This window comes from Nuphar pumila, chromosome 15 (assembly GCF_984573655.1).
Source record: "Nuphar pumila chromosome 15, dmNupPumi1.hap1.1, whole genome shotgun sequence".
Lineage (NCBI taxonomy): Eukaryota > Viridiplantae > Streptophyta > Magnoliopsida > Nymphaeales > Nymphaeaceae > Nuphar > Nuphar pumila.
This window is the reverse complement of record NC_143263.1, coordinates 14,285,729-14,410,596: the sequence shown is the minus strand read 5'-3', so window position 1 is coordinate 14,410,596 and position 124,868 is coordinate 14,285,729. Positions and strand designations below refer to the sequence as shown.

The 124,868-nt window shown below is 37.5% G+C and overlaps 3 protein-coding genes, 2 long non-coding RNA genes and 1 pseudogene across 5 annotated transcripts in view; 5 read left to right on the top strand and 1 right to left on the bottom strand.

The window, feature by feature from the left end:
- Positions 1-9,039: 9,039 nt before the first annotated feature.
- LOC149814587 (putative LRR receptor-like serine/threonine-protein kinase At1g07650) lies at positions 9,040-23,359 on the bottom strand. Its single transcript, XM_089988638.1, has 19 exons — positions 23,020-23,359; positions 21,770-21,944; positions 21,331-21,402; positions 21,171-21,239; positions 15,046-15,117; positions 14,869-14,940; positions 14,709-14,780; positions 14,390-14,461; positions 13,935-14,006; positions 13,775-13,846; positions 13,624-13,695; positions 13,459-13,530; positions 13,279-13,344; positions 11,400-11,468; positions 11,268-11,306; positions 11,115-11,167; positions 10,584-10,963; positions 10,318-10,513; positions 9,040-9,504 (listed from the first exon to the last, which is right to left on the bottom strand). The coding sequence occupies exons 1-19, from the start codon at positions 23,147-23,149 to the stop codon at positions 9,350-9,352; spliced, it is 1,980 nt and encodes a 659-aa protein (XP_089844764.1). The 5' UTR covers positions 23,150-23,359; the 3' UTR covers positions 9,040-9,349.
- A 17,555-nt stretch (positions 23,360-40,914) lies between these two features.
- On the top strand, positions 40,915-83,825 carry LOC149814586 (uncharacterized). Its single transcript, XR_016427992.1, has 4 exons — positions 40,915-41,245; positions 41,336-41,481; positions 41,767-42,412; positions 82,996-83,825. It is a non-coding gene; the product is annotated as an uncharacterized LOC149814586 (long non-coding RNA).
- A 4,024-nt stretch (positions 83,826-87,849) lies between these two features.
- On the top strand, positions 87,850-90,120 carry LOC149814585 (uncharacterized). The gene is made up of 2 exons (XR_016428116.1): positions 87,850-87,984; positions 89,638-90,120. It is a non-coding gene; the product is annotated as an uncharacterized LOC149814585 (long non-coding RNA).
- Positions 90,121-97,575: 7,455 nt separating this feature from the next.
- LOC149814584 (secreted RxLR effector protein 161 pseudogene) lies at positions 97,576-98,337 on the top strand (annotated as a pseudogene).
- A 2,375-nt stretch (positions 98,338-100,712) lies between these two features.
- Positions 100,713-101,344, top strand: LOC149814583 (non-specific lipid-transfer protein 1-like). Its single transcript, XM_089990257.1, has 2 exons — positions 100,713-101,090; positions 101,207-101,344. Exons 1-2 carry the CDS (start codon positions 100,741-100,743, stop codon positions 101,214-101,216), a joined length of 360 nt encoding a protein of 119 aa, XP_089846383.1. The 5' UTR covers positions 100,713-100,740; the 3' UTR covers positions 101,217-101,344.
- A 20,472-nt stretch (positions 101,345-121,816) lies between these two features.
- LACS4 (AMP-dependent synthetase and ligase family protein) overlaps positions 121,817-124,868 on the top strand; it is an 81,363-nt gene continuing 78,311 nt past the window's right edge. The window contains exon 1 of the mRNA XM_089989657.1: positions 121,817-122,186. Coding sequence (XP_089845783.1) covers positions 122,032-122,186 — 155 coding nt within the window. The 5' untranslated portion in view covers positions 121,817-122,031. The remainder of the gene's footprint in view (positions 122,187-124,868) is intronic.

Sequence of the window (124,868 nt, the reverse complement as noted above, 5' to 3'; positions counted from 1 at the left end):
AGGACCCACTTTGTGTCCCAAATATGGTATATTTATTTTTAATACTTCCGCAGGACACACTTTGTGAAAGATCAGCCTTTACAGACAGTTGCCGGATAGGAAGGCCTTTTTCAGGAGATTGTTCAATAGCTCCCTCCAAAAAGCAAATAGACGTACCACCAGGATGTGAATCTTTTGGTTGCAAGTGGCTCATCATGATAAAATTTCATTTCGGATCATTGGACAAGTGTAAGGCCAGATTAGCGTGGTTGAGTGCTTTGTGCATTCCTGTGCTATCAAAAAGCTCTCCATGCCTAGCTACCCAATGAAAGAGCAATATTATTTTTTGATTTATTTTAGTCTGTTCTCCCAAGGGCGGATAAAAAGTCGATATGAATATTATGAACTGTCCCATAATAATAAAAGTGGTTGTTGCTGAAATGTCTTATTCTTTTTCAATAATTCATATTTATAGCAATGAAATACTATTTTTTTGTTCCTACCCAAATGATATATGATCTATTATAAATATTATGCTTTGTCTTCTCTACAAAGGACCTGAAATACCTTGCTTACCTATAATTGAGAAATGCATTAACATCAAAAGGGCAGTAAGAAAAGGTAATACAAAAGTGTGTCAACTATAAGAGATATTTCATGATTTTCATCTCACACTTCATGCAATATTTATTGATTTGCATTTCCCCAATCATGCTAGAGGAGATCGAGAATCTCTAGTTTTTTATTATTACTATTACAATTTGTTTCATTCCATCGTTATATTTTTCTCGTCCAATTTAACAATGCAGGTAACAACAATAGTGATAGAAATCATAATAAGCTCATAACTAAAATAGAAAATAATGATAACACTAACAAAATAAATATAATAAACAATACAATTAATAAATGCTACATTTCATAATCTAATTTTCAGACGACCTTAACTTTAAAATTTAAACTTTTAACCATGCAATAAAGAATTAAAAGAAGTTTGGAAATATGTAAAGCTTTAGTGAGTCATTCAAAAGAAAGTTATTTGACTTGCTTTAACTGACAAAGTTAATGATAAAGCGTCTGCACTGCGCAAGCTAAGACCAAATGAGAGTTGTTGCTTTCTTCCAGTCCAAGCCATAGCCAAAATATCGTAGCAGGGGATACAGTGTTCGAATAACAATGATTTGAAACACTTGAGCAAATACATAAAGAATAAAGAAGAATGAGGTAGCACCAGGAAATTCCTGAAAAAATTCAAGTACAATACCACATAAAGGAAATGTTAGTGGTGTATCTATCAACAATCTAATTTTTGGAATTCTATAAAGAAGATACCATTCAACAAAAAAACAATCTTCAGTGAATAATAATAAAGTAATAATATTTTTTCATCAAAAAAAGGAAAAAGTATATATAATGCAAAAGTATAATATTCTATCATTGATCAGATATTTCAATAGGAATAAGACATGCAAATTTAGTCTTATCAATCTTTTTTTAGGGAATTTTTTTTAAGGGGATTATTTCTATTTTGAGGGAATTAGTTTTATATAAGGAAAAACTCTTTTTCACTAGCGCACTTTTTTTGTGATATAGAAAAAGCACTTTTTTACTAGCGCATCTCTTTGTTGCATCAAATTTTTTTTTTTACTGGTGCACCATAATGCCACTTTCTTGGTGTAGTACAGTTGGCGCCAGTATAATTCACTTTTTCACAGGAGCTAAGCAAAACAAAAATGATCTTTTACTGGCGCGGTAATTAGGGGGAAGCAGTCAATAAAGGTGTAATTTCTTGTAATGTATCAATCATGCCCAGTCAGACTTGGTTTCTATCTGTGAAAAAAAAACACAGTCCAATTTCCCTAAGCGCCTTAGTCCAATATGAAATGGGATAACTTTCTATGGAATCCTTTTGAAAGTTGAACGAGTTCATGATCAGGCACACAATCGCATGTTATGCGTAAACAAACACAAATACAACCATAGTAAACTGCTTGCAAGTTGAAAAAGGTGGCAATACTGAAAATAAAAAAGGTGCAACATGGATGATGGGTATGAGCATGTTGAAGCGTTCTGGCTTGATGATGGTGATGATGACTGAGAGCAATTTAATCTCATCCATATCAATCTTCCACAAGATCCCAATCTTGGGTAGCCATTTGATAGAGGATATCATGAGTTATGGACTTTCTCCATAGTTGTAGGATCCCATTAGTGCCCATAAATTTGTTGTAACCATCTTCATCTTGACCCTTATTTAATTGTTCTCTACTCCATGGAGGAGTTGAGTCAGCTTGCTATTTCAAAGGAGTTACACGATAGGGTTCTTCTTGGGACATCTAATCATTTGAAGAAATAAAAGTGTAAAAATGTTAATTTATATAAAGTTCATTAAGTCCCTTCTCACATATGAGATCACATCGACAAGATGATGAGAGCGTAAAAGAGAAACAAAAAGAGGAGCAATATAAAGTTCATTAAAGCCGTGTTTGGGATCTCCTGGCCAATGGGCGTGGGATAAAAAAGAAAAGTACCCGATAAGCTGCGTCGGAGTGGATTCGTGAAATCTATAGTTTTTTCCTCCGTTTGGAACTAGGGAAAAACTTAAAATCATGGAACGAACGTAGGAAAAGTCAAATTCAGTTTCACATTTCGACTACCGCCATGGAGATGTGTCAGTCGACAATGCTCACGCTGACATTGTAACGCTCCAAAATTTTTAACTTGTAAAATTTAAGAAAAAATTAAAATTTGGTAGTTAATCAATTCTCAGAGTTAAAATGATAATTCAACAAAATATTTATTTGAAAAGATCAAGCTAGCGAACCCTAGATGGGTTATAGGCAAACTATTCAACAAATATATTGGGTTCTTAAATGTCTCGAATTTGGGCCCACATTTTCACACAATCATTCAAAACCATAAAGATTTAAACCAAAGATTTAAGTAAAACATAATTTTATACAAAAAGTCCATATAAAAAATGTCAAAATATGTTCAGGAGCAAACAACAGAGAAAATAAATTCTTGACATCATCGCGTTATCACGCCATCACTTGTTGCAGCTGTCTATTCGTCACCTGAATCTCATGAAAAGGGGCACTCATAAAAGCCTGGTAGGTACAATAATGTTACACAGTTGTATAAAACTAATACAAGCATTAATCATGGTTCAAAATATTGTATCACATGCAACTGAACGATCCATGATTTTTTATAAACGAAGTATCATTTTTATTTTAAATAAATAATACGTGCATCATGTCTTTGTTTCAATATTTACTAACCTGTGACTACTCACATGATGAAATCGTAAAATCAAGACTATTTGAGAGTTTATTATTTTATGTAAATTAATAACCCGAATGACTAGCTGAGTCAGATTCAAAGGAGCCGGTATAACAAAATATATATATATATATATATATATATATATATATATATATATATATATATATATATATATATATATATAGAGAGAGAGAGAGAGAGAGAGAGAGAGAGAGAGAGTTCCCCAGATGCTAAAATAAATGATGATGCATCTTAACTTCTGCAGAAGTTATAAGATCTACCGGCTAGTACAATAATTGATAGTCATGTTCGCTAACTCTGATGACTAAAGACACTGAGTTATTGTCACTCGTGAAGTGCAGTTGTTAACAACTTGTTCATTGAAATTTATCCCTCCTATCCTCTCAAGATAGACATTATCAGTGAATGAATTATTGGATCTTCTATTATTAATGGATATTACCACATTTGGTATATGTCTCACTTGGGTAGACATCACATACCCAATCTAGGTACGTTCCCAAGTTTGTTATTATTGTAACTCATTCACCATGCTATGGTTTTTAAATCAATAGAGCATCTTGCTTATGGAGTCGATCCTCATCTTTGCATGTAATTTTCTCATAAGATGGTGTATTGTTGTATTACAAGGTTTATCATAGATCTTGACTCATTCATCAGTGTACGGGCATGTCTCGAATGTCTTATAATACACAGAGGTGGTAAACAACCCGTGCGGTTTTTAAAAAAGATTTATACTTTTGTTTTTTAAAACCAACGAGGGTATTCTAGGAGATTATCACCATCAAAACAATATCTCGATCCTCAAGTGGAGGTAAATCTAGATTATTCCCAGATGTATATCGGGAAACATGATGTACGTGTGACCGAGATTTACATAATCGAAGTTCTGCATTTTTTTTGTTCAAAAATAGATTTGGTTGCGTATTTCTGAAACACATCAAACTTATTGATTTTTTAATAATCTTTTAATGTTCGAACCATGCATGGTTAATGTTTCATAAAGTTTGATAATTGAAATTTTTTTATGCATGCAAACGAAAAATCTCATACACGTGCTTTTTGAAAAGAGCATTAAAGCACGCATGCACACATTAAAGTTTGCGCACGCAAGTAAATCAAGTGTAATTTAATAAAGCAAGCATACACAAAACTGCATACGTAAATAAATGCGTACGCTGTAGCCCAGTCCTGCCTCCAAAAACAGTTAAATATTTTTTTTTAAAAGCTCAGTCCTAGCCCAGCCCTGATTCCATATGAAATAAATTTTTATCCATTTTTGTAGCCCAGTCCTGACTGCAGCAAATAGCTTGATTTGTCCATATGAAATAAATTCTTATTAATAATTGTAGCCATTTTTTATTTTATCTCAAAAAAAAAATTCGGGGTGCTGCCCTTGAACCCCCGACTATCACACCAATATTTTTTTTTTGCTACAACCCTGTTTGCAACCCCCCCCCCCCCCCCCCACATACACATGAATCCTAGCTACGCCACTGACCGTACAAGTAAACAAAATGCGGATCTGGACCTTTACTTTATCGAATCCTGAAAAGGCAAACATATTTCAGTTAATGTTTAATTCTAGATTAAACACAAACCGTTGGCATCCTTTATGTTGGTGCTATGGATCAGACTCGATTGCACCTTCAATTCAGATCTATACATTTTTTGAAATATCTCAAGATACATTGATCCCGAGTATGTCTTCGGGTTGAATTTGGTATTATATGAACAGACTTTTTCTAGATCTGTACTAAAATTTGGATTGGATCAGCATTTTCGTCTGGATATATTAGGATCCAGATTAAATATGATAGTCTTTTGCCCTTTTTTTTAACGTGTAAAATACATGTTTTTGACATATTGTTGGCATATCCCATGCACGCAACATATAAAATTTGGATTCATATTCAAATGTACATCATTGGATCTATTTTGGATTCGGGCTTATTGCTTAAAACTTGGATTTGGATAGACCATTGTCCAGCCCAAGTTCAACCCCCTATTTTACACGTAAATGGTTTTGGATTCGGTTCAACCAAATAGCAAGTCAGAATTGGGTTTTTCTCCTTAGCACCTTGTGGGACCTAAACTTCTGCATCCAAAATATTGCCTGAAACTTACTGGATTTAGATACTTGAAAATTTATCCAGTGAGATGTGAATCATATTTAAAAATTCCAACCAATGAACCTATTTGTTTCGGTTGCTATAATCACATAATTAGGGATGGCAGTGGACCGGGGCGGATGTGGGGGACAAGGTCTCCACCTCCACCCCGTCTCAAAATTTTGCCCTCCATTCCCGCCTTTATTCCTGCACAGGTTTTGATTTTAACCTCCATTCATGTCCTCCATCACCTGTCCAAATGGGGCGAGGTGGGGCGGGGTTCTATTTTCCCCCAATCCACTGTCATCCCTAAAGAAGGAGGTCGAACCATCAAAGGGTATTTTAGTTATTTTACTAATGAGAAACAGGAATGGAGCAAGGTGAGATTGGGGAACGCGTAAGTCCATCCCCGCCTCCATTCCCCCATGGGTTTTGATTTGAACCTCCATCCTCATTTTGTGTCCTCCATTCCTGGTCCAAACAGGGTGAAGCGGGTCTGAGCCCCTTTTCTCCAAGTCCACTGCCATCCCTACACATAATTCATACTTTTTGTTTGGAGAAAAATGAAATCAGAAATTGGAATCCCATTTCTCTCATTATTTTTCAAGGTATGGATGAAGCTAAGTCATGGTCATTATGTTTCTTGATGCCCTTTGAGGGGGTCTAGGGAGGTAAATAATTCGGATTCCAGGTGGATGCAGCCAATACCAAATCCGACTAATCAGATGTTGGCTAACCGGACGGATTTTGATCTAGTTTTGTGATGCACCACCGTTCTTCAAGGGCCTGGTTAGCTTGGAGCACCTTCATGGTGCTGTCGGCTGTTGGTGTGGCGATCTGTGATGGGGATGACCCTGTTCGATATTTTTTAATTTTTAAATATTTTTAAGGAGGCTTAAATATTTTTTAATATTATTATTTCTTTTAACGATACATCTGTTGATAAAAATTGACTCCTTCCGATCGATTCCTTTTGAAAATATATATATATATATTGAAGTCATTTTGAAAATCGGTTTAGGCACAAAACTAATTCTAACAACATTGGTGACCATATGGATGGTTTAATTTGCACATATTAAAACCAAGAGATATGTAAAACAGAGGAAAAATCTTTGCAACCGAGTAAGAAAATAGGAACAATTATAAATTATTGAAAGAAAAAGTGGAAAGATTCATTGGACAAAATGGGAAAAAGTTGAATGTTGAGTAATTCTATAGAGATGTAAAACAAGGTCGTCTAGGCTTTTAGCGTTGAGTAATTTTGTTTTATGTTTTTTTGAGATTCCATTTTTGAAAATCTATTTTTTTTTCTGTTTTTGTTTTTCACTTTTTGTTGTTTTTCTGTTTTACGTTTTTTTGGTATTCTATTTCTGAAAATCTATTTTTTTCTATTTTATGTTTTTTTGAGATTCCATTTCTTAAAATCAAATTTTTTTATGTTTTTGTTTTAGATTTTTTTATTGTTTTTCAATTTTATGTTTTTTTATTTTTTATTTCTGAAAATATATTTTTGTTGTTTTTCTGTTTTATATTTTTTTGATATTTCATTTCTGAAAATCGATTTTTTCTATTTTTGTTTTATATTTTTTGTTGTTTTTTCTGTTTTATAATTTTTTGTTATTCTATTTTTGAAAATCTGTTTTTTTATTTTTTGATATTCTATTTCTAAAAAACTATTATTTTATTTTATTTTTATTTTTTTCTCAAAAAAAAAAAACCATATTCTCATGTCTAATTGAAAACTGATATTGAAGAGGCAACTATGAAAATCCACACATCCTTCCAAACAACTTCAAGATAGATTTGGTAAGTGACTAAACAAGTACCCAATCCACTGAATTTGTGGATTTCATACTTCCTTCCCCAGTTACCTTGGACGCTGAGATTCCAAACAAGGCTTATTTCTCAAATGAATGGTTACAACAACATAAGGTGTGGACCCTTCTGAGGCACTGCAACACAAAAATAGTTCATTCAATAACCAAGACAAATCATGAAAATACTTATATAAATAATGATATTTAAACATAAGTTGTAGTACCTTGAAAGTAAAACACAAAATTACACTTTAACATTGAATACATCTACGAGAGGTCAGATTAGTCAAAATGACCTTTCCCTATGAGTTTCCACTAGGCTGTTTGGAACCTATGAGCCTAACCGATACTTCTCTCACACCCTCGTCCCATGCACACACACACACACCTCTCTCTCTCTCTCTCTCTCTCTCTCTCTCTCTATATATATATATATATATATATATATATATAATTACATTATTGTAACATATAAGAAGTTTTTTCAAGGGCTTCAAAAGTCAATAGCCATCAAAACATGATGCCAAAACCCCTTTCCTGTTCCTTTTTTTCTTACAAGAAGATAAAAGAGTGTAAGGACTCCTTTTTTCCTTTTAAAAGTTCTCATTTCATTAAAAGAAGAGAATAAAGGGAGTACGACCTTCTTTCTTTTTTTTTTGTTTTATTGAAAGAAGAGATGAGGAACAACCCCCTTATCTTAAAAGAAGAGATAAAAAGGGATTTCATACTTCCTCTCTTTTAGAATTAGCACCCAGAACAAGAAGAAAGAAGAGGAAGAACAAAGGTACTCTCTCTCTCTAAAAAAAAAAAATTAAATGTATGTTTAAACTATAAAATGAGTTTTTTTCCCAAAAATATCGTGATATTACCTAGATAATATCATGATATTTTGAGTATTGGTAATATTTTGAAAATAACACCAAAATATTGGCGATATCAGTGACAATAGTATATATATATATATATATATAGTTTCTCAACGTAAAAATGTGTTTTTGAGGTTTGAAATTTTGGTATATTGTAGGCCATTGATTTTTCAACACTTTAAAGTCTTAACATATACGTCAAATAAACTTTATTCAAATGTCAGTTTTGATTAAACTGAATTTGTAGATCATATTTAAAGGGTTAGATGCAATGTTATCTGTATCGGCGGACACCCATTATATCGGCAGAAAATCGATAAGCTGCAAGTCTGAATCGGCTATTTTTAATAAATGTAAAAAAATACCAAAAAATATTTTTTTAATGCTATTTTAAAATTATTTTAATGGTTTTAACAAAGGTCATGTTAGGATTGACACCTAATAATTTTTTATTATTTTTGGGCCACTTGAGTATCAGTATCGGCCGATACAACTGAATCTGTGGCCAGCGATTTAGGGCCGGTACCGATAGTGACAACATTGGTCAGATGTGCAAAAAAAAAAAAAAACTGAAAAAAATAATAAATAAAAATATTACATTTTTTCACTAGGATGTTCCTTACGAGGTAGCAAACATTAATATATATATATATATATAAGCACATAGAAACACATACGAAAATACACAGTTTATCATCCAATTTGCAATACCATTTATGTATGAAGTTACACACTATTAAGCACGAACAAAACTCTAAAATGTGTCACATTCATATATAGTTGACTACAAATTCATAATCGAAAAATACATAGTTAACATTGAACACTTTTCCTCCCATGCATTGCCTACAAGTTGATTATAAAATAGATAAAATGGGTTGGATGGGGTTTGAAACAAATTTGACTCGTAACTAGAGTACCCGGTACTAGTAGTTCCTGTGCAGTACCATGCCCTGGTAGAAGTGCCCATTTTACATAGGTCCAAAAGAGATTCTAAGCAACAAATCATCTTCACTTATTACATAGATCATATGAGTAAAAGAAGTTTTCCAATTGATACATTCATTTATGAACAACAATAATGTCTGTAACTTTGGTGAGAAAAAAATATGCCTGATCCTTAAGATGGTCATTACAAGTCAGATAAATGTAATCACAATACATTGACTTAGATGGTCAATGATTCCCTCCCAAAATAGATTATCAGGACAGAAAGGCCAAAGCAGAAAGTATTCCAGATAGTTGAACACAGGGTGCATTCCAGTCAGTGGTCACTGCGTTTTGCTCGGTTGCTGTACAGGTAGCGCTTCTTCCAAATGCCAAGAATCAAAAAGATCAGCAAAACAGCAGATACAACACCAACCACAATTCCTATGATAATCTTCTTGTGGACATTTCTCCCTGCAGGAGGCTGGAAATCTATATCACAGAAGACATTCAGAAAGTAAGTATGGCTTACAAGAATACTGAAAAAATGGAGGTTTGCTTAGACCTGGGTAGGTCTGAGTTGAGGTGATGCACCCTTTGGTCATAAACTCGTGCTGCTTTCATTGGTTCCAGGTTGCAGAGACCACATTGTAACTGAATCAATGTGGCTTCTTAAAACTGCATTCAGTTTATGTGTCCCAAGAAAGAGCACAATTCACATGACCTTAAGAATAATAAAGCTTCACTAAATCATTCTGAGTGACTGTAATTTCCATGACATAAAACTTGAAATTAGTGCTCTCCCATAATTCCTTTCAGTTCTTCTTAATCTATGTTGATTCAATTTTATGTATCCAACTCAACTTTCAACTGCCTTAAGCCAAATCAGATCAACTTGTATATGCATCAGGTTGAGCAACCATATCTTGGCATCATGTGTAATGCCAAGATAAAGAAATGAAAGAAATATTCTGAAACACGATAACCTCTCAACCTGAACACCTATATCAACTTTACTAGAACGAATAATATTTCACTATCCTCAACCAGTAACCTAAAGCCCTACCATTTACTATATCTCCACTTTGTAGAAAAACCAATGAAAGGAAGTTGCTGCCACCATTGATTTCTCTACTTCAACATGGGAATGGAGGTTACTCTATGAAGTGGGTTATAGCCTTATAGGACATCCATTCCATGTGGTCACTTGAGGTGGTGCACAACTTTGTTTCATATTTTATAAAGTGGGTCTGCATATAATGAAGCAATAATTACTGAAATGGACTGAGTTAGAAGATAATTTACCTGCGACCACTGAAATCGCAGATACAAGAGGACCATAGACTCCTCGCTTTGGAATTCCTGTGGTGCCTTTTCCTGCCCAAAAGAAGTGAATCTCAAGGGTGTTACTAGTCACATTTGCGTGGAGTTCCATCACAACAGCCTTTCCAGATCCACTTGCAGCATCTTTAATATTGAAATCCTTAAGTGCTAGCTTCCCCTGCACTTAAAAGACCTTCGTAAGCTCAAAATTATTTCCTTAAAGTTTTTCCTTTTGTTCGATTACTCACCTGAATATATACATCAAATACACGTCTTCCTAAGCTGCTAAAGTTTCTATCATCTGTGAACATTATTTCTGCAAAGTGAAGTTTTACTGTGTAAGGTCCATTCCAAAGACATAGTCCATAGTATTTTAAGGAAAGTGGAGACAGCCGTGCATTCATGTACAGTTCTGGTTTGGGGATAGAAAGTATTGAACTGTTGGTCACAATGTAGTCATCATCCCTGTTATCGTTGTCCAAGAATGTCCCAGTGCTGCTTAAGGCCCAATTTCCTTCTGGACTAATGAAGAAAGTAGCAGCACCTTTATCTTCTCCATCTGCTTCAAATGTAATGTTACCATTGCTAGTTGATTTCTTACTCCCACAATCTATATGCAAAGAAGAGTCTGCCAAGTGAAGAGTTGTCAGCATATAATTTCTAATGGCACAAAATATAGTAGAAAACAAAATTAACATAGAATTCCATGAAAATGAAAATAAAAGCTTCAGTTATCAGGAAATAATTAAACAAACAAAAAAGAAGAAGAAAAAACTTACATTGTGGTTTTTTCTTATTACAAGGGAAGTTCTTTCTTAAGCATGGGACATAACTACATCAATATGAAATGCAATTTCACACCTTATGCATTCATCAAATAAAAATCAAGTAACACAAGTAAAATGTTGTAGGGATCTAATTCGAAAGCTTACTGGTTTCCTACTGATTCTGAGTAGCTTTGCACCAAGTTACTGAATATTGAGAAAAGAAACTATCAATATAATAAGATGGACTGGAGAAAGTCTGAGCACATGCAGCCAGAGAAAAGCAGTGAGAATTCTTACACATTTCCTTGCATACAATCAGGCAACGAATTAGAAGTTGTTCCTGTAAAGTTATTGTAGGATAAGTCCCTGCATGGTGGCAACAAGTAAAATGAATTTTGAAAAAAAGCCCAAAGACAAAGAGAGCAATGAAAAAGCAACCGATGTTCTCTTGCTATGAAACAACATTAAAAGACCAAATACTACCAAGACTTTGCCAAAGAATTGCAACTGTGAAAGAATGAATCAGGATGCTACAGGGAAACTAAATATAAATGCAAAAGATAAAAAAGAAACAAACTCATTAACAACCATTTATTGCTTAGCTTATGAAATTAAATCGATGACAACATATATGGTAGGAAATTATATCAAAGATTCTTGCAATATAAATTATATACCATATATTTTTTTCCTTCAGGTTCCCATTGAAGGTGAAAATTATATACCATATATTTTTTTATAAAAGGAAATTTTATCAAAGATTCTTGCAATATAAATTTCAAATGAAGGATTCAAGTCTTCTTAATTCTTTGATGTTGAGATTGATAAGTAGGAAGACGTTGGGCTACATGTTAATATGGGTGTGCATTGAACCTTCTGTATAGAAGTGGGATGATCATTACAAAAAAAAGGCACCAATGACTTTGAACATTTTATTGTGTAAATTTAAAGGTAACATTTTTTCTTGCAAAAGAACCAAAGAAGTTCAAGTGCATTGGTGGAAAATTATAGTTTGACACTTACAAGGTAAAAAATTATTTACATGGTAAACCAAATTCCACAATTTATGTGCTTCCAAAGCGGTCATATGGATGAGTTGAATAAAGGTTCTTGGATTGTACACACTAACATTTTTCTTGAAATAACGCAAGGCCATTTAATACTTTGATAGTAGAAGTCTTATTACTTGTTTATACTTTACACAAATCCAATCAATCATGTTAATATTATGTTAATTTGTCTGGTCCAGGAAAGAAGATAGAAGACATACAACCATCATTTGTGCATGAACAAGATCAAGTTCTTGACTTGTTCACAATGGCTAACTCCTTTTCATCATTTTTTTTCTCGAAAACAAACTGTCCATGGTCACTACCTTCACATTGTTTCAGTCATATTAACAACAGGAATGCAATCGGGATCCATACAAACAAGGCACATAGTTATTACTGATCTGCCTATGTTTTATTTTTAGTGTAATATAAGATTGATGACATTTTGTAGTAGTATGTTCGACATACATTGTATCTTCTCTTCAGATGAATCCCCTTTAGCTACACTTCTCTTCTTCTTTTATTCGTTGCAGGTACTTTTACAAAAACTCACATACTATACTCACAACTTCCAGAGGCCTAAACAACTTGTTTTGATGTAGGGCTTTCCATCCATATTGAAGGGTTGATTCCTAACACCATAACAATTTTAAGTTGATATATGTATATTAGGGAAACATATCATGAACCCTTGTATTTTTTTGCTACGATTCCTTGCGTCAATCTCCTGATATCATTTCCATGTTGATACCTTCTGTGGCCGAACTATGATTACATCTCTAGGTCTCCAACATGTGGCATTGATCAAGTGAAAGCACTTATAAATGGAATAACAAGTACATGCATTGTAATCAAAAGAAACGAGACAATCATTGCTTGATATGACAACAAAGAATATGTAAGCAATGAAAAAGTACGTCATTAAAGATGACTAACAAATACATCCCGGAAAAAATAATGTGAAAATCAAGCAAAACATGAAAAGAAAGAAGCACAAGTAGCAGCAGGAACTATAAGTTAAAAAGACTGAGGATCTAGAGTTAAGTCGTAGATCATCTGCAACATAAAGAATATTTTAGCCTCATAAATTACAATATTCAAACATTTATTGACAGGAAACATACACTCTTGTGTTCATGATCAGGATCCAATCAGGTAAGGAGCCAGTTAGCTTGTTGTTTGATAAATACCTAAAAGCAGAAAGGGTGTGTCATAAGCATTCAATTTGGCAGTTATGCATGATACTTAACTATCATAAAGCACAACTAATATATAAAATAGCACCAGTTAAATTTTATGCTTACAGGAAGTCCAATCCTTTTAGGCGTTCTAAAGAGACAGGGAGTTCACCTGTCAGGTTATTAAAGCTCAAATCTCTGCAATGAAAATGGCACAAATAATGGGGTCAAAAAGTGATTAGTTGTTATTTATGATCTTATGTTCTCAGTCAGTGAAATTTTACTACTTACAGCATTTGTAACTTTTTCAGTTGACCGATATAATTAGGGATCTCACCATAAAGCATACAATTCCTCAATATCCTACATCATAGGATAGAATAGAGCAGTTCAGTCTCAACTGATAAAAATATTAAAAAAAAACCTTTGCTATTTGACTCACAGCCTTTTAAGCGTCTTCATCCTGGTTAACTGAGGGAATTCTGAATCTGTTCCACTTATACCACTGATCATCCTGCAATTTAGAAGGCAAAAAGGATATACACCCATTGCTGCTAAAGAGTCAAATAACAAAGAATCAACAACTTGCAAATAGTTCATACAATTGTGATAAGTTCTCCAATAGTTGGATCCCAGAAGGAATAGGCCCCTCCAGCGATGTTCCTTGGATTATTCTGCAGAATCATACACATTAGATGATACTTCTTCTACAATCTGGCCTTACATATGTGATCTACATGGTTTTTTTAATAGGAATCTGCTTTTGAATCATCCGGTTATGATATGAGAGCAGGTTTTTATAAAGATTCAAAAATCAATGGCTCATGTTTTTTTATAAATTTTAAAGCTCATAAAAACATTTTTTTGTCAAAAAAAAACATGATCTAACAGTCAATTCCTAGCAAATGGCTCATGTTGAACACATCTGTGGGCTCTCATGATCAAACATGGCATAGAACATTAAAGATTAGTACTGTCCACACCTTATGGACGGTTAAGAGGAACTAATTCCTATATATATCTTCACAGTTGCACTTTGCTACAAGAAAAAACTTACAGTCTATCCAGCCGAGTCCAGTTTCCAAAAAAGTCAGGTAATTTCCCCGAGAATCTGGTATCACTTATCCTACTGCAAAATTATACAAGCAAAAGCTTTAGTCAGTCATTTCGTTTTTTCTTCTTCAACATATTAGGTCTTCTTGTGGGATTCTCATGATTACCAAATGTAAAACTAATAAAATATGACATATTTGGTAGTTAAGGATGTTATGCATCACCAATTTTCTGCCATAATTATCAAGTCAAAAAAAGGAATCCTGAATGTTTTGATTAAATGATTGAAGATGTAGGAGGGAAAAGAAAGTAAATTTTCTTACAGGTCTGTCATGTTTGTCAACCTCGCCAGTGTTTGTGGCAGAACGCCGGTAAAATTGTTTGAAGATAGTAATCTGCATTCAAATTAACCACCACATATGGAGCTTGGTTGTAAAGCAAAATTTAAACTTTTAGAAACAGGGAGGTAACAGAGGATCCTACAGTCTCTCCAAGTTGGTCAAGTTTCCAAAATGAGGAGGAACTTCTCCTGAGAACTGGTTTTCTTCCAGAGATCTGCAGTTTCAGTGGCACTTGTCCCCAAGTTAGAGAGGAAAACTGAAAGAAAGTGTTGAACAAAGTTTTATGACAAATATTGTGGCATAGATTGGCAAAACGTACAAGGCCTTAAGATTGGTAATGTTCCCAAGTTCCTCTGGAATGGGGCCTGACAAGCGGTTTCCCATGAGCGACCTGATGGATAAAAATCAAAGGAAATGCTGAGTGGTACTCAACATAACATCAAAATTCAAATAAGCTGACACGAGCCAAGCTGAGTATGAGTTCATGGCAAGCACCAGCTAAATAAGATTAGCTTGAGCTAGCTCATACACTGAAAAACAAACAAACTGAAAGCAATAGTTTTTGCACTCTGAAATCATTAAGCTGAGCTGGAATAAACTCTTTTACAAAACAAGAGCTGGAATAAGCTCACTTGCCAATTTCTTTTTGGAGTGAATGCATTCTCACATCCACATACCTCATCAATCACGTACCCACACCGATTTTACAAAACAAGAGTCCCTATGAAGTTCCTTTTCAAACTAAACCAAAGTAATATCATCTTTGTGTGTTTGGCTGCCTAAGTTACGCTCACGACCAAACTGGCAAACAAAATAAATCTTTTTCCAGGTCCAAAAAATGCGTGTTTATTGGGTACCCAATTAATCAAAGGGGATATCGTCTCTACGATCTTGAAACTTATTCACTTTTTATAAGTTGAGACATTATTTTCCATGAAGATCATTTCCCTTTCCAAGAACGTGTTAGTCTTGATACAAGCATGGTCCCTCAACCCATAGCCGATGATTGTTTTACAGAATCAGATGTCAGTCAACCAATTCCATCTGAACCTAATAACCTAGAACACTCCCATGCCATAATTCTTGTTTCTGAAACCATCTCTCATCCTCTCCGTCGATCCATCAGAACCTGCAACAAACCCACTTACCTAACAGACTGTGTGTTCTTTGGTATCAACTATGCATGCCCACACAAGCCTCACCATCTACTACCAATCGGCTGGCTTCAGGTACACCTTATCCCATCTCCAATTTCTACTTATTTCTCACTTCTCTCCTTCACATGCTAGGTTTCTATCTGCTATTTAACTTGACACTAAACCATGCAATTTCAATAAGGCGATTAAGCATTCTCATTGGTGTGATGCCATGTCCCTTGAGCTCACAACTTTGGAAGAGAACAATACCTGGACCATAGTCTACAAATGGATTTATAAAGTTAAACATCGCGCATATGGATCTATTGAACAATATAAAACCCGCTTAGTGGCAAAGGGTTATACACAGATAGAAGGCTTCGATTATCACTGGCAGCCAAACATACCACTATGAGGTGTTTATTGGCTCTTGTGTCCATCAACAACAGGATACATAAATAGTCAGACCTCAACAATGTTTTTTTCCATAGAGATCTCCATGAAGAAGTCTACATGCAGTTGCCATAGAGACTACAATGCAAGGGGGAGCATCAAGTATGTCCATTGAATAAATCATTATATGGCCTCAAACAATCTTTCAAAAATTGGTTCAACAAACTGACCTCGGCTCTTAAGAAGACATTTTATTCAGTCCTCAGCAGATTACACACTTTTCACTCGAAGGACCGGATCCAAATTCATAGTGATCTTAGTTTACGTTGATGACATCATCATTACAGGCAACGATATCCAAGGCATTTCCTCTATCAAAGTGTATCTTCATTCAAGATTTCACTTAAAAGATTTAGGGTGCTTAAAATATTTTTGGGTGTTGAGGTAGCCAGATGTCCTTTAAGGATTTTTTTTGAGTCGACAAAAATATACACTTGATATATTAAACGACGTTGATCTCCACATAGCTAAACCTTCAGAGTTCCCCATGGATCAAAAGTTATCTCACATTAGACGAAGGAGATCTCCTTGATGAACCTATACATTATTGACATCTTGTAGGTTGCCTCATTTATCTAATAGTGATACAGCCCAATATTGTTTACCCGGTTCACACCCAAGTCAATTCATGCAAGAACCTTGGGTACCACATTATACTGGTCTTGTGTTACTTAAAATCGTCGTTAGGCAAAGGGATTTTGTTATTGTCCAATAGTGAACTACAACTCAATGCATATTGTGATTCATACTGGGCCAATTGTCCCATGACTCGTTCAGTTATTGGATACATTACTCTTTTGGGAAAAAATCTGATATCTTGGAAAATAAAGAAACAGCATACTGTCTCTCGCTCAACCACTGAAACAAATATCATTCCATGGCAGCAGCTACTTGTGAATTAATATGGTTACGAACCCTTCTGGCTGATCTTGAATATGTTCATCATCCAACCATGAAGTTGTATTGTGATAATCAAGTTGCCATTAACATTGCAACTAATCTAGTGTTCTATGAGCATACCAAGCACATCGAACTAGGCTATCTTGTTCGAGACAAAATCCAAGCAGGCATTATATTCATCGATCATGTTCCTACTTGCCTATAGTTAGTTGACGTCTTCACTAAAGCATTAGGGAGAGATCAGTTACAATTTCTCATCAGCAAGTTGGGTGTTACTTACCTACACCCACCAACTTGAGGGGGAGTATCACGGTATGCATGGAAAGCAATCCTTGCATATCATCATCTTATCCCTCACTCCAGGTTGTAACGTTACCTTCTAAAACAAGATAGAATGTTACATTTGTTGTAATTTTTTTTATCTTTGTTGTAACTTTATCCTCATCCCTATCATCAAGGGATTCACGTATCATGTATTTTATATAGTACTCAATTGAAATGAAGAGATAACACTTCTCTCTCATACAAGACTTCTCACTAATTTATGATCCGAGCCCAGCAAAACACCTGGTGCATATATATTGGCTTGCCAAGCGCATTTTATGAGCTCGAAGGAGATCTGTACAAGTCCACCCATAAGCAACTCGTGTCATTTTCCAGCTTAGCTGAGAGTAGGGTGCAAACAGGTTGAACACAGGTTTGATTAACATATATCTAAATCCATATCTAACTCTGAACTAGAGCAGATGTTTTCTGATCTGAACATATAATGTTAATACTAAATCAGGTAGATTTTTTTTTTTGCATAGTTGTCAGAAAGATACCGGGAGTAATGCATGAAGCTGAAGCAGAAGCAGGGAAGCGAGTGTTAAAAAGTAGTTTGATGCATAAAGCAGGATTAGTTTTGGAAGTGATTATGAAAGAGTGTGAGAAGCGAAAAAGGAACATAGAGAAAACAAGGGAGGAAAGAGTGAGAAGCGCGACGGGCAAGATAGGGAGAAGGGAAACAAACTAAATATTTACATAAAAAATATACAAAACAAGAAGGAAATGAGGGAGAAACGAATGAAAAGTGATAGAAATGGAGTGAGAAACAAGTGGGAAATGCACTTCCCACAAATGAAAAGTGAGTTTCCCCACACTTCCCCCTCTTAGAAGGAAGTGTGGCACTTCCTACTTGGGAAGGTGCTTCCGGTAATTATGAGGTTTTGAAACAAGTATTTTCTTACATATAAAAGTTTTAACAGTTTTAGACCCAAGGGGTTTGGCTTAGTGGGATGGGACCTAGACCGATTGACGGGTAGTTTAGGTTCAAATCCTATGGGCGTCACCCCCCTACGTAAGCCAAAGCTTGGTGAGTCCCTCGGGGTTGAGGGGTAAGCCATCAAAATTTTACGCTGACATAAACAGAGACCGTAAGTACCACAGGCTGAGCCAGCACGACTAGGTCTCTGCGCCTGGAGCGGTTTATCCGATTAAAAAAAAAGTTCTAACAGTTTTAGTTTGGTTGAGATCCAAGTACATGAGCAATAAAAATTATTGATCTGAATCTGAATACAAATCTAGAAAATATCCAACCATATAAGTTCAAAGTATCTTATTTTGAGATCCATATGCGAATATAATATGTCGAATTCAGTCCAATCTAACCAAATCTAATCCATTTGCAACCCCTAGCTCTGATAAGGTAGATAATTACTCTAACCCAATATTGGATTACATGTAAGGAGGTCAGACTTTAATCAAATTCACAATTGGGTACAGACTTGGATGTAAAAAGTCTTACAACCAAACCACTACTAATTGGATCCAGGTATCTTTACTCGATCCAATTAGTAGGCATGTCAATTGATTGGATTTTATCCAACATCTGACCGAATTTTAACTGGATTTGCTAAGCCAAAACCATATCCACTTATAATCGGATGTGAATATGGTTTTGATGTTGTGCTACTGAATTCGATGGATATCCCAATCCAATTATATGTAAAAAATCAGACTTGGTATAAGCTTTTCACCATCCAAAATGAATCTGTTTCGACAACATCCTATTAGTCAGATGTGATATTGGCCACACCTGACCCGAATCCAAACCGTTTACATACATATCAAATATAGGAAGGATTGACACACCTATAGACCATGCTCTGTGTCCTACCCTGAAATATAAAGGCAGGGATGTGGCAATGTTGGATAATAAGGCAGGGAAGAAATGTACTTATTTTCAGACGCATTTATTTCATTGGGCCTGCGGGAATTCCTTTTCGTGAGAAAGGGCATACTACTCAGAGAGCATTTGTTTCTTGAACTTTTGTACAAGGTCGGTCTAATTTCATATAAAAGAGGGTCTCTTTGCAAGGGGGTGAATGAAATATCAACATTAGGTATGGCAGTGGACCGGGGCGGGGGTGGGGGACCTCCATTCCTGCCTTCATCCCTGGGTTTGGATTTTAACCTCCATTCCTGTTTCATGTCCTTCATCCCCAGTCCAAACGGGCGGGGCCCGTTTTTCCTCGATCCATTGCTATCCTTAGAAGGATTGGGGATGGGGCGGGGCGGGGCAAGGCGGGGGAAAGCATAAGTTCATTCCCGCATGGGTTTTGATTTTAACCTTCATCCTCGCCTCCATCCCCGATCCAAATGGGGCGAGGCTGGACAGGCCTCGTTCCCCCACCCCCACCCCCTAAGTCAATATGATAAAATGCAAAAAAACAAAAAAAACATCTTCCTTATCAAAAATGAGTTTACACCTCTCTCATGATAAAACACTTTCTCTGCATGGCATCTTCCTTATCAAAAATGAGTTTACACCTCTCTCATGATAAAACACTTTCTCTTCAAAAGAAAAGTGACTTTCCTTGGATGGGGGTGTAACCATTGTTGTCAGTATCGGTACCGACCCTGTATTGTTTGGCGAACGATGCAGGTGAATCGGCCAATACCGATACTCGAGTAAATAATTTTGAATCAGTAAAAAAAAATAAATTAAAAATTTTATGTGTCAATCAGAACATAACACATTGTTAAACCTATTAAAATAATATTAAAAAATAATTTTAAGTATTTTTATATTTATTAAAAAAATAACTGAGTCAAGGGTGAAGCGTATCGATTTTTTGCTTATAGGCCGCCGGGTGTAACAAACGCTCTCTCAAAAAAACAACTGTGTACCCATGGTAAAGGAATTGCACGGACCACAAGGAAAAAGGTGGGGCCACAACCATAATTGGATGGCTAGGATTGAATGTATGATCATACGCATACCCATCATATTCCAAATGATGGGATCCATGTTCGTGGTTTCACATCTTGTGGAGATCAACCGGAGCTTTTCCAATGGGAAAAGAGGCTATACCCATAAAACAAATCCCTAGGATCAGGTGCAATCACATTGCACACTGAAAGTGTGCCGCTGCGATTTCTACCTTTTGTTTAAAAGAAACTAAACCCCAGGAAATTTCTACCTTTTGTTTCAGCCTTTCGTGTTAGGGGACGGCAGTGGACAGGGAGGAAACAAGGTCCCGCCCTACCTCACCTCGTTTGGACCGGGGATGGAGGACATGAAATGGGGATGGAGGCGAGGATGAAGGTTAAAATCAAAACCCATGCAGGGATAAAGGCAAGGATGAACTTACGTTTCCCTTCCACCCCGCCCTGCCCCGTCCCGATCCCTGCTTTTTCCCGTCCCCATTCTTTCTTTAGGGATGGCAATGGACAGAGGAGAAACAAGGTCTGTTTGAACCAGTAATGGAGGATATGAAACTGGGATGAAGGTTAAAATCAAAACTTGTGCAGGGATAAAGGCGGGGATGGAGGACAAGATTTTGAGACGGAGGTAGGGTAGAGACCTTGTCCCGGCCGCGGTCCACTGCCATCCCTATTTCTCGTAAGAAAGTCCAAACATTTGCAATTTTTCCTTGAACAACCAAATGATGATGATAAGCATGGAACTTACATGTTGACAAGCCGAAGAGCACCCCATTCCTTGGGTATTGTCCCATTCAAATAATTGCGAGTAACATCACTGTTGCACAAAATAACAAGCAAGAATAAGCAAGCACGCCATCGTTCAGAGAGAGAGAGAGAGATTACAAGAGAGAGAGCCGAAAGATTACAATTGCGCAAGAAATGGCAGTCTAGTCAGTTCTTTTGGAAGCGCTCCTGGTAATCCTTGACCTTTCAGCACTCTGCCATCCCCACATCAACGGTTTCAAAATCCATCTGGTACGTACGTGTACAACAACTAAAGGTCTCCCAGACAGGATCAGGTTAGAGGCACCTAGAGGTAGGTGCCTTGGATGACGTTCATCACATGATGAACGGCAACCCAAACACCATGATTGGAGGGTCTCACAAAAAAAAATTCAGAGCGATTCATTCATCTTGTAGATGAACGGCATCTAAAGCACAAAGAATGACCGCTGCTGAAAAACAAGAAAAAAAAATTGGGGGTGTTGGGCTACCGTTCATCTCATGGATGAACGGCATCCAAGGCAGGTATGATGAGATTATCGTCAAAGGTGCCTCTTGACTTGATACGGTCTCGTTTCTTACATGCTGGTAACGTGGCAGTAACTGGCGGCATTTTTAGGGCAAGCACAAGTAAGAGCATTCTCAAATCCCTTGGGGGCGTCGGGGTTGGCCCAACCGGCATCTCCACTGCAGGGGTCCACGCTGAAGTTCCAATCCGTCTTGCCCAGGACCTTTGCTATTTGCTGGAGAGCGGTCACTGTACCCAAAATCCACATTCATCAATCCAACGTTATTTTGAAACGAGGTCTGTTATATATCACGAATTAAGATCAGGTGCAATGAGATTGTGCACTTTTATGTGTGTTGCTGTACCTAGAGGTGTCAACGGGTCGGGTTTGGTTCGGACCCAGGTGAAACCACACTCAAACCAGATTTGAGAAACCATACCCGGATCCTATAAAGATTACATGAACCAGACTCAGACCATACCCGGTAAAATAATATTTTTTATCATTTTTGTATTGAAAAATTGTAGATCTTAATTGAAACTCAGGTCAGGCCTAGGTCTGATATTAAATTTCACAAATCATACCCAGTTCCGTGTATTAATTGGACCCTTTGGGTCTGACCCGGATTCTAATCCGGTCTTCTTATTTATCACCAAACCCTGACCCTGTAAGGTTTGGTACAGATCGGGTTCAGGTCAAACCCGACCCTTTGGCACCCCTAGCTGTACCTGATCATCTACTGTCTGCTGTTGAGCCCCGCAGCTGACACAGACTGTGACCCAAAGATGGAGAGTGATCATGTGCAGCAGCACACTAAAAGCGTGCAATCACATTGCACCTAATCCCCCCTCGTCGATTTGCACCTCTCTCTCTCTCACACACACTACAGATCCGAATGCTGGCTGTAGAGCACATGGTACAGTATTTTTCTCTCTTATGTTCATGAATAAAATAGGCAGTTAAAATATCAGGTGCGTTTGAATACCGTGGATCTCAGGTTAGTGTACCGAATTTGCATATAGAGTGATACATCCCTACCAAATCCAAGATTTGATCTCTCTATTTTAATTGCAATTGATGTATTTTGTCAGAAAGAGGGTGAAGGCAAGGTACCTTTATCTTCAAGACCCCAGATGTCTAATCGGAGCTTCTGTGAAGCTATGTAGCTACCGATCGATGGAGCCCTTGAAACTCATCATTTGATGCAATGATTAATGAAAAAAGACTAGTGCGTGGCCGTTGTGCATAGACAACTCTCTCTCTCTCTCTCAGAGATCATTTAGAACACGTTCTAGGCAGACTTGCACCAAAACTAGGACATACCTTCGTCCTGGGGCAACCGTGAGGTTGTGGCAGCTTCACATGAAGAAGGATATGTCGCCACAAATGATACCCCTACCAAGCACAGCAGGAAGGCGAGCTTCACCACTCCAACTTCATGTTGTATTGCCATTTTCTTCTCTCTCTCTCTCTCTCTCTACACACGCAGACTCAAACAGAGTAAAAGTAAACCTAGAGTAAGAGCTTTCGCTTGTTCGTTTCTTTCTTCGTGTCTTAAACAAAAACACCAATGCTCTCTCTCTCTCTCTCTCTCTCTCTCTCTCTCTGAGAAGACTCAAAAGAGCGAAATTCTTACAACCTCTAGGTCAGACTGTCTGACTCCGGACACGGCCAGCCTCCAATTCCATTCAAATAACGCGATATGCTGCCGTGTGGACCCCTACTGACAGTGGCAGCAGAGCTATCCAAACTCTAAAGTAGAGACTCTATAATTGTGGAAGTTTACTCCGTACCAAACCCTATAAGGCCCAGATATGATAAAGAAGAAGACCCGATTAAGAACCGGATCTGGACTCGAAGATTCAATTAATATATGAAGCCAGGTATAGTTTGTGAAATTTTATACCAAACCCAGGCCCAACCCAAGTTCCGTTTAAGACCCACAATTTTTCAACTTAAAATGATACAAAGTATTATTTTACCAGGTATGGCCCGGTTCATGTAGTTCTTATCAGGTCCGGGTATGGTTTCTCATATGGTGGTCCCATTAAACCGGGGTCCAGACTCCATACCATACCTGAAAATCGAAGCCAGGTCTAGTTCCACCTGGGTCCGAACCAAACCTGACCTGTTGACACCCCTACCCAAGAGGGTCTCATTGCCGCGGAAACACAGTTGGCTGGACTTCTGTCCAACAAACACCCCCCTCCAGAAAAAAACAAAAGAAAAAGAAAGAAACTTGGCCCGAGTCAAGTCAGTCAACCACCGTAAGCTCGCTGCCGTTGAAGCTTGAAATGTTAACTATGAATGTTGAAATCAAGTGATTGGTGGTCCACCATGAACCTGTCAAGCTTATCTCCTGACTGATTCTTTAAATGACAATATATATGCATGGTTACCATTGACTCTTATCGCAAGCTAATTGGAACTTGGAAAAGACAGAGGATCTACACTTTATTTTAAAGAGACTGAAATAACTGCAAAATTAGATTCACATGGTAGGCTTGCCTGAGCTTTGAAAATTTCTAAGAAAAGACAGCTAGCGTTCCCATAACACTGTCTTCTTTCACCGTATATGACAATGATAGGACCCCCACATAGAAGCAAACGTCATGTATCTCCGCTTATATCGTCTGCTTGTGTGATAAATATCCAGTGAGCCAACCACGCATGTTTAATTGGGTGGCAGAGCAAGAAGACGGAACAGGTCATATGGCATATGATGGGCCCCATGATATGTCAATCCTTGACCGTTGGTGCTAAGACCTGTATTATGCCAAGTGTCTGCATTTTGCGTAGGTCAAGATTGGCATATGATGGTGCTTATCATATGCCATATAACCTTGTACGTCAGGGCCATAGTTGGTGATCTTTGGTTTTATTTTATTTAGTTCGCCCTAAACAAATTGTGGCACAAATAAGCCTAAGTTTTTTACATCTTCTAGGGTGTGTTTGATTGCTTATCCAAGATTGGATGGAACAATAAAATATAATAGAAAGAGCACATGTTATGTGACATCTCAAAATTTTCAACTTAAGATATGTAAAAATTTTAACTCAACTTTTTTTTAAAAAAAATATAACATAGATAGTTTGAGTTTAAAAGTTGTACAAACCTACATGGGTTCTAAAGATAAGAAGCTGAACTGGACTGAATCCAATTTTTACTAGAACATGAAACTGGATATCCACCCCCACTCATATAATACGAAAAAATATATTCATTCCAAAATCATATCATTTGTTCATAATTTAAACAACAAGTTTCTGAATTAAATTCAAAACATCTTAGTCTGGTTGAGATACACAAAAGTTCAAAGATCAACAAGACAAATAAAAATATGGTTCTCGGTCTCACTGTCACATCATGTCATCATATTGCTTCTCAAACATCACTTGTGCTCCATGAAACAGGGTCAAACTCTTTCGAGTAGGTAAGATAAACCACAACCATATAGATAATGAACAATACCAAAGCATCTATCATTGTTATCACATTATGCTATCATGGCCTTACAATTTGACATTTGCATAAGCAAGATGAATGCATAAAGAAAAATAACTATCAACAAATCAACTAGCAATGAATATCATATCATGAAAATCCACTAAGATAGATATAACAATAATTGAGGTCAGATAGTTAGCAATGTTAGCATAAACTTTGTTTCTCTTGATTATACCTTCAGGTACACAAAAGATGACTCCATCATATCTGCTAAGAATATTATGGTGTTTATTATGCTATTTGATGTGTTTTGTCGTAATACCTAACAGATCGGGTCTTACCACAAGCGAGCAGTTCGTGATCAAGAGATCTTCATAAGGGTTAACTAGATTTTAATCTATATTACTATAGTAGATGAGGTGTAACACTTTTGGATATCCTCGACCTCCCTAACTTTGAATGACAGGAGGTCCAAGGACGTCATTGCTCCTGAATTCAAGTCAGTATAACATATAGTAGCCGTGCTCAAGATTTTGATTCTGACACCCTACTTTATTGATTTTTTACAGAGACAGGTGATCAGTGAAGTTGACAGCTACTGGTAGGGAACGAGAGTCACACTTGGTTCTTGACAGCTTCACTAGCGGACAATGTGACTCTTTCTTTTTGTTCTTTTGGTTTTGCTGTTTTTTTCAGTTTTGTTGTTTCAGTTAGTTGCTAGTTATTTTTCGTTGAATAGAACAATGTCTCTAGAGTTGGAATTTGATTCATAATAAAATAGGTTTGCTTTGGTTCTTGTGGATGATAAATGTATGTTCTTTTGTGGTGTTTGGCTATCCAATTAGAATTGGAACTGTGAGAACCTCGGGTCTTTGGGAAGTTTTTTGCACTGATTTTAAAATAAATAAATAAAAAATGTATTTTCAAGGGGTATGAGTTGGGGTTGTTACATAAATTTTAGGTAATTTGAGAAAAATAAGAATCTATGTTTTTTTATATATAAATACAAAACCATAAATAAATCATAAAACCTTAAAATGCAACCAAATAAATCATAAATAAACTAAAAAACCCTAAACTATAAAAAAAGGAACCATAAAATCCAAGAAACCATAAATAAATCATAAAATCAAATTAAAAAAAACCCTCATTCATGCCCTAATTAAATATAAGAAAAGTTCTAATCAAATTAACTATCAGAAGCCCTAATTAAAAAAATTTATTTAAATTCCTAATCAAAGAAAAAAACCTAATCAAATAAAAGAAAAGTCCTAATTAAATTAAATATCAAAAACCTTAACTAAAGATATTTGATTCAAAGACCTAATAAAAAATCAAAGAAGAAACCCTAATCAAATTAAATATCAAAAGTCCTAATTAAAGATATTTGATTCAAATCCCCTAATCAATGAAAATCAAAGAAAAACAACTAATCAAAGAAAACCAAATGAAAAAAAAATAAATCAAATCAATGAAAAACTTTAATTAAAAAAGTTTGATTTAAATCCTAATCAAAGAAATTTCTTAATGAGAGCCCTAATCAGAGAAGAAAAGAAGAAGAAGAACAAAGAAGAGGGAGAGAAGAGGGAAAGAGAGAGAAACAAAGAAAGAGAAGAAAGAAGAAGAGAAAGAGAGAGAGAGAGAAAGTTGATTGTTGTTGACGAAAGGACCTCTACCCAAGTTCGCTTGCACTTTGCAAGGATTCTCGTAAAAGTTCAACCTAATTTGAAGATCTCTGATTCTTTCCCCATTGTCTTGGGCGGGTTCTACAAGAGAGACCTTCATATTGAAGTTGAATCGAACACACATATTTGTGAAGTGTGTAAGGTAAGATCGCATGCCACTGTAAATTGCCCACACAAGAATCCAACATATAATGCATCAAGTCCTAGCAAAGGGTGAAAGCAACAAAAAAGCAAAGCCAAAAAGGTATGCGCCTCAAAAGTCTCTTCTGAAAATTATAATTAATTTTATGACTCTTGAGGAGAATCAGGAAGAGGCTGCTACTCCCCCACAACAACCAATTGAGGATGTTGTTGCTCTTGATGATGTTTTCCATCCTAGGAAACAACATGTTCCTTCTACTGTTCAGAATTATGGTTGTCTTGTTTTAGAAAAAGAAGTTGATGCTTGCCTATCTATCCAAGACATCGATAGCCCAACTTATATTATCTCTATGCATATGCATCACACCATAGATGATACCATTGAAGAGTCTTTTGACAATTTTTTTATTTTTATTTTGACACTATTTCTCCTCCATGCTTTTGTCATCTTAAGAAGCAAGAGATTCAGATAGTGGATAAGGTTTGTAGCAGGAATCCTTTATGTGATCTTGCTTCATTATCTTCTAACATGGTCTTCATACCATCGATTAAGGAGACTCACCATACCTTTGCACAAACGCTTCGCGATGCCCAAAATAGTTGTATATGTGCTCAAGAGCACTAAAAAGGTGTGCAGAGGACTGAAATTGAGTTGTTAAATATAATCTCCAAGTAATATGCCTGAGGTGTTTAAGAAGAAGGACCTCAAGATGTACTTAGTCTAAAATTATAATCTACATACTAATGAGATGAATGAGCATCATCTAATGTAATCACCATCCCTTCCTGAGTGGTATCTCATCACTTAGAATCTTCGCTGTAATTCTTTTCATCTTGAGAGTTAATACATAATTTTATTTTTCTTTAAAAAAATAAAGGATTTAAAGTAGGTAAAAATAGAAGGAAGATCAAATGGAGTTTCGAAGGATAAGAGAGAAAATAACCATGACAAGGATTCAACTCATATGCTATACCAGAACATAGTGACAAAAGTTAAAAATGACAAAATATCGACAACCAAAAACTCAAGATAATTTGAATTATTTTGAAAATCTCACATTTTTTGGTAAAATTTTGACAATAAAAAACCAATTTAAATATAAAAATAAATTTTATAAGAAAATATAAATAAAATATTTATAAATAAAAAAATATGTTTTTCATAATAAATAGCTAAAAAAACATAAATACCGTGTTTAAAACACACTATTTATGTTTTAGATGAAAAACTCATGAGAAATTGAAAATATAGCGAGAAATTACCGTTTTTTATTTCTGGGTAATTTCTCGAGATATTTTTAAGAGATTTGTCACTATGTACCAGAATCATATGAGCCATTGTTATGTTTTTTCAAAGAAGGAAATTGTAACCATACAAACAAGGGAAATGCTCTTATCATGTAACCTCACCTTTAATAAATCAAAATCCCTCTCTCGTGCTGATTAATTGAGGGAGAGTGAGGTAATTGGGGATGTAGATTCATTTTGAATCGGACCACCTTTAAAACATCGTGTGTTTTTTTGCTCTACCATTCTTTTATGGCATTCGAGCTTCCATGGCGGACAACTCCAAAATTCTCTGGCAGCTCTTCATCAGATAATCGATCTGGTATGATGTTGTCTTTCTCATTTTGTCAAGTTTCAGTGTACAATTTCCTGTCAATTAAGCTTACAACTGTGAATTACCTCCTCTGGGAATCTCAGTTTAAGCCCATATTGTGGACACATGACTTGATGGGTTATGTCGATGGTAGCGAGCCTGCTCCTCCTACGACTGTAGGAGACTTGTCCAGTTTGAATCCTGCTTTTATTGAATGGTGCAAGCATGACCAGTTGTTAAGCTGGATCTTAGCTTCATTATCTGAATCCATTCACAGCCAGGTTGCTGGCTTGAATACTTCCTACAAGTAGTGTGACAGTCGTTAAATAAGTTGTACCCACTCGAGGTCTAGAATAATGCAGTTAAAGTCTCATTTGTAGGACCTCAGAAAAGGCTCCAAAACTATTAATGAATACATGCAAAAGACCAAACTGATAACGAATCAATTGGCCATAGCCTCCAAGTCTGTTGATGAAGGCGATTTGATAATGCAAATACTCAAAAGTCTTCTTAGCTAATATTTGGCATTCAAGTTAACCATAGAAAATGTTGCTCCTCATGCATCTAGCAGCTCTATTGGGAATGACCATTGGTTCCTTGACTCGGGATCCACTCACCACCTCGCGAGCGATATCAACAACCTATCCATCCATCATGAGTACGAAGGATCTGATGCACTCAAGGTAGAAGACGGTTCAGGTTTGAATATAAGTCACTTAGGTTCTACTGTATTTAATGACAAGTTCTTGATGAATGATATTCTTCTTGTTCCAAAAATCTCAAAGAATTTATTATCGGTTCAAAGATTTGCGAGAGATGACAACATAATTTTTTGAGTTTCATCCATTGTGTTGTTATGTGAAGGATCTCAGGACAAGGAAACTCTGCTTTAAGGAACAAATTAACAAGGAGGAACAAATTAACAAGAGCTCTATAATTTGAAGTTTGATGGTGAGAACAAGGCTGCCAACGTTGGAGAGAGGACGATCGTCGAGCAGTGGCACAGGAGGATGGGCCACCCAGCTTTTAACATAGTTCATCTGATTATAAATAATCATGATTTGTCTTTTGAAAACTTAATTGACAATAAATTACGATAGGCTTGTCATAAGGGCAAGAGTCATAACTTGCCCTTAATTTGGTACGTTGATGAAAATTGTTGAAGCACCTTTAGACATTATGTACTCAGAGGGATCAGCCCCAGTGTTAACTGTGGATGGTTATCATTTTTATGTCATCTTTGTTGATGCTTTTTTTAAATATGTTTGGATTTACATGATCAAACATAAGTTTGGGGTTTTGCCTATATATTTTTCAAAAATTCAAAACCCTTGTTGAAAATGTTGCGGGTCAAAAGATTAAATATTTTCATTCAGATTGGAGAGGTGAGTTCCAGCCTATCTCAAAGTATTTGAAAGAGTGTGTTTGGGAGCCTATAGACAATACAAACTGGATTATAAGTCTGAAAAATGTGTGTTTTCCAGATATGTCAGACAATGTCATGGATACTATTGCTTAAGCTTGAAAATGAGAAGAATGTTCATTTCCCAGCATCACAGCATGTGGTATTCAATCAATTCACTTTCCCATTTAAAAAGAATGAAACTTCTATTTTGAGTGCCAAAAACCAAGATTCCGGTGAATAATCCAGCTTAACTTTACCTATAGTTATTTTCCAATCCCAAGATAGAGATGAGCCTGTAAACATAGATAGGCAAGACCAAACCTCTGAACATGTTGAGTCTAATATCCAAGATGTACCTAACAGTAGTGAGAATCACACCCCTTAACGAAGTCCCCTACATAGTTCACCCGCTCCAAATGAGCCACTGATCCAAACCCAACCAGCCAATCCGACATGCACACATCACATGGTGACAAGACTTCAAGATGGAACTTGAAAACCCAAAAATTTTCATACTACAAAATGTCCTATCCTTGAAGCTCTCCTTGTCACTCTCCTCCAAGCTAAGGAAAACGTCACCCTGAAAGAAGCCCTAAATATCCCAAATTGGAAATCGGACATGGAATTTGAATACTCAGCACTTATGAAAAATCAGACTTGGGATCTAGTCCCACCAAAAGATAAACATATTATGAGCTGTAAATTTATTTTCAAAATTAAAAGAAGAGCTGATGGATCTCTTAAAAGGTACATGGTCAGACTAATGGCCAAAAGGTACAATCAAACTGAAGGTTTGGATTACTTCGAGACCTTCAGTCAGGCCATAAATCCTGCTACTATTAGACTTGTGTTATCCATAGCTATTAACAGAGGATGGAACATTCATTAGTTAGACGTGCAAAATGCTTTTGTTATCAACCACCCAGCTTTTAAAATCCAGATTACCCAAATTATGTTTGCAAACTGAAGAAGGTATTGTATGGGTTAAAACAACTGGTTCTCTAAACTAAGTGTTTTTCTTCAAACTTTAGGACGCACCGGAGTCAAAACTGACATTTTCTTGTTTATATTTAAAAATGAATATTAAATTGGGTACGTATGAATTTACGTAGATGACCATTATTACAAGTTCAAAATTCATCCAAAAGTTGATTAATGCTCATGGAACAGAATTTGTCATAAAGGATCTGGGCTCGATGTATTTTCTGTTTTTTGGGTATGGAAGCAAAAATGAGTGATCAAAACTTTTTTTGTTACAACATGATAAATATATCTTGGATGTGCTTGTGAGTTTCATTGGCTGGAGTTAAACCAGTGTCAATTCCTACGGCCTTGTCACCACCTCTATCAAAGAACTCAGGAACTCCTTTTAAGGATCCAACTATATACAGAAGTACAGTGGGGGCTTTGCAACCTGACAAGGCCTGATATTGCATTTGCTGTCAGCAAAGTATGTTAGTTCATGCACACAGAAGAACATTAGTCTGAAGTTAAACGGATCATCGGATACTTAAAGAGACTTAGTTTATATTATGGTTTTGTTATTAGTCCAGATAAAGATCCGTTATCTCTACATATTCTGATGCAGACTGGGCCAAATGATAAAAAATCTAGTGGAGGTTATGATGTTTTCTATGGGTCGAATCTTATATCTTGGAGCTCTCACAAGCATCCCACAATATCTTGATCCAGTACTGAGTTTGAGTACTGAGCATTGGCCAATAAAGCTATAGAAATTACTTAGTTAAAATTCCTGCTTCATGAACTCAGAATTTCTTCATCTCAGATCCCTACTTTTGTGGTGTGAAAATATCGGAGCTTCCTATCTTGCAGACCAACTCATGTATCACAACCACAGTAAACAAATTGAAATAAATATCATTTCGTCAGGGACAACTTGGCCAAGAAAGAGTTTGAAAGTTCAGTATATCTCTAGTAAGGATCAAATTGTTGATGCAATTACCAAGCCATTGACATCTCAGAGGTTCAAATTCCTATGTGTCAAGTTCAACGTCCTCCCAAGACCGTTGGATTTGAGGGTAGATGTTAAAGATATTGTAGATACGGGTCAGGCAGAAGATCCAAGACAGCTGAGTCAAGTTTGGCAAAAGAAGCAAAAACATCGTGTGACATTGTAATAGAGGATTTACAGCAGGTAAAAATAGAAGATCAAATGGATTTCCGCAAGATAAGAGACAAAATAATGACATGGCAAACAACTAACAGGCTATACCAGAATCATATGAGCTGGTGTTACGGTTTTTCAAAGAAAGAAATTGTAGTCCCTACAGTCGAGGGAAATGCTCATATCATGTAACCTCTCCTTTAATAAATCAAAACCCCTCTCTCATGTTGATTAGTTGAGAGAGAGGTAACCGTAGGTGTAGATTCATTCTAAACCGAGCCATGTTAAAACATTGTGTGATCTTTGCTCTTACCGTTCTTTTAGGGGGTGTTTGATGGCGCATCCAGCGCGTAGCATGGGACACGCAGGATGCAGTGCCCATCAAACGTTGGATGAGGTGGACACTCCAAACACACATCCGCCCCTCCCCCCTGTTACAAGGAGAATGGGATGCTGCGAAACGTTAGTTAAAAAAAATGCTCAGGCGGAGGGGGTCTAACTGCGAAACGTTAGTTAAAAAAACATTGTGTGATCTTTGCTCTCTCTGTATCCCTTTTCTTCTTTCTTCCCTTATTCCTTCTTCTCTCTTTCTCCCCCTTCTTTATTCCTCTCTCTCTCTCTCTCTCTCTCTCCCTTCTTAGTTTTTTTTTTATTGGGTTTTGTTTATTGATTTAGTTTTTTCTTTGATTTTCATTGATTAAGGTTTTTTCTTTGATAAGGGCTTTAAATAGATTATCTTTAATTAGCATTTTTGTTATTTAACTTTACTGAGGCTTTTCTTTGATTTTATTAAAACTTTTTTTCTTTGATTTTTTTATTAGTGTTTTGAATCAAATTTCTTTAATTAAGTCTTCTTATACTTAATTTGATTAATTAGGGTTGCTTTTCTTTGATCTTATTTTATTAAGGTTTGAATTAGAAATTTTTATATTTAATTTTACAGTTTATTTATAGTTTTTTTTTATTTTATGGTTTATTTTTCTTGTAGTTTAGGGTTTTTGGTTCATTTATGGTTTAGTCATGATTTATTTTCTTGTATTTTAGGGTTTTATGATTTATTTATTTTTTTTGCATTTGTATATAAAAAAATATAAATTCTTGTTTCTTTCTCAAATTACCTAAAATTTGAATATTTTTTTGGTACTTGAATCCAGTTTGAGATCCCATGTTTGGGGTTAAAATCCATATTTTTTGATAAAATTTTATAATTGGATCCAATATGACACCAATCAAAGCATTTATATATTAAAAAATATTCACTCTTATTTTTTTCTTAAATTACTCAAATTTTGAACTTTTTTTAGTTTTTAGATCCATATCTAAAGCTAAAATCCATGATAAACATGTTAATACACTCATATGGTTGGGTGGATCTAGTTGTACGATCCAAAACAAAGTTATCCGATCATTATCCATATGTATTCAAGTTGTCCGCACAATGTAAAAATCAAACGCTAGACACAAAGACCAAAACTTCTTGTCCAGTCAAAACAAACGCTTAACCTAACACAATTGTTAGGTAACAGACAAAACATGTATTTTGTCTGTTTTATTCTGCTCTTCCATCCAATCTTGAACCCGCCATCAAACACACCCATAAGCACCTCGCTAGAAATATACATAACACCTGCCATCAATAAATATCCCGACAACAACTGGACTCAGAAATCAACTGGACATGGCCACCTTCTTCCCTCCCTTAGTAAGGACCTGGGAAACTACCTGGCAGACCACTTGCTTGCACCTTGGAATAGGCCAGCTTCTAGGGCCAAAGCTCAACTTAGACCAAACGCCAACTATTGTCCACACATCCTGGGGCCACACTGCAGCTTCCTAAAGCACTGGACACACGACTCCCAGATCTCATTCTTGACCATGCACACTAAATGGGAAGGGGCCAACATTTATGTTTTGTGGAGTTGAAGACTTGAGAAATATTTCATTAGCACTCAACTTTGAATGATACAAGAATAAATAGAGAACAACAACATTACAATAGAAAATGAATGGTGCAGTAATTATTTGTTACAACACAAAACCGTTAAGGATATCATGATATCTTACTGATAGCAGATCGTTAATGGTATCACGATATCCCTTCAAATGAAGACAGGGATTAGGTTGATATTGTTAACGATATCGCCTCTCCTCAAATGGTGCTGGCATGATGAGTTGACGACGATCCTCCTCAAATGGTGCTGGCGATAAACGCTAAGATTTTTCCAATTGACAGAAAAGGACTGCTCCGACCATCTGTCCATCCAACTCCTCCTTCACCCCTTGATTTGGGATTCTCCTCACTCCAAACTTGTGGCAGATGCTACCACCGAGCAGGAGAAAAACAAGTGACTCACATTCTCAGCCTCTCAGTGAAAGAGGGACTTATGCCTTTGACATGAAACATGAGTTTAACCCTTCAAGTTTTCTGAAAAGATTGGTCTAGAAGTGTTTTACTTTACAGGTCAAAATTAGTGAGCTCTATTTTTTTAATGGAAATTCAATGTACACATGTTGGCCTTTAAACTGTTCAACAGAGAAGTTGAAGTTTATGATGCTAGTTTTGCAGCATTTTATTTAAGAATCTGTCAAGACAATCCAGAGCGAACTGATTGTCCCAAATGCTCTCAAACTTCTCCTAGCTTGTTGTTGGGTACCAACAAAAATAGGTTAAGATGAAATTAGGTTGCCTTGCCTTAAACCATGATTATTGCCAAACTACCATGATTATTGCCAAACTATAATGTGGTCTATAAATTTGTTATGATGAAAAAGGACAACAAACATTTAGTATCACAAGCTAAATATACTCTTCTATGCAATTGAAAAGATTCACATGCAATCTTCCAAAAAACACCAATATACGAAATCGAGCTTTAATTAGAGAAGTTAGTTTTAACCATTACCATTCATTTTTTTACATACAAAAAGAAAGTAAATCCGTCATTTCATGAGTAAGAAAAATACTCTCTTGAATATTTCTCTCCTTTAAGAAAGCTCTTTGACTTTATAAACAAGCTATTATAATATAAAAAACATCTTATTAACAATGACAATTCTCTAGATACAAATACAAAGACTAATAGAATGAAATTTGGACAATTTAGATGCTTCTTCCACTTCAGGAATAAAAGCAACGTGCATTGAGTTGATGTTTTTCTCTATCTATCTATCTATCTCTCTATATATATATATATTGTTAGGCAGATCCTTACCAGTTATACAATGATACCATTGGGATTTGAACTTGCGACGTCTCAACACAAGGTGACGTGCACTAGCTGCTCCTACCGGACAAGCGGAGCCCCGTAGGTAATGTTATTTTATATTCATTGAGAGCATTTATTGCAGTTTCACATTGGCAAGATACTCATTTTATCTAACAAAGTCAAATACCTTTTACTATTAAGGGCCTGTTTGGAATCTGTAGCTCGGATGGTTTATGCATTTGAAGTGGCAGCTGCCAAATCCATGATTTAGTGTAAATACAAAGGAGAAAGTGCCTCACTTCCCATCCCAAATGCATAAATACCCATCCCAGTGCCGAGATTCCAAACAGGATCACCAAGGTAGTTTGACCAAGATTTTACCTTGGATCACCAAATGCATAAACGCCCATCCCAGCGCTGAGATTCCAAACAGGCCCTAGATGCATTTTTAGAACTTACTGTGCATTTCCAATGGATACCTATTTAACCCATAAAAACCCAACCCGGTTGGCATGTAAAATTGAATCCGGTTGGGAATTCAATCAGTTTTGCTATTTAATACCGAACTCAACACAAATATATAATCGGGTCCAAAATTGCATACCAAACCCGATCAAACGGTTTGGGTCGATCCGACCCAAGGCTGTACTGTTGACATCCCTACTACACACGTAAGGTTAACCCTAAAGTCACAAATAAGAGAAAGCAATGATTGCATAACTTCTCATGGATATAGGAAGGCCAACATGCTCAACAAATTTATGATTTAATAATTATAATGGTAGTGATTTATCATAATCTTTCATGAACAATAAATTGGCAATGAACCAGCTGAACTATAATGTGTATCATATTATCATCACCATTTGGACATTGTGTGAAAGTCGAATACTGATTTTGGTTTGACTTAGCCCAAAATATTGAGCTTTTTTTTTCTTGTTTTGGTAGAATAATGGTTTAGAGTTGTTGTGGATCCGAAACCTTACATTAAACATTTCATTTTTCATTGAATATGGATTTGGAACTGATTTAGAGGATAAAATCTTATGTTGGGCATTCTTTTGTCAAATCTTAAGTTGAGCCATTGTGACTTTGGTTGTGTACTAAGTTGGCCCTGTTGAAATACTATTTTTTTATTTTTTAAATCAATCTATATGTTTTCTCAAAATCGTCTTTGCATTATTTATTATTTTTTAAATTCATCATTTGAAGAGTAATGGTTCTTCTGGAGTGACTTGAAACACTTAATCTATATAAACACACAGAAAACACTAATAATTTAAACCAACCTTTTATTTGAGAACATATAAGTAAGCAATCACTCATTTGTCCGAAATTTAATTCCAAGCCACCTCTTATTTAGGGATGGCAATGGACCGGGGCAGGGGCGGGGGACAAGGTCTCCACCCCCGCCCCATCTCAAAATTCTGCCCTCCATCCCCACACGGGTTTTGATTTTAACCTCCATCCCTATTTCATGTCCTCCATCCTCGGTCCAAACGGGGCGAGGCAAGAAGTTTTCCCCCAGTCCACTGCCATCCCTACCCTTATTCTTGCATGAATTCATTAAAACAATGAAACATTGTTTCATTTTTATCCCATATTGCATATAATCTCTCTCTCTCTCTCTCTCTCTCTCTCTCATGCACATCGCCCCTCATCTTTAAAAACCATACCTTTAAAAATTGTTTAGTCAAGCTTTTATATACCGCCCACTTATGATATCAAGCTTTTTATATGCTACTCATTTTTTTACTCTCTTGATAGAAACAATAGTCTCACTTGAAATTGATGAAACATAAACTCAAGATTCAAAAAATGCTCAAATCGTTATCTTACTTTTTACTAATCTTCATGACTCTCATAAGAATTTATATTCTCAATGATTATATATATTGTTGGAGACCTTTCTATATACTTCTAATGCAATTATAATAGCTTTTTACCTTCTTTCTTTGGGCTTGATACTAAGCAGGAATTTTATAATTAATCCAGGATTGATGACCCACTAAAGACATCATGACACATCATAAATTCTACAGGAAGACATTTCATATTTAGATTAGAAAATATAGCTGCCTGTCTATATGGCTGAGCTATAGATAAATAAGGTTTATATTAAAATCTTTATTATAACAAAAAAGTAATGAAAATATTAAAATAGATATAGATTTAAAACAAAATAATTTTTTATTCAAAACCTATGGTTGAAAATTTATTAAAGCAAACACGCACCTTTCTATGGTGCAACATCTTGTTTAGTCATCTATATAGTAAGAGGAAGAAAATAATGAAAAAATAATAATTTTAAAATATTTTCATGGAAAAAAGTAAGGTCATCTGCATTGATCCAAGCTCGTGCACTGTAAATCAGTTGTGCTCCTATGATATACAAGAAGATATTTTGGATTTGAGCGATCGACCTAAATCATAGAAAGGGACATTTACAATTGATTGGGGTGGATCTCATCTCATGTCCACTATTAATAGATTGGCCTTGTGGAAATTGCAATTTGCCTCTTTATGGCTACTAACCTAAATTAAATTATTAAAAAAATAAACAAATTGGACTGACATGCATGAGTAACTAAAATAGTTTGTGCATCATGCAATGTATGTTTAGGAAAATTGGGGGTTACCAACAGGGGCTCCGCTTGGCAGGAGCAGTTAGTGCATGTCACCTTGTGTTGGGATGTAGCAAGTTCGAACCCCAAATGGTATGGTTATGTAACTGGTAGCGGTCTGCCTAACCCTAGCTTTCTCTGTCGAAAAAAATGGGGGTTTTTAAAATCATAAGATGCATGCAATGTAACGTGTGCCATGGATAGAGAGAGAGAGAGAGAGAGAGAGAGAGAGAGAGAGAGAGAGAGAGAGAGAGAGTTGTTTATTTTAGAAAGAGCGATTTATGAAGATTTTAGTGGAAAAAGAGAGTAATTTATTAAGATTATGATATGGTAATTGTCTATTTATTAAAAAGTTAAGTTTTCATTTTTTTTCCACTATCTTATTCAAATATTTAAAATTTACATACGTGCCATCTTAATAACATTTTTTTTAAGAAGAAAAGATGCAAATGCCGAAACAAATTTTTAATTAGGTCATATACTTGTCATTAAGAAAAAAGTAATAAAGAGAATTTTTTGGCACCCATTGCCCCTGTTTCTTCCTTTATAATATTTAGGATTTAGGATATGCTACTACTACATGCATGCATGACTATGTTTTCATTACATGTATAATTATACACGTTTCCACTATATTCATACTACATCTTTATTTTTCATCATGTATATACTACCTTTACATTTTATGCAAATACTAAAAGATTGTACTTCAATTCTCTAAACGTGAGTATTTACCAAAATATCCAATTGCACGTCAACATTGATGTGTGGCTTTTATCAACAACTCAAAATGGGGTTTATACATCCGACATCTATGCCTCTTCTTCTATGTGCATTTTCTTTTGTATATATGAGATTTCAATTTGTTTACACTTTCATTCAATTGTGCAATTCACCAATGATAACTTTTTAATGTTTTCTTCAGCAACGTTTTATTTTTATTTTTCCTTTTTATATGTTGCCGTAAATTTGTAAGTGAAACCATTTTTATAATAAGATTATGAAGGATACCGCAATTCAGCCATATTTTCGTCAATATTGGAACATTACCCCCATGTTTGGTCTTCATTTGTTGCATCTCTTTTCTTGTTTCTTACTTTTTAGGTGTCAGAGCTTTTGAGGATGGTACTTTTACATCATTGATCTGTGATTGGTGTACATGAACAGAACAGAACAACTTCTCTAATATATGTAGTTTGTTATTGTATTTGAAGTTGCACTATGGTTTTAGTTTAATCTTATATGACTTTAATTCTTTCTTTCTCTTTCTCTCTCTAAGATAAAACCAAAAAAGTGACCTACAAATGAATCTTAATGTACATGTTGTTTGATATAAAGTAGCTTTACAGTTATCGGGATCATGCCTTTTTTTATTTGATCCTGAAAAATTGCTTTGCATGAAAATGCCCTTCTTCATTGGGAAGTACACTTCTCATTCTTTTCACATTCATTTCCCAAATAGGTTCTGCCTCATTTCCCAATCTATCTTTGTTTTTTAATCGCTTCCACATTTCTCTTCTTGTTATTTTTAGTGGTAAAGAGGCTTATATTAAGGATGTAAGTAGTTGACATCTTGGCTAAGAGTCGAATTGGATCTCACTCCATGTAATTAGATTAGATAGAACAAATAACATTCAGGATCTGACTCCATTTAATTAGATTAGATAGAACAAATAACATTCAAATTCATTATGCAATCATACATCCAAATTTGTATCTAAATTCAAACTTACTCACATTCAACCAATAATCCAAATCCAATTACATATTAAAACATGTCTTATTTACTAGTAGGATCCAAATTTAGTATGAACTTTTTTTTATCATTTCTACTATAAATTTGACTTACAAGTCGGATGAGGTCAGGTTCAGTAAAAGCCTGCAGCTGATTGTAATATAACGTGTACATTCCCTTCAATGTGGGATCTCATTCGCTCCAACAGCCCTTCCTACTCCTTTTCATGCCGTTTCTGTTTTTAGATTCATGTCTTTTTTATTTCCATGCTATCTTTTATGCACTTTTTTTTTTTAAATTTATAACTCGAAGAAACCGCACACGGCAGGAAGACCTGGTTGTGCGGCTCAGCCTGCCACGTACAATTCCGAAGCTAGGACTCCTGCCCTTGGAGCCTATGCTATGCATTGGCTTGTGCAGAGAGGAGACACTTAGAGAATCCAACCGTTAGCAGCCAAGGCCCCCACCAACTATGCCAACCCCCCTTGGGGTTTGTTTTATGCACTTCTTTCCTCACTTCTCATGCATGCTTTCATAATTCACAATGCTTTATAAAAACATTTTAGGGTTGATGGCCGGCGCAGCTACAATTAGGGGTGTCAACAAGTCGGGTTTAGTTCAGACCCAAGTAGAACAAAACTTGGACCAGGTTTTTTGGTATGATATTGGGTCCAGACCTGATTCTAATCAGGTCCACTATAATAAAAATCATACCCAGACATGATAAGAACTACATGAACCATACCCAATAAAACCATATTTTATTATTATTTTTACATTGAAAATTTGCAGGTCTTAATCAGAACTCGGATAAGTCCGATTCTAGTATAAAATTTCACAAATTATACTCAGGTCTATGTATTAATGGGACCTTCAGGTTCAGACTCGAGTCTTAATTAGGTCTTCTTATTTATCACCATATCCGGACCCTATAGGGGTCCGGGTAAACCAGGCCAGTTGACACCTTAGTTACAATCATATTGTACAGAACCCTTAGATAGGTTACGTTAGAATCAAACCACAGACATCCCATCACTTAAGAGCCGTGCATCTCCGTTAGATACGTGAGAGTGGGGACCACGACCACCTCCAATCAAGAATCAAGTGAGATGTACGGTGGTGATGAAATGTAACTTGCTCTCTATTATAAGCTTGTCGGCGTCCATTTCACGTTTCTTTTATCCACTTTCTGTTGTAGCAACCCTCAAACGGACTTTGTCAAAAAAGAAACATGTATCGGATTTGCCATGGAAGGACAATTCCATTCTGAGTCAGGACATCAATCTCTCTCTCTCTCTCTCTCTCTCTCTCTCTCTCTCTCTCTCTATATATATATATATATATATATATATATATATATATATATATATATTATTGAGTGGATGGAAACTCAAGGGGGGACGAAGAAGAGAGATTTTCCATTTCGTTTGGTATGTAACCCAAAATCTTAAATCTTAAATCTCCGTGGCCGCTGATCCAACCTCACCAACGACCAACAATGGATGCTGCCGATCTCTGGATGTCCAGATTCGCCGCTGCTAAGCGACAATACTCGTTGCAATGCAACTCTCATCCTGGAGGTCTCTCTCTCTCTCTCTCTCTCTCTCTCTCTGTGACATTCTTTGATGGGGAAGAAATAAATAAATTATTGGAATGGATGGTGTTGGTAGATCGGAGGGGCGTAATGGATGAATTGGAAGCGGAGGAGGAGGTGGGTCCGGACTTCCCTTGCCCTTACTGTTACGAAGACTACGATATTGCTTCCCTCTGCGCTCATCTGGAAGATGACCACCCTTCCGTTGACTCCAGAACTGCCGTAAGAGACACCCACCCCCCTCCTCCTCCTATTCTTTATATCAAATCCCCATCAATAAAAATGAATCACTTGTCGGTCCTTTTGTTTCTATGGCAATGATTTCTGGGTGGTACTCTGGTTTCTCTGGTTCAGATCATATGGTTGTTGTGATGCCTATTTGTTGGACACCGTAAATTCTTTTACAATAATTGCAATCTTTTAAAATTGTTTTTAATCATTTGCTGTGTGTATAGTGTATATATGTGTGATTCTTGATGTATTAATCTCTCTCTCTGTCTCTCTCAGGTATGTCCGGTTTGTTCGGTTAAGGTGCAAAGGGACATGTTAAACCATATCTTGCTACACAGGCATCTATTCTATATACCTTATTCCTTTTTGTCTTTTCTTTTCCTTTCCTCTTCCATTTATCTCTTCTGATATTAGTATAGTTTAGGCCTTAGGGCATATATTACAATCTCTTTCACTCTTTTCAAAAAAAAAGGAAAAGAAAATAGAGAAAATATAAAAAGAGGAGAAGAAATATGCAGATATGATTTGACTTGCTAGCAAGTTGAATAAGGTTATGAAGAAAATTGGCAAATGTTATTGTGATCAGAAAGTCTCATTATCCTTTGTTTAACAAAATCTACCTGCATAGGCGTCAAAGGCTACGGAGAGTGGCTATTTCAAGTAGTCAAGCTTTATCCCTGCTCGGATGTGATCTTCGTGAAGCCCATCTACCGTTCCTTCTCGAAGGTGGTAGTGGTGGAGGGTATCGGTTAGGCGGCATTAGCTCATCTGGCACTAGCAATTTGGTCAATGACACACTTCTTTCAACACTTGTGTTGAACTTGGCATCCCCTGAAACAGAAGAAGTTTCAAAAGCCATTTCTTCTAGTGTTGATGATTTCCTAAGAAAGGGTGCGAGTACAAGCCAGTCTTGGAAATCAAGGTGATTTCTTTTTCATTACTTTTAAACAAATCTTCATCTTGAGGTGATTGAAATATGATAGACCAAAAATTTCCCTTTTCTTTGGTTGCTTTGGTGATTCAACCATGTGAAACAAATCATGCTTTTTCATTTGTAGCATAATAGAGTGATGCTGTCAATTTCTCATTTATATAGTTTAGGAGCTTTGGGAATGGTCTGGTCTACAACTGTAGAATGTAAATTGCTTTGAACTGAATTTATCTTTGTTGTTGGGTTTTCCATTTAAATCACATGGAAACCATGTCCAAGTTTATGTAGCTAGCTGGCTATAATATTCTGATTTTATGTTTTGAACATACTCACCAATATTGGCATTATTTTGAATTATATTGCTTTTTAAACAGAATTTTCAAAAAAGCCAAAAAATAAAAATATCACAATGCTTCAAAATGTTGACATTAAGAATTTCACAATATAATTGTTTTGTGTTTCTCGATTTTATCTTTTTGTATTTAAAAAATCTTTGAGATTCCAAAGAAAAACCGCTAATTTTTAATTTCTCCCAAAAAGAAAACCTTTCTGAGACATTGCCATGATGGATATTGGTGACAGTGGTTTGTTAATATTTTAAAATACGAGGCTTTATTTTTGTGACAATTTCCTGAATGATTTGAGATGTTTGGCAGGTGTACCTTTTAAGAGCATAGCTTCATTATTAGATCTGGGATCCAAGTGTGCATCTAAACGGACTAGGTATAGAACCTTTTTTTTTCCTTTTCTCCCAATAGAGGTTTGGGCTACAATGTTTCTTATAGCCAGATATATTCGGGGCACTTCCTCTCCAGTCTTGACTGTCAATTTATTCTAGTGTTGATTAGAGCTAATGTTGGTGATTAACACCTTGCTATTGGTAACAATGTCTTTTTGTAAGATGCTGTGGTACATGGGTGGTGTGTTTGAAAGCAATAAAGTATGTCGCTTTCTTCTACTGAGGATGAGTATGGAACTAGCAGTGTCCCATTTCCAGTTATATGATGGCTTCATGGATTCTTACAGATTTTGGAGGTTCAGTTGACTATTCCATCATTGTTTGAAACAATACGTGTGATCTATTTGGCAAATACATACCAATACCATATATGTTTTGGGTTATTATTTTATGGGCCCTTTCATTGTGCCATGTCTGTAATTATTTTGTGGGCTTTTCTTGATGTTGAATAGGAAGTTGATGTCAGGGAGAAACACTCTAGTGCTGGTTTCTTGCCTTCCTAACAACTTTGATTCATGAGTGTGAACAGCTAAAAAAGGAAAGGTCACTATCTTTTATTCAGGCTAGTCACAGAACAATAACTAGTCCCACCTTTTATTTTCCTTATCTGGTTAAGGTGGACTTTTTACATACATGCGTATTCAACTAGATATTATGTTTCTTGTGGCTGCTATTTGTTGGTGCATTTTATTGTCTTCCTTTCCAGCCCTTGAGTTGGCTTATTTTAATATTGATCAGGGTTGATTGGCACTCTAGTACCTTTGGCACTGTTCTCGGTTCTCTGATTTATGGATGTGTAAAAACTGCTATAAGTATGTCACTTTTTTCTACTGAGAATGATCACAGAGCCATGTCATGTCCCATTTTTAGTTTGTTGAGCTACATTGGCTCATTGCATGTGTCTCCAATTTAATGTCTATCTCTCCAATTCTTGCAATAATGGAAAGAGCTATCTGCAGTTGCAGATAGATTACTTTTTGTGGCATGATATTTTCAAGGTACTATTTTCTGGCTCTTTTAGTGTGCATTTTGAGTTGTCAATCGTTGTGATATTAATGACAGCTTTCTTGCTAAACATTTTTTTTGCTGATCAATATTCTAGTATCGGTTGCTGTGTCTATCAGTTTCCTCATTCCTGATTCATGAGGTTGTAAAAAATAGTAAGTGTTAAATTTTCTATTGGGGCCAATTAAAAAATTGATTTTTTTTTGGCCTAATAGACTTCTTGCAAAAACTTGTTCTTAGTGATTCTTCCATCCAGATTTGGCAATAATGAAGCACCATCTACATTGTCAATTACAAACCCTAATGCTCAATTTCCTCTCTCTCTCTCTCTCTCTCTCAAACACACACACCTTGTTGAGAATCACTGACTGGGAAAAGTTGTCATTTTACCATCATCTCCTACTGTGGTAGATTTGTAATTTATGTTCATAGTTTGTATTCTTTGAGGATTTTTTATTATGATGGCATATACTATACTATAGTAGACATATAACTGTCTATAATAAGCGCTATGGTAAATAAAATGTAATAGAGCTGTCCTCTATTGAGATACCTTATGAGTGACATCTAGTGTTCTCTCTTATTTCATCTTTTCTCTTACTTTTTTGTAAGTTCCAAGGCTGATTCATATGATAGTCAAGTGGAAAATCCCTCTAGTAGAGTTTTTGTTCCTTTAAATATCTCACATGCTTTCTTTCTTTTTTCTAGTCTTTCTTGCTTCTTCCTGTCTTCTCCATTTGCTTCTTCCTGTCTTCTCCATTTACTTCTTCACTTCATCATATTCTTTCTTCTTCTTCTTCTTCTTCAATCTATTATTTGCCACTTGATTCTCTTTGTTCTTCTTCTATCTTTGTTCATCATATTTCATCTCTGTCTTTCTTTTTTTCTCTTTCTTCCCTTTTACCTTCTTTTTGTGGCCCTTCTTGTTGCTAATGTCATTGCTCATGCCAGTTTGTTGCCATTGCTGATGTCAACACAGATGTCTGCACCTTTCTTTTGAAGTACTCTTTTACTATGCTGAATATATTAACATAGGAAAATATATTTCATTAATATTTTCTTGTTCTTGGTTTTGTTGATCTAGACCCTGGTACTTCCAATATTTGTTTTCCAAAGGACAGGACAAAATTGATCCCTTCATTTTTTTTCTTTTGTTCGAAAAGGAATCATGGTTCCTTATTTGTTACTTGAAACATGGGAATCACATAGATGAAATAACAAAATATCTACCTAAATTGATTTCAAAAGAACCAGATGAAGGAGGACATTTAAGATTGTTCTTATTTCAAATTCAACATACGGTTGGTCGGTCGGCAAGGTTTTGGGTCTCATTGGTTGATCAAATAAACTTTATCAGAGATATTGACTCAAATGATTGACATCGTATCTACTATTTATTTTTGGAGATAAATGTATAACCTATACACTCAAGTTTCACAATCCAATTCAGTGAATCTAAGGAAGACACTTTTAAATTATAGGTGGATAAATTCATGTCCAACTGTTTACTAAATGGCAAATACAATTAAACACTTTTGTGAAGGGGTAATTTGGAGACTTTTAAAGCATCTGGTAAAGTGTTTTTAGTTCAACAATTTTTGCAGTCATGTGATTGATTTGAAAATTGACCGTGAAATACCTCAGTCCATATATCTTTTTTGTAGCATATATCTGTGCTTTCTTTTGAGCATCCTGTTTTCTTGAGCTGTATGGGGGGATTTTTGTTCTCGTGATTAATACCCACTATCTAAGAGAAGCTATTTTAATGTAAGGTGAGATGTATCCACTTCAGTACAGAAGTTTTTGACTTGTGCAGCAAATTGGTTCTCAACATAGTCCTTAAAATCCTTCAAAAAAGAAAACGCATTTTATTGTAAAAAGAAAATTCATGTACGTCTACTACTAGTCATCAATGAAAATAATTGAATATCTTTGGTTGAAAAAAACATTATGAGGGCAGGTCTCCAAGCATCTGAAGATTGAAGACTCAAATTGACCAACTCTTTAAAACTGCTTCTTAGCAAACATGTAGATTTCTATGCATTTCATCATCCACAAAAACTTGATTTGTATATTGATTATGCACAACAAAAGGATGAGAGAACTCAAAAATGAAAAGCAAACTGGTTGACAAGTTGTGATACCAAAGAAGGGGCTATTTGGATGACAGTAAAAAATATATTACGAGCAACAAGTCGTAAGGCCTGGTGGGGGTTTCCAACTGGTTGCCGAGCCTAGGGTTGGGCAACAGGTCATAAGGCCTGGTGGGCCAAGCTGACTCGGCCCACTATGGGCCAGGTTTGGGTCAAGATTTTAGGCCCTGACCCATTAGCTACCGGGCCGACCCGATGGGCCTGAGTTAATTAAGCTACTTAATTAATTGCTTAAAATGTTAGTTGGTAACTATTATTATTTACCTAATTAATTATTTTAACTTTATGGAAACTAGAAGGATAATTAGTTGGGTGCATGGTAAGTTGTTAACTATTACTATTTACCTAATTAGATGCATTAATTTTATGGGAACTAGAAAGATAATTAGTTGGGTGCTTGGGACTGTTGGTTTACCATTTACATCACTATCTTTGATGGAATCGGTAGAGATTTTGCATGTCTATGATGTGCATGGAATATGGAGTGTTTAATATGATGATGCATTACCATGCATGCATATATCTAGAGCAAATGGGTCTGGGTTGGGCTGGACCGATCCGCTGAACATTGGGCCAATGGGCCGGGTCATGGGTTGCTTTCCAAACCTAAGCCCATTAAGAGCTGGGCCTAAACACTGCCCATTACTAAATAGGCCGGGTCCTTCTCAAAGCCTGATGGGCCAAGCTCCAAACGGGCTTGGGTCGGCCGGGCTGGCCCAATGCCCACCCCTAGCCGAGCCATGGTTTGTCCATTAAATAATGGCTGCGACCATCCTTTCATTTCTATCATTTTTCAAATTGTGAAGGAAAAAGAACACAAACCCTGTTTCATTCTCCTTTTCTCTAGCGACTTTTTTGCCACAAATTAGCTGGAAATGATGATGCATAGTTTTCATTTCCATCATTTCCCAGTCCATGGGTGTTAAACACAGCCCCAAACCATTAACAACAAGACAACAAAAGCATGAGAGGATGATACACAACAGTTAACCCTTGAATTTCCTCACCATGCAGGGATGCATTTTTCACATCTAACTGAACTAATGGCTAACCAAACAACATAGCAAGAGATAAAATGATTCTGACTCCATAGGTTAAAAACTCGCCGGGTCAACCTTGTGACTCGGTTGACTCGGCCTGAATCGCTTAGTCACTAGGTCAAAAATGAGTACAAACTCATTTTGTACCGAATTGACCTGGCCGAGTCATGGACGAGTCAGCCGAGTTATGGGTGAGTCATGCATATATACATATAATATATTATATATATAATTACATATATTATATGAAATATAATATAAATATTTTATATATAAAAATATGGTTATACATATATTAATAAAATTATTTATTTAATATATTATAAAAATATCATATAATGCATATTATATATAATATATTGATAAAATACTGTAAAATATACATATTATATACATATATTTATATAAAATATAAAGATAACATGACCCAAACATGTCATCGAGTTGACCTGACTGAGACAGGGGTCACTCAAGGACGAGCCGAGTGGCGAATCACTGGGTTTTAAAACCATGTCTGACATTGACAATTTATGCTACTGGGGCTGATTATTTTCTCGTAGTTCATGCTTTGTTGTTGGTTGTACCCTTTGGCAACCAATCTAGCTGTGAATCATTTTATACTCTGATTTTTACTTAATTTTATGCACCCATTTACTACCTACTATATTTTTATTTTTTGGCCTCAACAATATTCCATGTATTATTTTGATACATGGCTTTAACTTCTTGCATAGCCTCTATCCACGTCTTGTCTTTGATAGCATCAACATAATTATTTGGTTCTTTAACTTTGAACACTTCACTAATGAAAAATTGAAAATCAGATAAGAAACTTTTATAAGTGATAAGATATTGATGCAGCGAGAGATCGGCGTTTTGACTATCGTGGGTGCCGACGATAGGGATACTCTCACAACGCGCGATCAGTCGTGCAGAGTTAATTAAAATCTCAGACAAAACGCTGAATGTAGGGGGGGTCTGAACAATCGATCCACCTTAATTGTTTACTAAAAAAAAATAACGAACTACAATGAATAATGAAGAAAGGAACTTAGGAAATGGAAATAGCGGCCGGGAAGAAAGTAAAAAATGAAAGGCTGTTGTAGAACTGAACATAACAGAGGAAAACTCAGAAAAAAAATATCAATCTTCTTCTCCCTACGTAACCCTAAGGCCGGGTATTTATAAACTGCATAATGGATCTGGATCTCGGGTCCAGTCCCTGGACCCAAGATTAAATCAATGTTGTTGACGTGCTGGATCACCCATGTGTTGGAACGCTGTCGACGTGCGTGCTTCAGACCTTCACTCGCTTGGAATAGGTATGCAGGGCACATCCCTGAATCGTGGTACCCTGCTCGAGGTCGGATCCATCACCTGAGTCCAATCGTCCATCCCATTGGGGTCGAGATCCCGTGCCAATCCTGGGTCGCTTGGTAGTGGTCCGACCTGGTTGTGCTCTGCATCATTCTCCTCTGGTTGGGAAGAAGTCGGCTCTGACGACTTATTGTCACCACAGTATGCATATAGATCAGACACATTGAAGATAGGCGAAATGCGCCAATCTTCGAGCAAAACAAGGAAGTAGGCATTCAGACCCAATCGCCGAAGGATCTTGAAAGGGCCATGTTTCTTGGGGATCAACTTACCATAAGTACCCATTGGGAAACGCTCAGGACGAAGGTAAGCCCATACTAACTGACCCACTTAAAATTGGACATCACGACGGCCTTGGTCCACAAAAGCTTTGTAAGCTTCGTAGTTTTCCACGAGTTTGGCTCGCACCTGTCGGTGAATATCACGCATATACTCTACAACATCAAAAGCATCTGGGGTTGGGTCTTGGAGGCTAGTCACGGGTGCTAGATCAACTACATGCGTCGGTGAACGCCCATAGACCACTTGAAAAGGGGATTTGCCAGTGGACCGGTTGATGAAACTATTATAGGCAAGCTCGGCTTGCGGCAAGACTAGGTCCCATGTCTTGACATTTTCCCCCACAAGACTCCTCAGTAGGTTCCCTAAGGTGTGATTCACAACCTCCGTTTGACTATCGGTTTGCGAGTGGTATGCACTACTGAATTGGAACTTGGTTTTCAATAAGGTCCATAATGACTTCCAAAAATTGACTCATGAATCGAGTGTCACGATCTGAGGTGATCGAGTGAGGCAACCCATGGAAACATGCCACGTCCTTGAAGTAGTACGAGGCTACTAGGGAGGCGTCAGTGGTTCACTTACACGAGATAAAAATAGTCATTTTGGAAAATCGGTCAACCACAACTAATATCGAGTTAAAACGTCACGAGGTCCGGGGAAGGCCCACGATGAAATCCATAGAGACGTGCACCCATGGCCGCTCAGGGATGGGTAATGGAGTATAGAGACCGCTATTTTGACGTAGACCCTTGGACACTTGACATACCCGACAACCCTGGACAAACTTGACAACATCTTTACGCATTTTGGGCCAAAAGTAGCGTTCATTTAACAATGCGAATGTCTTATCATGTCCAAAATGCCCAGCTAGCCCCCCTTCGTGTAATTCAGAGATCAATTGTAGCCTAAGAGAGAATGCCGGCACACATAACTTATTACCTCGAAAGAGGTAACTGTGATGTATAGTGAATCGTGGGTCTGCCGTGCTGGTGGAGGAGAGGCACCCTTCCCAGACCTGCTGAAAATCAAGGTCCGTCGGGTACAACTTCTTGCACTGTTCAAACCCAATCACCTGCTCATTAAAAGACTATTCTTCCTGCTGAGTGCGTCTGCTACCTTGTTGAGAGTACCCGATTGATGACGAATCGTAAAAGTGTACTCTTGCAAGAAGCTGACCCACTTGGCATGCCTCACACTCAACTTCTTTTGACTGTTTAAATACTTCAACGCCTCATGATCCGTGTACAAGACAAACTCCTTATAAATGAGATAGTGCCTCTAGTAACTAAGGGCTTGCACAACGGCATAAAACTCAACATCATAAGTAGAATGTTGACGTCTTGCCTGAGTCAGTTTTTCACTAAAGAACGCAATAGGCCTGCGGTTCTGACTTAGGACGGCGCCAATCCCCACTTTAGAGGCGTCACACTCAACTTCAAAAACCATGCTAAAATAAAAAAGTGCTAGAACAAGGGCACTAGTCATTTTCTCCTTGATGAGCATGAAAGCTTTGCCCGTTGTCGAGGTCCATTGGAAACTAGCACCCTTTAGACATTCTGTGATAGGGGCCATGAGGGTGCTAAAATTCCTAACAAAACGATGGGAGAAGGTGGCCAACCCATGGAAACTACGGATCTCTCCTATAGTTCGTGGGGTAGACCATTCTACAATTGCTTGGACTTTGGCTGGATCAACCTTCACTCCATCAGACGACAATATAAAACCCAAAAACACCACACTTGACGTCATGAACTCATACTTTTTGGCATTCACATAGAGTTTCTCTTTCCTCAAAATCTCTAGGACTTGACGCAAATGACTCAAATGATCAGACAAAGAGGAACTGTAAACCAAGATATCATCAAAATAGACAAGGACAAATCGTCTGATACAAGGACGCAACACTTGGGTATCATGTTCATGAAAGTACTTGGAGCATTCGATAACCCGAAGGGCAGGACTAACAACTCGTACAACCCATCACGTGTCTTGAATGTCGTTTTTCAGTCGTCCCCTTCCCGGATACGGATTTGGTGGTACCCGCTTTTTAAATCGATTTTCGAAAAAATGGAGGCACCAGCCAGCATATCAAACATGTCATCCAATCGGGGAATGGGGAAACGGTATTTGACAGTGATATGATTGATTGCCCTACCATCGACACACATGCACATGGACCCATTTTTCTTGGGAGTGAGTAGGGCGGGTACTGCGCAAGGGCTAACACTCTCACGAATGAACCCCTTTTGCAGTAGCTCTTGGACCTGTCTCAACAATTCGGCATGCTCTGCCAGGTTCATGCGATACGCAGGTAAGTTTGGTAGACTCGATCCGGGGACAAAATCTATTGTAATGAAATATGCGGAAAAGAAATGTATGTCCTACAATGGACATTCACACATAGAAATCAAAGAACAAGTCCAAAAGAGGACATACACAAAAGCCAATAATGGCTAGAAAGCATAAAATCTTATAAATGCACAAAAGGGCTTGAAGAAGCCACACATTACAAAGGGGGAGACCCCACTTATTTATAGGCAAGAGAGGAGTGAGGGAGAGTTAGAGAAAAGCAAGAGAGAGGGACCATTGGGAGTCCCAACAAGGAGTCGTTGGGCTCCCAACGGTCACAATTGTGACCGTTGGGGGCCCAACGACTCTTTGTTGGGGCCCCCAATGGCTGTGCATTAAATGCACAAAAAGAAATAAAAAAAAAGACAAAAAAGAAAAAATAGGAAAAGAAAAAGGAAAAAAGAAGAAAAGGAAAAAGTCTAAAATGCCCCTATTGGGCGAGATTACAAAACTACCCCTTATCGGGTAGTGAATGAGAACTATATTTATATATATATATATATATATATATAAATATAGGTATTACATATATTTTAACACCCTCCCTCGAGCTTTACGGGGATACAACGGAAAGCTTGTTGAGAAGAAACATGAAACGAGGAGCAGCAAGAGCTTTGGTGAAAAAGTCCGCCAACTGGTACTCGGATGTGACATAGGGCAATGCTATGGTTCCTTTTAGGTATTCATCTCGAACATAGTGGCAATCCATCTCAATGTGTTTAGTACGCTCATGGAAGGTGTGGTTGCTGGCAATATAGATAGCACTCTTGTTATCGCAACACATCTTCGAAGGAATTGAGATGACGATGCCCATATCACAGAGGAGACTTCTAAGCCACACAAGCTCCATGGTTGTAGTGGCCATTGCACGATATTCCGCTTCAGTTGAGGACAATGATACTTTATGCTGCTTCTTGCATCTCCAAGAAATCATAGAGTCACCTAGGAAAACACAAAAACCAGTGGTTGAGACTCTATCATTGGGATTTCCTCCCCAATCAGCATCTGTATAAGCAATTAAATCAAGGGATGATGAAGAGGAAAGAAAAACTCCCTTAGTTATGGTGTTTTTAATATATCTGACAATTCTTAAGACTGCACTCATGTGCACAGTTGTAGGTGCATGTTGAAACTGACTGACGGAGTGAACTGCATGAGCTATGTCTGGCCGAGTGATGGATAAGTATGTCAGAGACCCAACGAGTTGACGGTAGGGAGTAGGATTCTCAAGAAGTGTCCCATCTTCCAGTCTCAGCTTTGCATTGATAACCTCAGGGGTTTCTGTTTTCTTATCATCCGAAATTTCAGACTTGGCACAGATGTCAGCAGCAAGTTTCATCTGAGAGAGGATGTACCCTCGAGGTGAATATGCAACTTCAATACCTAGAAAATATCTTAAGAAACCAAGGTCAGACATGTCAAAATTTTCTTTTAAAATTTTCTTAATATCATGGATTCCTTGCTCATCACTTCCAGTGATGATCATATCATCAACATATAGTAGTAGAATAACTACAGAGGACCCTGCACTTTTCACAAATAACGCAGTGTCAGTATAACATGAACGAAAATTTAAGTTAGTCATTACAGTACTAAATCTGTCATGCCAAGCTTTCGGAGCTTGTTTTAACCCATATAGTGCCTTTTTTAGTTTAAGAATTTTGTTTTCACCAATGGATACTCCTGGTGGAGGATCCATATAGACCTCTTCACTTAGTTCGCCATTAAGAAATGCGTTCTTAACATCCAATTGATAGATAGGCCATTTTTTAACGGATGCAACCGCAATAAGAGTCCTAACACTAGTCATTCTAGCTACGGGAGCAAAGGTTTCTTCATAGTCTATTCCGTACTCTTGAGCATATCCTTTGGCTACCAACCTAGCTTTATAACGTTCTAATGACCCATCACTTTTAGTTTTAATTTTGAAGACCCATCTACATCCAATAGACTTCTTTCCAGTGGGTAATGAGGTTATTTCCCAAGTTTTAGCCTTTTCAAGGGCACTAAGTTCAAGTTTCATGGCTTCAACCCATTGAGGAATGTTTTTGGCTTCATTATAGTGTGACGGTTCATGATAAAAGTGTAATGCAATTAGGCATGCCCTATATTTAGGTGTTAGGGACTCATAGGAAACAAACCTATTAGGAGGATTGGAGATCCGGCTAGATCTCCTTAAAGAGGTTTCTTCTATGTTGAAATTTTGAGAATATTTTTCTAAAGCGCTAATAGGAGTTTCTTGACCACGCCTAGCATAGGTTTGAATGGACCTATTTTCAACATCATTACTTGCATTTTCAACATTACTAAGAGGAGTATCCTCTAAATCATTAGGAACATCCTCTTCGTGAGGAATCACATCTTCTTGAGAGAGAAGATCAAATAAGAAAGCATATTCGCTTTCATCAATATCTTTATGTTTCTCAAAACCGTTCTCATTTTCTAAAAATGTAACATCTTTTGATACATATAGTTTGTTGCTTTTGGGATCGAAGCACCTAAAACCCTTTTGATTTTCTCCGTATCCTAAGAACACACATTCGATAGCCTTGGGAGATAACTTATCTCTTTTATGTGTAAGGACAAAGCACTTACACCCAAAAATTCTTAATCTATTAAAATCGGGTGTTCTTTCAAAAAGTTTTTCATATGGAGATATATTTTGTAGGGATGAGGATATCATTCTATTTATCAAATAAGTGGAGGTTAAGGCGGCTTCGGCCCAATAGCATTTTGGAATTTCTTTGGAAATAAGAAGAGTCCTAGTGGTTTCCAAGATGTGTCTATGCTTTCTTTCGGCTAGACCGTTTTGTTGGGGAGTCCTAGGACATGACCTTTGATGACAAATTCCATTGGTTTCCAAATATTCTTGAAATTCATTTGATAGATATTCTCCACCGGAGTCGGATCGAAGAATGGAGATATTAGTTGAAAATTGATTTTTGACAATCATATGAAATTTTTTAAAGAAGTTAAAAACTTCGGATTTTAAATTGAGAAAATAGATCCACACATATCGAGTGAAATCATCAATGAAAGTAACATAATATGAGTATCCTCCTTTTGATATGACCGGAGAAGGACCCCAAACATCCGAATGAACTAATTCAAAGGGTCTTTTTGACACAAATGTTCTTTTTGGAAATGGGGTGGATTTCATTTTTCCAAAAATACAACTCTTGCAAACAAAATGTTTCTCATTACAAAATTTCTTTCCAAAGGGAAAGGAGTACATTTTTGATAAACTTGGATGTCCAAGTCTTTGATGCCAAGTTTCTATATTTTTATCTTGGACATGATTACAAAATGAGTTAGTAGGAAGTTTCAAGTGGGTCATGTAGTAGAGATCTCCCCTCCTATGGCCTTGCCCAATCCGCTTCCCGGACTGGAGATCTTGTATAGAACAATCCTTGGTTGAGAAGGAGATTTCACATCCATGATCACATATTTGGGAGACCGATAAAAGATTTAAATTAAGTTGAGGTACTACTCTTACATTTGGCACAAAAAAATCTTTTGAAAAATCTAAGGTTCCAAAACTTTTAACTTGTAAAGAGGTACCATCGGCGGTGGAAACAAAGGAATTTTTGGAGTTTCTACATACATTGGATAGTCCATTTTCAATAGGGGTCATATGAAAAGATGCTCCAGAGTCAAGTATCCAAGAAGGCGTACCTGGAGGAGAAGAAGAGGCAATGGCGGCTCCCGAAGTTGATGGCGACTTGAGTAGAATTTGTAGTGCTTCGGATAGTTGAGCAAGGGAGAAGGACTCTTTCCCTTTCATTGTCTCCTCCTTCTTTTGTGGGATTTCTTCAATAATAGCAACTTTACCTTTTGGAGGTTCATTTATCTTTGGACAATTAGGTCTTATATGACCCGGTTCTTGACAATGATGGCAAATGGCTTTCCTATAATTGCCATTATAGTTATTTTGCCTCCCAAAGTGTGGAGGCTTATATGCTTTCATATGATTGCCGGGTTTAGACACGGCAAGAACTTCATCTCCTCCTTTAATCATGCCAAGACGTGTTTCTTCTTGGCATATTTCGGCTATGGCATCTTCCAATGGAAGTGGTTTGGATCTATGAAGGAGGGAGGACCTAACTTGTTCATAAATTGGAAAAAGTGTTCTTTCTCCATTTGTTCTCTCTTCATTTCAACATCTTCACTTGATACCCATTTGGGTTCAAGAAGGGATAGCTCATCCCACAAAGGGCCAAGAGTGCTATAGTAATCTCTTACACTCATTTCACCTTGCTTAATGGTACGAATTTTTTCTTGGATGAAGAATTGACGAGCAAGGTCTTTTTGGGTATACATACCTTTCATAAAGAACCATGCTTCATTTGCTAGGCGGAATTTAGCAATGTTGGCGCAAATCTTTAACTCCACGTTGTTCATGAACCATGCAAGAATTTTTGCATGCTTACTTTCCCAATCTTCTACCTTGGATTGGTGATCTTCAATAGCTTTCATGCGAGCATTTCCTTCTAGAGCTTTTTCTTGATCACCATCAATTTTCGTAAGTTGAAGTTGAGGTTCCCTAATGGTGCCCATAACGTATCCCCAAAGCTTTTTACCTTTGAGGTTGTTCTCCATGGCGGCGGCCCACATCATGTAGTTAGTACCATTGAGCTTGAAGGAGAGATCAATCTTTTGTTCTCCTTCCATTATATAATCAAGAATGAAGGACAAACAAAGAGAGATAAAACAAGACAACTAGCAATATGAATCAAGAGCACAACCAAGGCTCTGATACCATGTAATGAAATATGCGGAAAAGAAATGTATGTCCTACAATGGACATTCACACATAGAAATCAAAGAACAAGTCCAAAAGAGGACATACACAAAAGCCAATAATGGCTAGAAAGCATAAAATCTTATAAATGCACAAAAGGGCTTGAAGAAGCCACACATTACAAAGGGGGAGACCCCACTTATTTATAGGCAAGAGAGGAGTGAGGGAGAGTTAGAGAAAAGCAAGAGAGAGGGACCATTGGGAGTCCCAACAAGGAGTCGTTGGGCTCCCAACGGTCACAATTGTGACCGTTGGGGGCCCAACGACTCTTTGTTGGGGGCCCCAATGGCTGTGCATTAAATGCACAAAAAGAAATAAAAAAAAGACAAAAAAGAAAAAAGAAAAAATAGGAAAAGAAAAAGGAAAAAAGAAGAAAAGGAAAAAGTCTAAAATGCCCCTATTGGGCGAGATTACAAAACTACCCCTTATCGGGTAGTGAATGAGAACTATATATATATATATAAATATAGGTATTACATATATTTTAACATCTATATCATGCTGCACCACCCTCATCGAAGGTAGGCCATCGGGAAGGTTGTCTGGCATGATATCACAGAACTCCTCGACAAGGGGCGCAACTTCCGCAGGAACGGGCAGAGACGTACTCATAGTCGGTGTAGCCACTAGGGCATGACAATAACCGTCCTCCCTGCAGTGACTCAAGAAAGTTCGGTAGGATAGTTCCGCGAGCCGGGGAACTCACTCGGGCTTATCCACAGTGAGAAAATTGATCACCTTGATAGGAAGGAGGATGATTTTATGCCCCTTGAAAACAAACGAGTACGTGTTCCTACGGCCATCGTGAATAGTCTTACGATCAAACTACCAGGGACGTCCCAAGAGAATATGACAAGCACCTATGTCACATGGGTGCGGGTGCGGGTACGGGTGCGACACGAGTGCTGCTCAATTTCAAAAATTTTGTACACGAGGACACGGGTATATATATGTATATATATTTTTAAAAAAATATATCTAAAGTATTAGAATATGGATCGGGTATGGATCCAATAGAGGATCCATATGCTTCACGTGTATGTTGTCTTGTAATGTAATATAGATTACTAACACAGGACAGTTTTGTCCTTGTAAAACCTATTTATATTAATGATGCTTTAGTGCAGCCATAGAGAACAATAGTGGCTGCCGATTCCCAGAAAAAGAACGTGCTCTCATCTCTCTCCTCTCTCCTTCCATTTCTTCTCGGTTTTTGGGACAAAGTCTGCCAAATCAAAGGCAGTTTTATCATGGTATCAGAGCAGCACAGGTTCTGGGCCTAAAGAGTTGTCAAGGCTTGCTCCATCAACGTGAAAGGTCGACAGGTCACGTTACTTTCATTCTCCTTTTTTTTATGTCAAAAGATTCCTTTTCTTTTAACGTCAGCATCTGTTTTCTTCTTCTACTTTCTCCTTTTTTTCACTTGCTGAGCTTCTCTGTCGCAGATCTGAAACATATTCAGATTTGCTGCCGTCTCCTTTTGTTGCCTCCTTCCTTTCATGCAAAGGTCGAGTTCCCTTCTGGTTTCATAAAGCCGAGTTCTTGTCTGTGTGAATCTGGTTCCATTCTTTCCTGCGAAAGACCAGACTCACGTTACTGCTGATCTGGAATTTGCCTGTCACGCCTGCCCTAAAATATTCTGCCACATTTGTTTCTCGCCCTAAAATTTCCTTCGTTTCTAAATATCATATTACTGATCTGGTTTCATTCTTTCCTGCGAAAGACCAGACTCACGTTACTGCTGGTCTAGAATCTGCCTGTCACGCCTGTTTCTCGTTCATTTTAACTTTTCGTCTCCCAATCATTTTCTGTCAGTTTTTTTTTACACTCTCAAAATATTTTTCTCTTGTCGTAACATTCTTTTTTCTGTGCCGACTTCTGTCAACCGTGTTAGTTTATGATAAAACAGGCCAGTTTCAGCCACTAGTGTCTTTCGTTTCAATTCCTGTCAACAAGTCTACAAATGGATACTTTAGCCAATTCGGGTCTTTCTTTCAATTTCCTGGGGCAACTAGTTTCAGAAAAGCTAATTACCAACAACTATCTGACTTGGAAAAGGCAAATAACCCCTTTTATTCGAAGTCAAGATCTTTCAGGCCACTTGGATGGCTCCACTTTAATGCCTCTAGAATTTATCACAATCGAAGCCAAAGAGGATGGAGGATTGCCGAATATTATTCGTAACCCTGTATTTGTTACTTGGATGAAGCGCGATCAGGCCCTTGTTGCGTACATCACTTCCACATTGTCACAAGAAGTCTTGATTTCCATTCCTGATGATTGCACATCTAAGTTTTGTGGGAGGCTTTAGCTCAGACCTACTTTCATCAGAGGCTAAAGTGTTGTATCTTAAACGCGAATTTCAGATGTTAAAAAAGGGGGCAATGGGCATTATTGAATTCTTAAATCAAGTCAAAAGTATCACAGATCAATTAGCCATGGTTGGGTATCCAGTGTCAGATAAAGAAAAGGTGCAACAGACACTGAATGCCCTGGGATCAGAATATCATGTTCTTGTTACGTCTTTATTATGCTTGCCTACGTTGCTCAGTTTTGAGGAATTACGTGTCAAACTCTTTCAGTACGAGATGACTCTGAAAAGTATGTTTGAAGCTTCAGCAAAACAATCATCTACACATGAGGTTCTTGCCACAGGGATGATAGTTGATCGTGCACGAGGAGGACGTGGCAAAGGCAAGGGAAATCCAATCCAGGGTGGACGTGGGTTACTACCTACACCAAATTCCACTATCAGTTTTTTAAAGAATGTTCCCACATGCTATCAGTGTAACAAACGAGGTCACATCAAAGCCAACTGCTGGTTCAACCCACAAAACTGAAATAAAACGCAAAACAGTAGGAATGTTGCTAGATTAGGAACTGCAGGTATATTTCGGGTCAGTGATGATGCTAAGGATCTTCTACTATCTGCGATGGCCAACTTGAATCTGAAACAGAATGATGATGGAATATGGTATGTTGACTCTAGGGCAGCAACCCATGTCACTGGCAATGCAGGTAAGTTTTCTACTTAAACTCCTTATTTTGGTAAATTTAATATTGTAACTGGAGATGGGACTCACCACCCTATTTTAAACATAGGCAATGTCCTCATTCCTTTGTCTGAGTCATCTATTCATTTATCTGATGTTGTTCATGCACCAAATATAAAGAAAAATATTGTCTCTGTTTCTAAGCTTGTTGATTCTACCAATTCATCTGTGGAATTTACTCCTACTTCTGTCTTTGTCAAGGATCTTCAAACGAAGGAGATATTCGCTAAAGGAGAGCGACGTGAAGACATGTATGTCTTCAATGAAGATCCAGCCTCCAGTGTCCTGAAGCCCAAGTCTGATCATGTCTCTAAAAGCGTCCTAAGTACATCCAAATGTAATAAGCCAGATCTCTGGCATTCTTGTCTTGGTCATTGTAGTCAAGTCTTTATTGAAAAGTTAGTGTCCAATGGTTTTCTTTCAGAGTCTGTTTCACCATCATTGAAGGATAAAATGTGTCCCAATTGTCAGGTCTGCAAAAGTCATGTACTTCCTTTTCATCAAATAAATAAAAGAACCTCCATGCCCTTTGAGATAATATGTTCTGATGTTTGGGGCCCAACCCCCAATCCTTCCTCTTCTGGAAGTAAATATTATGTATCTTTTATTGACAGTTTCTCTCATTTTACCTGGATATTCTTTATGAAACACAAATCAGAGTTTTTTCTTATTTTTCGTCACTTTCATGTCTATGTTAAAAATCAATTCTCTCAAAATATTCAAATTCTCCAATGTGACGGAGGTGGTGAGTATTCCTCCAAAGAATTTTTAGATTTTCTCCAAGATAATGGGATGCATCGTAGAGTTTTTTGCCCGAACACTCCATAACAGAATGGAATTGTTGAACGTAAACACAGACATATTGTAGAAAGTGCAATGAGTATGATGCATGGGAGTAACTTGCCCATTAGTCTTTGGACAGAAGCTTTTCACACTGCCACTCATGTAATAAATCGTCTTCCTATGCCTATCCTTGAAAATCAGTCTCCCTATTATGTTCTCTTTGGTGCACATCTTGATTATGATGAGTTACGAGTTTTTGGATGCACATGTTATGTACATATTGACAAATCCATGAGGACTAAATTTCAGGACAAAGCCTCTATATGCCAATTTGTAGGTTATGCAGATGAACACAAGGGGTACAGGTGCTATGACCCTGCCAATAAGAAGATCAGAATTTTCAGAAACGTTGTTTTTTATGAAAATAGTTTTCTGAAAAATAAAGCAAACCACAATCGTGAACATGGTGACGTAGCTGATAATTGGTATGATCCATGGCTTAGTGCTGAACTTATTTCATATGCCACTGAACATACCACTTTGGCTCCTGAAAGCATACATGATGCGACGGCTTCAGATAAGGTATCAGAAACAGAATGTCTGAGACACAAAAGAAATATCTATACCAGGAGACCCAGAGAGCAAACAGATGCACCTGTTGGAGAACACATGGCATTGTCCAGTAACAGAGAGGCACCAAGAAGATCAGGCAGGATAAGGCACCCTATTGAAAAATGGGTGAGTTATGATAACTTCTCTATGGATTTTCAGATCTTTCTATCCAAGATTGAAAAACACGAGGAACCACTTGGGTTTTGTCAAGTTGTTCAATCCAACAAATGGATTGAAGTGATGAATGAGGAGATCGAGGCACTTCATGAGTGTCAAACATGGGAGATAGTTTGTCGTCCCCCAGATAAAAATGTTGTTGGCTCAAAGTAGGTGTATAAGATTAAGTATAAATCGGATGGTAGCATTGAACGATACAAGGCACGTCTTGTTGCCAAAGGTTTCACTCAAGAATGCGGTCAAGATTATGATGAGACCTTCAGCCCAATGGTGAAAATGGGAACCATTCGTATTATCCTTGGTCTGGCTATTGAACATGGGTGGACCCTTAGTCAACTTGATGTTAAAAATGCATTTCTTCATGGGGATTTAAAAGAAGAGGTCTACATGAAGCAGCCTCAAGGTTATGCAGAGGGAGACCCAAAAGAATATGTATGCAAATTAACCAGAGCACTGTATGGTTTAAAGCAAGCTTCCAGGTCATGGTTTGAAAGCTTCTTCTTAGAGATTTAGAACCACTGTTTCATTTGTTCCCAACTAGATCATTCCCTATTCATATACAGGAATGGAACCACTATGGTCCTCTTACTTATATATGTTGATGATATAGTGATCACTGGTAATACTCCAAACCATATTCAATGTATTAAAGCTTTACTAAGTATGCAATTCAAGATGAAAGATTTTGGAGAACTGAGATATTTCTTAGTGTAGAGGTGGACAGACAGGATGAAAAAATGTCATTAACTCAACACAAATACACTCTTGATCTTTTGGCCAAAGCAGGAATGACAGATTGCAAACCTGTGCCTACACCCAGTGTTGTCAATCAAAAACTCTGTATTTGTGATGGTGAGTTATATCCTGATGGAAGCAAGTATCGCTGTTTAGTGGGCATGTTGGAGTACCTTACCTTTACTAGACCAAACATTGTATATTTTGTAAATCAAGTATCTTAGTTTATGCATGAACCAAAGATTGGTCACATGGATGCCGTCAAACGTATTCTTCGTTATCTAAAGGGCACGGTGGGTGATGGAATCACATATGTACAATCTTCATGGGTAACGCCGAAACATGACATATTGGCCTATACAGATGCAGACTGGGCAGGGGACCCAGATGAAAGGAGGTCTGTTTCAGGATACTGTGTTTTCATTGGAAGCAATCTTATCTCATGGAGTAGCAGAAAATAGAAAGTTGTGGCCAGATCTAGCACAGAGGCAAAATATAGATCTATGGCAGCTATCACAGCAGAAGTGACCTGGATTAGGCTTCTACTTACAGAGATGGGAGAGAGTATCTCAAGTTCAACTCTCATGTGTGATAATAGAAGTGCTATACAAATTGCGCTCAATCCTGTTCATCACAGTCGGACCAAGCATATTGAGATTGACCAGCATTTCATCAGACAAAAGGTAGCAAACAAAGAGATTGAACCGGTTTATGTGTCTTCAGAAGACCAAGTCGCTAATATGTTCACAAAAGGTCTCACAAGTAACCGTTTCTGGTATCTGAAGGATAAGTTGCACATGGTTCGCTCCCATGCACAACTTGAGGTAGGGTATTAGAATATGGATCGGGTATGGATCCAGTAGAGGATCCATATGCTTCACGTGTATGTTGTCTTGTAATGTAATATAGATTACTAACATAGGGCATTTTTGTCCTTGTAAAAGTATTGTAAAACCTATTTATATTAATGATGCTTTAGTGCAGCCATAGAGAACAATAGCGGCTGGCGATTCCCAGAAAAAGAACGTGCTCTCATCTCTCTCCTCTCTCCTCTCTCCTCTCTCCTCTCTCCTTCCATTTCTTCTCGGTTTTTGGGACAAAGTCTGCCAAATCAAAGGCAGTTTTATCATAAAGACTGTTTTCTGCACAGTCTTGCTAAAGACTGTGCAGCTGCACAGTTATTCTGCTAAAGACAAACTGTGAGCTGCACAGTATATATATTTTAAAATATATATATAAAAGATAAAAAAAATTAGTTTTTATACATTTTTTGTCCTAAAAAATTGACAAAAATAGACTCAGTCAAAGTTGACTGAGTCCAAAATGTGGACAGACTCGGTTCAAGTGCATTGACCGAGTCCGACACCTGTTGATCGAGTTCGCCCCATGTCCGAAGCTGTACCCATGTCGAGGCGTGTCAACGCGGGTGCGTCGCCTCCCAAGCCGAGTCTGTGTGACATAGACAATCACTCATAGGGGCCACATCACACAACACTTCATCGTGGTAATGCTCTCCCATAGAGAATCTAACTAGACTTTGTTGGGTGATAGGAACTTCATTTCTCCTTTTGAACCATGCCATTTTGTATGGTTGAGTCAATTTTTCCATTTTCAAATTCAGGGTGGACACAACGTTTTCAGAAACCATGTTTTCACAAGCTCCAATGTCAATGATGACATCACACATAACCCTCACAATTGCACCTGGTTCTAAAGATGCTATTTCGCAACCATTTTTCGGGGGCCGACTCTCGGGGTACGGTTAGGACATGACGAATAGACAATAAATTCTCGACGTTACCATCAAACTCTACGACTTCTCCTTCGTGCTCCCCCTCAACCGATGACTCGCCCTCACTCTCACTATCTGACGATGACTCGACCACGGGTTCTATGAAATGGGCGCTCTTGGTCATGGTGGGGCACTTTGAGGCCATGTGTCCTAACTCTTGACACCTAAAGCAACGCATGGTAGACTCACTAGGTTTGGACTTGGACCGGGTATGGTAGGCTGGTCCGGACTGGTCGGGCTTATTGGGATCACTCTTGGGGTAAACTTTGAGTCTTCCTTCCTTGGGGAGCTCGCTCCCCTGATTGGTAAACTCGACTTAGGTCGACTGGACTGATCACTCCGGGAAACCCTATACTCCTGCCTCCTCTTCAATTTCTTCTCCACATTCATGGCATAACTGCTCGCTTGATCCAATGACTCTACTGTGACACAACTAAAATCGTCAGAAATAGCAGGACGGAGACCAGAGATATACTTCATGACCTGCTGTCGGGCGGTCTCCTCGATCTGCACTCGTAGGGATAGGCGATGGAACTCAACAGTGTACTCCGCCATGGTACATGTGCCTTGACCCAGGGTCAGGTACTCCTTGTAAGCTCTCTCGGCATGGTCTGATGGCACGAACTTGGATTGCATAAGTATTTGCATCTCCTCCCATGTCTGCACACGCTCTTTCCCCTACCGCTCTCTCGATCTTTGTAGCTCAACCCACCAGGTCTGCACGAGGCCCCTCAATCGAGTGGACCCTAGAGAGACGCAACGATGCTCAACTACAGAGTGGTAATAGAAGAAGAATTGCACGACATAGGCCAGTCGAAGAACTGCTCTGCGTCGAATTGTCCTGCGAACTCTGGCAGGTCCAGCTTCACCCCGTAGGTGGAGGGGTGCTCTGGCATTCTTTGTTGACGAGGTTCCACCATTCCTGCAGGGTACTCGTTCCAGAAGACTTCATTGTCCATCACGACAACGTCATCATCGTCATGGTACTGCTCGATTGGAGGTTGGTGCTGACGTATTCCATTTCTTTGTGGTCGGCGCTCAAGTCGTGCTGGCCCCTGCGGAAACTGCATAGTCGCTGCTAGAAGTTGTCGCGGTCTGACCTGCGCTTGGGTTGGAGCCACCTGCTGCCGACGTTGAGGCATTGGTATAGTAGGGGGTCCCATCAATGGGGGAAGGACCAGTTGGCTAACTGGTTCTGGATTGGTAGGAGTGGGATAGTATGGATTCCGATTAGGGGTTGGGCTATGGTAGAAGTATTGGGTCGAATATGGGACAGGGTTTTGGATCGAGGACGGGACTGTGGATTGGGTTGGGTTCGGGTTTTGGTACTGGTACTGGGTATGGTTTGGGAAATATTGGGACGTCTCACCCGATTGAATCTGGATCGGGTCTAAACCTAAGCTATTCGTCGGACACAAAATTGGATAGGTAGGATCATGGATCGAGTTGTGGGGAACAAAGGCCTGGTTGGAACTCGATCTTTGATCCATAATATGATGGATCTGGTTTTGACCCGGCTCAAAATCAAACTGGGGCTTCGTCCGGGTCCGATGCAAGACTGGGTCGGTATTGGATCGCACATTAGGGTCAAAATTATTGGGTTGGGTCAGATTCGGGATAACCCGCGAACCAGACCCAACTAGGTAGGCCGGGTGATAGGGCTCAAGGCTTGGACCCACTCCCTGGGACCCAAAGGGTGGTCCCCGGGTCTGGGCCCTGCTACTATTGGCTCCGGGCCGGACCCTGTCGGGTTCGAACCGATCCACAAGGGCACCTTCTCCGGCTCGCGGGTGGGTTGTGACTGAACCCCCACGAACGAGTTCTGGGGGGGGGGGGGTGACAACTCAGCCCCGTCGTGGGCCACTGTAGTCGTGCCTGCAGCCTGGCCCAGCGTCATGGTTGGGCCCTACAGGCCAGGTCTGGCCTGCGGCACCTTCACCGCGGCTCGAGGCCAGGGCTGCGCACCCGAGCCGACAATGGGAGGCCCCTCAACGACCCCCTGGCTCGTTGGGAAAACACCGCCCGCCTGATTCACAGCTGCTACAGGGACAAGATTCAGAAGCGGTACCGTTTACGGGATGGTCGTGCGGCTGGCATCCCTGTGCAGGCCCATCTCGATGCCATCCAGTTGCACGGTAGACTGATGGAAGGTTGGTTGGACTGGTTCGATCGCCCTTGCACCCGCAAAAACAACATCGTCGCTCAATCCGACACTCGTTTTCAGCGTGGACGTTGTGTGCTTTTCCACCGATGACTCGAGGACCACGATCCGGCTTTCGATTCCATCTAAATGTTTTGATATTCTGGCTACATCCTTGTTTACACGTAGCATATTTTCCTTGATCTTTGTCATCATGTCGATCATCCGCATCATGGGATCCTCGTTGCCGATGTTTGTTCCCTCTCGTTCCTTCCAGGATCGTCCCTCACTTCTTGTGCCATGTCGTCGACAAAGGAGAAGGGGTTGTGCTTTGATACCACTTTGATGCAGCGAGAGATCAACGTTCTGACGATCGTGGGTGCTGACATTAGGGATACTCTCACAACGTGCAGAGTTAATTAAAATCTCAGACAAAACGTTGAATGTAAGGGGGAGGTCTGAACAATCGATCCACCTTAATTGTTTACTAAAAAAAAATAGCGAACTACAATGAATAATGAAGAAAGGAACTTAGGAAATGGAAATAGCGGCTGGGAAGAAAGTAAAAAATGAAAGGCTGCTGTAGAACTGAACATGACAGGAAAACTCAAAAAAAAATATCAATCTTCTTCTCGCTACGTAACCCTAAGGCCAGGTATTTATAGACGGCATAATGGATCTGGATCTCGGGTCCAGTCCCTGGACCCAAGATTAAATCGATGCTGCTGAGGTGCTGGATCACCCATGTGTTGGAACATTGTCGACGTGCATGCTTCAGACCTTCGCTCGCCTGGAATAGGTACGCAGGGGCACGTCCCTGAATCATGGTACCGTGCTCGAGGTTGGATCCATCACCTGGGTCCGATCGTCCATCCCATTGGGGCCGGGATCCCGTGCCAATCCTGGGTCGCTTGGTAGAGGTCCGGCCTGGTTCTGCTCTGCATCAGATATAAACCTTTCAATCGGATGCATTTTTTTTTTTTGAAAGTCTATCTGGAGTTAGGCAGACCCCTACCAGGTATCTCTTAAGCCCCATGTAGCAGAGGGATTCGAACCTGGACCTTCAGCTTGGCACAGGGCCCCACTTACCACATGGGATACCACCTCGGTGGTTGATGCATAGTTCTTATTGATCTTCTCAAATCATCATGTTGATCAGACTGATCTGCTGCTATACTATTTTGTATATCTGAAACTTGCTATTATTGTTGCTGTAGAGACTGATTTTCTGTAGTTTTCAGCTTTCTCCTTTTATACACAATGAACTCTTTCTGAGGCTGTCTGCTGTCAGATGCATTGTTGGGCTGATTCTCAAGGCTGTTGTCTCAAATTTCATTACTTTGCTGAACTGTTGTATTGGCTGTTGTGTTGAATCCATTTCAGATTGACGTTCTCCTTTATTCAACTCAATGAATCGCTGAAACTTATCTCCAATATAAGACTTCCTGTACTTCAGCTGCTGGTACATTTATTTTAGGTGGCTGACATGAAAAATAGCTCATCGTGCTCAATATCACAACTGTTATCATTCTCAACATTAGTGTTGCGTAACAGATATCTATGACACATCGCTTTATTAAAAGTAACATGGCGTGATATATAAACATGCTTATTTTGCATAGAAAAACACTCATGACCTTGTGTTCATCAGAATACCCGACGAAGACACACATCTCTTATTTGGTATCTAATTTCTTTCTATATAACTGATCTATATGCATATAAGTTAACATGAGTAACCGAAGCTTATCAACATAGAATAGTCAGCCTTGGAACCCCAAAGTAACTCGAAAGGAGTTCTATTATCAATCCCATCAGCCATTAGCTTATTTATGAGAAAAGTGTTAGAAAATGTGAAGATGTCTACCAAGGGCAGAAACGTCATCCAAGTTAAAAGTTTAATAAAGGGCGTGTGTAAATTTATCATGGGATGTCCCTTATAGGCAATGTTGTAAATTGTGTATCGGAACCCGTATCGCATGAGCCTCAGATACGGGTATATTGTATTGTATCGTATTGTGTGATACGGGAAAAAGCTTGAATTAAAAGCCACAAAAAAATCTGAAAATTACAAAAAATAGAGAAAATTCTCTAAAAATTCAAAAAAAAATTCAAAAAAAAATTATAGAATGCAATAGAAAAAAAACATAAATATATGCATTATGAATAACTAAACATAAACATGTACTAGTAAAACATTGGATAAAATATTGATAACACCCCTAACAAACATTTAACAAAAGTCACAAGTCACAAGCATGAATGTAACGACCCCAATCCATACCCTTTAAAAATGCGGAATATTTTTTTTTTCTAAGAGTTGCGGAAACCTTCCCAGAGATCTAGGGTCCTCACAGTTCCACTTTCCATTGGATAGCCCAACCACCACAAACGAAGTTGCAATCATCATCCATATCAACCAACTAAAACTCTTTTATTAATGAGTAAGGAAATTTCAAAGACAAGGTTTTCTTCAACTGAAAGTAAAGTAACAATTGCAGAAATTAAAAGAACTAAAAGACAAAAGAAAGAGCCACTAAGTCCTCTACTGAAGCTGACAAGCCCAAGTATAACTCATCCATCCCCAGATGCATGTCCAACTTCCCTGTTCACCATTTCCTGTGAAAAACCAACAAAGTAGGGTGTCAGAACCGAAATTCTGAGCACAGCTACTTCTAAAGAAACCAGGTGAGAGAAAGAACATGGATAAGATTCCATGCAGTGATTTGAGTGAGTGCAGATATAAAATTTTGCAACATTCAATTATCTATAACTACCAACAATTGCATGTGCTCACCAGTCAGGAATAGTAAAACAGTACATATATCAGGAACTAAATAATTAAACCTTGCAACATGATTTCAAGAAGTAAATCATATGCTAATACCAATTCATGTCATGATATCAAGAGTGATTCAAACATGCATGATCTAATGCATAACAGAAAAATGCATGATTATGTGCAATGCATGATTTCTTCTGTTATCTTTCATTTAAGTTTCATCTTTCCATATGCATGCCCTATTAAATGCACACATCCTTAAGTTCCTCTTTTTAATTACAGTTGCCCGCGGATACACCAAACAGGTACAAACCCCAAGGTCAAGTAGGTTCCCAGGGTAGCTTAACACACAATTTGTATTTTATTATTGGGTTCCCACTTAGCCCTCGACCGATATCAGGAAACAACACCATCCATCAGAACATTAGACCTTCACATCTAATGTCGGGGACACAAGGGACACCCCACGCCCACAAGTGTCACTTTCTTGGTACCATAAACTCACCACTGTGACTAACACACCACTTCCGGGTAAGGTGGCGAACTCTCCCTAAAACCGTGGCCAGGACAAGAACCTCAATATCGGATTCAGGGGCAACAACGCACACAGAGTTTTTGTATCCTCACAGTCTCCCCAAGACCGGATATCTAAGATTCTCATACTCCAGATGGGATACCCCAGAATGTATATTACAGTGTTCTTATTCATTATATTTTTAATTAAGTCCATTTCTTTAAGTTTGCCACACATATGCAAAAGTAAAGTGAAAACCCCTCATCCTCCCTTGCAGGGACCCATTCGGGACTCCAGCCCGTATAAACCATTAGAACAATGTAGTAATGTGTCAAACCATCTTATGTGGTTTAAGTGATGCTTTTAAAAACATATGTAAAAGAAAACCAAACCCACGGCTCTCCAGGCCGGTGATGGTCCAATTAGGCCATCGGTGCATCACATAATAAAACCAAGTAGTGTTTAATTCATAACACTAAGCCAAAATGCCAAACAGCATATATATTCATGCAAATATAAACCCAAACATATGCATGTCATAATTCATTCATATGCATTTTCAATATGTGTGTGTTACCTACATCACATATGGGTCTTAACCAATCCATGGCTTATTTGTGTGAGTGTACATGTACCATTTCACATATAAATCAAGTGTACATGTTCAAGAAGACTTACTAATAATTGAATCATGCTCACACTCATGCGTACCATAGTAATAACAGTCAAGTGAAAGCATAAATCTCTACGACAAGTGTTTTCAAATGCACATCCATATATGCCCATGAAACAACAACACTCACAAGCATGGTTTCAAAGATTCATGTGCAAGGATTCACATATTTATACCAAAGTGTATGTTGTCATTTTTTTTTTGATTAAATTCTATTATATCGTGTGAATACCCATGCATGTGGATTCAGGCAATAAAGCATTAGTTTCATGATTGCTCATGCCCATGAAAACAACTAGACAACGATATCCAATCAAGCATATCAAAACAAGTTTAAGCCTATTAGCATTTTCATTCACCTGTATGCAAAGAGCCAGGTCTAACATGATTAGCTAGTATTCTGAAAACTTAAGGTGCTAAGCTAAGCTTCCATATGAGCTACCCTATACATGAACAACGATTCAATCGTCCTGTCATTTGTCTACAAGCATGGACAGTTAAGGAAATGACATTTATCATATTTTCCTTTGTAAAAATATAGTCCAGCACCATTCGGCTGGGCTTGGCAGGGTACCACCCAAATTTCAATATCATGCAATAATTTTCATGCATGAGCATTTCTATCAACCTATCATGATGAGTATGATTAACAAAGAACCAACCATTATGAGTGCCAATACATGCCTACCCAGAAGGAAGTGTTACTTATATAAGTTAAGAGAACCTGTGACAAAAAATTTTAAAACAGCATATGTACATATCTTGTACAAGTGGAAAGGAAACATACTTTTATATATATATATATATATATATATATATATATATATATATATATATATATATATTGCTCCATCCCACTCCATACCCAGCCGATCCATGTATTTTAGAACTTCATGAAGACTTAAATTAATGATGCATCTGTGTGTAGGCAGATACTCACTTCATGTAACTACTAGATTATTTATATAAAATCTCCAACCTCTGTCTCAAAAATCTCAAAAGAAGGCCTAGGTTGACTGTTCAAAAGACACCCATTAAATGCATGCAATGCCTAATACAATTTCTGCAAATTAAACATCTCATTATAACATACCTTACCGAACACTTACATCTCAAAATGCTTTTATGATCCACAGTATGCATGTTTTTTTAATACAGAATATTATGAAGCAGTACGTCTAACTTCTACCACAAACTTTTAGTTAGCACATTTCAGGAAACACGAATTGTACCACAGATTGTATTCAAGGAAATACTACACAAAACCACCTATGTTCTGCAGGAATTACCCAGTTCAATATACTACAGATGAACAAGCCCTAAACTGGATATTTAAGCTGAAAAGCAAAATACACATGACACATATGTTTCCTTGCACAGACTGAATTCACATATAATTTCGCATTACCATTTCCGAAACCCCCTTTATATAAAAAAATCAAAATCGTACATCCCTTTCATAAGGGAAATCCGAAACCCCTAAATCTGAGGAAAACCCAAAAAAAGAAATGCTCGGGACCTACACGGCTGGGGCCATCCCCTACCTTAGCCGACCCCCCTTTCACAATGGAAACCCCAAACCTCCAAATCATAGGTTAGGGTTTTCGGATTAGGGTCGATGAAAACCCCCAAAACAAAACTTAATCCACAAAACAACAAAAGAAACAACAATCAGCCATGCAAAAGGTCCCCAGGGACCCCTACCTCAAAAGACTACACGGGATCGAACCCATGTTCGATCCCTCACCTAGAATTGAGAGGAGCACCGTACCTCTTGAAGAGTTTTCCGGCGATCGGAGGCTGGGGACGCGAAGGCACGGTCGGCTGGTGTCGCTCCACGCTGCTGCCGTGAAGAAGGGTGCTCGCTGGATGCCTTTGATGGCAGTAGGTAGCCGACGACGAACCTGTTGTTTGCCGCAGGTTTTCCGGCGATCTCCTATCCTCCGGCACACAGACAGACAGGGAGAGAGAGAAAGAAAGAGACGAGGGAAGAGAGAGAGCCCGAGTGAAGAGGGCAAGAACCCCCTCTCCACTCCCCCTTTATCAGCCCCAAGCCCTCCTCTACCGAGATGCAGGGGTCGGTTACGCCCTGCGTAACCCCCCCCCCCTCCCTTTCCCCCTTTCTTGATTCTGTTAGGGTTTTTATCGGGCAACCCTTATCGGGTTGCCTTAATAAAACCCAGTTTTCCCCCCTTTAAAATCGAGAGGGTCGGGTCCGGGTCCGAGCCCGTGACCCGCGACGCTGGGTCCAGTATTAAAATGGACCCAGTTTGCCTACGAGTGATGGATCCTCAGTTGGATCCGTTTGGATCCAATTGTGGGTCCGACCCTATGCACAAAAATCTATTTTATTTTTTTCTTATAAATACTATTAATTATTTATTTAATTAATAATTAGTATTATAAGTATAATTTAACATTACCAATGGTGGGTTATTTACGGATTCTTTTATGGATCCGATAACGGTAACGGGTCTGAGGCCCAAATTTAGAAAAATACCCATTATTTTTAAACAAATAAATTATCAAAAATTGAGGTTATTACAATGAATGTTTGATATCAAAATTATATATTACATAACAAAACAAAAGAAGCATCCTAATCTATCAATCATAACGAAAATGATATTTAAATGATGGATCTTCTTCTTCTGAGTTGTCTTTACTCTTCTTCTCCACCATTATCCACATTCATCTCTGGGCCAACATAATCATTGTCATCATCCACCTAAGCCTCCATCTCAGCTTCCGATTGCCTCCAATCCTCATCATCATCCAAAACACTAGGCTCTTCTTCTACCCACTCATCTAATATATTGAGGTTGTTATATTATATTTACATATAGTTATATATATAATATATATACTATAGTCAATTGAGGTTGACTGTTTCTAGTTGTTGGAAAGGGTGCAATGGCTAGATTTCTATCTGTTGGACCCTCTCCAACAGCTAGAAAAGGTACTCCCCTTTTCTCTCTTCTCTACCTTCTTCTCTATAAATAAGTGGGTGTATGCATGAGTGTGTTTAAGAGAGAGTGATGGGTAGTTCTAGATATTTTTTAGTGTTCTTAAGTGCATTTTGTAGTGAGATTTTTATGTATTTATTTTTTATGTATTTTATTGTTCATTATGAATGAAATCATTTATTCACAAAACTTGTATTAGTTTGTATCTTGTTAGTATTCAAATGTATTTCGATTTGGCATTTGGATTACGATTTGGAATGTCTTGGGTTCGACATCATTTCATGACATGGAATCAAATCAAGGTATCTTGGTCTTTGTATTTTGTTCGTGTTTGTGCTTTAAAAGAAAGATTTAAATTGATGAACTGTTGAAGGTAAGATGAAAGGCGCAGAAACCGAGGTAGAGAGAGAGAAAGAGGAAGAGAGAGAGAGAGAGAGAGAGAGAGAGAGAGAGAGAGAGACGGCTGGAGAATAATAGAACTTCTTAAACTCAATTAGGGCTAATCTCTATGTTAAATAGAGATAGTCCAAGGAACAAAATTACACCTAGGTCCCTCATTAAAGAATAAGATGCAAATAACCTCTAGTTTAGAAAAACTTATTTACTAAAAACATCTTAGTCTCAACACTCCCCCTCAAGCTGGAGCATAGATATCAATCATGCTCAGCTTGTCACAACACTTTGAGAAATTTGATCTCGCCAGGGCTTTGGTAAAAACATCAGCTACTTGATCTTCGGAAGATACTTGATCGGTGCAGATATACCCAGCCTGAACCAAGTCGCGAACATAGTGACAGTCAACTTCAATGTGTTTAGTCCTTTCATGAAACACTGGATTGTTGGCAATATATGTAGCAGCCCTATTGTCACACATCATCAATATAGGTAGGGATACTTTCTCCTGAAGCTCGGTTAAGACTGATTTTACCCACATAATCTCAGCTGTAGTCTGGGCCATTGCTCGGTATTCAGATTCAACACTCGACCTGGCTACAACGGTTTGTTTCTTACTCCTCCAGGTAACAAGATTTTCTCCCACAAACACACAAAATCCAGATGTTGACTTCCTATCTTCAACAGATCCTGCATAATCCGCGTCAGTGTAAGCAACAACGTCCAAAGATGGATTTCGTTTAAACAACAGACCTTTACCAGGAGATGCCTTTAAGTACCGAATAACCATCATAGCTGCATCCCAGTGAACTTTTGTAGGTTTGTCCATGAACTGACTGATTTTACTCACAGCTAATGAAATGCCAGGTCTAGTAACTGTCACATATAGTAACTTACCCACCAAGGATCTAAAGCTGGCACTGTCTACATACTCAGACTTCTCATCGAACATGTGAGTTTTGGGATCCATTGGAATATTAGCTGGCTTGGCTCCTAGCATTCCAGTCTCTTTTAATAAGTCCAACACATACTTTCTTTGAGACAACACTAAGCCCTCTTTGTTTCTTGCAACTTCGATACCCAGAAAATATCGAAGGTGACCAAGATCTTTAGTAACAAAGTGTTTATAAAGATGATCTTTTGTGGCAGAAATATCTTGGGCACTGCTCCCTGTTAATATGATGTCATCGACATATACCACCATAACAACAATTCCAGCACTGGTTTTCTTGATGAACAAGGAGTGATCTGAAGCTGACCTGACAAAGCCAAAACTAGACATGACCTCAAATAATTTGTGAAACCATGCCCTTGGACTCTGCTTCAGGCCATAAATAGCCTTCTTCAACTTGCACACCTTCTTACACTCCCCCTGAACCTCAAAGCCTGGCGGTTGTTGCATGTAGACCGTTTCCTGCAAATCCCCATACAAAAAGGCATTCTTGACATCCAACTGAAACAATGGTCATCCATGGTGCACAGCAACAGAAAGAACAAGACGAATAGTGCCAAGACGAGCAACTGGGGAGAAAGTTTCAAAAAAGTCAACACCATAAGTCTGAGTATAACCTTTTGCAACCAACCGGGCTTTGTACCGTTCAATTGACCCATCCGAGTTATATTTAATGGTATATACCCATTTGCAGCCAACAATATCTGCATCAGTCGGAGGAGCCACCAAATCCCAAGTGCCCCTAGAACATAGGGCATCCATCTCATCCTTCATAGCCTGCATCCATTTGGGGTCGAGTAGAGCTTGACTGTGATGAAGCGGAACAGAGGAGGCAGACAAAGCCGAGATAAACTTCTTCATAGAAGCCCCAAGATTAACTTCAGAAACAAACTGAGAAATGGGATGAAGGGTGCACTGTCTTTTCCCTTTTCGCAGAGCAATAGGAAGATCCTCATCAATAGCAGAAACTTTAGTATGCTCAGTGATACTTGCCTCAGGAGAAGAAGATAATGGGGGCATGGAGGTAGGGGGTAACCTGTGAGTATACACTATAGGAGGGTTTCTGTATCGAGACTCCCTAGAGGATGAAGCCACAGGCTTTGGAGTGAACGACTCTAAAGGAAAAGGGGGAATTGGCAGAGGAAAAACATCACCTTGACTCTCTTGTAACCTTGGAGTAGTACTCGAAAAATAAGGAATAGACTCAAAGAAGGTAATGTCCGCACTGACATACTCTTTATGAGATATAGGGTCATAGCAACGATATCCTTTTTGGTTCTTAGGATACCCAAGGAAAACACATTTAATAGACTGCGCAGCAAGTTTATCTCGATCAGGACCCAACTTATGCACAAAACACACGCATCCAAAAACTTTAGGGGGGATAGGAAAGAGAGGAGCCTCTGGATGGAGAATTTGAATTGGGATCTGGTCTTCTATAGAACTGGACGGCATGCGATTTATAAGAAACCCGGCTGTCAAAACCGTATCGCCCCAGTATGTAGCAGGCATATTGGATTGAATCATAAGGCACCGAGCAACATTAAGGATTTGTCTATGTTTCCTCTCAGCCACCCCATTTTGCTGGGAGGTATGGGGACATGTAAATTGAGGTTGAATCCCATTTCCAGAGTAGAATTGAAGTAAGTCTTTGGATTTGAACTCAAGAGCATTATCAGTGCGAACAATTTTAACACATATGTCAAATTGAGTTTTTATCTCTGCAATTAAAGATTTAAGAATGCCTGGACCTTGAGACCGATCTTTTAACAGGAACACCCACGATAGTCTCGAGAAATCATCAACAATAACTAGATAATAACGACATTGAGACCTATTAGGAATCCTACTCGGACCCCACACATCTACATGAAGAAGATTAAATAATCCTTGACTTGATGGACTCTGACTGGAGGGAAAAGAGCTTCGACAATGTTTTCCCAATTGACATGTTTCACACTGAAAAGAAACTGAGGAAGGTATATGAGGAATGACACGACGAAGTTTTGTCACTGGAAGGTGACCCAAACGATGATGCCACAATAAAGGACTTGAGGATGATGTAACAACAGAGTGGGTCGAAACCTCTGGTTGGTGAAGGTAATACAGACCACCTTCCTCATAGCCACCGCCAATCCTTCTCCCCGTCAGCAAGTCCTGAAAGGTGCATCCCATAAGATAAAAAATCACTCTACAATTAAACTCTTTTGTCATTCGACTGACTGATAATAAATTCTGTGGAAACGAAGGAGCATGAAGAACATGTGACAATTGAAGAGTAGGGGTAATAGACATGTTTCCCTGCCCTACAATTGGGGAAGAGCTACCATCAGCAAGACGTACCCCTTTCTGACCTGTCACAGGTTTTAAACTCAAAAAATTGCTCGAGTTTCCGCACAAGTGACCAGAGGCTCTAGAATCAATAACCCACCTACCGCCTTGAGCAGATAGGCCATCACTTGCCGAGCACACAACCTCCGCAACAGAAGACTTTGAATTGGATGATCGTAAAGCAAGGAGCTCGTCATATTCAGCCCTGCTAAGAGTTACACAATCATTGGAGGAATCTGCATCTGATTTAACCACTTGAACCATAATATAAACTAATGGGCTTGATTCACAAAATGCAGGAGCAACCACACGCGCATACCCACATTCAACAGCAAGCCTGAGTATATCAAGTTTTGACTTTACCAATGAAATCTGAGAAACACGACCTTCGACTGTTCAGATCCAAACTCCAAATATAATTTTAAAGAAACTTGACCAAAACCTTTCACCTCAACCAAGGATGACTATAGGCTGTAAATCAAGATCACACATCCAACACGACTTAGAGTGTGTTATCATCACACATTCGCCACTACGACAACCAGTAGGAGCACCCAACACACGACTTAGAGTGTGATACCACAGTGCCCAACACAGAATCCCACTTCAAGGGACACGGTTCCCACAAACAGAATAATTTTTTTTTTTTGCACAGTAGGGAATCACGCCTGCTGATTAAAAAAAAACTTATTAACATGCAGTTTTCAATAGTCAGCTGTGTCAAAAGGGTCACGACACAGCACCCAGCTTCTTGCTAAGTCAAAACGATCACTACACAGCACCCAGCTGCTTGCTAAATACTTTTAACTCACAACATCCGCTCCCAGTCATATACCTCATGACAGCAAAAAAAAATTCCAATTTCACGACTTCTGCACAGCACTTGTACTTATCAACATAGATAAAGATATTCACGACAGCTGCGTATTTATCAACATAAATAAAGGAACTCACGACAGCAACTCTCAGCAATATAAATCACGACAGCCAAAATAAAATCAGTTTCACGATACCATGTTAGAGCTTTAATGGAGTAAAACTATTAAGACGCTTACACTCAAGCAAATCAATATTTGATAGGCGCAAGCACACCAAGTTGGGAACCAAGGTGCAGATGTGCAGTAGACAACTTCAACTACACCAAAAACGAATATCAGATCTGAATATGATCTGATTTAACATTACCACGTCAACCCACAAGAACAGCAACCCACGTCACCACAAGGACCGCTGATCACCAGCACCACAACGATATTAACAGCAACAACTCACGACCACAACAGATCAGATCTGATCACAACATCTTTAACACGCCTACAATGGAGACAGATCTGGTCCACACAGTGCGACAGGCTCTAAATCACCACCAACTGCAACATCGTCAATGCCAAGACTTCAATACCCAGATATCCACCTGCTGCTCCAGCTTGCCAAATCACAACGATCCATCTTCAATAGATTTCCAAACTGCTCCCAGCTTTGGCTTCAGATCTAAGTCACGACCTCTAGTCAATAGTCGTGACTAGGTCTGACTGCAGATCTGTAGCCAAGTCTGATCTTCACACAGAAGAACCGACTATCCGATGAGATGTTGCTCGAAGGAAGATGATGCTGGAACTTAGGCACCCAAGGTCGCACGCTGCTCTGATACCATGTTGAAGGTAAGATGAAAGGCGCAGAAACCGAGGTAGAGAGAGAGAAAGAGGAAGAGAGAGAGAGAGAGAGAGAGACGGCTGGAGAATAATAGAACTTCTTAAACTCAATTAGGGCTAATCTCTATGTTAAATAGAGATAGTCCAAGGAACAAAATTACACCTAGGTCCCTCATTAAAGAATAAGATGCAAATAACCTCTAGTTTAGAAAAACTTATTTACTAAAAACATCTTAGTCTCAACATGAACAACTTGGACTTGAGACTCTCGTATTTCGGTATGTATTTTCTTTTGATTCTCTACTTCAAATATTTATGGTATATATTAAAAAAATATGTTTGAAATATATTAGCTATTTATTAATATGTTAAAAATAAATATGTTTTCAAGTTAATTAAAATAGAACTTGTGAAAAATTATTGGCTTTTGGTATGTGTTTTTGTGTAAGCATGTTTACATGAAATATATGTTTTGATATGAATATGTATATTTCTTGGAAAATATCATCATGAAAATTATATTTTACAAGATTATATGGTTTTCTTTAAAATCTTAAATACTATGCTTATATGTTTTTCATGTTGTTTGCAAAATACTAATTATTCGTTGCATGTATTTTGTTTTATCATACTGATCATTGGTGCCCTTAAGCATGTGTCAAAGCATGATTATTATGTATATTATGTGAATTTTATGTTAAAAAATGTGTTGCTTAAGAAATTTAGATTGTATAATGTATATCTTGAGTCATCATAATTTTAATTCTTTGGTAATACCATGGATATTTTGTATGCTCTCGTATCGACATGCTCGTGTCCCATATTTTTATGTAGCTTCAATGATTGACTTTAAGATATTGCTTTCATTATGCAAAATTAATTCTTTGAAAAACATAATCGATTGATTATGCTTGAGAATGATCTTAGATATTTTTATATATGACTTGTGTTCATTTCTCTTTGTCATTTGTATTACAAATGACTCTTGTATTGGATACTTTGTTTATGTATACTTGAATGCATTTTGTATGCCATAATATTAACTTGTTTTCTCCTTATGGATTGTATTTTCCCCCCTGGTGGGTTCATGTGCTTGTGTCCCTTAGAAGGTTTATATTTGATGTATTGTGAGTGATATTTAGCATGTAGTATTAGAATTTGTAGCTTTTGTATAGCCTATGTGGCTATAAGTTATTGGATTATCTTATTGCTTTAAGTATTCATGATTGGTGACAATAATGTATGCTTTTGGGGTTATAAATGGCTCCTCGAGAATCTCTATATGTGTTATTTCCTTAATGTTACATGTCATTGTTGTCTCATAGTAGACCATATGATTTAAATCTAAAAGACTTCTTTTTAAGATCATATATATATTGTCCGTGTCTTCTCTTTGAGAGTTAGATCCTTTGTATGTGATGCTTATTTCTTGATTGGTGGATTTATGAATTCATTTTTGAAGAATTGCTTATATTAAGCATGATTCTTGTTTGCTTATTTATGTGATGCTTATTTCTTGATTGGTGGATTTATGAATTCATTTTTGAAGAATTGCTTATATTAAGCATGATTCTTGTTTGCTTATTAAAGATCGTAAAAACTATCATGGGACATATTGTTGGGCATATGATTGCACTACATTCATCTTAAGATTTCATCTTCTTTATTAGATATTTTATTTGAAACTTTGTCTTTTCAAATTGGTTCATTTTATGAACTTACCTATTTTGAAATTGATTTCTGTATGTATTGCCCTTTTATAGCATTTGGAGTGTCCATCACTGAATTTTATATAATGCATCATTTGTTTTTGGCCTTGTTGTTATTGGGTCAGGGTGAGCCGTTTTATGTGTGCACCTCATATCATCCTATCAATTTAGATACTCAAGGTCATGAGTGGCGTGTTGTCATTTGCCTTGGTTCTTAATGATAGATGATTGGCCTCTGAATTTACTGTTGTTGAAAATCTGAGTTAGTCGTTGGGGTGAGTTGTATGTGCACCTCATGTCATATCGTCATTATAGGTATGTGTCTGACTGGCAGGTGATTAACCTCGGTTTCTATGAATGTATTTTAACGTTCTTTTGCTTATATGGTCATTTGATGCTTGATATCTTATGATGGTAGTTATGAAACCATGGAGTTTCGAAAGATTGTTAAAATCCTTATTCTTATTTATGCCATTAGTTTGTTTTTTGGTACAAGCTTTTGTACTTCGAGTGTCTTCTCCTTTTTATGCCTCTTTATCTAAGTGTCATTATATGTAAACAAGAGATGTTTGTTCACACTTTCGTGTGTGTGTTTAGCCTGTTGTTCTCATTGGGATTATACTTTTGATCTAATCATTGATATACTTGTTTTTTCAGTGTCATTATATGTAGACAAGAGATGTTTATTCACATCTTCGTGTGTGATTTTAGTTCATCGTTGGCTTTGTGATTATGCTCTTGTTCTAGTTGCTGATACACTTGTTTTGAGTATCATTATATGTAGACAAGAGATGTTTGTATACACCTTCATGTGTGTCTTTAGCCCTTTAGTGGCATTATGTTTGTGCTCTTGTTCTAGTCGCCGATACACTTGATTTTTGAGGATTGGAGATCTAGTGAGGTGATTGCTTGTGATGGTCAAACTAGTGTTTTAATTTGCAAAATTCATTCATTATGATGTATGTGATTTTTAAAATCTCTTCGTAATTCTTCTAAAATCATTTGCTCTTTTATGAGAAATGGTTGTTGAAATATTTTCATGCATTTTGCATTGTATATGCTTTAGTTGTATGACTTATTCCATGATTAATTGTTTTGCATAATTTGTATAAGGTTATGTTTTTTCAAGCTATATTCAATAAACAAATATATATATTTTTTCTTGTCTTGCCCTTTGTTGGCTCTTTGTATTGTCCCATAGTGGACTTGTGCTTATGTACTTTTGTGCTTGTATTGTGTCTTCGTGTTGTTCATGCTTAGACTTATATGTGCTTTTGTACTTTGTTTGTATATTTTATTATATATTTTTTTAAACATTTTATTAGTGAAATCTCTTATGTGTATGCCCATAGTGGCTATTGTGTATTTGACACTTAGTATTATCTTTTGAAAAATTAATGCTTCTTTAACACTTTTGTCTTTAGGTCTTCCGTTGTGTAAAACTGTCTTGTGATTTTAACTCTTTTGTGAGTTCTTTCTTTATGCTTAGATGGATGTGTGGAAATACAATAAAAGATAAGATTCGGAACGAGGAGATACGTAAGAAGGTAGGCGTTGCACCCATTGAAAATAAGATGAGAGAGAATCGTTTACGGTGGTTTGGACATATTCGGCGAAGGCCTAATGATGCTCCAGTTAGAAGGATGGAGAAATGGGAAAATATATTAGTTAAAAGAGGTCGGGGTAGGCCTAGGAAGACTTGGATGGAGATGATAGGAAAGGATATGAATGCTTTGAACCTCACCGAGGACATGGCATTGGATAGAAATGATTGGAGGAGAAGGATTCATGTGGAAGACCCTGAATGATTTTCTTTTTTTGATTCATATTGCCGACCCCAATTGTTTTGGGATGAAGGCGTAGTTGTTGTTTGTTGTTGTTGAGTTCTTTCTTTAATACTTGTATATATTATATATACGTATATATTTATATATGTATATATATATATATATAATATACATATAGTTGTATATATAATATATGTATACTATAGTCAAATTAGGTTGATTAAGTCAACTGAGGTTGATCCTTTCTAGCTGTTCGAACGGGTCCAACAGCTAGATTTCTAGCCATTGGACCCTTTCCAACTTTCCTACAGCTAAAAAAGGTACTCCCATTTTCTCTCTTCTCTAACTTATTCTCTACAAATAATTGGTTGTGTGCATTATTGAGTTTAAGAGAGAGTGATGGCCATTCTAGATATTTTTGAGTGTTGAGTGCATTTTGTAGTGAGGTTTTTATGTATTTAGTTTTTATGTATTTTATTGTTCATTATGAATGAAATCATTTATTTACAAAACTTGTATTAGTTTGTATCTTGTTAGTATTCAAATGTATTTCAATTTAGCATTTGGATTACGAGTTGGAATGTCTTGGGTTCGGCGCCATTTCGTGACATAACACTCATGGAGTGCCATGGGGCATTGTTCCCTTTAATAGTTGTCCATGCGATTAGATTTTGAAATGTGTCATGCAAGTTATGGATTTTTTTTCCCAATAGCCAAGATGGGGTTTCAAAGACCCTTATTAAAAAGCAAAAATTGTGTACACTGCAACTTATTTATCTTCAGTGTTGAATGATACAGGGATTTGTGATGTCAGAATGCTTAATCGAAAATAATGCAGTATTATTTAGTTAGGATGAAACTAGCAGACTTGGATATTTGGTTGCTTCATTTGACCAAGCTTGGTTGGAAAGTACTTGGAAAATTTGCTGTCCATGTCACATAGGAATTCAACTTGAGCATCCATGATGTAATAAATGGATTTTGGCTTTGGTTGGATTTTCATAGAGGATGGTAACACTCATGGAGTGCCATGGGTCTGGTGGCCTCAGCGCATACTTCCCATGGCCAATGGTTTTGGTAATATTTGTGGCAACCATATTGATACTTTAGTTCCTGTTCCTGTCCCTGTGATGTGTTTGGGCTTCGTCTCCCAGTAAGGTCCAACTGCAGGTTACTTCATCTATCGAAGTGTTATGGTGAATGTTTTTAAATTTTGCCCTATGATGCTGGTAAGTGCTCTGTTTTCATCTTTAGTGCCAGCCCTCAATCGAATGGTGCTTGATTGCTTTCTATGCAATTGATTTCTTATGTGCTAAACTTTTTCTGATTTATGCTTTTCTGACAAGTGGTTTCATGGGATTTGTATTTTTTAACATTATTTTTCGCATCTATTTTGTGCAAATTTCCCCTTTTATTTCTTGTAGACTAATACTAGCAATAATAAGCTTGACTTGTTTCTTGAAGCATATATCTTTTATTTATTTACTATTATGTGCAGCATATCATTAAAGATGGATACCCTGTTGATTAATTCATCATTTGGCATAACTATACATGGATGGAGTTTTTCTTGGGAAACTAAGCGTGCTTGATTAATGCAATGAGTGCTTTGAAAGACGATGAATAAGCTTGTCTAAACAATGAATATAAAGAACTGCAGCTTTTTTCCCTCCCGATTTTTCCTTTTGGTAGATGTCACACCTTCAGATTTAATGTTTTTATTTGCTCTAGTTGATTTTTCTATAAATGTGTGCTCAAAATTTGGTGTTCCATGCAGATTTGATTCTTGTACAAGCTCTGAAGAGAGAGAAGTGAAGATTAGACAGGCTACTGTGAGAGCTTCCTTTGTGCAAGACCTGCTTCTCTCTACACTGTTGAGTGATTAGAGGGAGTTGTTATGGCTAAAATAGTCGGGCTTTCCCAATTTCCAGGTGAGTCTGAATGACCACAGTGGAATCCTAGTGCTTTGTTGCTTGGATGCAAGGTTATGCAGCACAAATCCATCTTTTACTTGTGATACTCTGTGGCAGCTGTCATGGGCAGTCCGTCACGATAGGTGTCTCGCTTGATGGCATCTTGAAGTACTTGTATTGATGGTCACTATAATCTGTTGTTGGCCATCTCAATGTTTCTTATTGCTCTTTCTTCAATCTATGATCCTAATAATTAATCAGATCCATGCCAATCTCTAAAGGTCAATTTGGTTTCAAGATTCTCAAACCAGGGTTTTTCCTTGAAATCCCTTTTTCTTCTGGGAGGGATTTAAAGAATGGCAAGCAAGCAGTTTTCAACTGAATTGATTGTTCTGTTTTAGCTTAATTCTAGTCGATCAGGAGCTCCTCATTCATTGTTAAAGAAGCAAGCCGTCTCTCAAAGGACCATTGCCAACTCTGGTATATTTTGCAACTGTTTATGGTTGTTTCTAAGTTTGTTTTGGAATACTATTGGAATGTCCACTGTAGAAAAGAACATTGCGAAATAGACATGCAACAAGTTTGTTACAGGGCTTTCTTCTTTTTTCTGTCATCCAGGGACATTCTTTTTTAATGTTTTGTTCAATGAGCTTTCCATTGAAAAATAATAGAAAAGTATAGACTTCCATTTAAAGAAGCATTTAAAAGCCATAGTTGACAGAGACTGGTATGGTTACAGTTTTTTTCTGATTTATAACATGAAGAACCACACCTGACATGAAGACCTGGTTGGGAGCCGGGCTTGCGGCGTAAAACTCTAAAGCTAGGACCCCTGCCCCCAGGGCCTATGCTAGGCTGACTGGTATAGTTACACGGTATTGGTTGGTACATAGGGATCTAAACCAGAGTTATCGTAAGCTTCTTAGGTAGGTGGGAAGCTCACTTCGGAAGCGCGATACTCCTCGCTTCCGAAACTTCATGGGAATCTTGATTCCCCCACGCTTTTCTTTTCATGTTTTTCATGTATTTTCTCTCACACTTTCCTTCACTTTCCATATACTTTCTTTACATTAGTAACCAACAATGTTAGATTTTAACAAAAATTTAACTCTTACTGAAAAATCATGAAATATAAGAATGGTCAATTTTATTTTAGTTTTTATTTGTTTCTTATTCAATTACCATATTTCTTCATTTTTTTTAATATTTTGCTTTTAAATTGATACTTTGCTTCCTGCTTTTTATAAATTTTAAAATACTTTGCTTCTCGCTTCCTGCATTGTTGCCTGCTTTCGCTTCCTAGTTTGGCAACTTTGGTTCTAACAAATTTTATATACAACTTTATTTCAAACGTGTTTATGTACAGTTTCAAAAGAATTATTGGTACGAGTTTCACATAATATTGATACTAATTGTGAAAAAATGGGTACAAGTTATTAAGAACAATAATTTTGGCATATGTTTTAATTTCATTGTAAAAGCAATAAACTGAGAGTTATCGTATATATTTTTCCAAAGGAAGTTATTGTATATATTTTATGTAAATAATGACAATGCAGAGATATTAGTAATTTTGAAGTTAATGCTTTTTTTCATTCCTATTTTCTTTATTAAGTGGTAATCTTAATTTTATATATTGTTTTAAAGGAAAACTGAAACATGTAAACCATTAAAATATGTAAACTTGTATTAACCAAGATTTTCATAAGGTTTTTGTAAATCTAAGCCTGCAGATGCATTCCGTGTAGTCCATTTGCTTGGAATCGATTATTGGATCATCATAATGGAATCAAGAAATGTGATTTTGTATGCTTGAATATTTACAAAAATTCTGAGTTGATTTTCAAGCCTTAGAAGATCCTTCTTATACACCGTAATTGGATGATCTAAGAGTCTCTTTCTATAAAACCAAGCATCTAGATTGCAGTCCTACAATGAAATTTTTAAAAAAAGTAAAAAACTATGAAAATATAGGTGCATATCAGTTTACATTTTTTGCTGGTTTACATATTTCAGTTACTCTTGTTTTAAATATAAATACATATAAAATGGTTTTCAATTATATATGTTATTATCTTTCAGAGGTGGGCCATGTAAGGCAGGGTGGTTGTGGAGCCTCACTGAGGTTTTCCTCGCCTTGGCGAGGTTGTATATATTATGATTTTTTCAAGTCTTTGGGACAAGTTTCTCTAGTGTTTGCTCTTTCTAATATATGGTTTTTAAAACGAGATTTGTACCATTTCCTAGTACAGGTATGCCTGATACAGGATGCACTTAGGTATATCAAGTACCAATGCAATTAGGTTTGAACATTAAAAGATTTTTTTTTTTAAATGAATCTCCTGTACAAATTAAAAAATATTACAATAAATTAAAAAATGAGAATTATAATTGAATTTCAATGGAAAATAAATAAAATTTTTAATCTATCATGATTTTTATGTTGGGTGCGATTTATATTGAACTTTGGTTAGTTTTTTTTCTTTTTGATAGGCGACTCTGGTAAGAATTTGTAAATCCACAATCCCAATATCTCGCATTTACTCACTTTATTGTAATAAATTGCAGGTAAAGTATAATAATGGCAATCGATCGATGGGTTAGTAAAAGAAAACATCACCGGTCAGCTTTGGCTCAAACCCAAACCCCTCTCAAGCAAACCTTGCATGATAGTACGAGTGTACGACCATGAAGGCCAGCAAGTTCCTTCTCGATTGCTTCAAACTGTTGGGCCCTACATCTAACTAACATGGGGCCTACGGATTGGTTCACCTTATCTCATTTCCACTAGACATTGATGGAGGATTACAATGTCAAATCTATATAGGGATAACGGGTAGGATGTAACCCAATATCCGAGCCGAATCTGATTAGTTGGATTTGTTATTAATTTTGTTATTGAAATCCGAATCTGAATCTGATTAAGTGTAGATATTGGATTTTGGACTAGCCAGATCCGGATTTGGTTCTATCTTTTTCCATCCGACTATGAATAGGTCAGATCCAATCAAGTCGGATTCAGTAATGTCTAGATCTGACCTAAATCTATACAATGAAAGGCATTCTAAATTTTATAGAAAACAATGTCTTAGACCATTTTTGTTATGATTCCAAAAGAATTGTAAAATCTATCGGTTTCTCTTTCCCCAGTACTTTTCAGTAAAATTGCCCAATTGATCTTATTTATGTATAAAAATGATTTGCCTTGTAATGAGGTTGTTTATAGCCCTTAAAATTTGGTTTAAAAATAATAAAAGTTGGCCAAATCGATAATTATCATTCGCTTGCTAACCGCCATTGATTACCCTTACAATCATATGGCATAGTAAAATAACGCGGTCCCCATGACACATCAATTACAATGGAAGGTGGATAGAGTGATCTACCAAGGTGACTGATTGTTGGTCTTTTGAGATCCTCACCGTAGTCACAAAAGTTAAAAACGGTAAAATATCGTTTTTCAAAAACTCACAAGAATTTGAAATTTTTTCATAAATCTTGCATTTTTTTGGCAAAATCTTGGCAATAAAAATTAAATTAAAAATATATAATATATAATTTATAAGAAAATATTAATAAAATTTATTTAAAAATAAAAAACACAGTTTTTTCATGATAAATAGCCATTTAAAACATAAAATATCATGATTAAATTGCAGTATTTATGTTTTTCATAATTCTCGTGATATTTTGAAAATCTCACGAGAAATTGCCATTTTTAAACTTTCGGGCAATTTCTCACGATATTATTGCAAGATTTTCATAAATCTGGCAATAATTGTCACCATGATCCTCACAGAGCATGGGAATTTGTAGGTGGTAGTGGTTATCAGGAATGGTTCCTAGATATGGGTAGGAACCTGGCTGGGTACCCGATTGGCAGGGGCGGCTCAAGAGAAGTTGAGCCCTAGCCATATTTCATTGGAGGCCCATATTTCTCCATTTTTTTTTTATTTGAGGCTCTCAGCATGTGTCATGTTTCATTGGAGTCAGCATGAGAAATATAAGCATTATATTTTTTTTTCATTTGAGGCCAGCCGGCCCTGCCGATTGGGGTGCGCATCTGTCGGGTACCTAGCCCGTTATGAATTGGGCGATCAGGCTGCATTTTGCAGACCGGGCCGGCCTAACAACATAATCGGGCACCTGACCTATCTACAAAATAAATGGGTCTGATAGGCTTGGCCCGATTAACTGGCTTTGGCCCAACGGCCCGGCTCGAGCTCAACCGGGGCTAGGATATGGATTGGCCTGTCAGGCAGGCCGGGCCGGACCATCTCCATATCCACCCAAATTTATGTTGATAGGATTATGAATTGGATAGAAAATAGAAATACAGCAGATGGAGCCACCTCTTTTTATTGAAGGATTTTGGAGTTGAGTTGTAAGGGAGATATGGTGAGGGGCCTAGTGGGTCTGATCAAACTTTGAGACACTATAGTACTTATGCTCAGCTTTTGCTTTTGAGTGCTCCATTCCTTCAAAGCCACTTAGATGTCATATCCTATCACCGCTGTACATCTCACTTATGAAAAGTGCGTGTCACATATCCCAAGTAATGAGATGTGCGGTGGAGATGGAATATAACCAACAATCAATACAATATGCACCGTAACTGTTTTCCTGTTTGATAGATGGAGGCTGGAGCTCACACTAATAACCCACAAGAGATCATCAGCAGCTCCAATTGGGCTGGACCAACAGATAGAAAGGGGTTTCTCATTTCGGGGATCGATCGTAGGCAAACCTCTCCCTGGTTGATTTTCTCATCATCGGGAGCGGGTTAGCTATTCTCGCAAAACCCCTAATTTTCCATGATAGGCCTCCCTGGATTCAATGTCTCAAAAAATCAGGTTCGCTCTCTTTCCCTAATATCTCTGCTCGTTTTCTCTTTTAAGTTTCAGCTCTTTTTTCAGCTGCTTGGTGTAGAGTCTGAATTGCTGGTTCTCATTCATTCAAGATTGAAGTGAGTTGTGATGGGATGCTTGTCACAACCTTTTGGTTTTATAAATATCTCATGTAGTTTGCTCATGAAAGGATGATATCTGGTTATTTCTTCATCTGTTAAGGAATGCACCCTCTAAAAGAGAGGGCACGGTGAGTATGTGGTTACCTATTTTGATGTTTCTCTTATGCTTATTTCTTGTTGACTTTGTGAGATATGTCAGGTTTTATGTGTTATATGTTTGGGTCCATACAAGTGGAAAAAGTTTATGTACCTAAAAATGAAGGGGGACATGTGACAATGGCCCTGAAAAATACAGGACGTGGTGATGAATTTGATCAAATACATATTGAATGGATTGTTTTCTTCAAGTGGGTGCTTTTTTTTTCTTCTATTGCGTGTCAAAGTTTGTTAAAGAGAAATTATCCTGAAAATTGGATTCAGGTAGCCTATATGCTTGCTTGGTTGTATGTAATTCCATAAACAACATAAAATATCAAGAAAAATATTTCATCATTGTAAACAATTATTGTTCATGATCCTATGTAGTGAATGAACAATAACCGTTTAAAATGACTAAATATCTTTGTGTTGAAGACAATAAATGTGACAATCTCACAGTTGTTGGATACACATTGAAGTTCTGGATTGCATAATGGTTTGCACAGTTGAACACCAAGCAAGAGATGATTTGAAGAAAATTCAAATGATTGGTTGCCTCTTGATTGTTACTAGACTTTTAATGCATTTACTTTATTGTTGTTGTGTTCTTTAGTTGATTAATGAACCAATAGACTATAGTTGGATTGATTTTGTCTAAACAATATGAATTCTGTCATCATTTTCAAATCTGACCAATTGAGAAGGTGATGGTTGCCTTATTAATGAATTGAGATAAATGGGTCCCCCACTCTAGACTATGACATATCATGTATGAAAATCTCAAAATTAAAGTTAGATTTGTACTCTGGTTAATTTGGTGAAATTTTTTCTTTTACTTGCATGTGAAGGAAGCTATGAGAGCTATATTGAGTAGCATATAGTTATGTTTAAAGTCTCTAGTGCTAGGACGCTACCAGTAATATCTGGTATGCCTCGTTCACAGCATATCAAGGTTCAACCAGAGTGTAGTGCTTACAAGAAGTTTATTTAGAAACCACTGTTCGTAACAACTCTTACTCTAACAGTTTGAATGGAAATCGTGTCTCAAGATCCATATTTCAGTTAGTTCATGCATTAATTTGTGATCATTTTCACATTTATGACACTAAAATGTATGTAAGTGTTGCTGTTATATTTATAGCTTTGCTTGTCCAGTTGGAAATGGTGTCATTCTATTTAATAGAGTTGTGTACAGTAAAACATCATATGCTAAAGTTTTCACTATCATTGCTGGCTGCTGCCTCAAGATACACCGAAAGCTACTATAATTGTGGTTGCACTGATAAAGCTACTAGAATTGTGGTTTCATTCCTATATTGGGGGCTTGAATTGGTCTCTACTGACAAAATATGAGAATCTACATTAGACAAAGATTTACAAAATTTCTCTTTTCTTGCAGGGAATGTGTAAAATTGATAGGGATACACCAAAATGCGGTTATGGGGAAACTGACATCAGTGTAAATGAAATACGCAATCTCTTAGTACAGTTGTGTTTCTAAACTCGTGAATCCCTTGCTACAACAACAGCTGCAGCAGACTTCCTTACATCAAAATATACCCTCTCTTCATATGAAGAGGGAAGGAGGTTTCAACTTACGTTGAGTTTTTTCATCATCTTCAATGCTTCATATCGAGGGCAAAGATTAATCTCAAACCGAGTTACTTTCTCAGCAGATTCACATAGTTCCCACTTTTAATTTTAGTTTTAGTTTGGTTTTGAAGACATACATTGTTAAACAAGCAGAGCTTTCTTGGCTTTTCTTTCTTTATTGGTTTAATTTTGCTCCTGTGTTAAAAAAACAAGTGCTTTCTTGTTGAATGGGTTCATGTTTCTGTAGAGATTATCAAATTCCATAAATAAAAGAATGTTTATGAGCAAATATTCTTTCAACAGTGTACACTAGTTGCATCTCTTTATTGAAACCATGAACTACAGAAAATTTACTTTTGAAAGTGTGTTTTCCTTGGATATAAATTTGAGGTAACACTTTACAACGGGATATTGACAATACTAAACTAATCATCGGCGATCATTCATCACTTGAAAGTAATAATCAGTTCTTTTGAAGCGAGTTTCTCTCATTTGGTTTTATTTGATTAAATCTAAAGGCCCATATTTTGGCCATGAGGATCAGTTTCGACAATTTCTCAAGCCACTTTTGAGATATATTTTTCATCAAAGCATAAACCTTTTAATATTTCATTGGAAGCTATCCAACGGCCCATAACCCATTCAATGTAATAATTAGAAAATCATTTAGCTCTTTGAAAAATAATAAAATTTCTTAGGAAAATCATTGTTCAGTGTTTCAGGATAACTAAAACCGAACAAGAGGGGCTATTTTAGAGCCAGTGGTTTTGGTTTTACATGTCAATTTTTTGCATAAAACAAGCAGTTATAGAATGATTGGCCAATGAAGGTTGCTTGATTTGTAGTGCCCATGTTTTGAGATAGGAAAATTGGAGATTGTCAGTTGAATGAAGTGTTTTTCTATTTTTCCTAAAGGGCTATAGATTGTCCTTTCAAAAAAAGAGTAACAAGATAATGCATAAAGCTTGGGGTGTCTACCTTTCAAAAAAAAAAACTTGTGCTTGGGGAGTCATTTGTGCTTGTATTGCCCATGCATCCTTTGCCCACCATGCATCGCTGGAAGCTGGGAAATGGGTCATCCAATCATGTTGTGCCCCTCCCACCAACACCAAATGTACCATGCATAGGCAGATGGATGCTTGCGCATACATAAATACAAAGTTGGCAGCTACATCAATACATGGTGTTTCTTCATCATGCATCTGAGTTCATCTCAGTTCACAGACAAATGATCCCATGCATTTAACGTCTAATGCCTAATGCCCTAAAAACATCAACATAGAAACACAGGTGAAAAACAAAAGGCTGCACAAAGGGCTTTTGGCCATTGAAGAAACAGCCATTTTCCTTGAAGTCCAGTAAATGAGAGGCGTATAAGCATGAACAGAGATAATAAGCCTCAACTCCCCTATCCCACCAAAGTCCTAAGAGGACAGAAAGTCCTTGTCGGAACCCCATATCACACAGATTTAACCAATCTGAGTGCATATAAGCATACATACAATCTTGAAATCACATGATTATGCAAATCTGTTTAAAACATGGCCACAACATAACCTAAATTGCAGAAAATTACAAATACCAAACTGTAATCGACAAAGTTTGGTAGTGGCAAATCCAGTTTGATAAGTATCTTAAACTCATAAGAACCAAGCAACTTCATGACATTTGGAAAGTTCAGAAATCCTGATACAAGAGCTGAGTGCGTATCACACACGAAAAATAGAGAATAAAAAACATATATATCCTTTGCAAAATTCTTGTTCCTTAATATGCATTATTTACAAAATCATCTGTATGTGAATGGTAGAATCACCAAAACACACACAAGTCATCCCCTTCTCACATGAGCCACCACCACTCCACTTCCCTCTTTAATTGTGAGTCCACACACACGCACAAAGGCACACATTCATTGAAGCCCCAACCATCAATGCTATCAACTTGTACTCAAATGGTGAAACCCAAGCAGAGTAGGCAACCAAAACAATAAAAAAAGTTTCCCAAGCCCTCCGAGAAAAAAAGTAGTTTAGAATTTTTAATAATACACAATAATGGTGCAATCATACTGATGAAACAAATTAAAAAAAAAAAGACAAAATGTTGATATGCAAGCACACATAATACAATATAATTTTTCTTCCACAAAGATGACAATCTTACAGAAAATGACAAGTGATTTCAACTAATATACATAATACAAAAAATTCTCCAAACTCCCCTTGGAAGTATGAATATCATGAACTCCAAGGCACAGAAGACGCACATATCAAGTCCACCATGGAACAAATTCGTTAGAAGGTATACTAGGAATATTTTTGCCTTCATTGGTCATTTTTACCAAAAATTGATCACTTGAAGACAAATCTCAGACCTCTGGCACTTAGTCAGGCTGTGAGCCTCTGCCCGGACCAGCTTGCCTCAGGCAAGAGAAAAAGTGAGAGGTTGTAAGTCTATGCCTTGAGCAAGCATGGCTCAGCCAAGGCCTTAAGCAAGCCCCCCTCAGGAGAGGTTTGGGTTAGCCCCTGTCAGGCGAGGCATGTTGGTGCATGTGGCCATGTGTTGCACGTTATGCTTATCCATGAGTAGGCCTGCTCATGGATAAGCATAGTCAGTTTTATAAAAGCATTTCAAAATTCGCATTTTATCTTTATCAAAAACCTCGACTCATTGTGATTCTCTCAACTGACTGTTGAGCCGAGAGAGGGAAACTGAAGGCTATAAATCTAAGGGACTCGGCCCCTAAAAACACACATAGAGAGAAATCTACCTCTGTAACTAGAAGCCTTCGAAGCAAACCTCAAAGACGCCACTCAATTCCTCCTCTTCCCCTTTTTCTTTATTTTATCACTCGGGAAATTCGATCAGCCACTGCTTCTTCCTGAGTTGCTTCTGCTGCCCTTGCTCCAACAGTGGTATCAGAGCTGTGGTTCGAGGACGCTCCCCAAGTTGTACTGCCTCCAACCTGCGGGAAAGGAAAAGCGCTAACTAGTGAGTCTGCTCTACGTTTTTTTTTTGTCTCTGAAAACCCTAAAGGGCAAACAAAGGCTCGACTTCTTCATGAAAGAGGCATTTTTTTCCTTGTCTGTCTCTAAAAACCCTAAAGGGCAAACAGAGGCTCGACTTCTTCACGAAAGAGGCGGTCTTTTCCCTGTTTGTCTCTAAAAACAAAAAAAAAGGAAGTTTTTTTGTTGCCGAATTAAGATCAATCGACTGCCATTTTTTTGGCAGCGTCAAGTGGATCTGGGCTCTGTAAACAGAAGCCCTCTCCTTTTCGGCATCATTCATTGTGCTCCCGGTTCTGCAGAGGGCAAAACCCTCAGTGACTGAACAACAACCTGCAAATACCAAATCATAGAACAAACACAAAAACAAAACAAGAGAAACAGTAGAAACTCGGGAGACCGAACACAAGAGGCAAAAATGAAACTCAGAAATAAAACCTAAGTTACTGAAAAATCGATTTTTAGCCATCGTTTGGCTCTGGTTTGTGCGCAGAGGGAGCCTACGCCGAGAGGAGCAAACCCAACCATAGAGTTGGGTTGTCTCCGCCGGAGAATGATCAAAAACTCTTCGGTTGTTTCTATCAATCTAGATCTTCGACAAAGAGGAGAGAGAAACCCCTTGTCGAAATAAAGTTTTTGACAGGGTTTGGGGTTTTTATATCTCGGTGGGAAAAAAGACTTTTTTGCCCCTAGATTTTATGCATTTTTTCAAAAAGGTTGTTATAATTCTTAAATTTGTAACCTGCCCCTTTTTTAATTTTCAGAAACAGGCTTGCGTCAGTTGAAATTTCTAGAAAATATTTAAAATTAAACTTAATTCCAAATCAGTACCTGCAACAGTTTTAGTTTTGCAGAAATAAGTTTTTTTTATTACTAATTAGCTCTCGGTTTCTATTAAATTCTATTTTAAGGCCCAGAATTGTTTTGTCTCGTGAACAGAGACCTATTTTAAATTTTATTTTCATTTTTTAGCCTAATAGAAATCTTTTATTATTATTTTTTATTTGTCCTTTTGTGTTGACTTGCCATAAAATAATAAAATAATATACTTTAGTATAAAATGACAAGTCGAGTCTGTGCTTCTGAGCTAGCCAAAATCGACAAACTGAATGAGACTAATTTTCTGGTTTAAAAAAGACGAATACCCTTGGCTTTAACCCTCGAAGGTTCAGAATATGTCCTCAACACATCTATGGACAAACCAAGTGTCGAAGCAACCCAAGATGATATCAATAAGTTCAGAAAATTTCAAAAGGATGACCTAATGGTCAGAACAATTATGCTCACCTATATGGATGATGACCTAATTAGGGTCTTTGAAGACTATAAGACTGTCAAGGAGTTGATGGAGGCAATCACCACGAAGTACGATACCACATTCAAAGTCCATATTCAACTACTACTTGAACAATACAATTCGTATAGGATGAAAGAAAGTGAAAGTGTAGTAGACTAGGGGTGGCAAAATCTGACCCGACCTGCCAACCCGCTTCTTAGTCGGGTTAGGGTTTGGCTTAAATGGGTTTGTGTCGTAAACGGGTCGACCCGCCTAACCCGTTTATTAAATGGGTCATGTTCGTATTAGGGGTATGCCAACCCACCAACCCGTTTGACCCGTTTAATAAACAGGTTAGGCAGGCAGATCAACCCGTTTACACCAACCCGTCAACCCGCAACCCATTTATATATATATATATATATATATATATATATATATATATATATATATATATATATATAACTTATCTAACCCTAACTCCTAACTTTACACTTTAGTCACCCACCTAACTCCTTCCTACCCAGCCACAGCCGAGAGCTAGAGACCTCTCCTCTCCAGTGGTGGTATGCGCTTGTGTGGTTATCGTGTCTATGTTATTAGGTCAACCCGTTTAATAAACGAGTCGCTCTGTCGTGTAATCGTGTCGTGTCGACCTGACCCATTTATTAAATGGGTTAACCGTGTCGTGTCAGGTTACCCGTTTAATAAATGGGTCATGTTCGTGTTTGCCACATCTGACCCGTTTACTAAACGGGTCGTGTTCGTGTTGAGATATTCTGACCCGCCAACCCGACCCGATTGCCACCCCTATAGTAGACCATGTGAATAGGATGTTGTTCATGACTAATGACCTAGCCATTGCTGGAAATGTCATTCCAGATAGAATGCAGGTGTCCACTATACTAAATAGTCTTCCACATTCGTGAAAAATGGTGACAACTGCACTGAGGTTGAACTTAAAGAACCTAAACCTGACTGAGTTGCCTTATAATTAGCCATACAACAAGAACATATGACTAAAGAAAAGAAGACCAAGTTGATGGTGGCTCAAGACACACCATCCAATAGCTGAGTACCCTTTAAACATAACAACTTTAAGGATAAGGGTAATGGCAAGTTCTACAAAGGGCAAAATGCAGGTTTTAAACCTCAAGGCAACAAGGACTCGCAAGTCAAGTATTTCAAGTGTGGCAAAATGGGCTACATTGCCAAGTCTACTGATGGAGCCGTAGATCTCAAAGAGCTGGGTTTAAGAGAGCACAAGGTCTACATAGGCAATAACTCCTACAATGATGTATTAGGAGTCAGGTCTTACAGACTTAATGTTGGAGGGACTAGTATCTTACTTAAAGATGTTCTCTATGTCCCTTTAATAAGAAGGAACCTTGTGTATGTACCAGCTTTGATTGAAAAAGGCTTTGAGGTCCGTTTTGTCCCAGAAAAGGGCATAATGGAAAAACATGGTAGGATACTGTTTGAAGAAAAGTTTGACAAAGAACATGGCATGTTTAAGTTATGCGATAATAAAGACAACTTTTTCTCTTATATTGAATATACCTCAATTATTGATCAGAATACATGACATAAAAGATTTGGGCATATAAGCCTAAAGAAAATGAAAAAACTGGCACAACAAAGAATAATTCCTACCTTTAATGAATCTCACTTCGAAAAAATATGAGTTCTATATATATGGAAAGATGGTAAGAAAACCTTTTCCACCTAATGCTATACGAGCCACCGAATTATTAGAGATAATTCATACAGATATTTGTGGACTGTTTAGAGTCCAAATACATAGTGGCATGTTATATTTTATAACATTTATCGATGATTTCTCGAGATATGAATACTTGTATCTTATAAGACTCAAATCTGAAGCACTTGAAAAATTTAAGGAATACAAAAATGAAGTTGAAAGACAACTTGGGAGATACATTAAAATTATATGATCTGATAGAGGTGGTGAATGCACCTCAAATGAATTTTGTGATTATTGTAAGGATCTTGGCATTAATAGGCAAAGAATTGTGCCAAGAACACCGCAACAAAATGTTGTTGCTGAGAGGTGTAATAGAACCCTCTTGAACATAGTTAGATCCATTTTGACAGGTGCACAACTACCCAAAGTTTTTTGGGGTGAAGTTGTAAATACAACTATGTATATTTTAAATAGTGTGCCCTGCAAGGCTGTCCAACAACTCTATATGAAAGATGGACTGGTACGAAAACAGATTTAAATCATCTTAAAAGACGGAGATCTATAGCTCATGTGAAGATCTTAGATCAAACTATGGATAAATTGGATAACAGATCTGCAAGGTGTATCTTTATTGGTAATCCAAAAGGATCAAAAGGCTACATGTTGTACCACCAAAGATTGAGACTAATTGAGAGTGGAGATGTTGAGTTTCTATAAAATCTCAACAATGAATTCAATGATCCAATTAAGGATCCATTTGATTTGCTGGATGATCTTGATGATCAAGATGAACAGTTAGGTAATGAACCAACTGTGAAACAGTTAGGCAATGAACCAACTGATTTTGAACCTTCTATTTCTCAAGGACTAAGTGGTCATAAAAGGTCTAGAGCTCCTTCATCCTATTTGGATGACTACTATGTGTATTTATGTGAGGAACTTTGCTACTTTGTAGACCTTGATGAAATGACCAATAATCTCTCATATGCTGACACAATTAATTCGAAAGAGTCATCAGAATAGAAAAGGGCTATGGATAAAGAAATTGAATCCATCGAAAAAAACCAAGTCTGGGAATTAACTGAACTTCCTGAAGGAATGAAACCGGTTGGTTGTAAATGGGTTCTTAAAAAAAAGTATAAAGTTGATGGATCTATAGACAAGTTTAAAGCAAGACTAGTTGCAAAAGGTTTTTCCCAAAAGGAAGAGATTGATTTTACAGAAACCTATTCACCAGTTACTAAATTTACATTCATCAGAATAATATTATCCATAGTTGCTCATTGTGATTTAGACATATGGAAGATGGATGTAAAAACTGCCTTTCTTAATGGTGATTTAAAAAAGTTATTTATATGACTCAGTTAGAAGGTTATGTGACAAATAATGATAAAGTGTACAAGTTGGAAAAAATCCTTGTACGGTCTCATGCAATCACCAAGACAGTGGTATTTGGCTTTTTACAAAGCCATAACAAAGATTGGATACATACTGAATCAGTTAGACCACTGTATATATGTGTGAAAAAGTGAGAGTCTATTCTATATCCTATCATTATATGTTGATGATATCCTGTTGACTGATAATGATAATGAAATGATAGTCAACACAAAAAAATGATTATATACCAACTTTGAAATAAAAGATATAGATGAAACCTCTTATATCTTGGAAATTAAAATCACCTGATACAGAGGTTCAAGGTCTCTTTGTCTAAGTCAAGAAAGGTATATTGACTATATTCTGAAGAGATATAGAATGCATGACTCCAAACCCATTGGGACTCCTGTTGCTAAAGGAGTAAACTTGAGTAAGAGTAATTGTCCTGGTGAGGGCCAACAAAGACTTGAAATTCCTTATGCTCAGGCTGTTGGAAGCCTAATTTATGTGATGTTATATACAAGACTTGACACAAGCTTCGCAGTTGGTCTTGTTAGTAGCTATCAAAGTAATCCAGGATGGCCTCACTTGCAAACTTTTAAGAGAATATTTCGATACTTAAAAGGTTCTAGAGGCTTACAATTGAGTTTTCAAGCTCACAACCTTGCCTTGATCGGATACTCTGACGCTGACATTGCAGGGTGTAAAGATAACAACAAATCTACTTCTGGCTACATCTTCCTCTTTGGAAGAGGAGTTGTTGCTTGGTCTTGTAAGAAACAGGATTGTGTGGCTCAGCATACTCAAGAGGTTGAGTATATCACATGTAATACAACCACGACATTTGTAGTATGGATCAACAAGTTCGTTAAAGATTTAAAGATAGATCTAGTATGTGAACCTGTACAGATATACTGTGATAATCAAGCTGTTATTGCTCTAATGAAAAGTGAAGCTGATAGCTCCAAGAGCAAGCATATAATGGTGAAATATCACTACATACAAGATATGATTGAAAATAATGAAATATCTATGGACTACCTTCCGATATTGGATATGGTAGTTGATCCCTTAACAAAGGGTATTTCAGAAGACTTGTTTACCAAGCACGTTGCCAGTATGGGATTGAGATGCGTATGATTATGAAGGAAATTCTTAATGGAAAATCCGTAATTAGTTCAAGAAAGTCTACACTTGTGGGAGCAAACTGAGCAGTCTCATGTCCAAGTGGGAGATGTTGGTGTGTGTGGCCATGTGATGCACATTATGCTTATCCATGAGTAGGCTTGCTCATGGATAAGCAGAGTCATTTTTATAAAAGCATTTCAAAATTCGTATTTTATCTTTATAAAAAAACTCGACTCACCGTGATTCTCTCAACTGATTGTTGAGCCAAGAGAGGGAAATCGAATGCTATAAATCTAAGGGACTCAGCCCATAAAAATACACATAGAGAAATCTACCTCTGTAACTAGAAGCCTTCGAAGCAAACCTCAAAGATGCTACTCAATTCCTCCCCTTCCCCTTTTTCTTTCTTTTATCATTCAAGAAGTTTGATTTGCCTCAGCTTCTTCTGGAGTTGCTTCCGCTTCCCTTGCTCCAACAAGGCCTCGCCAGCCTGAGGCAAGCTCACCAAGGTTGCACACAGGGTTGAGCCAAGGCCGACTGGCCTCTTTGACCTCTTTGAGATTTAAGGCCACCGCCTTGGGCCTCAAATGAATATATATATATATATATATATAACGCTTATATTTCACATGCTGAGGGCCTCCAATGAAACATGGCACATTATGAGGGCCTCCAATTAAATATGCCCAGGGCCTCAACTTCTCTTGAGCTGCCCCTGAGGTGAGATTGATTGATTGATCGAGAGAGGCGAGACCTCTCCTTCTTCTTCTCTGCAACACAATGAACACAAAAGAAGAATAGGGCATGTGACTCTTATATATGTGGTCCTTGAGTAAAATGTAAGTGTCTAAACCTGACACACAACCATGGCTCCAATAGAGGACTAAGGAAGAGTTTCGAAAATGAGACATTTTGCAATTCTAAATGAAATCACAAGATTCGGAAATTTCAAGCAAGTTTAATATGCAAGAACCAATTAAATGAGTTACACCTATAATGAACACCTACAAGATTTTGCAATTCTAAACAACCAACACATGCACCATCACATAGTCATGGTGGTAGCATGTGTTATTCAACGTCCTGTAATTAGGTCCTGCACACCACTCTTGTGTTGTAGAAACAACCACACTAGACACATGTTCGCATGGATGCACAAGGAAAAACATGAAAACATACTAAAAAAACACAAACAACTGAAAAATAAAAAAGAACAAAAAAAACCCTCTTTCTCATAAAAAGAACACCAAACAACTAAAAAAATAGCAGAAAGCTAAAAGAGAAAATGAGCAGAAATTAGAGGGGAGAAAGCAAACCTAATTCTTGGGACGTTGAATCCAAGGAGGTCGATCATAAAAATTTAGGGGTTTCGCGAGAATAGGGTTTCAAGATTGAAAGGAAGAAATCGACAAGGAGAGGTTTGCCCTATGATCGAAACACCATGATCGATCTCTAAAATAAGAAAACCCTTTCCATCTACTGCTCACCAGGAAAGAAGAAATTGAGAGAGATCAACTGCTCACCGGGGAAGAAGCAAAGATAAGCAATCTGCCTTCTCTCTCCAACCGGGAAAGAAGATAAAAACAAGAGAGAGAGGGAACCCTGATATGGTTCCCTCTAGCATCGATGGCAGGCGCTCCCGTGCGCGCGCGAGAGAGAGAGAGAGAGAGAGAGAGAGAGAGAGAGAGGGGCCTATCCAGGAGACGGATTCACAATTCTTCTTCGAGGAGACGCATCAAGGTGGACTTGGATCTCTTTTAGCTCAATGCATCCTCTTAGACCCTTAATTCGGGGTCCGTACAAACATTTTTATTTTATTTTATTTTATTATATTAAAAAAGGTAACACTTGAGCGCAGGTGCATGTTATATCAATGAGTGTCACATATATAAACACATGGGGCTCGTATCCCCGTGTGTGTCACCATCACTTAGCATCAGAGTCTGTGCGATTGCAAAGACTTAAAGTACCATTTTCTGTCATTCTCTCGGTGAAACGATGGTTCATAAAAAGGACAAGACTTAAGTACCCTTTGCTCCCAAACAGAGCCTCACAACCTTGGATATCTCGGATGGACAGTGACCATCACAAAGCACCAAACTTCCGTGATTTGACACATCACCTGATCAGCAAGCGTTTAACCAACCGAGGACGAACTTCCTGGGTGGGAGAGAGGCAGCAGGTCGCCACGCATAACGTGCCTGCAAGTCGACGGCTTCTTACACACGCTACAAATTAGCGGTGTAACAACCCGACGGTTCCATCCTCATGTCCCCCAAATGCTGAAGAAGCATCACCAACACGAGAGTTGCATGCCAAACCGGTTGCCTTCCCTTCCAATCCCCGCTGGGCCTGCCCTATAAACCCCACGTCTTCAAGGAGGGAAAGACGCACCGAGTCCAGTGAGCAGCGAAGATGTTGAAGGTGGTCGCGCTTCTCTCAGGCATCGTCGTGCTCTTTTCCGTGGCCGTGATGACCACGGCCGAAGACGCCGTCCCATCGTGCAGCGACGTCGACGCGTACCTCGTACCTTGCATGGGTTACTTGACGGGCATCCAGGGCAGCCCGTCGACCGGGTGCTGCAGCGGCGTGAGGGAGCTGAGCAGGGTGGGGCACAGCAATCCTGACAGGCAGACCATCTGCAACTGCCTCAGTGCCGCCAGCGCCAGTCTCCCTGGTTTTATGCAGGAGCCAGCCACTGCACTTCCTGGCCGATGTGGTGTGAACGTCGGAATGCCCATCGGCCCTCATGCTGATTGCTCCAAGTATGTCGATTTGCTTCCTTTTTCTTTTAACCAAGGTTTTTGTGGTTGGCCGTGTCTCCTTCTTTCATGCTTGTGCATGACGTTGTTTGGTTTGCCTTCCTGGGTTGCTTGTGCAGGATCAACTGAAGAGCGCGGCCTCGGTGATTATAAGAGTTCTGAGGGTTGGAGATCGATGGTTCTATCTATGTGGCTACTTGTTATACAATGCAATTATATTGGACTACTTGTTATACATGGCATGATCAATCAACAATAATTCCCTTTCGATACCCACATCGCGATTTGTCTTTGTTTCTTTGGTCTTTTCTTTTTTCTCAATACAGTCAGGTTAGACAGGTAGTCAAGGTTCGATTCTTGCAGATGTCGCCTTCTTGCACAATCCTACGGCCAGCATAGGCTCTGGGAGCAAGGGTCCTAGCCTTCAATCAGGAGCAGCATGATCATGGCATTGAAATTGGCTTGGCATAATAAACGCAAGCCATGCTCATAGTCAGGGGCGTAGCTAGGATTCATGTTAGGGGGGGCAAACAGGGGTGTAGGAAAAAAAATTATTTGTGCCATAGTCGGGGGTTTGGGGGCAGCGCCCCCGAAAATTTTTTTTTTGAGATAAAATAAAAAATGGCTACAATTATTAATAAAAATCTATTTCATATGGACAAATCAAACTATTTGCTGCAGTCAGGGCTGGGCTACAAAAATGGATAAAAATCTATTTCATATGGAATCGGGGCTGGGTAAGGACTGGGCTTTTTAAAAAAAAAAAATTTAACTGTTTGGGGAGTCAGGACTGGGCTACAGCCCAGTTCTGCCCCCCCCTAGCTACGCCCCTGCTCATAGTGCTCCTACTTGCTGTCTGATTGAAAAGTTTGTCGCACTTTTACCCAATCTCTTGATCCCTCTTTAACCTTAAAGCTTCACGCCTTTTGGACAATGCCGGAGATATGGCCGGATGAATAACAAGGTCTTCTATCCCAAACAGCGATTTATTCTAGTAATAAATCTAGAAAAAAAAAAGGGTCAACAGAGAAGATGTATTGTAGTGGTATTCCATCGTGGGATGGTTCATGCCGCACATCTCACTTGATGGGGATGTGTGTGGGCTTCAATCTCACAGTTCCCAAGTGAGATTTGAGTTGCAGATTGAAGATAACCTTTGATCAGTCACATAAATGATGACCTCATCTGCTTTCAGGGAGAGCTAAGGGTGGGCATCGGGTTGGGCTGCTGGCCTGACCCAGGCCCGTGAAAGCCTGACAGGCCCGACCCAGACCTAGGCGAAGCTCAGCTTAAATGCTTTAGGTTCGGGCCAGCACTGATTATTATCAGGCCAGGTCAAGGTAGGTCAGAGCCGGGCCCATTAAGCCTGATTGGTTAACGGGTTAGGTAGGGCATGATTATTATCCATATTGCAGACCACACCCAAGCCATTGTGGGCCAGGCGTCCAACAGCCGGACTAGTAGTTGGCCCATTAAATACCCTTAGCCAGACCCTCCAAAATAGTGTTTCCAGCCATTGATTTGGGCAGAGTGCGTATGGGGCAAAATGTCCTTTTGTGGATAGGGACCTTAAAGCGGGGCTTACTATGAGCCATTAGGTGACTTCCATTTTTAAGGCAAGTTTTTCCTTTATATATACAAAAAAATAGCAGTATTGTCCTTTTAAAATGATGCATTTTTAGAAACACCTACTATTTTGCTCAAATCCTCTCCATACCTACTGTTACTTATTCGTAGGATATTTTCGTACGATAGATATTTATATTGTCTAAAGATCGCAACATCTAAAAAACAAGGAGATTTGTATGAAATTTTCGTAGACCCGATAAAATTCACATAAAAAAATTTGCAAACATGGCTAACTTGAATCTAACACAGTTGATTCTCATATGAAATGTAATGCCCCGGGTTTTTCAACCTTTTTAAAAACACGTAAAAAATAAAACTTTTTTTATCATTTAAAATCGATAACGAAAACCTATTCGACTAAGGCTTAAAAACCTCGGGCGGATTACATTCAACTCAAAAAGCTTGGCAAAACATCATTTGCACCTCTTTGCAAACCAATATTGAAATACACCAGGTTTTGGTACAAAAATACATTCATTCATTGGAAATATAACAATTGCATAATACACTATCTTCCTAACAGAGTACCAAAATCAAAACCGATACAACACTTAGAAGCAAACTCAGGTCCAATCGACAAGAGTCTGCGAGTCCTCCATGTTGCACCCTTCGCATGTCGGCTAAGCACCCGAAAAATAATTGAAGTAATGGGGTAAGACAAATAACAATGTATCAGCATGATTCAACACTCAATACGGATCACAAACTAGCATAAGAGACATCTACGTTCAAAAAACTCATCATGGCAAAAAACTCAAGTCCTAATATTGAAAGGGTTGATCCTTCACAAACAGAAATTGACCCCCAAATCATATCATACATATCACAAAAGAGGAGTCGATAATAATATCTAAAATGATAAGAGGAATCAACTCTCCTAACCTAAAAGTCGACTCTCAACTCAACAAAATCAGTCATCATGCACAACTAAGGAGTCAACTTTGATACATCCGTGAGTCAACTCTCAAAGAATGACATTAATATACACAATAGAGAAGTCAACTCTGCATTCTCAAGAGTTGACTCTTAATACAGAATGTAACACCAGTACATGACAAGAGGAGGCAACTTGCCCACCTCAGGGTTTGACCCTCAAGTGCGCCATGCACCGAACACACAAATCCATGCCAAGTCTAACTCCACACATTAATATTTTATTCATGTGTTTATTTAGTTACTTTTGCATTACATGCTATGTTCATACACAATTTTGTTACGATCATGTTTACACGAAAGGGGCACCACTCTCCTAAAAATTGTGGGCATCCCCAATTCGTCCAAATGTGTTCATTAATACATTTACTTATGTCTTTTAACCTTTTGAGGACACTGGGATACTTACCCCAGAGTCTGCGATCCTTCATCAAGGCATTCCTCTCCCTGGAACCTAGAATTTGAGACCTTATCTCTCTCCCTAAAGTCAATGTAGTACATTACTAGGCATGTTGCAGAATTTGGCTCCATCTTTTTAGAAGTCAACTCTCTTCAAACAAAATCAAATCAACATAATAGGGAGTCAACTCTCCACCTAAATGATCAAAATTCTCTTCATAATTTTTTCAACCTATTTTTGTTAATTTATTTACCATTTTGCCATTCTCAATAAAACCAAGATCTTTTAAGCAAATACCTAACATAACCCCTTACAAAAATAGTCATTTACTTTTTAGATAATTTCAGGTATGTCCCTTGCTCAAAAATTATGATTTTGCCCTTGGATCAAATCGGATCCAATTAAAACCCATTTTTGGCAATTTCAGGTCCAAATCTCACAAAAACTAATATACAATTATATAATTTATGAATTATGCATAAAATTCATTTTAATAGATTAAAACATAGGAAAATATCAAGTTATAAAAAGTTAGGATGTTATATGAAATGTGTGGATCTTTTGATATTCATAAGCCTCATGCGAACATTCTAGAACTTAAAAGTTCGAGCTCAGCAGGTTCACTTCATACATTTGCGGACATCTTGACTTTCACAGAGATGACATGCGAGCCTCCTTTAACTAAAAAAATGCATAATGTCAGGTTGTATGTTCGTAAATGTATGAAGTGACATTCACAAATATTATATGTGAACCTCTTGTTAATGCAATGTGAATCTATTTAACATGCGAATGTCTCAAGGCTATTTTGCAAATTTTCTTACCTTTGCATGTTTTCTGGTTCGAGTTCACCATGTTCGCTAAATACATTTGTGCACATCCTCCTAACGTTCCTGTAGATGACTTGTGGACCTCTTTTGTATATGTAAACTTTTTTACCACAGTTGTGGACCTACTAAACATTCACATATTCAACATGTGAACTTGTCAGGTTCTCAAATATTCTCATTACCTTTGCGCAAATCTCCTAACCCTCACATGTTATGTTTGCAAAGCTCCATGCATGCATTAAATGCAACTTTGCATATGTATAAAAGTTGTGTTTTGCATTTGATGGTCATTTTCACATAACAATAGGATTTCTTTGTGAGGGATTTGTGGTCCCCAACTTATTTTTTAGCAAGTTTTTTTTACTAAGAATGATTGATCTTGCCTGAGCTCCATCGCAAAAATGACTTATGAACCTCCTTTATATATGCTAGAAGATGAAATGCCCAAGAATCACTGCAAGGAGAGTGGAAAAGGGGTTAGGGTTCTAAAGATAAAAAAAATGAGAAAAGAACTGCCAAAATAAAACGACTTTATATGAATAAAAAAACATGTGAAGGTAAGGATATTCACAAAATGACATTTACAAGTTAAAATTATGACATTCAAATGTTGAAATAGATGCATTGAATTAACAAGATGTTCGCATACAATATTTGCAAAAGTCACATCATACATTTATGAACATCCTGACTTTATGCGATTTTTAGTTAAAGGAGGTTTGCATGGTATATGCATAAAGGCCGGGATGTCCGTAAGTGTATGACACAAACTTGTCTAGCTCGAATCATAAAGCATGTGAAGGTAAGGACATTCACAAAATACATTTGTGAAGGTTAGGACATACATTTTTTAACATCCTGACTTTATGCAATTTTTTAGTTAATGGAGGTTCACATGTCGATTACGTGAAAGTCAGAATATCCACAAATGTATGGAGCAAACCTTTTAAAATTCTAAAAGGTTTGCATCAGGCTTACGAATATCATAAGATTTGAGCATTTTAGATGTGAATCTTCTGTGTTGGGATTCAAGTTAGCCATGCTCACAAATTTTGTATGCGAATTTTATCTGGTCTGCAAAATTTTCATGCAAATCTCCTTGTTATTGAGATATTATGACCTTCGAACGACGTACATATCTATCACATGAACATCATCAAGTTCAATTGTGCAAAGGGTGAAAATGTCCTAAAAAAATCAAGAAACGACAATTTGAACATAGGGAGGATTTTCGCAAATTAATAGGCATTTTTTAAAATATGTCATTTTAGAAGGATAACACGATCATTTTTTGTTATATATATACATATAGGTTAGGATGCACTATCCTAAGTTCATAATTGAGGGGTCTCACATTCAAATTGCTTATGTATTTATTCAACACCGATAGATACCAAGTTGTTTGCATGAACCAATCAATATTGTTATATATATATATATATATATATATATATATATATATATATATATATATATATATATATGAAGGAAAATCGTGCAACCTATATTGAAGGTGTAACATCTATAACCAATGTTGATCAGGAAGCATTCTTTCTTTAACAATTGAGTTTTTTATTGATCGGGCTCTACATATTGCATTTTTATCTCTTATTTAGTAAGCAACATATTTTAGCTTATGAATTTTTTATATTTATATGTATTTTTTAAAGCTCTAAAAATCAACGAACAAGAATACTTTGTATTATAAAATTGTGAGCTGTCCAATTTCATGCTTCGAAAAAGATGTCTAAATATTGTAAAAACTTCATGTAAAACATATTTCTTATTAAATACGTTGTAAATAACAAATATAGAAGGTCTGATCGATAAAATGCTCAAACATTGAAGATGGAGAGTTGTTTGATCATCATCGGTTATAGATGTTACACCTTCCTTTGGTTGCACGGTCCCCTTTCCTATATAGTCACTAAAATATGAGAACAACTATGTGAACCACAATTTTTATAGATTTTTCTTTTTTCTTTTCTCTTAAATTTACCTGTACAGATGTGATCTACATGATTGGTTTTATAAGGACCGGCTCTTGAATCATCCGATTATGATGCATAAATAGTATTTTTTAAGGCTTTAAAATCAATGTTCATAATCTCTAGCATCCAAAATTTTATATGTTTCATTGAAAGTACATCATCCAATAGTTGATTCCTAACAAATGCACAAAGTTGAACATATCTACATGGTTGGATTTGCAAAAAAACAAGTGTTTTTATTTATGAAGAAAAACCCTCACCGAGAATTGGGTCACAATGTATTTGCAAAAGAAAGTGTTGGAAATTCCCAGTTCACATGGTAGTTCTCATATCTCTCTCTCTCTCTCTCTCTCTCTCTCTCTATATATATATATATATATATATATATATATATATATATATATATATATATATATATAATGGGACATTTAAAAAAAAATTGATTTATCTTCAGTTTTAAATAAATGCATATTTTTCTCTCATTTTCTATAAAAAACAAAAATAGCATCAAAATCTTGACACTTGAACAAATTTTGGACAACAAAAGCCAAAGATTCATGGTCATCAACGATTGGAGATGATAGCAGGATGATAAATGACAATGTAAATCCATATCCGTTCTCAATCAAAATAAACAGAAAAAAGAAAAAAAACATAAGTTAAATAGAAAAAGAATAAATGCCCATATTTTTTTTCCTTTCGATTTGTCACATCTATTGGATATTAAAGAATTAAAACCAAGAGAATAGCCCACTGTTGCAAAGATGAGATCCTAACCCCTTTTTAAATCAGATCTCTAGGTTGCACGTGCAATTTCCTAATGTATGACTCCTTGAATAGTTGCAGGTAAAAGATGAGGCTAGAACACTTGCACGTTAAGTTCCCTTTGTTGAGAGTCTTATTAAGGAAAGAACTATAGAATTACTATAAACCAATTGGTGTGTTTCTAAATAAGAGTCCAGCAACTTGAGAGATCAGAAAATCCAATCATACAAGCTAGCAACCAAAGAGGAAAGTTGTGCTAATTATTCTTGTAATCCTGTTATAAAGTAAGTTTCTAATATGCATTATAACTCTTCGGGATCAGGATCAAGTTGTTTGGCAACTTACTAGAATCTTGTAGCAGTTGGAGAACTTAATAAAAAGAGAGGAGACCCATCTCTATCGTTGAGATAGAGAGAAAGAGAGTTGAGGAGTCGTTCATAGTTGATGCAGGTCATACCAACCAAACTACTCTGAATCGTTCGTGTTATTGTGTGCATATTTTTTTATTCTTTAGATTTTACATGGTACTAGAGCCAGATTGGCTCATACTGTACCGTTGATCCTTATAGGACCGAAATCCTACCTTTGAAAACAATGGTTTTATTTTGAAGAGATTTAGAAAATATTTCTTGAGACTGACTTCTTTTCATAATGTTGTGGGTACTCGATGGTACAAAGCCAAACTTTTCCACCCCAAGTGGCAAGGAATAATCCAACCAAGGCTTAGATTTTTTAAGAAAGTTGAGGTTCTGAAGTCGCCTTAAGCACCTGTGCAGCAAGCCTAGAGTGATGGACCCACCTAAGGCTCAAACAAACAAAATACAAGTGTATTTAAGTTAGTGAACAATGAGTAGAAAAAGTAAATCATAGGAAAAATAATGAGGAAAGAGGGAAAGATATACGTAATCAGGCCCCAAGAAGCCCTAGTCCTCGCTTGTTGAACCCGCAAAACCTCCATGCTCCACTGCAAGCCAAAATAGCTTATGCTGCTCAATCAAGAAGCGAGACATCCAAGAAGTGAAGAAGGAATCATGTTAAATTTCTCACAGATTCCATATATGCAGTTAATGAGCTTGTTTCTTAACAAGATTTGGTGCATCATACTTTGAATGGTTTGACAAGTGATTATAAGAGTTTCATTACTATTGTTAGAACTCTCAAATAGCGTCATACTGTAACACCTGAGAATATTTTATAATTTTTGAGAAATAAAGATAAAATTCATATCTTAAGTTTGGGTTAAAATTTTCATTTGGGTTCAAATTTAAATTTGGATTTGGTTAATTATAATTTGGCTTTCAATTTGGACACTTGCATGGATTTTAGATATGGTAAGTGGGATCCGTAGAGTGGGATGCCCCTTAGATGGGCCCTCTTGGATCATGGAATCTAAGCTGACATGGACTCAAGGTTAAGTCAACAAGGTGTGATGTCCCCACCTACTTCCCTTTTTAGCCTATTTAGATCTTTCTGAAAAAATTTCTTATGTCATTAAGAGACCTAGTTAGTTAAATTGGCTGATTATTTTATTATTGCATTAGGAATCCTAATTAGCTATGATTTATAAATTAGTATTAAAATTTTAAATAAAATTCAAATTAACTAGTATTAACATTAAAGTTTTCTTTTTGAGTTAGGAACCTCATAAGGGAGGTTATATAAAGGGCCTCCTACCTCTCTCCTCCCACACACCCCCTAGTCTCTCTTTCTTTCTCGTTTTTTTCTCTCTCTCTCTTTTTTCTTCCTTCTTCCTCCCCCACACCCCTCTCTCAGGAGAAGATCTCTATTGAAGTCTGGTAGTGTAGTTGCATCTCCTTGGTGGCGCATAACATAGAAAGAAGTCGTTTGGTATAGACGATTTCATGATGTTCAACATTTTTTAGGTAGGTACATCATAACCTATGTCATAGGGATTCGGCTAGTAGGGTGCGGCACTGGGTGCGGTCAACCCGATCTTGGATGTGTTGACCGCACCCAGGATCATTTAGGTCCATTTTTTTTTGGATTTTTTTTTTTAAAAAAAAATTGCCCTATGAAATGGGCTACGGAATTTAAAAAAAAAAAAATCTACTGACAGCTGCTCCTGCCTTTTCAATCCTGATCCTTCTTTTTCGTAAAGGATTTTCTCTCTCCATAATAAATGATAATGATGGTGGTAACCTTGCTTTTTTTCGTAAAGGATTTTCTCTCTCCATAATAAATGATAATGATGGTGGTAACCTTGCTGGCTATTAGTATTCACTGTTCTCCTGACGAGATGGGTGCGCTATACAGTTGTATATAAAATGAAATTTGAAAAAACCCGCGTCGGGTTAGTATTCACTGTTCTCCTGACTAGATGGGTGCGCTATGCAGCTGTATATAAAATGAAATTTGAAAAAACCCGCGTCAGGGGAACCCCGAACCCCCTTATATATATATACATTTTTGCCCCTGGCGCACCCCCGCACCCGGGTTTTTTGGAAGTGCCGAATCCCCACACCCGCACCCGCACCCATGTGACATAGATCATAACTCTTTACGTGTGTATAGTGCTAAGATACATGAGCATGTCATGAGCTGATCTCTGGATGCATATCAGCACATATTAGCTTAGATTCATGTATAAACTGATATTGTGTCATGTATGAAGGTTTTAAAACTCAAAATCCTTTTTTGGAATCCGATTTTGATTTTTATAGAGAAAATGTGTTCTCTTTTGAAAAAAATGTGAGATTTTGAATGCTAGATTCATGTATGTATTATTTTTCTGTATTAAAAGAACGATTTCATGGTTATATGCATGAATCGTATCTGTGTTGATTGATTTAAAAAATTGTTGGATGAGTTTCTTTGATATTCTTGTTAAAAGCATAAAGTTCTTGGTTGATTCTCGTATTTTGTTCTATGTATTTTCATCTGATTAATTAAAATAATAATTTAGATTCTCCTAAATTATGAACCCATAAATCTTAAAAAAATTTAAAGATGTTTCAGACATATGAAAGTAATCTAAGTCAAAATACCAAACTCAGATTAATTATGGTTTGGAAGATATACTCTCTACAAGTTGACACATAAATCATGTCTTGATAAGGAGTCTCTGAAGACAGTGTATTTTTATAAAAATTATATCTTCTAAAATACTTAGGATCTAATGTTGAGATTTTAAGGTGTGTTAGTCTAGATATGGAAGAACTCACTTAAAATCTTGGAGGTTGATTCTTCATGGGTTGGAAATAAAAAATCAGAGAAGTTGCTTCAGAATCTCTGATTTTTTAGAACATATTTTGTTAAATAACATAAACAACATATATTCCAGGATTTTTAGCTCTTTGCTAGAATCAAATTTAATTTTGGGTTTTCATAGGGTTGAATCATACATATCAAGTCACTCACATTAAAAATCTCAGCATTTAATTCATTCTTTATGATTTATGATTGATTTTTTATTGAAAATATAGAATCGAATAAGATTGTTTGGTGAACATAAAGCAGTCTGTGTTACAAAAATTTTAATTATTATTTTGTAATGAGTTAAGGTCTGGGTTTTTGTTTGTATGCATGCAACATATGTAAGAATCTTATCTTAAAATTTCAAAGTCTAAATCATTCTGGATGATTTATGGCAGAATTTACAATAACAGATAAATTTTGTTTTATCAATCTTGAATTAGAGAGTTATTTTTTAATGCATGAGATGGTTCCATAAGTGAACCAGATAGACATGTAATGTCTCAAAAAGTGTATGACAAATTGATGTACAATACATGAATCTATTAAAGCATGATATTATCTTTTATAAAAAAAAATGAATGTAAAGATATACATGCATCATGATGTAATGATATGTAACATGATATTTTGATATGCAACGTGATGTTATGATATACAACATGATGTTATAATGTGCAAGATGATGTGATGATAATTTGTTATAAGATATGAAAAGCATGCATGCACATGAGAATGCTTATGAGTGACCAAGTGGTGTCTTAAGTGCATGAATTCGACTTTCTGGCATCTTGTTGAGCAATACGTGGGTCTATTAAGGTTGCATGCTAGTGCAATATTTTTATAAAAAATATATATTAAATGTAAGTTTTAAATTAAGTCATGATGTATATAATAAATGATACATACTTGCACATATTGGTACATGATGGATTTGTTGTTGTGTCTGAGTAGAGAGGTAGCTCAATCGAAGGATGCATGAGATGATATGCATGTTTGAGTTGTATATGAAACTCATGTGGCATGAGTGTAAGTTGTGAATATTGTGAATTCAAAACTGTTTTAGGTGGAAAGAAGTATGAAAATTAAGATTTAAAAAGATACCCAAACAGTGTACTAATGATTTTTTTCCTTGGTTGTCATCTGATGATGGTGGAATACTTAAATGGTTGTCGTGGAGGACAGTGTGATACTAAACTTTGTGGTGTTATTTTTTTCAAGAGTATGATATGGTGACTTGTGTCCTCAACCACAATAGTAGAGGACTTTTTCACCATTGAGACCCAGGAATGGTGTGGTTGGCTTTAGCTGTTAGCATCTTGGTATAACGAGCAGTGTCATTTATAGTGATGATTATCTAACAATGGTCATTTAGAATGGCGATTCTCTAACAGTGGCTCTCTTGGGTGGTGATTCTCTAACAGTGATAATTCTGTCACACCCTCTCCTTTGATACTGTTGCCGGCCATCATTCTCGACAGTCTTTTCCACCATTTTCCTCCTTTGAATATTCTTTTGGGTGTTCCCACTTGCGTCATTCGGCCAGTCGGTACTCCACTCTTGCTCTACAATAGCATCCCGAGGTGCACTCCGCATGGGCATTGGCCTCCTTCATCAGCTGTGACGCATGCACCATGGTTCCCTCATACGCCTTTCTTTTGTGACCTCTCGGATCACCTTCGCAAGGATGCTATCGTCGGAATAGAAGGGACGTCAGTCTCTGTCTTTGAGAAGCATGATACCACTGCATCCTTTCTCATGCTTTATATAAAGGCATCAATAATATTGTTTGAGATATGAATAAACATACATAAAAAATTGAAAGATGAGAGTAGAGGTTGTAGGAAAACTTTGTAATTGGTAATCTTCTTCCATTTGAGTTCACCCTTCATATCGCACCAACATTAATTATCACAAATACAACCTTTTTTTTTTTTACTATTAAGAGTTGAAAGGATGGTATACCTATCGAGGCTTGGAAATGCTTGGGTGAGAAAGGTTTAGTATGGTTGGCAAATATTTTTAACAAGATTTGACAGACAAATAAGATGCGTAATGAGTGGAGGAAGAGTACTTTGGTGCCTCTCTATAAGAATAAGGGTGATATACAAGATTGCACAAACTATCGTGGTATAAAACTCATGAGTCATACTATGAAACTTTGGGAGAGGGTGATTGAGTATAGGTTGAGGAAGGTTGCCATGATATCGGAAAATCAATTTGGTTTTATGCCTGGAAGATCAACTATGGAAGCTATACATCTTCTTAGACAACTTATTGAGAGATATAAAGAGGCGAACAAAGATTTGCATATGGTTTTTATTGATTTAGAGAAGGCATACGATAGAGTACCTAAGGATGTTCTCTGGTGGACAATGATGCAGAATTGTATTTCTTTCAAGTACATTAGTATAATTAAAAATATGTACGAAAGAGTAGTAACCAATGTATGTACTTGTAAAGGGGTGACAAACAATTTTTCTATAGCGGTTGGGTTACATCAAAGATCTGCATTAAGCCCTTTCCTTTTTGCTATAGTGATAGATGAACTAACGAGATCAATTCAAGAGACTGTGCCATGGTGTATGTTGTTTGCTGATGATATTGTTTTGATTGATGAGTCTAGAGCTGAGGTTAATGCTAAGTTAGAATTATGGAGATAGACTTTGGAAGCAAGAGGTTTTACGTTGAGTAAGAGTAAGACAAAATATATGAAATGTCAGTTTAGTAAGCAACGGAGTAGTGATGAGAGTGTGGTGAAGCTTGGTGAGCAAGAAATAGCGGTGGATGACTGTTTCAAATATTTGGGATCTATCATTCAAAAGAATGGAGAAATTGATGGAGATGTAAATCATAGGATTAAGGTTGGGTGGATGAAATGGAAAAGTGCAACTGGAGTGTTGTGCGATCGTAGAATGTCATTGCGGTTGAAAGAAAAGTTTTATAGGATGACAATTAGACCCGCTTTACTATATGGTACGGAATGTTGGGCTGCCAAGAGACATCATTTTCAAAAAATGAGTGTAACTGAGATGCGTATGCTTCGATGGATGTGTGGAAATACACTAAAAGATAAGATTCGGAACGAGAAAATACGTAAGAAGGTAGGCGTTGCATCGATTGAGAATAAGATAAGAGAATCGTTTACGATGGTTTGGGCATATTCGGCGAAGGCCTAATGATGCTCCGGTTAGAAGGATGGAGAAATAGGAAAATATATTAGCTAAAAGAGGTCGGGATAGGCCTAAGAAGACTTGGATGGAGATGATAAGAAAGGATATGAATGCTTTGAACCTCACCGAGGACATGACATTGGATAGAAATGATTGGAGGAGAAGGATTCATGTGGAGGATCCACAGTGATTTTCTTTTTGGTTCATATCGCCGACCCCAATTGTTTGGGATGAAGGCGTTGTTGTTGTTGTTGTAAGAGTTGAAAGGAGATACGCCCAAACCGTACCTGGATTGAATGGACAATTACCTGTATTCGGACAATACCCGATTTTTGCACTGGGTATTTCCTACTTCCCACTCTAGTTACCTCCGACGCCTAGATTCCAAACAGGGCCTAAACAAAATGGTTGTCTTAAAAATGGCGTTTCAAGAAAGTTACTGATTGAAACTTCTTATAGAAAAACAAGTACGACAAAAAACTTTGTGTGGGCACATCTTTTTAAAAAAGACTTTGTTTTTCACATCAAACAAAATTAAAGTCACGTGTTTGGAAGCGACAAAATGGTAAAAAAAATGCAAGAAAGAAAAAATGACCTCCAAAATAAAAACAAATTTGAAAGAAAAGTTTTTCTAAAAAGTTTGATTTTTTATAAGAAAATTTTCTTCACCTGAGAGTGCGAAAGAATCTTTTATGTATTAGGGCAACCGTTCACATAGAAAACATCTCATTCCACGAGGATTGCCACAAAATGAGCTTCTTACATCTTCATCTTCCTCCTCCTCCTCCTCCTCCTGCTCGCCACCATTTTCATATATTTCTCTCTTTGTATATATAGGGTCAAACCACCTTTTTGTAAGAACGGCTCACCACCATTTTTAGTCAACCACCTCTCTCTCCCTCTCTTTGGTTGAACCATCTCTCTCTAAGAGCTGCCCACCATCATTTTCAGCTCTCTCTCTTGGGAATGTGGTTGACCACCTGTCTCTATTTGGTCGAACCCACCGCCCGTCTCTCTCAAAGAGGAGGTTGATTGACCACCCTCTTCTTATTTTTCACATTTTAGTACTTGTTTTTTCTCCTGATACACATAAACAGGGAAAGATTTTTTATTTTGAAAAGTTATTATGTCAGAACTTTTCATAGGCAAAATTTTATTTTCTTATAAGAGTTTTTTTTGCTTTCAAACAAGCCCTAAAAGTATCATTTGGGTATCATGGGCAGATTTCTCACACCAATGAAATGTATGTGCGACAAAAATGACCCAAGAGGTGTTTGACTATTGTGAAAAAGGAAAGTTTCATTGGAGAAACCACAGGCCCCATGATTTTTCCCCAAAAACAAATCAAACATGGGATAAGTTCCACAAAAAAGTTTCCCTTAGAAACGGCCTTGTATCAACAAGGAAAAAAACTCAAAAAACTTTCAAAACATGACATTATAGAGGTTTTTCTCTTTCTCCTACAACGAACAAGAAATTCACTCACGATCGAGTCGCTGATGCATACTCACTTAGAGAACGAATCCAAAGTGAATATCATCACCCTTTTGCAAAATATCCAGGTAATTGGGTGTTTGGATACAATGTGACAAATATTCTCAACATTTTAAAATTATCACGAATTCATTGCTTATTTCAAAAGGCCGACATACTATCAAAGAAAATGATATTTTCTATTATGCAATTTATGAAGGACGAAGAAACAACCCAGGATATCAGAGAACTAATTACGCTACCGAAGCTTGATGTACTTAGTATCATCGTACCGATGGTGTAAACTCATGGCTCCGCTAGGGATGGTAGTCGACCAGAGGCAGGTGACAAGGTCTCCACCCCCACCCCGTCTCAAAATCCTACCCTTCATCCTGGACAAGTTTTGATTTTAACCTCCATCTCCTTTTTATGTCCTCCATCCCCAATCCAAAACGGGGTGAGGCGGAGCCCGTTTTCCCTCAGTCCATTACCATCCCTAAAGAAGGATTGGGGATGGCACGGGGATCAAGGTGGGGTGGGGAAAAACATAAGTCCATCCCTGCACAAGTTTTGATTTTAACCTCCATCCTCATTTCATGTCCTCCATCCCCGGTCCAAACTAGGTGAGGGGGGGAACGTTCCCCATTTGTCCACTGCCATCCCTAGGCTCGGCTTGTGAGAGCTCGATGAAAAAATTTGTTTATATATAATATATATTTTAAGTATATTAAAAAAGAATGCATAAATATATATAAAAAGATAAGGATGAATGAATATATGTATATAGTGTAATATATATATATATATATATATATATATATATATATATATATATATATATATATATATATATATATATTTCAAGTGTCATATATGAAAATATATATGTTGTATGCAACATGAATTGTTTTTTTACACGAGCCAGCTTCGTGTTAGGCTCATCTCATTTAGGAACAGCTAAACATGAACACAAGCCGAGCCACGATCTCAGTCCACCGGTAAAACGAGGGGCGGCCGAGTTTGTTACCAGCCCTAGGTGCCCTAGGTGCTGACTGGTCCACATGGACTTGGCCCTTAACGATGCGAAAATGATTCACAGGGCAGGCGACTAGGGTGCCATCGTATATAGTATTAACGTTGCAGTTGATGACCCATTAGAAAACACAAATGAACACGGACCACGTTAACGGCCATGATGTCATCCATTTTTTGATAGCACAAGAAAATCTTTCTAAGGCGATGTCATAATTAATGAACAAATTTCTCAAGGATGAGTAGTTGAGACAAAAAGTAGGTATCACCATGAACTCCTAGTGAAGTTGGATGTAAACGGGTCGGATACAGGTTGGTTCTAAGCATTACCAAGTTCAACTTAATTGGATCTAGCATATTTGGATCTATAATCAGATTAGGAGTTGAACGGAGATACACCCAAACAGTATCCGGATTGAACTTGCTTAAAATCGGACATTTACCTGTATTCAGTTTTTTCTTGAATTCTAATTATGGGATTCTGTTTTGTCTACTGAGTCCCACTAAATGGATTTAGATTCAGTTGGATATCTGACCTGAATCATAACCGTTTCTAAGTCAAGGCATTCACCGTATCCACAAACAAATTGTTTGAGATAAACAAAAGCTTTCTTTCTTTTCATGAAGGTTTAACATCAAAACAAAAAGAAGTAAATAAAACAATAGTGGGCCTTTTTTCTAAGACCATAATAAAACGGTTGGCTGGAAATTGCCGTTTCAAGAAAGTCAAAACTTCTAGAAAAACAAGTACGACAAAAAAACTTTGTACATCTTTTTAAAGAAGACTTGTGTTCCACATTAAAAAAAACTAAAGTCACGTCTTTGGAAGCGAGAAAATGGTAATAAAAGTGCAAGCTAAATAAAAAAAATTGAATTAATTTTTTTTTCTAAAAAGTTTGATTTTTATAAAAAGATTTTTTTTTAAGTCACCTTATGATGAGACGTTGCAAGTTCAAAACCGTGTATAACTGGTGGGACGCCCTAATGCTTTTTGCATTAGGGCAACCTTCACACAAAGGCACCTCATTTAATGGGGGTTGCCACAAGAAGAGCATCCTTAGTCTTCATCCACCATCATTTTGATCTCTCTCTCTCTCTCTATATATATATATATCTATCTATCTATATATATAATCAAACCACATTTCTCTAAGAACCGACCACCACCATTTTCATCTCTCTCTCATAGAACCGTCTACCTTTAAGAGCTGCCGACCATCATTTTCAAATCTCTGCACTCCTTCCGCCTACCTTCTCGTTTTGCCCTGTTCTGCCACCTCAAAAATTAACATTTTTGGCATTTTATTTTCACATCTAACACCATATATGTGATTTATAGGTTTTGTTTAGTGGAAACTGGCTTTTGGAGAATCTGACTTGTATACGGGGATGACAGTGGATGGGGGACGACGGCCCCACCTCGCCCTATTTGGACTGGGAATGAAGGGTATGAAATGGGGATGGAGGCGGGGATGAAGGTTAAAATCTATCCCCATGCATGGATGAAGGTGGGGATGGACTTACGCTTCCCCCCGCCCCATCCCAATCCCTGCCTTGCCCGACCCCGCCCCGTCCTCAACCCTTCAAGGGATGACTATAGTTCGAGGGGAAACGGGCCTCCACACCGCCTCGCCCCCATTTGGACTGGGGATGGAGGACATGAGACATGGATTAAGGTGGGGGTGGAGGTTAAAATCCATCCCCGTGCGGGGATGAAGGTTCGAATTTTGAGACAAGACGGGGTGAAGACCTTGTTCCCCACCCCTGCCCATGTCTACTGCCATCCCTACTTGTATATAAGTTTTTTCGATGATCTAAAATCAATGTCTACGAAGGTATCCATTTTTTTGGCTTATAAAAATATGTTTTTCGTCAAAAAACATGATCCAAGAGCCTATTCTCACTAAATCAAGCATGCTAAGCACATCTAGAGATTAGATCTATCACAAAATACTTCAAAACTATGGGGCATAACAGGGCAGAACAAGAAATGGGACCTAATATGTTAAGCTCTCTCTCTCTCTCACACACACACATATATATATATATATATATTCACGCGCGCCTCTCTCTCTCTAAAAGGGGGTTGATTGACACGCAAAAACTTTTTATTTAGAAAAATTACCATATCAAAACTTCTCATATGCAAAATTTTATTTTACTATGAGAGTTTTTATTGCTTCTAAACGTGCCCTAAAAGTATCATTTGGGTATCATGAGCAGATTTCTCACCCGGATGAAATGTATGTGCGATTGAAATGACCCTAGCTCCGTTTGACTATTGTGGAAAAGGAAACTTCCATTGGAGAAACCATGTGCCCCGTGAATAATTTCTCCAACACAAATCAAACATCGGAAAAGTTCTCTAAAAAAAAGTTTACCTTAGAAACGTCCTTGTATCAAGGAAAAAACCTCGAAAGACTTAAGAAACCAAGCACCCTTTCAAAACATGACAATATTATAGTGGTTTGTCCTCCAACAAACACAAATGCCCTCACAGGTCGCTGATGCATACACACTTCAAGAACAATGTACGTCAAAGTGAATATCACCCTCCTGAAAAATGTCGACATAATTGGGTGTTTGGATGCAATGTCACAAATATTTCCCACATTTTTAAAAAATATCAAAAATTCATTTCTTATTTCAAAAAAACGGACATACTATCAATGAAAATGATATTTTCAATAATACTATTTTTTTTTTATGAAGGATGAAGAAACCACCCACGAGATCGGTTGTCGTAACGATGGCTAAGCCTGCCATACTTACGGTTGTCGTAACGATGGTGTAAACCTACAGCGCACTCCTTGCTCCTATGGAGTCACCACGGCTGGGTTGAGCAAAGGCTTATCACTTGTCCTCATTAATACAAGAGACTGATGCTCATGGGAATGGAACTCTGACCACCTGTCTAGTGGCCAAGGCCACCCCCACTGTGCCATACCCCTTGGGCTAAAAAAACACCACTTACTACAAAACGGGAAGTCTGCTTGTTTGGTAGGAGCTGTTAAAGAGGTCTGCTTTTTTGGTCGGAGCTGTTAAAATCCGAATCGGTGCAATCACATCACACAAAATTTGTGCATAAGCACCTGATAGCCCTCCATCAGGCCTTGGGAATTAAGCACCTGATCGCCCACCATCCTGAGGACAGGCGGGTCAGTTGCGGGACCCAAGGCCCGATGGAGGGCAATCAGGTGCTTATGCACAAATTTTGTGCCATGTGATTGCACCTGATCCGGACTAAGTTGTGTTAGTGTAAGTCACCTTATGTTGGGACATTAAGTTCAAAACCTAATGGTACCTTGTGTAACAGGTGAGGATCTGCCTCACCCCAGCATGCCTATAAAAAAAATGCTATTTTAAATCAGTTGTTTTTATGATGAAAAAAATTTATAACAATATACTATATATCTATATTTTCAGATATGCCAGCATTTTTGAAGTTTTTTTTTTATAAAAATTCATTTTTTTTTAAGAAAATCACGAGATTCTTCATTGTTGAGATGCTCCGGAAACTAGCTTTATGGCACTGCTTGGAGGAGCCATGTATAAGCAACGAACAAGCAATGTCTTTAGCCCCATGCCTCTTTTAATAAACTCTTGACCAGGCCATAATAACAAATATTGCTATTTTAACGTGATATTTTTTGATACAGATACTTTTACAAAAAACAAATCAAAGTGTCCCGAGTTTTTTCTCTCGCCGATAATTTTCCAAGAACGAGATTTTGTGACCATGCTATTCTCCCATCAGTTACCCTAAATCTCCATCCACATAACCAGAGCCGTACCTGTGTTTTATGGGGCATGAGGCGGAGGGAAAAAATGGGCCCCTTATTAATAGTAGGAGTTCGGTGACAGTGCCTCCGATTTTTTTTAAAGAATCAAAATATCAATAAAAATTGCATTCACATTAAACAAATATAATATTCTAAATATTTATATTATATTAAATAAAAATATATAAAATATTTATATAAACTACCCAAACAATAGGCCCCTAAAATCTTTTTGGGCCCAAGGGCCTGAGGCCCAAGCCTCATTGGCCTCTTTACAGGTCCTGCTCTGCACATAACCAACTGTGGCTTGAAAATAAAATTGCTAAATTGGGATGAACATAATCAAGAAAGGACAAGGAGGTAGGAAAATATCATCATCTCATTTGATTCTTCAGCACATGAGGACCAAATGACTTAATGACGTAATAATGACTGTTCCTTTAACTGAAAGGCTTTATATGGGGGTTGGACCAGACTGCCGGACCTGTAAAGAGGTCAATGAGGCTTGGGCCTCAGAGTCTTGGGCTCAAAAAAATTTTAGGGGCCCATTTTTAAGGTCCGAGCTCTCCCATTTATTTAATATAATATAAATATTTGGAATATTATATTTGTTTAATGTGAATGCAAATTTTATTGTTATTTTGATTCTTTAAAAAAAATTCTAAAGCGCTGCCCCCGAACTCCTACTATAAATAGGGGGCCCATTTTTTCCCTCCGCCTCAGGCCCCATAAAACACAGGTACGACTCTGGGACCAGTGTTGTCAGTATCGGTGCACATTGGCATTTGCGAGAAAATTGATACGATACTAACCTGAATCGGTTATTTTTAATAAATATAAAAATTGCTTAAAATTATTTTTTAATATTGTTTTAATGGCTTTTCGTGTTATATGATTGACACATAATATTTTTTAGTTATTTTTTGGCCGTTTCAGAATCATTCACTTGAAAATCAGTATTACAGGTCCGATTCCGATGGGCAGGCCCATTAAGTAATTTGGCGAACTCAAACAAGCATTGGACACGGAAAGTAGGGATGTCAACTGGTCGGATGTATCCTGACATCCAAATCCGATTAGTCAGGTTCCGTAGCCAAATCTAGATTCGATTAATAATCTTATGGGAGCCTGGTATTATGTTTCTCGTTCAAACCAGAGCCCGAATTCCACTGAAAACATGAACTGATTAAGTGTAAATACTGGGTTTTAAGCTAATCGGATCCAGGTTTGGTTTTAATTTGTTTTCATCGGAATGGAGTCTGATTAGGTCAAACCCGATTAAGTTGGATTCAGTAATGCATAGATCCGACTCGAGTCTGACCCGTTTACCTCCCTAGAGCACCGCAAAGGCCAACCGAACGATCCAAACAGTGAAGTGGATTTCTGTTACGGGGACTGATTCACTCAAACGAGCCACAGAAGAGGAACATCCGAAACAGTAAAACCAATGTATGTTAAAGAAGGGGGACTGATTGGTCAATTAGCGAGAGAAGAACGGCAAAAAGGTCACGTGACAAAGGAAAGGTGATGCACAGAGGGCAAGTAGAGGATTAGACAATAAGAGAAGAGAACGGAATCGATGGAATTGAGGTTGTTAGAAAAGCAAGGGTTGCATGTATTAGTTTATTGATATCATTGGTTGCTGTTTTCTCACGAATCTCCTCGTCAACTCCCGTTTGCCTGGAGAGAGAGAGAGAGCCGAAAGTAAGAGAGAGAGAGAGAGATGGGGAGCGAGATCAACTTCCTGGTGAAGGTGGAAGAGGGGAAAGAGGCAGATGGGGAGAGGCCTTCAATGGGACCTGTCTACAGGAGCGTCTTCGCCAAGGATGGGTTCCCTGAGCCCGTCCCTGGTCTTGAAAGTTGCTGGGATGTCTTCCGGTACCTATCACTCTTTCTTTTCATCTTTTTCTTTTGGTACTCTTCGAGATTCGTCTCTTTTTTCTTTTGGATTTTGTTGGTTTGAAAATCTATATACTGTTCTTTTTTTTTTGTGTGGGTTATGATGCAATCATTTAGATAGTTTTTGGTAAGATTTGGATTCTATTATGTACATTCTTCTGATTTGGTTTTTGGGGATGGCTGAGAATGGGTGCTTAACTTTGGTACCTTCCATACTCTCTAGTAGTCCCCTTTGATCTTTTAGTGTTTTCGTTGAACGTTTTATTGATCTAATCGTACGTTTTATTGATCTAATCGTACAGATGGATGCCATAGTCTTTTTTAGTGGAGGACATGCATTAGATCAAGCTTTTTTTACTTGTTTTGGTGTAGACAGGTAAAGAAATCTAAGATTCTCACATAGCCGAGAGAAACCATAAGGCGGGATGGAAGAGCTTGGCCTACCTATCGAGTAAATATTTCGTAGTAGCCTGATTAGACCGTATAGATTTCTTGGTATATCCAGATAAATAGGTACCATAATTTCACAATAGAAACGATCTATTTACGTTGAAAAATTAGATCAATAGCATGTTTCTTACCAGACAAATCATTGCAACCACATCTACTGGTTAACTAGATAATACCTGCAACCATGAGTTTTTGCTGGATATTTGGTGCAGTTCACCAAATTCTAAGGTTGACATATTTGAACGCGTTTTTGTTGAGCTAGATCCAAGAAGCAACATGCCGTTTTCTTCTTTGATGTTTATTCATAACAATTCCTTTCAGTGCCTTCCATGCGTGAAATCCAAGTTTCTTCAAAACGCTCACACACACACACACACACACACACACACACACACACACACATATATATATATATATATATATATATATATATATATATATATATATATATATAGAGAGAGAGAGAGAGAGAGAGAGAGAGAGAGAGAGAGAGAGAGAGAGAGAGAGAGAGAGAGAGAGAGAGAGAGCCCGCATCAGACAAGTCCACAGGATCAACAACACCTGGAAGAAGTGTAAAAAAAGACACTTTTTAGTGGCAGTCAGCGGTCACTGCTAAAGGGTCTTTTTTTTACGCAAAATCAACACGCGATGCACGCATGTGTGTATCATAAAAATGGACTGGATGAGAAGAGATTGGCTATCTTCAATGCAGTGTTGTTTGTTTCTGAATGGCAACCCATGGGAATCTAAGCACAAGAAATGATTTGTCTTATGTCTTCAGATCAGGATCCGGATTAACGTATTCCAAATTCTCCGGTTTATCGAATACTGGACTTAATCTTGAGTCAGTTAGATTCTATTATTTGAGGATTTAGTATATTGACTTTAGGGATAGAGGTTGTCGCATGTAGCATTGGGCCTAGTTTGAGTCTAATCCAGTCAAGGAAAGCATGGTCTTTGTAGCGGACGTCTGTTCAACATTTTGGTGATATGCGGTTCAATATTAATTGATTACTTGGATGGGATTCTGAGACTTAGCTTAGAGAAGAGATCAAAGCAACTTTATGAGTTGAGAGAATGAGTCGTTCAACTAATTCTTGTGGCGGGTGTTTCTGCATGGACCTGTTTATTGGGGGGGGGTAGGGGATAAGAGTGAAGATCTGAAAATGTAAGAAAATTTCAGATTTATGTTTAAGGAAGTAGATCCAAGTATATCTAGAGAAGTTATCCACAAAAATCACATAAGATGCATATCCATCTTTTGACATAATTGGTGCCGGACCCCAAACATTTGAATAAACTAACTCAAGTGGTCCAGTAGAGACAAAAGTTCTTTCATAAAAATGTAATATTTTCATCTTGCCAAGAATACAATCATCACAAGTAAAATTATCAATGCTACACGACTTTTTCAAGTTTGAAAAATATGAAACTTTGGATAATTTGGATGTCCTAATCTTCTATGCCACAAGTTTAAATCTAATTTTTGGACATTACAACAAAAAGTATTCTTCGACATCTCCATAAATTCCATGTATTTGAAGCCTCTTTCTCTATGGCCTTGCCCAATCAGCTTCCCTGGTTGGCGATCCTGCACTCAACAACAATTCGTTGAGAAAGAGATATTACAACCATTTGATGATATTTGCAAAACAAATATGAGATTTAAATTTAATTTGAAAATTTACCTAATTTGTTGGAATTGAAATATTTTGAAAGTTTTGAAAGTTTTTTTCAAGATTTCTTATTCTTTCGATTTCAAGATATGTACCATCGACAGTGAAAACATTAGACGCACTTGAGTTAGTTCGATATTCATATAAATTTTCAAAATTTTGGGTCATGTGAAACGATGCACCAAAATCAAGAAGTCAAGGAAATTTACCTAAGTCGGAGTATGATGAGACTGCAACTCCTGTTGAAGAAGATGACCCTCTAAGAACATGTTGGAGAGCTTCTACCAATTGAGACAAGGACTTAGCTATTCCAATGAATGAGTCTTGAGAGTTGTTGACGTCCTTAGTCTCTTGAGGTGATTCAACCATAGCTACTTTCTCTTCCGTATAATTCTTTTCCTTCATTCTTCTTAGCTTAGGACACAAAGGTTTATATGTCCTGGTTCATGAAAATAATGACAAATAATTTTTTTTTTTTGTGTTGTCATACTCATTTCCTTGTCTCCAATGAGGTGGTTTGTATGTTCGAGTGTAG

What these genes read in the sequence shown, in the direction of transcription:
- LOC149814587 (XM_089988638.1), bottom strand. Translation starts at nt 23,149, where the DNA reads ATGGCAATACAACATGAAGTTGGAGTGGTGAAGCTCGCCTTCCTGCTG. An exon ending in CTGCCATTTCTTGCGCAATT is followed by an intron (nt 21,240 to 21,330) that starts GTAATCTTTCGG and finishes TTTGTGCAACAG; the next exon opens with TGATGTTACTCGCAATTATT. An exon ending in GCTCTTCGGCTTGTCAACAT is followed by an intron (nt 15,118 to 21,170) that starts GTAAGTTCCATG and finishes TTTATCCATCAG; the next exon opens with GTCGCTCATGGGAAACCGCT.
- LOC149814583 (XM_089990257.1), top strand. Translation starts at nt 100,741, where the DNA reads ATGTTGAAGGTGGTCGCGCTTCTCTCAGGCATCGTCGTGCTCTTTTCC.